Source organism: Archocentrus centrarchus, chromosome 21 (genome assembly GCF_007364275.1).
Source record: "Archocentrus centrarchus isolate MPI-CPG fArcCen1 chromosome 21, fArcCen1, whole genome shotgun sequence".
NCBI classification, from domain to species: domain Eukaryota; kingdom Metazoa; phylum Chordata; class Actinopteri; order Cichliformes; family Cichlidae; genus Archocentrus; species Archocentrus centrarchus.
In genome coordinates this window covers 8,905,290-9,030,470 of record NC_044366.1, presented here as the reverse complement: position 1 = coordinate 9,030,470, position 125,181 = coordinate 8,905,290, and the positions used below count along the sequence as shown (strand labels likewise).

The window sequence follows — 125,181 nt, the reverse complement described above, 5'->3', positions numbered from 1 at the left end:
TCTCATCTGTAAAAGAGAAAGGACAATTAGTGGGTCCAGCAGGATGTTCTAATTACAGTTATCATGCCATTAGTAAACTGTTAGTATTCTAGTGTCTTCATTGGCCATTGGTAATGACTGGAGTAATTAGAGAGGATGCTGGGAGATCAGCGTGTGGGGAGTGGGCGTTCTTGTGTTTAGGCTTGTGAAGAACATTGTCCTAAGAGGGAAAGGGAGATCATGGAAATCTTTCAAATGAGGATATTTGCATGTTCCCCGCTTTTAAAATCTTCACACATGAAGAAAACCAGTGTCGCGTCTGTGCGTGAGTTTGTGTAGAAGCCAGCTCTTCTGAGGCTTCAGTAGTCCCTCCGAGGGGTACACAACGAGGCCACAGGTTGTTTTCCTTTTTCTCTCCTCCGTCACACTGAATCACCTTGTTGTTTTCTACTTTTCATGGCACTTCAGTGCTTCTTTAATAGCGCGCTCTGTCTCTTTCTCCACACTCCCTCTGTCAGTGTTTTCCCTCACCCCGATTAAGAAACCTCTCTCACCTTCTTTTCGCCCCACTTCGCCACGGTGGAAAATCTCTTTACTGGTTCAACCAGTCATTGTTTTTCCACTTTCTGCCTATTCTCCCTAACTCTGTCAATCTGTGTTTTCTCATACTTTGGAAATCCCTTTACTCGACTCACTAGAGGAACTCATTCATACACTTCTTAAAATGGTTCCCTTTTCAATGACTTGAAGGCATGCATCACATTTATGGCTGACTGATCAACAAAAATCCCTTACACAATCAGTTCTTCAGTATATAGGATAATGATAATGCAGACGTCAGCAATTTTATTCTAATTTCAACTATAGATCAGGGCTTAGATGTAGTTAAAAGTAGGAAACATTGTTACTAGGTCTCATCACCGCTTTCATTTTTTTAAAATATCAATTTTATAGAAGAGGTTTGCTAAAAAATGCCCCCCCCCCCAAAAAAAAAAAAAATTGCACATTAAATGTGCAATAAAAATTACTGGTTTGGAAAACATTAAAATGATCAAAAATTATCAACAATTATCAGCAAACAGTTAACAGCTATGTGATGTGCATGTGCTGTATTGCAGAGATATCTACTGAAGTTAGCATGCAAACCAGCAAGCACTGTCTTGACCTTAAGATGGGATAGTCAAATCATTGTAGCTTCCAGACTTCCTTCAGTCCAGCGCACAAAAATGAAAAGCAGTGCCAGAGACTGTTTTTTCTGTCAGTAAAACAGTCAGTAAACACAACAATGGCAGGATTACTGGTACAGCAGAACCAGCCAGGGTTTATTCTTCACCTTGTACCCTTTGCTCCATGGTTGCTTCTTAGCACACCACTTAAGACATATCTCCCGCACCCATCCATCAACATCAGCTGACACTTTGGACTGGAGGACTGGTCCCAGCTGCAAACTCAGATCGTTAGCTTCTTTAGTTATGGCTGTCACAAATACAGATTGCTCCAATGTTCATTTGCTTGTAGAAATTAAGGAACCAAACCAAAGTAGCACCAATAAGAACCTGTACTTTCAAAAGCAGTTCCTTCCAGAGTATGGAATTCTACTTATTCCATCTTTAAAGGTCTAATTTTCTCATACTGTTCTGCTACTGAGAATTTTTCCAATTAGCCACTGCTACTCTGGTATTGATCTTACTCTGTGTCTTATTTTTGTCTATTGTTAGATTCTGTGTCTACTATCTAAAGCCCTGTAGATCAGGGTGTGTCTTTGCTCCCGAGTTGAGAAGCTTGATCTTACGCCAGTACCTTTTTCTCTATCACACACTCAGCTTTATTTTTATGAGTCACTTTCCCTCTTCTCTTCATTCTTCAATCACTCTCTTCTTTCTCAGATCCTTTGTAGTCTTCCATTCATCCCTCCCTCTGTTTTACACAGATATAAACACACACTCACTCTGTAGTTTTCCACTGTGTCTTAATACAGGGCACCTGGAGAAAACATCCCCACCTGTTTGTGTGGCTGTGTGAGTATGTGTGTGCGTGTAGGTTATATTTTTTTGTCCAGTGAGCTTTTTCTGAGCTGCTGACTTTCTCCTTTCAGCTGGAGAGACAGATGTTCTTGCATTACTCTCCCTTTCTTACTTTCATCTGGCTCTGCCTTTTTGTCTTTTGCTTCCCCTCTTCTCTCTTTTTCTCTGTCCATTCTTGAGGTTTCCCAGATTTCAGGGACTAAAAGCACCTGGGCATGATCCAAACAATACATATCAGTTTGTTTTTTCAGTGTCTATCATATTCCCAGAGTCACACAAAAGGTTTTTAAACATGTCTATAATTCTGCTGTTTAAGGCAACAATGCCTGAAGCCTTTGTGAGTGTTTCACAATGCTAAATAGTGAAAGAAATGCATTGAAATCAATGGGGAAATTAGGATTTCCCCTCAGGCTTTGATGCAGATGGCCAGAATATATTGATAAATTTAGAGACCCGTTTCTTCCAAGGTCAAAATAATAAGAATGCAAGTCTCACATTGCTGTTGGTGAATAATAGGTTGATAGCTTCTTAACAAGCTTTCTGGTTAGCTGACACATTTTCTTGCTTTCATACACAAACACTTACTAAACCACTAATGCTTTAATTATGGGACTGGGCCAATGCAAATAAATGCGGACTCTGAAAGATTGGCAAAGTTCTCGTAGACAAGTAAATCGATTGCTGCAGGCTGAAAAGTGTCTGTTTAGAGTCAAATCAGACTCCCTCAGAGGAAAAACAAATCTGTAAGAGAGCTTAGAAACAAGGTCAGAAAATTTGCATTTGGGGCCAACAAACAAGGATCTAGTTCAATTGTTCAAGGCAGCTTCATGTGGAAATGTGTGTCTACACAAGTTTGGGTCTGTGGAAACTGTCATACATTTCTGTACGGGTACATCTGTGTGTATGTGTGTGTGCTGAGGTGTGAATGTGGGGAAAAGTTGCTGAGTGTGTGCTATCAAGGATGCAATACTAAACGTGGCGGAGAACCATAAATAATGCAATGACCTGTCTTATATCCGTGCTTGACTGCTTAGCACCATTTACTGCTGCTTATTGTGTGTGTGTGTGTGTGTGTGTGTGTGTGTGTGTGTGTGTGTGTGTGTGTGTGTGTGTGTGTGTGTGTGTGTGTGTGTGTGTGGTCTGAATTCAATGTCTAAGCCAGAAGGGGGATGTTCAGTGGTTTGTGTTGCATTTGTTGTGAATACGCGGTGTAAATACAGCCTCTCCCTGAAGATCACACATGCTGATGTGGTTGAGAGAAAAGCTTTACTGTGTGAAAATGGGGGTCAAGAAGAGGAAAGTGTTTCGGTAAGGCAAGGACACACTGCAGCAAAGAATATAGTGATGTTTTGATAAGGTGCCTTGTTTCTTATGAAAATACCCACTCACTGCAGTTGTTGGGCAGAGCCTAGTTTGATACGGCACTGTGGGATTAGACAAAATGTGAAAAGAATCAGACAAACACACTCTCGCTCATTGCAAAAAAAAGGAATACACAATCACTTATTTGGGATTATTTTGGTTTTGAACATGCAGAATCCGCAAGCTGAGGAATCTAAATAAAGGATGAAGAGCACCTCTAAGTAAACGTACATGTAGGGATAGTGTGCTATTAAATGACCAGGATGCACAGCCTGTAACGTGTCAGAAAATAAAGAAAAAGGAGGAAGGCACAGCACTGCCTTATGGCACTATTAAGCACTGTAGCATAACCACATAACAAGAATAATAATATGGCTCAAATTCAGCTGCTACTTTATAGCATATACTTTTAATTGCCAGTTACAATGTAACTATTCACCAAGTTTTCAAAGAGGCAGATCAATAAAATTGCAAAATCAACCCCCCAAAAATCCCATCTTCTATTGTGAGTAGCCAGTGTATTCATTCAGTTGCCCAACCCTGCTAAACTGGGCTGGACTGTCACCATTGCAGCTACTTAGAGCAGGTTGGGCTATGATACACCAAAAGTTAAAGTACAGTTAAAGGATGATTCTGTCTTTAATCTGTTTGGTAATTCCTGACATGGATTCAGGCTTTTCCCCAACTCAGCATCTTCTTTGTTCTGACACAGATTGCACTTTTTTCATAGCGTGCAGGACTGGCTACTATAGTGGGGAATACAAATTAGCATTACACTAGGTTTCCTTTTGGAAGCTGTATTTATGCACTTCCCTGTTTTATAGACATAAACCCAGAGCTGTGTCACTCCCTCTGAACGCTGGCCTATCACTGCAGGGGCCTGACATTTCACTGAGTGTATATTTATATGTTCACGTGCAATATAAAATTAATCATAAATGGCACTTCATTCAAGAGGATCTGATGTCATCCATACCCTCATCACCTCAATTTATGTCATTTCCTGTTCGGTTTGGATGCAATATTTATCGAATGACTTTCTATATGTGTGCACGTACGGAGATGAATAGACCCTTAAAATAGAGCAGACACAATACTTCATGCACACACAGTGCCTGCCTAAATATCACACCAGCCTTATTCATCAGACACTTGGAGGTGCTGTTTTTTTATCGGCTGTATGCCAGAGGTGAAAAGGGGAGAGGAGAGGGTAAGCCAGAATTTTTTTTTTTTTAATTTATTAAAAAAGAGTATTTAGCATTTAGCTTTAGCTCTGGCAGGCAATCCAAACAGCTGATCTCAAAGCTAGCCTGCTTCAGCTGACAGCTCAGCCGATACCTTTATGTATATCCTGTCTTATTGTCAAACCTCATATAGAGAGTACTATTTTAGCTATTTTACTGTGCCTACAATTGCTGCTGCCCCTGCAAGCCACTTTGCAACCCACCTTGACTCCAATTTCTCTTTTTCATGCCATTTTTGACTCAATCAATGTCTTATGTCATAGATGCCTGCTCTCCTCTGTTCTGTACCAGGAGTTTTGGGGCCTTTTTGCCCGCCTTAAGCTTCCCACATATGGAAAAACACATGGTGATCAATTATACACATCAAAGAGAAATAACCTTCTTTTTAACCATAGTTGTCCTAAATGATATCATTAAAATCATAGAGACAAGTTCCTGAGATAAATGTTGAAGGGTATAGTTGCACAGGTATTTGTTTAATGTGTTCACCACTCTATTCACAAGTGATTATTTCTAGCTGAGTCATCTGTATGGAAAGAACAATGTGGTCAGCTATTAAAAAAAAGAATGAAAAAACTCTGGATGTACAAGAGTCTATTTTTCTATCCTTTAGATAACATCCAAGCAAGAGTTCATTTATTAGTCAGATTTTAATCCACATTCATTGATTTTACACCTCTTGCATCACCTCTCGAAGAGTTTTCATTAGCCATGTTTAGCAAACCACTGTGTGCTAAAAGTGGTGTTTGGCCGATGTCGCTGTGAGATTCCAGAGTGGTTAAACACTAATCCAGGTGGTGCTAAGATGAAATGCATCTGGCTGGGTTACATCGCCCATGTAACTCTACGCCACTGTAGGTCAGGAGGACGTATACGGGACTAGTTGGTTCACGGCGTGAGAGATGAAAGAGAGGCTGACAGAAAAGGAGAGATTCAGAGCGGTTATCGCTAATTGTTTGCAGACAGTGTGAGGTAGACACCAGATACAGATGCCAAAGTGTCACTCACAATGTGCGCCGAGTGCTGAAATCTGACCCGCTCTTTAATCTTCCCTTAGTGACTCTTAAATGTCTGATATGCAGCCGACCATGTGAGCATAGCGAGAAAGTGATATTTTCGACGTGTTTTTCTGTTTGACCTTCTCTTTTAATTAGTTTTGAAGATGGTGCCTGATAAAGTGTTTATGCGTGTGTGTATTCATTTTTGGATATGTTGACTCCACTCAGAATAAGTTTACAGTAGCCAGACTATTAATAGCTATAGTTTTAAAACATGTAGCATTCTGCTGAGCAGTTTGACTTGACTATGTCACCCCTCTCAGCTCAGTGGCAATAAATAAACGTCATAGCACAGCAGGTTAGATAGCAGCACAGACAGCTTACCTGAGCTCCTCATACAGTTTTTCTTCTGTTTTTTTTTCTTTTGAAGCAGATTTCTTGATTCATATTTAACCACGACTGAAAGCATAATAAGCTACTGACCATCAGGCGCTTGATTGTGAGTTTGTTTTTTCCTTCCTTTTGAAAACAGGAAATTATTTTTAGGGGCTTCTCACTGGCCAAATATTTCCCATCAAGCAGCCAGCATTCACAGATGCTGTTTTCACTAGAATAACCTGGCCTATTGTAGCCATCTTTTTTTCCTCCAAAATATTTGCTGAAAATCCATCTGCTTTGTTGGAGATGCTCTGATTGATCACATTTTTTTGTGCTGAATTTCTTTCCTGAATACTGTACTTCTTTTGAAATAATAGTCTTTTTAACATAGCACGCTTACTATTAATTTTCTCTACTATAATTCGTTCTTCTGCAAGTGTTAGAGAATGAATTACTCATGTTCTATACTTTAACCTTAACCCACATTACTTAGGTGGATGTTATTTTGGAGATGTTAAGTGGGCAGACTAACAAACGTGGTACTTGAGTGTTTTCTGTCTGATGCTGGCTCAAACTATGCTATTATATTGGACTCAACAAAGACTGCATTCAGCATATGTCCACCATCATGGTTTAACTTATGTTTAGCAGATCTTAAACAATGAAGAGGCTCAGCATACTTAGCCTGCACAGTCCATCAAACAGGAGAGACAGCACTGTGCACAATAAATGCCATAGATTTCATACAGTAGAGTTGTGTGTGTTGTGCCATTGGGTGTCACAGATATGTATGAGTTACCCATCTATGTCAGGATACATCTGCAGCAGTGAACGAGGGGTATTGTTTATGATATGACACAGACGTATGACTGCTGACAAGTGGATCCGCTCTGTGACAGTAACCGTGGCATCTGGAAGACTGTGTGTGAGTCATTTGTGAGTTTTTGAGTGTATGTGTGTGTGTGTGTGTGTGTGTGTGTGTGTGTGTGTGTGGTGTGGTGTGTGTGTGTGTGGTGTGTGTGTGTGTGTGTGTGCGTGCAAGTCTTCCTGGGCCAGAATGAAGTCTTTGTGTATCATGATGCTGTGTTGACCTTTAACACCACACATAGAGAGACACACTCATATCCTGTCTCTGTAAACACTACTCTTATCTGCATTTTATCTGTTTTGCTTCATTTATTGTGGGAATTCATGACCGATGAACAAATATGAGGGATGATTTTGGTAATGGTTAAAAACTAGTAATATGTTTTAATGCTACCCACTTGAGTTTTAACATGATTTCACCTTCTCATCATCCTTATCGCTCTCTCTTCTCATCCAGCATCTGAGCCATGCGGTGGCTATTTAGATGCAAGCGACGCGGGCTACATCACCACCCCCGGCTACCCTCTAGAGTATCCACCTCACCAGAACTGCCGCTGGATCATCACAGCCCCTGAGCCTTCGCAACGCATCGTCCTCAACTTTAATCCGCACTTTGAAATAGAGAAACTGGACTGCAGGTAAGAGCAAGATGCACAGAGGACTTGGGATAACCAGAGAGAGAACAAGAGTGAAAACTAGTGGATTAAGAGATTTGAAGTTGTTTGCTAACTTGCAGCTAAGGAAAGATGAGAAGTTTTAATAACTCCTTTTTATTTCTGCCAGTCTTTCTCAGTGTGAGAGTTGCAGAGTGTTTTTGGTGAACTTCAGCCACTCTCCTCCTGTTTCTCTGGCGTTAGCTATCCTATAATAATCACTCTGGGACCTCCCTTGGTCCCCTGTCTCTAATTATCAGGGTCTAATTACAACACATTTACTGTTCCAGCATGGTTTTCACACTTTAGAAGAATTAACACAGATTAGAGGATTTGGTGTCCATCATTGCTTTTTGGCTGTTTGGCTTTGGTTACACATTGAGGCTCACAGAATGGGGGACATTTTGACAGCCGGAAATAAAAATACAGCAAAGAGAGATAAAGGCAAACTGAAAAACAAATGGGCATGCGAAAATCATGCTTCCACTGGGGTTTAAGACTACTATTATTGCTACTACTACTACTACAAACAGATGAGTACAGAGGGAAGGATACAGAGCAGTCATATAGAAAGTTTGTGAGAAGTTCTCACTTAAAGTTATGAATGTATCAACTGTCTAAAGCTATAACTCGTGAAGTCTTAAAAGAAACTACTCACTGTCACATCATGAGTCAATGCATCCTACAAACATTAGAGGAGACCTTTACTGGCATAGCACACACACGAGAGCAGACATACATAAGCGTGTATGCACGCGCACGCGCACGCGCACACACACACACACACACACACACACACACACACACCACACACACACACACACACACACACACACACACACACCTCAACCTCCTGCTGCTGCATGTCTCTGTTCCGGTGCTTTCCCATCCAGTTATTAACATTTCAGCCATATCAATTATAGATAGGTGAATTTCTCCACTCAGATGTACCAAAATCATTCAGACATTCCTTTGTTGGAATTGAAGCATCAATATTTCAACCAGCTGCCTGTTTGTTGAAAGGCTGAAAGGTTGAAAGGCTCGCTGTGCTTTGCTCAGTTTTGCTTTTCTTTCGCACTGTGCTGTGGAAATGAAAAGCATACTTTCTCTCTCTGTCTCCCTGGCCTCAAAACTTCTTTTTTTTTTTTCCCTCCAGTTTTACTCTGCATTCACTTTGATACATTAGATGCTCTTTCTTTCTCAGTTTTGTATCTCTGACACATCTACTCTCCCTTCTCAAACTTTCCTCCCATCCACTACCTCTGCCTTCTTTCCCGTTCCTCTCCGAATTTCTTGCATCCATTTAAGGACCAGTCATTTCCCAGGAGGAGGAAAGCTACAAGAAACAACAGGCTTTGATTTATTTATTATAGTTCATGCATACTGTATTATACAGTGCACATATGTGTTTGTACACTGCATTTCAGTAGTTTCAGTTTGCGCCCAGTCATGACAAGTACCTTTAAAAAAGTCATCATCCAGATTATACCATTAAGAGAGAGATATTTGAATTTGAGTGTTGTGGTAACATCTCAAGCTTAACACTTATTTACAAGTGCTCTACAACTCAGAGCTATTTAAGTCTACAGGCAGCAAGTGCCCTGAGTGTGTGTTTGTGTGCGCAACGGTAGGTTGAAATATGTGTCTGTGTGTGCATGTGCGTGTGTGTGTGTGTGTGTGTGGGGGGGGGCAGCAACAAGCCTGATACACAAACACCAGTGCCTCTGTCTCCATCGCTATCTGTCTAATGTCTCTTTCACTTAATATGGTCATAAGGACGTCTTTTCTTGGCTGTGCAGATTTTCAGCTCAAGCAACTGAAAACTGCCATTAATCTTTAGTTTGTGGAGAGGAAAATACACACACTCACTTTATTGGGACAAAGGAGTCATCTGTGTTAACAGACAAAGAGTGAATTATGAACAAGCATATGCTTCCTCCCAGTCTCTTTTTTATCATTAAAAACAACCCCCCCATGATACAGTAGCATCTGTCCCTCAAAGAAGCATTCACTAACACTTAGACATACACGAAACTGCACAAACAGCACTGTTATGAATCTGCATGCCCAGCCAGACAGGACTTGTTTATTATGTCACTATGATAAAGCAGTCTCATCTATTATGGTCCTGATTGCAATTTAAGATGGGAATCTGTAATCTATAATGCATCACATTTTGTCAAGCACTCTGGTGGCTCTGCAGTGAAAATCGATGGAGTGGAAGCCAGAACAGAGAGAGATGTTTTCATTAAGATTCATGTACAGCAGTAATTTAAGTGCAGGGAAACAGCTGAGGGGACTCAGGGAGATGAAAAGGAACAACAAGAACATCAGGAACTCCATGAATCAGCGTGACTTCCCGGTTTCCATCACATGACAGTCAGTATGGTACCACGTATGTTCATTATGTGACAGGAAATATAAGTCTGCTGTGTATTTTGTGAAAAAAGGCAAAGACAGTCGGAACCACATAATATACTTATATACAGCTTGTGTTGCTTTTTGTCTGTTTTGTATCTTTTTCATTTTAGTTTTTATAGATGATGAAAGATGTTTCATGTCAGGTGTCCGATTATTTAAGACATTTCAGCTTGTTCTCACTCTGAGGGTGTTACATGGTGGCCTTTGTTGCTGGTTTCTCGGTGATATACACGAGCTGCCCTTTGCTGTTATTGCTTCAATGCACTCGGTTATAGCATAATAAGAATGTCTTTAATTCCCAGTTTGTCACTTATGGACACTTGTAAATTTCTCAACATGTCAGTTTAATGTTGTGATTAAGAATATTTTAACCAAAATCGTGATCTTTTGCTAAACCTAAGCAAGCAGTTTTTGGTGCCTAAACTTAATTGTCACTGCTTAGTGAGTAAAACACAAATAAATCAAAGTTCAAAATAGGACACACAACCGCAGTATCCTGGGCGACAAACTCACAATTTGCTCCATCCGTGTGACCTCCAAATGAAGACTTTACTGCTCTTTGAAACCAGGGTCATTTTCATTGATGTCCAATGTTGCCACAGCTGATAGCACAACACTGTCTTCATCCACATTACCATCGACATCTGATAGAACAACAGCATTTGATTTCCTGGGATGAGAATTTTCTGCTTTATTTCACCTGAGAGGCATGTATGCTTGGTGTCGCTGTTATTCAGCACACCTAACACTGTGTTAAGAACCATACAGGAAATCAAATATGTTTATAAACTGTGAAATACCAGCTGTCCTAGAGCGCACTGAGAAACAATTTTTAAATATGTGTCTCTCCTGGAGTATTGTGTTAGCGTGTGAGTCCAAACCCTGCATACTTTCTTATCTCAAAATAGAGCATGAAGATGGGTGTGATTGTCAGAAACGGTCAGACTCAGTTTCTCCTTCTGTTGAATGTTAGAAAATTTAGAGGGCAAGGGGTTTAAAGCAGAGCTGAATTTTGTAGTGTTTAGACAGTGGAGTGTCCTACAGCTCAGCCAGTATAAGCATGTATATGCTCCTTTGCTTTTTTTGATGAGGAGAAGGCAGGGCGAGCATGCTTGTTATGATTGAATTAACATATGGCAGATATGACAGTGACATAAACCTTTTCTAACTCTCAGACCATTGCTTTAGCAGTGCAAATGACAGTAAAGAAGTCTCAATGCGGCAACAATTCCAGTTCTTTGACAGCTTTTTGGATGAAGTTCTTAAACCTTATTATTTTTCACAAATATACTAAAGAGAAAAGCCACACTTTCTTCTCTGTGTGTGTGTGCAGTATTTGTGAAATACAGGTATAGCACTTCTCTTGATGCATGTGGCAACTTCTGGCATAGTGAATATAAAAAATTGTTTCTTAAAGTTTACTGTATGAGGCAGCAGCTGGTTGACTGCTTCATACTTTCCTCTTAGCTCACTGCACTGCTCTGTCTCTGAAAGCAAGATCTCTATTTGGAGTGTTTGGAAAGAACGTGTGTACACACACACACACACACACAAGCTCAGGGAAAAGTGCAGCGTCAGGGTCCATTGGGGGCAGGCTCAAATCATCCTGACAGCTACCTCCTCTCCCTCTCTCCTCTCCTCTTCCTCTTGGCTCTTTTCCTGTTCCCTTCCCACTGTTCAGCTCACCCTTCCTTGCCCCTCCCACCCTCTCGCTGCTGTCCAGTGGACCCCATCTATCATCTTTCATTTACTCTTGCAACTTTGTCATTCCCACCTTCATTTTCCTCCTGCCTTCTGCCGCTTTCTTCATCACCTGTCCTCTTCTTTCCTTTTGGCCTCATCTTGTTCAATCTCCTGTCTCTATATGCATCTAATTTCTTTCCTTTCCTTTCCTTTCCTTTCCTTTCCTTTCCTTTCCTTTCCTTTCCTTTCCTTTCCTTTCCCGCCATCTTCTTTCTGCTGTGTGCCAGTATTTTATAGTCCATGTCATTATTCAGCATTATATATCAGAAGAAATAGACAGCAAACCACCTGCCAAACTCTCCCCCTCTTCTCTCTGCCAGTCTTTTTTTTTAAAACTTCCTCTCCCTCTCTCTTTCTAACTTTAAAATGCATCTACTTATTCATACTTGTCCTCATCCTCTTTAATTTGCATCCATAGATCACTTGAGTTCCCTTTCTGTGTTGGTGTCTACCTCGACCTCCTCATATTCAGAGGGACCACACCCTAGTAAAATGCTGCCTGCTTATATTGAAATGATAAACACACACTGACATGCAGTATGAAGGTTCCATAAACCTCCATAAAGAGTAGAAGCAGAAAGTGCCAGCATATTCTGGTTCTAAAATAAACCCTGGTACCGTGTAACCGGCAGACAGTCACATCACCATTTTCACGGCTGTATGGCTTAAACAATAAGTGTGGAGTAAAGCAGTGAGTTAAAAAGTGATTATATGACAGAGAAGCACCAGCCAACATTAATGGTTTCACTAATGATTTAGACCTTGTCTTTGTACTCTACCTCAATCAATCATTTAACTTCACGCTATCTCTTCTCTTCTCTTCTCTTCTCTTCTCTTCTCTTCTCTTCTCTTCTCTTTCTCTTCTCTTCTCTCTCTTCTCTTCTCTTCTCTTCTCTTTCTCTTCTCTTCTCTTCTCTCTCTTTCTCTTCTCTTCTCTTCGCTTCTCACATTACTTTGCAAAGATGTCTAGTTTAATCTAAACCAGATAATAAAATACAAACATTGATTAATCACACAGTACTGAGTGTTGTGATTCTAATATTTTGTCACATACACAAATACACACACCTGACTGTGAGCAGAAGTCCCAGTGATCTGACCAAGAGAAGAATAAAGGAGAGTGATGTGACGTGACACTAGCCTTAGGGCAGTGGCAAAAGAGAAAGGTGGAGGAGAGATGAAAAGCCTAGTATGACAGAGGGAGGAAGAAAGAAGAACAACATATGGAGTGACAGTGGTTGTTCAATACCAGCTGTGGGCATTTAGCAGCTGCCTGCATGTTGAATTAACATCACAGTTACTACAAGCAGGAGAGTGGTGCACCCTGACAAGCGTCCCAACACAAAGAAGCTAAGGGTTCTTCTCTGAGCCCAAATCTGTGGTACGATACATAGTTTAAGTTTATTTGCCTGCTTTTGAGAAAGGAAAATTCCTCTCCAGGCAAACCTTCAGGCACCAACTGCACCAGATGTCTACAAAGCAGTGTGAGGCATGCCTTTTTTCCCCCCTGCCGGTTGATCACGGTCGTGCTGCCAGTTTATTTGTAGAGAGCGGACGCTTGTTGTTCTTGTTGCATAGTCATTGTTCATCACTTGTCTGCCACTGAGCTACATAGGTGACCCAATAACAGTAGCTTCTGTACACTGAGGCAATAAACAACATCTGCAGTTACTACCACTCCCATATAGGGTTGTATTTGTGCTGAAATTACATTCACATGCTGACAATATGGAGAGCAACACATATGGATGCTGAGCAATGCAGCCAGCTGAAGAGACCTAGACAAATGTTTTGTCACCAGTATGCATGTTAACATAACCTCACTGTCACAAGCTGATGAGATTTTCCTCAGTATTTTTATTTATTTATTTATTGCTTTGGATGGTTTCATTCTTCAGATGTTTCCATGTGATCTTTCATTGATCCAAATCTCTGATATTATGTGCAATAAAAAACTAACAAAAAAAGCAGCAATGATTCAAAGTGTTGCTTTTTCAGCTTGGGAAGCAGGTTATTCTTCCCAAACTAGAGAAATGCCTCGAGTACATAACCAGTGCAGAAACTAATAAGCAGACACTTCAACCCCACTGGAAGTTAGATTAAGTTATCTTCCACTGCTTGAGTGACCTGATGTTACAGAAAAAGAATTAGAAAATTTGTTAAGCTCCAAGGTGGTGATTTTAGGAAATCCACTCTATCTATCTGTCTCTCGCTCACCACACACACACACACACCACACACACACACACACACACACACACACACACACACACACACACACACACACACACACACACACACACACACACACCACACACACACACACACCACCACACCCCTCAGGTAGTGTAGGTAATATGATAATATCATTCTCTGATTTACAGACACTCCCCAGTGCCCTGAAGGTCTACCTGTACCTAGTCTGTTAGTGTATAATAGTGTGTAATGTGTGTGTATCTGTGCACGAATGTGGTGTATATGTGTGTGCAGCAGTGAAGGACTGATCCTGATCAATGTGTGTTAAAGCCATAATGAGGAATCGATTGGTTGTCGTGGAGCTACTGCTGGACAGACACATCCACATCCACGTACATACGCTATACACCACAACACACACTGTCCCAGCTGTCTGCAGTAATAGTCCTATACTTGATATCAGTGAAGTCAGTCATCCTCCTCACTCCTCTATTAACTGGTTAGGTGACAAACTGACTTTGCTTTAAGTTTACACAGGTACATGAATATACTGTATTAACAGGGAGCTGGTGTGCGGGTCGTACACAAATGAACTCTGGAATTAAATCATATAACATAAGTGCTGCAGGGGGACCCACTGTCTTATCCACAATAATCAACTATAAATATTTTGAATATGAAACAAGTAGTAGCTCTGAGTTCTGATAACCCTATTCAGAAATTATTTTTACCCATAGCCTCAGACTGTATAAAAAATATGGGCAAAGCAGCTGCAAACCACCATTTAGTTTGTGCATTCACATTTTGAAGCTTGACCATAGTTTCACTGCCATTGAATCTCCTTTTTTTTAAAATTCAGAAGTAACCATATTTTAATGAAATGGTGGCAAATTAACTTATTAGCAAGCTTGGTTAAAAAGGTGCACCCATAGACTGTGTGAGTGCATTACACAGATTCTAATAACTGCTAATTTGTGCTGAGTAGCATACAAATGTTTCACCCCCCACACCCTCCCCTCAAAAAATGAACCAAAGATTTCATGGACAGTCTATTAGTGCAGTGAAACACACAACAAGCCACGTTATTTATCTAATATTTGTAATAAAACGCTTAAAAAGGCAACAAAACCACAAACATGGCTAAAAGTGCAGTTCAGTGACTCAGATTGGAAAAGGCGAAGCATAGCAGATAGCTACTGGCTACAGAGTTGCCTGTGTCAGCATCTACCAGTCAGTAAAAGCATCTGTAATCATGTAGAGTTGTTGTGAATGGGGTAAAGTGGAGAGCAAAACCATTTGATTGTACCAGGCTGTGAACATGCACTGTTACAAGAAGCATTGTGATACCCAGAGGCTTGCTTAAACCAAATCTATAATTATTCCTTGTCTTGACAGTGAGTCAGTAGTTAAATTTCACTTCCTTTTCAACAGCTTTAAAATACCTCTGATGATTAACTTAGTTTAATGTCCATTACATCATTCACACGGCCGAATCTGGAAAGGATGTCTGCATGCATGTGCGTATGAATTGCCTATGCAACAAATTTCATTTCCTTTAAAAAAAGCTGTTTTAATTCCCTTCCTCGAAACCATAACTTACAAAAAAATAAACAAAAAACACCCACAAAAAGTAGCAATTTCATATCACAGGATGATTAAGTCCCTTAAGCTGCAACTGATTTCATGATTAAAATCACAATGTCTTCTTTGTTTAAAAAAAAGTTCCAAAAACAGTTCAAAAGTAGCTTCAAACAAAAAAATCACTAAATTAAACAAAACATTTAAGAGATTAAAATTGCACCATTTAACACAATGCAACACAAAAGCACTTTAAAAGACATCCACTCGCTCTGTTTTCTCCAATCATCAAAATCCTGTCACACTTAAATGCCCAGCTGGCCCTGTTTCAGCTCTCTTTGTTGTGTTTGCTGTGACCGGTCATGTGTGCTGCACAGACGCTCTGTCTGCTGCTGAGGGCACTCTGATGTTGAAAGAAATGTGCAGGTGAAAGAAGACAAACTCCCAAACTAAAGAGAGAGACAGAGAGAGAACGTGTGAAAGGCAATTAGAACGAAGGAGGGGTGGAAGTTCATCTGCATCCAAATCTTTTCCTTGCTTCCCGTCAGGCAGGCTTTGGAAAAGCCTTGGCTTTCTCGCTTCTGAAACATCCCCAAAACACAAACAAACACAGACACACACATCTCTCGGAATGTCAGATGTTAGAGTTGGTTTAAGGCCTCTTTCACAGCTCAGTTTGTGCTTACAATCCTTGAAGCTTGTCCTGGTTATAGTCTCCCATGTTACATGTTTTTTAAACATTTGTGTGTTTGTTTTGTTTTTTTTTCCCCTCATAAATTCCTTCATGAAATTTAACAGCTCGTTAACAAATGCATTTTAGGGAGAAGTGTGGAGAAACAAATTTGGGGTTCTTGTTATTCCCTATGGCAAGTCTCAGTAAATCACTGATTGGCTGAATTGAAATATATTGGGGTGATGGGATTAAACAGTTTGTTAGAAGCTCTGAACCTCCTACACATAGACAGATTGGAAACCTCAAACCCTTCTCCAGATCAATGTGCATGGCCACAGGGCCTGTGTGTGTACCCATGTGTTTATATGTGTGTGTGGATGCAGGTCTCATGCGAGTGTGTGTCTTTGCTTTCTACCAAAAGCAGAGAGCTGTAGGGAGGGAGGTTGGCATGGAATCCACCTGTCTCTGTCTGTCTTATAGGTGTGGAGTTGGCAGAGTGAATGCAGTGTCATGTTCTCTCTCAGGCTACATCTGCACTGTGCCGGCTAAATTTTAAATCTTCTCCTCTTCATTTTGAACCTGCTTCTACACCTGAAAACAGAGCTTTTTCCAAAATGCTTTCCAAAGAGGATAATACCAGGCTCGAGTATTTTGGTGTCGATGGGGACAGCTGGGCCTCGGAAAAAATGATTATGGGGTTTTTTTTTGCCACCTGTCTATCTTGCTCATAATCTCCATTTCCTATTAGTTGCTAATAATGAAGTAGAGTTAAAAATGAAAAGATTAAAAAAACTCCACTAATCTTTCTTCCCCACCTCTGCTTCCTTTCTCTTACCCACACTCTGGCTCCTGGCCACTGGTTATGTGCCTGACAACACGCTACACCAAAAAAGAGAGGAAAGAAGGGAGAAAAAGAATGACAGTCGAAAGAAACCGCTAGGAATAAATTGAAAAAGAGCAGGCCAGAACAAAGAAAGAAAAGGAGATCTTGTGCGGATATGACTAACTGTTAAACAAAGTTGTCAATGCCAGAGAGGGGAGGAGGAAACTGTCACCACAATGAGGCGTTCTCTTGGGGAAATATGACAGGAACTATGACACGTACACATGCACACATGCACGCACATCCACACACACAGATGCACACACACATGCTCACAGCACAGTGACAGCTTGCGTCATAACTGTGTTAGTTCCTCACAAAACATGATGGGAGAGTAGGAGGTGTGTGACCCTCATTATGTCGGGAGGTGGCTCACCTGTCAGGCTACACACTCACACATTTACAAAGCTGTCTGCTTCCCTAGTCTTGAAATCACTGCTATTGTTTATAGAGTTTATTGTTCAAGGCTGCATATGCGGTAAAATGCTTACTGAGAGTAAACATGATGAAAATGTAACAACATTAAAAGTTTGGCAGTTATTTCTCTGTGTTGGCCACAGACAGACTGCCTCTCACTCTATGGCGGCTAGGATACCCACCCTCAAAAATTGGATAAGCAAAAGAAGATGGATGCATGGTATTTAATTATGGCAGGATGTATCAAATCATGAGAAAAGAGCACTAAACAGCAGGACTTGACTAGAGTTAAAATTATAACTGTACATAAATGATGTACACAGCCATCAGGTTATGCTAACAAGCTTGATTACTAAGCCACATGTTATATGGGTGCAGGACACAGACAAAAATACTTGTTAATTAGGGATAAGTAACATAGTAATAAATACTAGAATTGCAGTGGATACACTCCAGCCCAGCTGTGACCCTGAATCAGTGGAAGAGAATGGATGGCTGGAATGGCAGTCACCAAAACACTTTTGGACATGCTGTATGTACAGTTAACCTCGTGTTATTTGTTTTACTGGTTTTGTACCAGGATGTAAACATCCTTTTCCTCCACTAAAGTCAAACAGTTTAATATGGCAATAAAAACCTTCTGATTCTGATTCTGATTCTGATTCTGAATATGGGAGTGCATGGAGACTGACTCGCCTATGGAGCTGGCCTCCAGTGGCCATTTGGGGAACTGCAGTTTTGTCACTTGTGTGTTGTCTTCATTTTCAACAACAGAGGTTGCTGCTTTCTTAAAACCAGGTGCCTTGTTATAAGGTTCTGAGTTGGGGCTGAATAATCTTTGCAGAATTAATTACTGTCCTTTTAAATGACAAAAGCAGTGCATCTGTGTATGTGTTTTGGCTTCTGTGTTCAGAAACGACAGCATTCATAGCCACTGTTGTGGCCATTACTTAAAACTAGTAATGTATGACACATTACTTGTTACTTTTTTTATTATTATTAATGCATTTAATCCCTGGGGAAAGTAGCTCAATGTATTATTTTTGCATTACTCCATACCATGGCCCAAAATGCATTGTGACATAATTAACAATATAAACTTAAGGGTACAGTCCCACACACCAACACAAATCCCTATCCTAATGAGGATGTGCATATAATTTTTCTGTTTGTGTTTTTTAGTGTTTTCTATTAGTGCCACTGCAATTCTACTGTAGAATCAGTTACAGAACTGGAGGCTACAGTGCTGAGTCTGACTGCTCATCACTGCCTTTGTTACCTGTTTAAGATCAGGCTCTGGCTGCAGGCCTGGGGTCAGCTTTAACACCACTCTGGGTTCTTCACTTGCTTGTGTTAGCATGCTGTCTGTGCAGATCTTTGCAATATAATGCAATTATTTCTGTCCTGGATGCTGTTTGCACTTTACCATCACACACCTGTCCTTTCATGCAATAAAATAAAAATAATGCTCATATCACTGCTCCTTAGAAGACCACTCCACGATTTTCTCCTCCCTGCACACTAACTGAAATCAACTGATTGTAGTGCAGGAGCAGGAAGAAAAAGACATGTTTGGCATTTTTATTTCCTTCTATGTGCCCATCCTGCAGATAACTGAAGAAACTTTGTGACACAAGTAACAACATAATTGTAACTGTAATGTGAATACTAAATTTAGTACAGTAATGGGTTAAATAAACATGTTACACCTAACACTGTTCATAACAAATGCAAGCTGACAAATCACGAAAAGGCTAACACCCCTCATATATGTTTTTAACATTAATGCATCTGTACTGCACTTTTAATATCCAGTGGCGCATGCTACATTCATCCACTGGCTCACTGGGTGGCCTTCTGCTGCTAGTTAAGTGTTTTTTTGAAAAGTATAAACTTTTTAAACTCTGGCATAAATGTAAAAACCTCTTGGGAAGCATGTCCATTTGATTATTTAGAGAAATGTTTAAAAACTCATGTTAAAGCAATTCATGTGACCCAGCGTTAATGTGGTCAGAAGTACTCGGCAAACATGTCCAGGAAGAGGTCGGCCAAAGTTTTGTTTTGCTGTAAGAAAATACCTAATTAAAGTTAGTTGCTGAAGGAATTTCTTTCCAGGAAGCTATTTAGAGACAGGCAGGTGCGTCTTTGGTATTCAGACACAGAGGCAACGCTCCTGCTGTCGGTCTAGAGATAGACTGTAACATTTGTGCTCAGAAACATGAAAGAAACAAAAATAAAAATAGATGTGCTGTCAGTACCATCCTTTTACAGAGGAAAACAATTTCTAACATCCCTTTTGCTGATCTGTAGTAAATAAAAGTGTAATATTGTGGATAATTATGATTTTAGTGTGAATCTTTATGTTATTTCTGTTTTCATACAATAAAAGAGACAAAAAAAAACTATTAAACAGTATCAGCACTTGATAGGGAAACTGTCATTTAGTTGTTGATATTCTTAATCAATTGTAGTTCATCTCTTATGAAGGAATCCTTGTTTATTGCAGTTGCTTTCTCTCATATTTTAAAGTAAAAAAAATTGACACAGCCTCTAAAGTAATAAACAAAGTTTGGCATTTTTCCAAGTCAAGCGGGTATAACAGTACTAATATGACCTGAATCCTTTCTGACAATGTGGACAGCAAGCTGAGTTACAAACATTATTAAATCACATTTCTGCAGGATGTAAGCTGGAGTCATTTGGAGCACATTAGTTAATTTAAAGCATCAAAGGGCATAGTGTCTATTCATGGTTCAAACAGATTGCTTTTGTTTACATTTGTGGCTTTGACCCTTAAACCAGAAAGCTTGTGATTTATGGGAAATGGCTCAATCATTGTTCAACTGACATTTTTTTTGTTTCCATTTTCTTTCTTTTTTGTGTGTGTTGCATTCTGTTGCTTTGAAAGTCATCAAATTTGTAAATGTATTATGTGAAAGTGGGAATCCGTTTGTGGGACTTTCTAAACTGCAGTATGTGTGTGACATCACTGTGTACTTATGCAAAGTAAAAGAGAGCTTATTATATTACTCATACTTTCCTTTTGTTTTTATTTCAATGTCGTTATAGTCCCCAAAATGGGGTTTCGTAGACCACAAAGTATGTAATCAGTCGGTTATGGCGCAGTTATGGAATTCTAAAAAGGTTTCTTTCCTATTTTGCTTTATGCAGGTGGTTCTTTTCATCTTACATCATATGTGAACTGCCAGCTTCTTCTGCTGTATTTATTCGAATCGTAATGACACCCATGCCTCTGCTGATAGTAACTGTGCTTTCAGAAGTCCCTCTAGCCCCTTATAGATGCAAACAATCTGCTCATTGCTTCCTTTTTATAACCAAATCCAATGTGATGCCTGCCAAATAAAAAAGAAAGGGGAAAAAAAGACTAATAAAAGCAGCGTGTAGGGAATTTAACAATTTTCTCTTCATGTAATTGAAGCATAATTTCCTCTCCTGTACTAAACACCTTATCAGTACACTAATTTAATGTCTTCAGATGATTAAGTAGGTGCACAGATATTATAGACTGAAAATTGATACATGAATGCTTCTTTGTACCAGCTACACATCTCTGGATTGCAACTAAAATGGCATTGAAATTCAGTCCAGGTATTTAGTGAGATGTGTTTATTTTTTTGCAGGTATGACTATGTAGAGATCCATGATGGGAACTCGAGGTCAGCTGACCTACTTGGGAAGCACTGCAGTAACATCGCCCCCGCACCGATCATATCGTCAGGTCCTGCACTCCACATCAAGTTTGTGTCAGACTATGCCCACCAGGGGGCAGGGTTCTCGCTTCGCTATGAAATCTTCAAAACAGGTAAATGCAGCTGTTTCACTTACATTTCACAAAAACATTTTATTCCACCAGCAAATATGAATCCGATTCATACCAGATTGCCCAAAAGATGGCCAGTGACCCCTAGATGACTGTATGAAATTTTTTTTTTTTGCGATAGTTGGGTCAAGGTCAGAGGTCAGGTTTTTCAGAAAAACTTGTGAACGCGATAACTTTGAACAGATTTCAAATTCACACCATAGCTGCATCTACAAAAAAATCTTGGACAAGTTTGAATCCTGGCGACCTTGACCTCAAGGTTAAGGTCAAAGGAAAATTATGGGCATGTGCAATAGGACCTATGTGTTACCTTGGTGACTCAGTATTTGGAGAGTGACGGAAGGGTTTGTTGTGCCCAGCACCACTTGTTTTTTTTTTTTTTTAAATTAATGATGAAACAGTGACACTTTTTTTTGTATTGAACACTTCATTTCTAGTGTTCCAAATAGAGTTGATATGGTGCAGGGTTTAGCACTTTCAGGCTTTCTGTGTGGAGTTTCTGTTTGCCTTTCTACTCAGTTGAGCAGTCAAAGCACTTTGTACTGTATCAGGGCACCTCAGGTTCAATATCTTGTGGAAGGATCCTTCAGCATGCAGGCTGGAGGAGAGAGGGTGCCACAGACCTTCTGATTGGTAGAAGACCAGCTCTGTCACTTGAACCACAGCCGCCTGCCATACATGTCAGATTGACTGGTGGTTCTAATTTGACCACAGGTGGGGATACCTGCCTTTGCTTATCCCTGTAATGCCAAGTGTATCTTATTTGATCCATGAGTTTTTGAGATCTCGACATCATAAGTTTGATTTTTTTTCCCCCAAAAAACCTAAATAATTTGGACAATACATTTTGAAGCAGAAAATTGCAGAAAAGCATATATATACAAACTGATATTAAATTTATTTCTTTTTAAATTTATGAGAAGGCTCTATAAACACTCCAGTTTCAAAAAAGTTATAATTTTCTGGCAATTACTTTATGATTCAGGGTTGAGAGATTTATATTGCTGCCTCTCGCCCTATGCTGGCTGGGACAGGCTACAGACCAGGTGACACGGATTGCAGACTCAAACTTTATAAACTCTAATGACATTATTAAATTAGAATTTAAACTGCCAGGAAACCCCTGTATGACACTATTGTACGCTTGAAAAAGCCCTCTTCGTCTGTACCCATAAAGTCTATCCAGCACTCCCAAAAAGGACATTATCACTGTAAATGACCCGCACACATGGGCAGCCTTAACAGTGAGTGAAGAGGATTTTATAAGAATTGCACCCATGAATAGGCTATTAGTAACTGTATTACAAGCTAGTAGAGGATTGAACATGCTTCATTAGGCGACCAAGCCTCGTTTATCTCCCTAGTGTCAATGGAGACAGAGAGAAAACGACAAGAGACACAGCCGAGGACCCTCGAGAGCTCTTTAGTCTGTCCAGGCAAGACATCTCCTCCCTTCATGGCATTTTGTGTGTGTGTATAAGTGTGTGTATCCGACATGGCTCCCCTTCACGCTGCTACGGGTCAGGCAAAGCGAGACCAATTGAGATCAAGGGCAAGTGAGACAGGGAGGCGCGTAGCGTCGGCCCCATGGCCATCTTGTCCCGTTCCCCCTGAAAGCATTCCACACATGCCTGCTTATTGAGTCCTGAGCCCTGTTCCCCTGAGACACACAAACACACACGCACACACACAAAGGGCTGAGGGTACTAACACAACACGTGTGCTTGTTGGTGTTTCTCACTTGCTGGCACTCACGTTTTGGGAGTTCTTTTTCCCTCTGTGTGTGTGTGTGTGTGTGTGTGTGTGTGTGTGTGTGTGTGTGTGTGTGTGTGTGTGTGAGACTTTTACACATGACAGAGTCCACCTGATGAACAAGGGTGTCAGTGTTCACACCCAAGCACCCCAGGGAGAGCCACAGAAAAAGAGAAAGGAAGATTTGTGAATCAATTACTTTAAATTCAGCATAATGTTCACTGCTTGATTTTTTTCCTTGTGTGTAAACATACTTTGTTCCTTTTTTGATCTTAATACACTTCCACACCACAATTCCAAAACATTACTGGGATTTATTTGGTAAAATGTACATGATGTGTGACTTGGGCAACTATTAAAAGCATTCTTTGTTAATCACATTTGTGAGTTTGTACCTGGTTTTGAAATGATGTTGCATGCTTCTGCATACAGTCCTACTGAGATTACAACACAAAAAAATTCCTTGTTCAGATATTTTTTCCATAACCACAATCACACGCATTATTATGTACTTAAAGGGTCAAGTATTAAATTTTATTTCAGATATAAGCAATGCTTTTAATTGGTAGCTATTAATATACAACCTATTTAAAGAAAATCCTGCTCCTATGAATATCCCCCGCAGGAGATTTCTTAGTTTGTCTGTACTTATGTGTGTGTGTATTCTGTGTCCAGCCTTTTCTGGCAGTAATGATGGAGCCATTTGGAAAATTCAAGCTGTTGTCATACGGGTAACAAGATCTTGTTATCCTGGAAGGTGCAACTGAGCGTCTGGTTGTGTGGATGACTAGATTTTGTGTGTGAGTGTGTGCTAGACAATCTGTATACCCTCATGGAGAACCATCTAAATTTATATCTGTATTTGGCACCTGCACATTCTGTTCTGTTCAATGAAAAAGGAAGATGAAAAAGCTTCTCTTCTCCTCTTTTCCTGTATTTTCATGGCCTCCACTTACTAGCAAATATAGACTCACTACTAGGCACAAAATATGCAGAAAAAAAACAAGGGCAGAAGCACTTGTTCTGAAGAGGTTTAAGGCACAAGTATACACATTGTCTTCTTTTTTAGCACACATTTCACAACCTAAAAAAAGCATTAATCACAGCCCTACTTCTTTTAAACCTTTCCAAAATTTGAATGTATCACTTTTTTTCCTTTGATGCAATTCACCCATTCACTTGTCTGATGTTTTTCTTTCACTTATTCAACATTTTATTTGACATCTTTTGTCCTGTTTTGCAGTAACCATTCTTGCAATGGAACACTGTTTACTAGCCTGATAGCATTTTCTTGGAAGAGGAAGGCTTGATTTCTTGGGAGCATTTAGTTAAATATTAAATTAAAGTGAATCGTCCCATTTTTGAAAGTGGTTTGTATCTAAACCTCACACTAGAAGTCTTTGTTATAAGAAAGTTCAATGATTCAGTCTGTTTCACTGCCCTGTGTTATTGGGTTGTTAGCATCAATAATGATTTTGCTGTTCTCCTTTCAATGCCTTAATTCACTTGGCTGAACATTTAGGGGCAGTCTCTGTCACAAACCTTTCGTGTTACTGCGATGTATTGTGGAGTAAGGAGAAGGTTCGCATTTGTGTGCAAGCATTTTGATGGAGAATAAAAGCACATGCAACACATTCATGCTGCATGTACGCCAGGAGCAGACATCAACTTCATCAAGCAACTTAAATGCCAAAACAAATAGACACACTACTGTTGTTATTGTTTACAGCCCTGTTACTATGGAGATTGTAGTAAAATTCTAGCCAATAGAAACACAGCCGCGAATATGTGACAACCAATCAAATTTCACTGTCTAGGCAGGGTGCCCCCAGCTGTTATTGTGACCCAGAACTCACCAGACACACACACACACACATATATGAATTCACTGATGCAGGCTGAAGGGTTACTTACAAATGCAGGGCAGCTTGCATGTCTGCATAGAAACGTTAATTCAGACACGCACACGCAGACTACTTATCTTTGTCGCTCAAGAGGACATTGCATTAATTAATTGTGTACTCACCCTGGCCTGAACCTCAACCCCTGACCTTTACCTACACCAGGCCAAAAGCCAAAAAATCACATATTAACACTTAATTTAAAATGTTGCCTCGTGAGCACCAGTTTTTGACCGTAATGGGAAGTGAGTACAACTGAGCAAAACAATTTCTATGAGTAATATAAGCACACCCACACCTTCCCACATGTGCACACATGCTCAAACACCTCTATATGTGCACTGGGCGTGTAATGTGGAAGCTATCGTGACAATCCTTCCGATTACTGCTGTTGTTTACTTTCTACCTAATGCCTTTAGGCACTTCCTCTCTGCCTCGGTCCGGCTACCCATTGAGTCAGTTCATTAGACAGTTAAGCCAATCATATTGCTCCCTCTTCCCGCCCCTGACTTTCTTTGAGGAAAGTGGATCCAGATCTGACCTAGTAACAAGGAAAAGGTGCTCCAAGGTTGAAGTAATGCAACAAATAGGAGAACTGATCAACAAACTTACAGTCAATTAGGAATGTTTCATTTATCGTTAGGGTTTCAGCCCCAGAATATCTGCAGATGCAAGTTTGTCTACATGTCGACATGAGAAATTTCAAATATTCCCCTACATTACATCACTAAAGTAATAATTAATGTTTTGAACTTTTAGTAAACTGTGGGATTGCTATAGGGGTGACAGTTAGGTTTTATGTCAGCTGTAATTTGTTTCAAGAGTGAGTTTATTAAGAGAACTCCCCAGTCTGATTCATCGACAGAGGCTGAAATGTAATGTCAGAGGAGTTTCAGCACCACAAGTCTCCAACTTAAACAACACTAAGGTGGAATCCAAACACATATGGAAAAGCAAGGCTGTGGTTTTGCTGGAGCTGTTAAACTGTGTGTGGTCGCTGACAGTATGTGCCCTTCAGTGTGTATGCTACAGTAAATCTACTGTGCATGTGTGTGTGTGTGTGTGTGTGTGTGTGTTAGAGATTGATGAAAGGACAGCCCAACAGCCTAGTTGCTTGAAAAATGGGTTGAATAAAAATAGATGTCTATATGTCAGCTTCACATAAACAAATGTGTGGATTTTTATTGGAATTATGTTTTATACTCACAATTTAGATAAATAAAAGTGTTTACATGCCAGCACAAAATTTTAAGGTACACATTGAAAAACCTAGTCCTGCCTCCCAGAGCCCTGTGAGCCTTACGCACCATCACCAGATCTACCCAGCAACACACACACACATACACGCTCATGCAAAAACACACAGGCATGCTAACCACAATTCTGCAACCCTTACAAGTTAAACATGTGTTTCTTTCACACTTATCCAGTTCAAACAGATGGTAAATAAGGAGAACGGAAAAGGAAATCAGACAAGGTGGATGCAGAAAGGGAGATGGGGCAGACTGGAGGAAGACAGGAGAAAGGAGGGCATAAGTGTTTTTGCAGTGTCCATGAACATGAAGTAATGAGAGGGGAATAAAATCGCTGCCGGCAGAAAACTGGTCAGGCGTTTATTCTACACATGCACATGCACTCACACTAATAGTCACACGGGCCCACGCTATTCAGTGATGGACTCTGCAGGGGGGCCAGACGCAAAGAGAGAGAGAGAGACAGTGTTTGTCTCTGGGTGAGCGTGTGTTTGCTTGCATCTGAGGTCACTGCATGAGGAAAAAGGTCACAATAACAAAAAACATTAAACTAGGAAGTGGAACAGAAAAAACTGGGATATATTGATACGGACCATCTTTATCACGTTAAAAATAGATGAAATGGTGGAAAATGAATGATCACAGAAACAAAGGAGGCATTCATGCAGATTAGTAAACAAAGCAGAATGAAGGGAAAGTGCAAAGAGACACATTCGTTAATGTGATTATACTTTAGTTTATCGGAGCTGACATAATTCCATCGCGTCATGACCGATTTAAGTATTAAGTGAAATTCCACAGTCAAAAAAAAAAACAAAAACAAAAAAAGCAGCAAGTAGGAGACAAAACCATCAGTTTCAAGACAGTGTTATACTTTGTGCATTCACAAATATGTAAAGCTATGATTAGTGATCATTTTTATCACGCGGACTGTGCTGTAAGGGTACCAGCTATAAATGCATTAGAGCAACTAAACATATGTGGTGTCTGAAACTGTTCATGTGCGTGTCATCAAGGCTGTGTAATCTCAGCTTTAAATCTAGGGAGGGCTGTTGATTATGAACAGCAGAAACATATGGTTAAAATGTCTTCTCATCTCCAGTCATACTGAAAGTAAACAATCAAATTTCTTTAAGTTTGGTGCTTTACTCTGCGAATTACACTCACTTGTAACTGCAGTTATACATTAGTGTCTGCGCCAGCTCCGTTTATCCATGGTGCTTTACTGAATTCAGAAGCATTTTTGCAGCTCAAAATATGCCATCAATTTAGTTATGCATGTAAGTCAGAATGAAACAGACTTAAAGCTCCAAAAGCCCTTTGGGTTGCTGTTAAAAGCGTAAAACACAAGCTGTTTGCACTAAAAAATTCAGCTGAAATATGTCTACTGTACAAGTTGTTAGAAACACACATAACTGCGCTTAAAAACATGCATGTTTAAGTTCATTTTTCATGCCACGAAGCACACTCTTTTAATGTGTTCTAACTTCTCTTCATTAACTCATGAGAGACATGGGTTACCCTAAGAGGCTTAGACAGTGTTTGGTCTTATGGCTGGGTGGGCGGGAATAATGGTCCAGTTGGTGCAGCCGCATTCACTCCAAAATGTGTGTGTGTGTGTGTGTGTGTGTGTGTGTGTGTGTGTGTGTGTGTGTGTGTGTGTGTGTGTGTGTGTGTGTGTGTGTGTGTGTGTGTGTGTGTGTGTGTGTGTTAGAGAGGGTATTAGAGCAGTGTCACAGCATGTTTATGCGTGTGTGACCGTGTGCGTGTATTATGATGTCTAAAGCTCCTCTTAACTGCTAGACCACCCATCCATGATACTGTCAACAGACTGTCTCCCTTGCTCCTTGCTACTCTGTTTCTCTCATACCATCTTCAGCTCGCTTATGTTGCTAATTTTTCTTAAAGATTACAGTGGGCTGTCCCTGCTTTTTCCCAGGAACTGTTAGCAATAAAAATCTGGCTTAAGTACACTTAAAACATGGGCTGATCCCTTTCTCTCTGGACACCGAAACTTGGCATTCAGTGCAGTATATTAGTTTCATTTTTTGTGTTCTTACACAATGTGGAAAGGTCGGGGATTTGCCACTTTAAAAACCCACTTTTCTTTAAACTTGAAAATATTGAATATGTTATCTTTTCTTACTCTCCCTCCATGTCCTCTTTGAAAGTCTCAGGATGTGTGTCTCTCCATAAGATTGGCTTTTATGTGAAACTCGTGCTACTTGAGCACACAAATGAACCCTAATCATAGACTTTCATTTTTCAGATATTCCCGGTGAAACATTAACTGCACTGAACATATATTATGTGAAGTTGTTGTCTAAATAAAATGGAGGCAGCAGAGCTGAGAGTCAAAAAACACAGAAACATGTACTGAGTACAGTTTAAAGCACTCGGCTCTAAAAACAGCACCACTGGGTGTCTGCCCAGAATAATAGCATTAGTTTGAAGTATAATGAGGGTCTACATCCTTCTCTAAACAAATCTTGTTCCAACCTTTTTCCAGTTAATGAGTTAAACCAACATTTAACTGCTATTAACATAAATTTTGATTAGTATACAGTTTCTTAAAATATGTCTTGTTTCTCTGTCTTTAACCCAGGTTCAGACTGTTCCCGTAACTTTACCAGTCCTTCGGGTCTCATTGAGTCCCCGGGTTTTCCTGACAAATACCCCCACAACCTGGAGTGCGCCTTCATCATCATTGTCCCACCTAGGATGGATGTCACCCTCACCTTCCTCACCTTTGACCTGGAGAATGATCCCCTGCCAGGTGGAGATGGAGACTGCAAGTACGACTGGCTGGAAGTATGGGACGGGCTCCCAGGAGGTACAGCATTTATACTTTGGATCATGTAATCACTATATTACTGTTGCGGCTATTGCGATGATCCAGATGGAGATGTCAAACAATATTTCAGCCCTGTCATGAGTCAGTACAGAGAGCAAAGTGAGTAATATATGTACTCTTGCCCTGCCTACATCATTATTGACTGAGGTGGTGTAGCAACTATTTTAGAAGCTATGCGTTGGTCGATGAAAGCTAAGCTCACAGGCAGGAAGCTGGCACCTACTAGTAACTTTTTCAAGGGGAAAGTAAAATAGGAGCTGCTGAGCAAAGGGAGTAAAAGAAGGAGGTGAGAGGAGGAACAGTGGAGGGTAGGATATTTCTGGTCCAACTTCTACAAAAACTGGAAGAGTTTAGAACTCCAAGGAACACAACCTTTGGACTGAGTTTCAAGCAATGGAAGCAGTAGAAAGAAATAGAAGAGCAGTGGAAGGGCAAAGAAAAGTCATCCACTGCTGGGAAGAATAAAGGAATGACGGAAGACCTCTGGTGTATCTTCAAGATGAAGACTGGGAGAAAAAAGAAATGGGATTTTAAGGGAGGTCAGAAACCGGGGCTGGAAAGAAGTGAAATGCTATGTCTTGGATATATATGCATATATATGTCTTTAAAAAATAAACATTTGAAGAACTATGCCATTTTATTTTAGATTTTGAAATTTTGTTTTAAAATTTGTCCTTTTTGGACAATTTCACTAAAAATATAATAAATAAATAAATAAATATTATAAAGCCCTTAGAAAACATTTTCTTTTCAACAGTTTGAAAAGAACGACAACACTCGTGCTTTCCTTTCTATGACCTTTACTGTAAATATGAATTTAGCCTTAGGTGCAGCAGAAAGACAGAGACAGAGAGGGGCTCAGAGAGAAGAGAATGAAAGACCTCTGCTTTGAGTGATGGAGGGAGGCGACAGGAAAGACAGCGAGATGAAAGCAAAGAGTGAAATGAGGAGGGAGCGGGTTTGAAAGGGGAGGAAATTTACCGGGTGAGGGTCAAAGGTGAAGGACTTTTAGTTTCACCCTTTGCAGGAATAAAAAAAATCCTTAACAGGTAGAGTTAACAGGAAAAAGGCAAGCGGAAAAGAGAGGGTTTTTTTTTTTTTTTAACAGTTAAAGGTTAAAGGAGTGGGAAGAAGGGTGGAGATGTTGAGAGACAGCAAGTTGGCATAAAAATCAATTTATTCAAATGGAAAGAAAAGAGAACAAGATGATAAACATGCAGAGAACTCAGTTTTCACTTGATTAGGCACAGATTTTCTAAAAACTAATCGCAGCCATCCAAAGGGGAAGTCACCCCACAGTCCACAAGGCAAAGAAGATGGGAGCTCTATAGCAAATATTGTGTAAAATCTTAAAAAATATGCACATTTGTCTGTCCCTTCTCTTTTTTCTTGCCTTCTTTTCCCGTTTTCCTTTTCCTCACCACAATCAAGAAAAGAGTTATTACCATTATTTGCTCAAGAGCCCTATTTCAAATATCCACCCATTCCAAAAAGGAAGGGAAAAAAATCAATAGCACTGATCGATTGCTAGCTATTTTCTCTCCTCCTCCACAGGCCTTCTCATGTGTATATCTGTGTGTGTAAAAGAACAGCAGGCAGTAGCAGGATGATTCAACTATTTGTGCTCACCCTCCTTACCACACACACACACACACACACACACACACACACACACACACACACACACACACACACACACACACACACACACCCTCGGGCTTTAAATCACACTCATCTGTTTGTGTTGACATATACAAGTTGTGGTATTAGAGAAAAAGACAGTAGAGGAATCACTTAGGTCCTTGCACATTCACGCACATATATATACAGTACATATATGTGTGTGTGTGTGTATAAATATGCAGATAGATGAAAGGAAGGGAGTTGATGACATGAGGAGGTGGAGTGATGAGCAGATTTCAGTGGGCGGTGTTTCAGTGCAAGTCATAAAGGATATAAATAAACAACTGTGAGGGTTAAAAGATGAAGGGGTTCACAAAGAAATGTAAGATTAATCCTGACACCTGGATGAGTGCGATCTTGTGTGATTGACACAGCGTATTCCTTCATGAGTTAAAAAACAAACAAATAAATGATGACATAAATCAGACTGCTGACTGATCCAATAACTCCTGTTTGATCGACAGTGGGCCCTCTGATTGGTCGATACTGTGGGACGAGGGTACCGCCTGAGATCCAGTCATCCACTGGGATTCTCTCTCTGTCCTTCCACACTGACATGGCTGTGGCTAAAGATGGCTTCTCAGCTCGATACAACATGACGCACAAGGAAGTCAGTGAAAGTAAGTTTGAGTCGATAGTGTGTTTTCTTTTAAAATAATAAAAAAAAAAAAAAACATGAATATTGGTCAACATTTGCTCCGCCTGTTCTCCTCATCCAGCCTTCCACTGTAGTAACGCATTTGGAATGGAGTCAGGAAAGATCACAGATGACCAGATCACAGCATCATCAACTTTCTTTGATGAACGCTGGATGCCGCGACAGGCCCGACTCAATTACAACGACAATGCATGGACGCCTGGGGAGGACAGCAACAAAGAGTACATCCAGGTACGAGTTTGTCTCCAGCAGCCGTTTAGAAACCTTAAACTGGGGTGTAAACAAAGTCGGGTTCGAGAAACGATTCCTCAAACTTTCATTACAGTTAAAGTTGTTCTAGAAAGCTTATTTTTCTGACATTTGAGTGTTTTATTTTCAGACTATGGTGCAAATTCAGGAACCGTAATCCTTAAACACAGAAGTTTACTCTGCCTAAACTAAAAACAGATTGCACTCCCATTTTAGCACCATATTTTTCCCCGTGTTGACATATCACACATAATAACTCTACCACAGATATATTTGTCAGTGCATATGGGAGAGCAAGTGAGAGAGAGCGAGTGGGAGGTGTAGTGCTATCAAGGTTTAGCAGCTAGATGCCGGGGTGAGGCATTGTTTCCTGTGTTCTATCACAGTGCCAACTTTGTGCCATCCCTGAGCTTGAGTTATGAGGCTGTCTGGGTGAAATAGGAAGGGAAGGCGAGGTTGACTCACCCCCTAAGACAGGCAAAACTCAGATGGGTCAGAGAGGTGCTTTTCAGTCAGACACCTTTTGTAAACAACAGATTACCTTGTGTGTTGTCACCTACTGATAGCCTCACAAAGCCAGCCCACAGCTTTAGCTTTGCTCTTTGCAAAGGCCCAATAATCTTTAGAGGGGATTTGTTTTGTTTCAGCCGTGTTTTGTAATAGATGATTTAGCCTTTAATGTAACTAACTAGTAAACACAGCACCTTTATTGGGATTTCTTGCTGATCTTTAAAAGCAAAAAAAAAAAACATTTATTAAAACATTGGCAAATATCCTATCTCGTAAATAACTCACCAGCATATTAAAAACAACTCAGCTTTTAAAGCCAGATTTGAAAGCCAGCAAGTCTGGTTAAGTTCTATAATATCCGCATATTCATATGCAAATGTATCAAGGCGGGGAACAAAAGATTTTTGTACCGGAAGCTTTCTATTGATCATTCTGACATTAGATGTATACAGTCTGTGTGAAGAGCAGGCAGAACAGCAAGCCTTGCTCCTGATATGGCTGCTTCAGCAGACTAGTGAGTTTCTAGATTGATTATCACTTAAACCTTTTTGACCTATGACCCCTAAAGCATTGCCTATTGAACCTTCTTTATAGGTTGCATTTGTCAGCTAGTTAGGATCAGTTCAAGCATAGATTGACCACTGTTTGCAGAGTTTTTGCATTTATTTTATAGTATCCAGTTTCTGTTTTCTAACCCCCCCAAAAAATATGAATAATGTGACATTTACACTTTCCTTTCCTTTCCTTACTTATTTTATCTTTATCTTAGAACCCTTTTGGAAGATGCTGCACACCAAATTAGAAACACTGACCTTAACTTGTTTTCATAGTTTTTTGATGAGCCTGGCTGCCAGCTGCAAGGCTTAATTTATTCTCAGTTTTCCTAATTTTACTATACAGTCACAGTACAATAAGATTTTAGCTTTGCAATGAGACCCTCAATCTTTGGTCTCATTTGACAGTTAGCAATACCAGTAACTTAGACATTTATGCAAATGATAAAGCGTTACATTTTTTTTTTTTTTAAAGGAAAAAAAAATGCAACTGTCTTTATTGATGGGCAGGAGAGATTAAAAATAACTGTCTTGTTGTATCACAGCTGTTCTCTTACAAACACATGTCTCCTTTATGTTAGCTGGACCAATGTCACAATCACAGATAGTCACAGACATGTGGATTAGAAGCAGAAGTTCAGACATTCACTGCAGCCGGTCTCTGGCTCATAAAAACACAGGAAGGGATTGTGGCCAAGAGGCAATACATGATACCTCCTACAGTTGAAACCTCACACCCTCAAGCCCGCTCTCAAAAGTAGCTGACAGAAAACTTTGTTTAAAACACATCATTTGAGACTGAAAGGAATTCATTTCCATATTTTTCATCTTTTTCCTCTGACATTCAGACTGCCTGTATAATCTCATGGAGAGACCCTCGATTTTTTTTTTTTTTTTTTTTGAGGATGCATCAGATCTTTGCATTCATTTGGTTGTAAAAAGTGTCTACCTCTCTTATGTTCCGTTTCTGTCTCTCTGGCCGGCGGTGTGTGTGGTTGGTTCGTTTTGTTCCACAGAGGCTCTCAGCTGTTCCTCTGCATTAACACCTAGCACAGAGCAATGCCCCTGCATGTGTGTGCATGCTTGTGTGTGCATGCATGCATGTGTGTGTTTGTGTGTGTGTGTGTTTGTGTGTGTGTGTGTGTGTGTGTGTGTGTGTGCGTGCGTGCATGTGTGTACACGTTCCACTGCCTCTGCCTTGATGAGCAGCTGTTATAAATGCCAACATGCGTCTCCTTCTTGTGTCGTGCACCCTGTGGTGTCTTTTAACTTAGTGTTTATGTGCGCAGGGGTGTGTTTCCAGCTCAAGCATGCTTTACCATGTTGACTCAAGAGCCACGTGTGTGGTCTAAATCTAGGATACCTGTTCTATTCTATTCTAGTCTATTCGATTCTATTCTATTCTGGCCAGGCTCAGTGAGATGTGGTGCAGATTGATGATGCGAGCGCTGGTGGCTCCGTTATTCTAACAGCTCTGTGATTGATGAGGGACCTTCCATGGGAAGTCTCACTTAGCCTTTCTCCTGCTCTCTCCCTCCCTCTCGATTTCTTTCTTTCTTTTTCTCCCTCTTTCTCCCATACTCCTCACCCCTCCTTCTCCTCTCATCTGTTCCTCTCCTGTGTTCCGTATTATCGATTAGTTGTCTTGGTGGATCTCTGTCTTGCCCTACTGGTGCAGGGGTGTGTGTGTGTGTGGGTGTGTATGTGTGTGTGGTGTGTGTGTGTGGGTGTGGGTGTGTATCTGTGCGCACGCGCCTGTGTGTGTTTGGTGGAAGTAATCTAAAACACCTGTCTCTCTGACAGATAACAAACGCAGCATTTTACCTCCCCTGGTGTTTTGTACTATACCTCAGTGGGACATACAGCACACACTCACACAGCAAACACACACAACAAGTTCTGATTAATCTTCCAGTTTCAACGGCTCCAGCGGAGGAGAGCAAATCTTATGACCTGCAGTCGAACCTTTCTCATCTTCTCCTCTGCATTTGGATGTCTTAAAAATGTGAAATACTTTGGTTAAAGAACTGCAGGTGTGCAGCTATATTCCTGGCAATGAACTGCTCTAATTCTCAACAAATTATACTTAGTGACAAAGTACTCCAGTTTCTCAGTGATGCATATTAATATATTTTACTTCAGGTATTTGCAGATCGGCAGTGTTTATCATAGATGTGCAATCATTCATTACCCGTGTTAAAGTGTCTTTCTAAACACTAGATTATTATTGTTTTGTTAGACTCCTTTACATAAAAATGTTTTGTTACTTTACGTTGCTATTTAAATAGCTTCATTGCTCTACTATGTCTACTTATTTTGGGCACTGTGGAGCAAATGTGTATCTACTTGAGGGACCTTGAAATTACGGCATTTGAAGCTCACATCCTGCACAGTGCTTCCCATGTATAATGCAACACAGCGAGCAGCATGCCAGCCACGTAGTGTAGCATCCACAATCAGGATGGGGAGGTGATTATAGCTATTGTATGGGAGGAAATTAAAATGAGCCCCAGGTCATTACTATCGATCTGCCATGAGAGAAGTGCAGAGTGGAAAGAAACAGAGAGAAGTAGATGAGGAGGGGAGGAAAAGCGAGTGTTGAATGTGGGAGATGGATGCAGATAACTCCAGGTGTATATTTGTGTGATTATATTTGTCTGTCTTCAACTGCTGTTATACTTAAAGGATTTCCAGACATTTTTCTCATGACTAGAATATTTTAGATCACTGATAGCATTAGAATTAAATTATGGATATTCATTTCAATACATTAGTCTGAGAGGATTTCTGTTTTATTTTACTTTAATTTAATTTACTTCTAATTTTATTATTAAGTAAAACTTAAAAACTTTTCTCTCCTGTAACAGGTGGACCTCCATACTTTGAAGGTGCTTACGGGCATTGCCACGCAGGGTGCCATTTCAAAGGAAACTCAGAAGAATTACTTTGTTACCTCCTTCAAACTAGAGGTCAGCACGAATGGAGAAGACTGGATGATCTACAGACATGGCAAAAACCATAAGGTGGGTTTAAACACACGTGGCAGGAGCTGCTAACCAGCGTGGGGCTGGGTTCCACAGGCATTCTCGTGGAAGAGGTGGACAGAAATATGAGATGGATTATATGCAGCAAGAGTTGACCTCAACCCCCAAATTTAACTGGTGTCTGCAATTACAGCCTTTCCACTGCCACTCAGTTGGCTTCATTTAAGGGTTTATGACCAAGCCAGAACCAGCACAAGTCTCCAAGCTCTCAGTGATATCTGACATCATTGTATAGAGCTACAGCTACATTCTGCTTTTGCCATCCCATCTGGTTTCTTTTAGTTTCTGGTCTAAGCTCTGCCTAATGTTGACCTGATTGGGGCAGGTTTCCAAGCTGTTTTTCTCACAGGCGTTAAGGCATGATATGTCATCAGTAAGTATGCTGCAGTCTGGGGAGCCAGGTAGAAATAAAGCAGACAGTATTAAGAGTCTTAATAGTTGAAAGTGCAATTAAAGTGAAAGAGCATTCCAGTGGTTTTGGCTGTTTTTTCCATCGGAGGCGTTCTCCCCCTGGCAGTGGTCACACATGTTTGTCCTGCGGTCTAACGCCATGTCTGACTTTGTGCTATAAACCTTAATTCCTTCATGAACAATAATGCGTGCACGCAGTCACATATGGATGCGTTTTGCTATGAGAGGGAAACAGGAGCTCCAGTCTAACCATGTGTAATTCCTTTGTGGAGATCCCATAAGACTTACAGAAAAAAGTTAACTCCCATAGAAGTGATGGTTGGATAAAACAGCACAGAAATAAAAGCAAGGGATGAAGGATGATAGCGGAAATTAGTTTTTTTTTTCAGTTATATTTAGAACATATTAAGTTTGGTCAACCTTTATTTTTTATGGGAAAACACTAATATCTTTGGCCATTTGTTTTGAGCAGTGTGCAGGACTAAAGTTGCAGTAATAAATTGCATGTTTTACAGGAAAAAGAAGCATATGGAAATTTGGACTGAAATAGTATAGTAAGTACAAATATGATGTCAAAATTGATGGTCTCATTAACTATCCACAAATATCTAGATGCAATCATTTGACTTGTTTTGGTTAACATTAGCACTACATATGCAGGAGTTTTTGTGGACCCTGTAACCCTCCACCACAGCTTACCAAAAATGCAGTTCACTCTTTCTCCAAGCCCACCAGCGCTGGAAAATAAAAGAATGACTCACTGTAATTTTCACCAGTGAATGTTTACCCAGGGACTGCAGAAACAAGCATGATAGGGCAAAGAGCAGAGAGAGGGAGGGAGACAGCAGAACTGTGCAATTTTTACCAAATCAAATTTTTAATGCTTCAGGGTTTCAATACATTTACACAACTTTATGTACAGATGATCCTAAATTACATAGTTATAACTCAATTGCAAATCTTCATCTCCACTGGCGTTCAGAAAATCTACTGAATAATGAGCCATTTTATTGTCCATGCAGACACATAGCAACTACAGCCCAGTTTCACAGTGACATCAGGCAACGAGACAATAAAAATCCAATATGCAAAACAGATTAATGTGTCGAAGGTAGTTGCTGGTGTCATGCATAATCCTGCTTGTTTCTGCCATAACCCTGGAAAGCTGTTTTGAACTGAATACCAAGGGAGACATTGAGTTGTACGTGTGTGTGTGTGTGTGTGTGTTACTCTGAGTGCTGCTGATTTATTGCAGCCCCCTCCCCCTCAAACACACACACACACACACACACACACACACACACACACACACACACACACACACTCAAACCAACTGGTAGGGTCTTTCTAGCTGTTTGGCTCCCTGGTGCGCCAGTCTGTGCTGTAATCTGATGGTTCAGCTCAGTGTTGTCAGGCACCTCTTTAATCCACTACTACAGTATATCATTGTCTTGATGGTATAATACGGATATTAACTAGATATATACTGTACGTATATTGTATATGTGTATACAGGTTGGTCTTTATGTTATGGTGCTTTGTCTGGGCGATGAAAGAGGCAGAGTGAAGTTAGATCAGACAAAAAGGTGGTGTGGATGATAGTTATTTATCCGATGATGAAACGATGGTGTCAGCATCTTGTCCTCTCTCAGCTGAAACACCTCAGATGGCCAGTCAGCACTGGCCTTGCCCTGCTCACTGTCTCTGTCGTCTTTCACAGTGTTGTTGTGAGTGTGTGTTTTTACGTTAGAAAGATATAAATCACTCCACAGCAGTGGCCAAGACCTTTTTGGCAGTGGGTTTTATACTGTCGTTTGTAAATTGCTGCGTCTGCATTAACAGGATAATTCAAGGAAATTGTTTTTCATAATTGAAAGCAGATCCTGGATCACTTGATGCAGTGGATCACTGTCTAAGCATGTGCATTTTCTCTCTTTTTTCTCATAGAAGCTTTAAATCAACATTGCTAAGTTATTAATTTTGAAAAGTTGTAGCTTTTTACTGATGCAGGAAATAAACAGAAGTGCCCTGACTGTACACCTATCCATCCGTCTCTCCTTCTTGACATTTTCATTCACTTGCCTCTTCGCTAGTTCTCTCAGAAACTCTTCATCCATCAATTGCTCCCTCGATATCTACTCATTCTCTCTCTTCACATCTTCTCTCACCCTCTCCTTCCACTCATACACTCTTTCCTCTCTCACAACACTCCATCATTTGCTCTTCCTCCTCCTTACGTCTCTGAGAAAGTCATCAGGAAATACACCAGCACGTTTGTGCTGCTTAAACAAATGACTTTTGTGCTTGGCAGCAGCAGTGCTTCAGTTTGTGTGTTAATCTGGAAGAATTATTGAGTTAGTGTTTTATGAGCAAACGGCATTAAAGGAGGACAAAATAAATAATGGAAGCCACATGGATTGTTTGCTCTTGCAAAAATACCATGCCCAAAATAATTATGCATATACATAAGAGCAAAAACACATCCAAACATAGCACATGCAGGCACGTGAGTAGATGTATATTTAAAATCCTCCTTCTTTTTATATGTTAATGCTTGTCTTATATGAGTAGCTCTTAATTAAGCAGGCACTGCATGCACACACACAAATATCTACACACACACTCTGGTTTTAAACATCTGGGAGCCTGCCCGCAAGGGTGGTGCTGCTGTCACACAGCATCATGATGATTTGTGTGATCTGTAATGTTTTTGATAATGTCATTAAAGGCCTGTCATGAACCAGATGGCGCATATGGAATACATGTTAACTTGGAGAAACTTTTTAGACACAAAGAGAGTAAAATTCAGACCTAATTTGTTCCTATTTGTACTTACAGATACTACCAGAGAAAAAGGGTGAATGACAGAGACAGATGGGAAAAGTATAAAACATTCACACAAACTCACATGAATGTTTCTGTATTTTTCTCCTTCTGTCTTTATTTTGAAGACGTGATTTTCATCAAGGAGTCAATGTCAGTTCATTTGACTGCTCGTGTGAATTTGAATTAAGAAAGAAATTTGTATCCATATAACATTTTGTATGCCAAGTTGTGCATATGTCAAGTAAAGCAGAAATTTTCTGCAACCCAAGACCTCAGGTTGAGAAATAATCTAGTCTCAGTTGCAGTTTTTATCTTTAGGAGCATGAAAACATCTGTATATAGCTACATTTAAGCTTGACGTGGTACAAGTGTCATTACGTAGCCCTCCTGAATTGCTGTAGGCAGACCTGTCTGTGGCCATTACAGCACTGGACCTCAGCCAATACCAAAACCTCCTATTCCCACTTTAATCTGTGGGAGGGAGGATGGATGGAGAGAGAGGGATGGAGGATGGAGACGTGGGTGGAATGAGAGGGAGAGAGAGGGATCGTGATGGGAGGAAAGTGTAGAAAACTTGAAAAAAATTAGCAAAGAAAGTAATGGATCACAGCAAAAGGTTGCGTAGTCAACCACTGGACTGATAGAGAGAGGAGAGACTGAGCAGAAGGAGGAAGAGAGGTGGAAACTAGAGGGAGAAATGCAAGGTTCATAGGGGAACAAGTGAGTGAAGGAAAGAGGCAGGCGGGGGGAAAGAAGTGTTCATAGGGGAATCATGGCGCAAAAGAAATAGGGATAGATGGATGAAGCAGGAAAGGGGGAATAATGAGAATAGCAGACAAGGGTGTTGACCACAAATCCCTCTGGATAGTTCAGGGGTCTCAGCAACACAGCCTGGAAGGATGTCAGGAGAGGGAAAGAAAATAAAGCGACCCGAGTAGAAGGAGGAAGGCTGTGAGGTGAGGGAAAAGCAGAAGGGAGGGCTGGGTCAAAGGAGAGCAGGAGAAAAGAGTTTGTGACAAATGAAGAAAGAAAAGCTCAGAGAAAAAGCGAGTAAAGGGACAACGGGGGATATTTTGAAGGTGCCATGTGTCGTTTGGTCTGTGAGATTTGTGTATTGTTCTGTCACACACCCACATACATACACACTTGGATTCAGCTGTCAAAGGCAGGTTGCCTCCCTGAAGTCTGTGTGTGTGTGTGTGTGTGTGTGTGTGTGTGTGTGTGTGTGTGTGTGTGTGTGTGTGTGTGTGTGTGTGTGTGTGTGTGTGTGTGTGTGTGTATTTGGCCTTCTTTGATGGAATGAGAGGAGATGGAGGTGTTTTATTATTTTATAACTCAATGCATGCACATACACACAAAACACACTGAGCACGGACATTTGAATAATTCAGCACGTCTGCGCTGGCCCTCTCTGGCTGACTGACTGTGGCCTTGCAGGCTTATGACATGGCAACATGCACACACACACACACACACCTGTTCTTTACTTTCCCGTGAGGTGTGCACAGTCGTTTGTCAGTTGCTTTTTCTGTAGTTATTCACTAGATCTGATTTGTTGCCTTTTCCCTGCAAACCAGAATCAACTACCCAGAACTCTATTGTTATTCAGCAGAGCAGGTGTGTGTAAATGAAGGTAAGAATAGTATTCACTTCATGTCTGCCACCTTTGAGCTTCACTGAGAAATAAAAGTAGCATTTGAACTTTCTTATATTATTTGGTTAAGAACATTTCTGCTTGATATTGTAGATCTGTGTGTGTGTGTGTGTGTTTGTGTGTGTGTGTGTGTGTGTAAAAGAGAGAGATGTAGACAGACAAAGGAGGTGTATAGGTAAGCATCTGTTCACCCTACACCTTCCTGGTGTCAGCTTCCCTTGTCTTCTTACATTGGTGGGAACATCAGACCATTAACAAATGCAGACAGACTCTCTCACACACACACAAACACACACTTAATAACCTGAGCTGGGTTGCAGGTGTAGTCCATTAGCTGATTGTTATTGAAGCCTTTTAGACTGAGACTGTTAACAGTGAATTTAGCAGTTTTAAGACCTCAGGGATGCTGCATATCCCCTTACACCTCCTCTCTGTGGATTCTCACTGCAGAGCCACAACCTGGGAGTTGTTACGGGAATAAGAATATATTTGTTTGTAAGTGTGCACAAACCCCTGGGTGTGTCTTGTCATCTTTGTGATGTTTCATTCTGAAGTGTCTCTCCTCTTGAATTTACTTTATTGTGATACTGATGTGCACTATTGATCTGTCTTGTAGTTTATAGCACTTCACGAAGGACAGACAGCATTCCACAAAATTAAAAGTTCAAACAGGTTGGCTTTAACTTCATGGAGGCGTGTCACAGTTTAACATATAAAACAAACTGCACGCCCAACATGGCAGTGTAAAATAATGATATGTAGAAAAATATATTAAAATTTTATCAAGCAGGTCAGCTTATAAATATTTATAAGCAATTTCTTAACAGGGGAGGCATGAAGGTTAGCATTGTCGCCTGACAGAAGAATGCTCTGAGAGCGAGCCATTTGGATGGCTTGGACCTTTCTGCATGGTGTTTGCAAGTTCCCCCTGTGCCTGAGCGGGTTAGCTCCAGGTGCTCTGGCTTCCTCCCACATGACAAAGGATTGCATGAATCTGAATTGACCCTAGATTTGGATACAAGTGTGAATGGTTGTCTCTCTCTATGTCTTACCCCTGTGAAAGACTGGCAATTATACCCCGTGTCTTGCCCAGTATCAGCTAGGATAGCCTCCAGCTCCCCCATGACCCTACGTGGTATAGATAATTTAAAAAATCTATTGAATATCATGACAGTCCTGATAAAGATAATCAATAGATATCGGTAGCGAGCCCTGACAATGATCATGTTTTCAGTCTGCTACTGAATAGATCATAAAACAACAGTAGCTCAGTGGCACATCAAGCTGCAGCTTGAGTTGCATCACTGATGACCCTGAACAAAGTTGGTAATTGAAAAAACTAAAAGACACCAAGTTCATGTCAAAGGCCAGCATGTGTACAGCTCTCTGGAGCCTGCTACGCTCTCTCATACACACACAAACACTTTTGTTTTTCTTTTTGCAAATGTTAAACTGCAAAAAGCTGGAGGTTAGACTTTCACACAAACATACACATGCACAGAAAGAGTCATAAAGTATCCACATACACATAAAGTATGTGTGTGTGTGTGTGTGTATGTGTGTGTGTGTGTGTGACTGTGTGTGCACAAAAAATGTTGCCGTGGACACCAAGGGAAATCAGAAAGCACCCGCCAGCCCCCAGCTCCTAAGAGTGAGACTTCATAATTACACTTTTACACACCGACACACACTGAAAAACACACACACATATACACACTTGTAATTACAGTCTGCTACCACAATCCCATTAAGTCTTTGGGGCCTGTAGGCATTTTTCCATCATTTAACAGGTCACAGTTTCTAGTATGAATGCTTTTGTGAGGGCATGAGTACACAGGGGGCAACTTTGTGTTGTACACCCATTGGGTCACAGGTTCAATTCCCAGCTGGCCTAGTGGCCTGCTTCGGTTCTTTTCCAAGTCAGAAACTCCTTTCAACCATATTTTGTCATCCCTGACGGGTCCTGCTGTTTAATGGATTGAAGACAGGAAGAAAAAAGTGATTTTGTGCACACACACACGCACGCACGCACGCACGCACGCACCCACGCACACACACACACACACACACACACACACACACACACACACACCTAAAACAAGGCAAACATCTATAAATGCGTAGCCAAGCAAGTAATTGCAAGGCCTTTGGCTCTGTTGAACAAGGCTTACTGCTCTCTGTAATAAACACACTATGATGTGTTTTCAACACTAATATAACATAATAGAAAGAGTGTTAGACAAACAGAGGGAAAACCAGCTTATTTCCCTGTGTAATGAAACAACAGCATGGATTATTTTCCTTAAATTTACAGTGGTTTATCATCAGTGAGGGAGGAGATAGAGATGTTGAAGAGAGAGGGAGATGATAGGGAGAAGAGCAGAAACCCTGCTGTGCTGTCCTGCTGAGAGACCAACGGAGATGGCTGTTGTAGAGCAAGACACAACACTGTCAGATAGACAGAGATATAAAGTCTTGATGTCAAGAGACAAAAAAAGAGTGCTTCTAGCCATGCACACTTGCATTTGGTTTCCTTTTATCTGAATTTGGGTGTTTTCAGAGGAAATCATATTATGCAGTGTGAAGTGTAGGAGCTCAGAGGGCACTGTGTAAGGATGGAGACACATTATATGCATGTGTGGGGGGGGGGCAGTTGTGTCTGGAAGCAGTGTATTAGTGAATGTCGTGTGTGTTTGTGCACTGAGGGGTGGTGGAGTGTGTTTTTCTTTGCACTCTGCGTAAAGGGATTAGAGATGTTTTCTTGTGCGTGTGCGTGTGTGTATGGTTGAGTCAAGAAGACATGAGAAGAGGATGCTCTCCCACATACTTATGTCCTTGATTTATTGCACACTGCATGCTCTCAGACTGTGTGTGTGAGTATGTAAGTAAACCTTTGCACCCCTTCCTTCCCTGGTGAATGGACACTTTATTAATTTTGTGCATTTTATTTAATCACTGAGAGGAGAAACATTAATCTGTTGCCATTTTATCTCATATTAAGTTATGTTATGTCTTAAATAATAACTGGATTGAGTCATGTTAGCCCCATTTTCCTGTTTCTTTAACTCCACTTTCATACTTAACTTAAATATTATTGTCATCATGCTGCAGTTAAAAGAAACTAAATTACTGTATTCCCCCAAATAGTGAAGTTGTTCTTTAAGGGTCATAATTTTTACAATCTTACAATTTAGTGAAAAAGAATGTACAAACTCTTTCACTTCTAAGAGTTTACATATCAGTACACAATAAACAATCATTTGGTCCTCAGCAGGTCTTAAAATTAGATAAAATAAGATCAGAAAAACAGTAACACACAACATATTACAGCGTGTTATTATTTATCTAATAAAACTAACCCCAAAAAAGAGAAAGGAACTCACTACAGTTATTGGTCAAGCATCTGTAAGTGAATGAAATGACAATCATTTCACTATATTTCACCCATGTGCCATTAAATTAACAGTTTTGATTTTTGTTTTGCTATTCAAGCTGCATTTAAATTAATGCAGTTTTGTCTTTAGAACACCCGGACATTCAATATTTGTGCACATATGTTTTAAACCCCTTCAAATTCAGGTAAAAAATATTCAGTGCTACACATTGTTTTTGAATAGAGCACACTGCGTGGTTATGTTTAGGAGTTACATTAGACACTAAAGACTGTGTTCACGGTCTATGTTAGCATGCTAACGACTGCTAAGCAGCACCCAGAACATAACTGAATGTACCAAATTTGAAGGTTGATCCTACTGTCCAGAATTTGTTGAAAAACATCAGCAAAAGGCACAAATTTGAACCTCATGGTTGCATAAGAAAAGTTGAATCACCAATTTCTTATGGAAATTCATGCATTAGCTCTGGACCAAAATGATGAACAGACAATATGATGAACTGATGAGCTCCATTAGCGTGGCTAAAAGCTCAACATAATTATGAGGCTTAAAATCACTATCCTGTATGAGGCAAAACCAGAATTTGTACAATTCTAAGTAGTCTTCAGGAATAGTTTTCCAGGTTTCTATATGGACATTCAAAGTTGCTGCTCAGACACTTTCCACATGGAATTTCATGGTGAATCAAACTCTGATGGTAATTTTCTGCATTCATCACTCCATGAATTTTAGACAAGATCTCCAGTATCTCTGGCTGAATTGCAGCCCAAAACCATGACAAAGATTCCATGTTTTACAGATGGCTGTAGATACTCACTGTTGTACCTCTCTCCCAACCTCCTCTCTACATACTGACAAAGATTTGAACCAAAAATTTCAAATGTGGATTCATCACTCCATTAGACCTGTTGCCACTGATTTTCAGTCCAGTTCTTGCGTAATTTGGCATACGTGTACCAGAAACATAACCTCCGTCCATCTGCATTATCAGTGAGTGAGGTAATTAACAAGAAAGTCTGGCTCCTTGGAAGCAGAATATAATGAAATGAGGGGTTGCTCGAGACTTTTGCACAGTGATGTATATAGTATATAGAAAGCCAAACAAATGATAATGCCTAATGACTCAACACAATATCAGACTGTATCCATTATCCTTATTGAGTTCCTATGTTGCAGCTCATTTTCCTCCTACTCTTCCTTGGCAGAATGAAAATGTACTATTAAATGTTCCTTTCTGTCTGCAGGTTTTCCACGCCAATGCTGACGCCACAGAGGTGGTTCTCAATCGAATCCCACAGCCAGTCCTGGCCCGCTTTGTACGAATTAGACCTCAGACATGGAAGAATGGCATTGCACTGCGGTTCGAGCTTTATGGTTGTCAGATTACGGGTAAGAAAGATGATGCATTTTTTTTCTGTAGCGTTTCTCAGACTTTCTTGGGAGAAGGGTCAATGTCCTCGTGGGATTCTAGCAAAAACACAGAAGTCATTTTGTCAAGTTTTATGCCAGTGATATACGTGTTTTTACACAGGGTCAGTGCCAAAATAACTCCCTTAGAAGCATTTTCTGGAAGAGAACAGGCATAAGTAAAAGGGGTTTCTTTATTTATATAATCTAATAATAAACACTTCTGTAATTTGTCCATCCATTAACTCCTATTCATAATTCTATTCATGCTGTCCTCTCGTCTATTTCTCTTTTTCACATGCACACAACACACCCACCCTTATGTGCACTCGCACTCTTGCCCTTGCTCTTTCATATACATATACTCCTTCTCTGTCTCCCACTCACAGACCACACACACACACACACACACAGAGAGAGAGAGAGAGAGAGAGAGAGAGAGAGAAAGAGACACACTCAGTCCTAATAGAATAATACTAGAGTGTGATGTGTGGGTGATAACATCAGAGAGTAACAGGCTCTCAGCTTTCATCTGCAGCCCTGGCAAACAAACACGATTTCAACCAGCATAATCAGCTCAATACTATAAATAGATAAAACTTAATTAGACTGTCTGTGTGTGCGTCTGTGCGTATATGGTAAAAGAGAGAGTTTCAATCCATTTGAGCATATCTGTGTGCATGTGTGTCCCAGCTCCACTGTATCATTATTAGGTTAGGGCCTCTCTCTGCTGCCATCGTAGTGGCCATTGAGAGGGACAGATATGCTCTTATCCAGGAGGGCTATTTCAGCACCCACACAAATCACAATCACACCAAAACAATATGATACTGCTTCTGCATGAGTGTGTGTGTGTGTGTGTGTGTGTGTGTGTGTGTGTGTGTGTGTGTGTGTGTGTGTGTGTGTGTGTGTGTGTGTGTGTGTGTGTGTGTGTGTGTGTGAGATAGAGAGATAGACAGGGATGTGGGATATATCGGGTATCTTGCCTGTGTACTTGATCGCTTTTTTTTTTTTACTCTATTTTAACACCTGAAATTGCATTATATATCACTCTACCTTTCTCACCTCTTTCAGCAGCGAGAGCACATATAACCTTAACTTTTTTCTACTTTTTTTTTTGGACACCCCCCCGCCACCTTGTGATTCCTACAATCCATCAAGGGCATGAGAAAAACATTGAGTTTATATGCAAAATCTTGACAGTTTTAAGACTGGTTTGGCTTTTGTTATGAGGGATGGCAAACTTTGATACTTTAGAGGCTCATGGGGTGGGGGGGGGGGCACAAACTGCTCTGTTGCAGTTTCAGGAAAAATGTCTATAACCCGCTGAATAAACCAAACATACCTGCTAATAGCCATGCAGTATCTTTTCAGCTTCTTTCTGAACACACAGACATGCAGGCAAACACACACTCATGCACACTGCCAGGGGGAAATGTGATAATGCCCTACACAAGCCTATAAAGGCAGACATAAAGCAGTCAGTCACTGACATGTCATTAACTTAAATCACACTTTTATGTCTTCTGCTCTACTTTTTTCTCCATCTCTACCTATCTCTCTTCAGTATGTTTTTCTTCCTACTCATCATGCTTTTTCCTCTGTCCTTCTTTTACCTTTGCTGACAGCTCCCATTCCCTCTTTTCTCTCACCCTGTCTCACTTACTTCTCAACATCCCTTCTTTAAATCTTCCCTGTCCCTGCCTCATTCGGCTCTTCCTCCCTCCATCACGTCTCCCTTAATCTCATTTTATTTTAGCACCGCAGCACTTATCAATCATTTATTTTTAGCACCTTTACTATTTTACCCAGCAGGCTTGTGTAGTATGTGTGTATTTGTAGAAACTACACATGTGTGTCCAGCCGTGTGGGTATGCATCAGCCAGGTAGAGACTCAGCGGTGTACTTGTGAGACCCCGTTATCAGGAACAGCACAGTGGGAGTTTATGTTCACCTGTGTGTGGGCGAAACATCAGAGCATATGTGAGAGGAAGTGGGTTTCTGAAAGACCTTTACTATTTGACTACTATGTGTTTGTGCATGTGTCTCTTTGTATATGTGCATTTGAGAGCTTTCAGACTTCTGCGTAATATCTAACTATTTCTGCTATGATCTTTAGAGGTGATACTCTCATCAACTCACACTGCACCCCTGTATTAAAAGCCCCAGTGGAGTGCATTAGCTAGTAAAAGACACTGGTGCAAAAAATAAGAAACATAGAATAAACAGTGCAATACTAGAATTTTCTTTTGGCTGATCAGTTTCCGTGTCTGCTGTAGAGCTTAAAGGAGCTCATCTAGCCTGGCTGTAGCTGTTGTTGTTTATTGTTGATTCATTATTTACCATACTGAGACACAAAACGTCACGCCATTAAACATTCATCTCCGTGAAGACCTGAAGAATGTCACCATCAATCACCATCAACCTTCACTGTCAGCCTGCTCTCTCTCTCGCTTTTCCACTGGCAGCGCTCTCTCTCTCTCTCTCTCTTTCTCACCCTTTTCTATTCACTTGCTGTCTTTTGAGTCCATCTTTCTGTTTGACCTTTTGTCTATCTCTTTATCTTCCCTTTGTCTTCTAACTCCTCCTCCTCACCTTTGTCTTCCTTTCCCCTCCTCCTTTCATTCTTCTTCCTCTTTTCCTCCGTCGCCTTGCCTCTTTTAGCTTATTTTTATGCCGCTATGTTTTAAGCCAGAACAGAAATGGTCACTTTTTTTTTTTTGGTTCCATTTCTGTTTTGTCATTATTCATGGTAATACCATATTTTGATGCTTGTCAGACTGAAAAAAAAAAAAATTGTCAGTGTAACAAACAGTATCCCTTTGATCTGCAACATGCTTTCATTTAGTTCTTCCATTTGGGAGTTCTCTGGCTCAATTCCCCATGAAGAATCCCCTTTGGTAGGTAGGTTAAAATTATGCATCAACTTTGCAGCAGCAGGAAGGCAAAATAATGAAATGGGCTGATGGAAAGCAGCTCGGAGGGGCTGCGCAGTGTAACACACAAGTTGTTGTTTTAACAATTTGTGTCACGAACACACAAAGATTTTGCTCCCAGATTAGATCAAACAGTGTCGCCAAATTTTTCCAGACCTGAAAGTGATATTCACTTCTGAAGGATTGTTAAAGGAAAGACACTTTTGCAGTGCAGGAGCCTGTTGTGAGCAGACTGGATCTGGTAAACAGAAAACAGTTTGGACAGTCCTTTCAAAGCCTTTTTTTAAAGAATAATGAAAATATCAGGTTATGGCCCATTTGGCCCAAATGACTTACCAGATACAGCACTGAACAAAAGTCTTAAGCCATCCCTCATTTCTATTTTGCCTCTTTGGCACTTTGTTCCCAGCATCCTGTCACAAAATGCAACTAAAGAATTGGTTCACATTTCTTCAGTTGAATCAGCAAAAAATGCCAACGATAACCCAGTTTGACAGGCATAAAATGGTATTTTTCCACCTACAAGGTGATTCCCAAAGAGCTAATGCCATATCTCAGCACGGTGTGCAGAGTGTCAGGAAAGAGGTACAACAGTCTATAACCATCTCTAAAACACAGTGGAGGTTCTGTCATGGTTTGGGGCTGCAGTGGTGTTGGAGGTCTTGCCAAAATTGATGGAATTATGAACACAGAAAAGTACTGCCAGATTTTGATCCGCCATACTATACCATCTGGAAAGTGTCTGATTGCTGTGGCTTCATTTTTTAGCATGATCTCAAACATGCTGCCAGTGCAATAAAAGTATACCTGAATGGAAAAACACACACTGAAACACAATCAGTATTGGACTGGCCTCCCCAGAGCCTGGACCTCAACATTACTGAAGCAGTGTGGGATCATCTTGACAGAAAACAGAATTCAGGACTTTTGCACAGTGCTGTATATTACTCCAGATGATTTCTGACATTTAGCTTCCAGTCAGCCTCTAATATTGTTTCCATTTTTAACTTCATGGACATGCAATATAAAATTCCCAACAGTAAACATATGGTGAGCTGTTTCCTCAGTTTTAGACCATAACTGTGTGGAAATGGTGTGGCAGCAGAGGGCATGAAAGGTCACAACAAAACTGTACCATTGACATTTTTGTATTCATGAAATCAACCATTTATCACTAGTCACGTTGTTTTTTGATGATAATATTGCTGCATTAATACCATGTTTTAATGTTTCAATCTTTGAGGCACTGAGACAACTTTCCAAAAAAGTTCCTGAATGGCTTTACTTTGTAATTACTTTTATGTTTAAAAAAAAGAAAAGAAAAAAAGACAAGCATCAATATTTGTTTTGTGCACTGATTGTAATAACCCAGCAGAATAAATAGAAATCATCTTTCCTACCTTTAACTTAAGAAAAAAATATCTTAAAATTTGCTTAGCGGTACTATTAAATATTCCTTTCTCACTGTGTTTCTTGTTCAGATGCCCCCTGCTCAGAGCTGCAAGGCATGTTGTCTGGACTACTTCCTGACTCCCAAATTACTGCATCCTCCATGAGGGACATCCATGGCTCCATGGGGGCTGCCAGGCTGGTGGCCAGTCGATCGGGCTGGTTTCCCAACCCAACACAGCCCATAGTTGGAGAAGAGTGGCTACAGGTATGGGCTGTAAAATCTAGCATTCATTTGTTTATGGATTGTCATTTTGAAGCATTCAGTTGAGCATTTTGACTGTTGTCACCTTAGTTTTTTAAACTGCATGTGATGTGTGAGGGATGGATATGACTCAATGAAGAAACAAAGGGGCAACGCACTTTCATACAGCAGTAACTTGTCAATCACAAGGAAGTCACACCATAAAGCAAACCCTGCTTTATCATATATTTTTTACTCTTAATGGGAGCATAGTATACAAAATACATGTCATGTTATGATAGAGAACACTTGATACCAGAGATTGACACTATAAATGTCAGAACATCAGAAAAGGTCATCTGAAGTGATAAATCAAGTGGGCAGTGGGGGGTCAGTTTCCCATAGACTTATTTTTGCAACCAAAGGAGCCACTGGGGTGGGGCTGGGGGGGAGGGAGGCTGCACTGGGGCTAATGGCAACATCTACTGAACCAACAAAGTTACTGGAAAATGACATACATGACAATTTTTCAGCCATCTTTTAGACTGCATTTGTGACCTTGGTCATGAACTGCTATTGAATGGAAAGAGGAACCTATTTCCAAAGCCTGAATCTTATTAAAAGTTCCCAATGGAAAACCAACATTTGATTGATTATATGCTCGGGAAAGTCACAGTTGTCACAATAGGCAGGGGATCTGGAAATTGATTGGCTCCATGGTGCAGAGGGTAAGCTAGCAATAATAACTTTGTTTAACTTTGTTTCCTGTGTTGCAGGTGGACCTTGGTGTGCCCAAGATGGTACGTGGTATTATTACCCAGGGTGCAAGAGGACTGGAGGGCAGCGCGGAGAACAGAGCATTTGTCAGAAAGTACAAGCTGGCTCACAGCTTGAATGGCAAAGACTGGACCTTTATCACTGACAGCAAGACTGGGTTTTCTAAGGTAAAGGAGAGCACACATACATATACACAAAATCTCTTTCTTTTTGACACATACATGGACACTCTCTGTCCTCTGATTGCCATTGTCAGTTCTCACTCATTTGGAATTTATTTATAGCCGTCTCTCAGCCCAGCCTTCATAGTTTTCCCGCTGTCTCGCTCTCTTTCTCCCCTTCTTTGTCTCGCTCATTCTTGTCATTTTTCTCAAAGAAGCTGTTTTATTACAACCTCGGCTCTGATAATAATTCAATTTAATCACCTCACTCCTCATTCTTCAAGCTTCTACATCTTCCCCTCCCTGAGTCCTATGCACTCTCACTCTCTGCTCTCCTCTGTCTCTCATCCTCTATTTGTCTCTCATGGGTGTTAATTAAAAATGTCTTTCCTGCATCACCACTCAACACTGCTGGCAGCCTAACGCACTGTGAGACGGGCACTTTAAACTTTGTTCTGCTTTCCGAGACTATGTCTTAAAATGCTTTAATAGTACTACTGAGTGCCTGGATTTTCTCCTGATGCTAAAATCCTGTTCTCTCTCATCTGCCTGTCTTTTTAAATGAGCATCCTGGGAAATTCATCATAGGGTCTTAAAATTTCCGAAACAGGGAACACAGAAGATACAGTTCAATTAATGAAACCAATATTATAACTTTCACAGCCCACGTTTTTTTTTAAAGGATCGTCGCAGTCTAGTCAGTATTAAGTTTGTAACAAATCTTGTGTTTTTGCCAGAGGCTTCTTCTGCCTCAAAGACGAGTTGAAAATCAAAGAAAACACACTCTTTTTGTTATTTTTGACACGTACTGAGCAGAGAAACAATGCTGGCTAGTTGTGTTATTTTAAAAGAAATTGCCATTTTTACATGCTCTGCTGCATGTTGTTGGACTGTCACCCTCAGTGTCACCTTTACCACAAAATCCTTGTACAAATTCTGGCACAAGGCAGAGTTTATCACTGGCTGTTTTGTATCTTAAATCTCTGAAAATCCCTGCCTCAAACGATGTCACAGAATTTATCATTAAAGGCTTGAATGAGCTGGACTCAGAAGTCTCAGGTCTGGAAAGAAAATGCTCTTTCTACACGACTGAAACTGTTTTATGCTTACCTTTTGCACTGTTTCTCTCCTCAGATTTTTGAGGGTAACAGCCACTATGATACCCCAGAGGTGCGGAGGTTTGACGAGATAGTGACTCAGCACATCCGAGTCTTTCCAGAGAGGTGGTCGCCCGCTGGGATCGGCATGAGGATGGAAGTTCTTGGCTGTGACCTGCCTGGTAAGAGCACACGAATATGTATAATAACAGGAATGTTTTGACAGTGACACAACTTTCCTAAGTTTGTAAGGTAATACAATACCTATGAATTCAAATTTTAAGATGCAATTAAAGTGCAGACTCTGAGCTTTATTTCAAGGGTCCAAAAGACATCACATCAAATCAAATGTTAAATTTTCAAATGCAAATTCTTTGCAGGTAATTATTACCTGAATTCCAAAAACCTATGGACCTCACTATAAAATAGGTTTCCTCCACTGTCTTGCTCTGCCAGACCTTTGGTCAGTTTTTGTTTGTGCTTCTTTCTGCCTTAATTCAGCAGTTATAATGCATGCTCAACCAGGCTGAGATCAGGGGATCAGCTTGGCCATTACGAAATATTCCCCTTGTTTACCTGCAAATATGTGTCAGCTGCTTTCACTGTGTTTTCTGGGTTATTATCCATCTGTTCTGAAGGTCTGGTCCAGTCAGCATTGCTGCATTTGGTGGAATATGAGGAGAAAATATATGCCTCTGCACTTCAGAATTCATCTGGGTGGTTCTTTCTTCTTATTCATTATCAATAAAGACGAGTGACCCGTCATTAAGAATGGTTTTCTAGATGCTTTCTGGTGAAGTCTTATCTGCCCTACTTGCTTTTGATACTGATCACTGGTTTGCACCTTGTGTTGAACCCTCTGTATTTCCCTCTTGAAGTCCTCCTTTTATGATATACTTGGATAATAATATGCTGACCTCCTGGAGAGTACTTGGCTGCATGTTGTGAAGGAGTTTTTCTTTATGTATCCTGTGATCATTTGCTGATCTTGTCTTCTATGGAAAGCTGAGCTTTTTGATGTTGCTTAACTGACTACTGCACTTTTTTTTCTTATAACTCTTGATGTGGCCATTCCATGTGGTGTCAGCTATACAATTTAAGTGTCTAATTGATGAAAACATAAAAGAATGTCCAATACCTGTCTCCATAATAGCTTTTCAGTCAACAGTCCTATCATCTTTTGTCTAATTTGGATGTGAAAGGCCTCAAATTCATGCTTTTGCAATTTTAAGAGCAACAAAGATAACAAAAGCTGTGAGTGCCCAAATATATATATATGGATAACCCTGGTGTCTGTGCTTCTGTCATGCATTCTGCATATATCATAATGGTTGAAGTTAATCATTTTGCTCTGTAGGAGGTTTTTCAACATGTCTGGACAGGGATTAACATGTCTAGGTCATGGGACTTTTACTAATAGTGGCCAGCTGTGTACTATATTGTGTTCCCAGCCCATTATGTTAGTAACATGTAGCTAGTGTGTAGTGAAGGATTAGGTGAACTTTGGTATTTGTGATTATCCATGATAAGTTGTGTGTTTTCCTTTTTCAGTTGTATTTTTTTAGTTAGGGGAAAGAGTTATTTATAAGGAGTGCTTTTTAGTGTGCAGTGTCTGTAAAGTGATGAATGCAGCCCATTATTCTATATGTCACTTTACTGAGCTGTATAACCACAATTTATTATAATATGCCAGTGGTGTATGGACCTTGTTAGCTGTGGCAAGCATTTTTTTTCTCAGCTCGACAATAATTTAAGGATTAAAGCAGTCTATTGTACAAACCTGCCACATTTTTTTTGCTTAACTTGAGCAGTAATAATGAGCTGTACAAATTCTCCAGTAAATGAAGCAGAGACAATGGATATGTTGTCACTAAAGTTGGGATAGTTTAATGTCCTATGCTGCATGATAATATAATCTATCCTAAATATAGCTGCAATATCGCTATCATAATAACGCAGTAACAGTACTTAAATGGTGTTTTCTGAGCTAGAACTCTATATTTCTTGTCACACTGGCCCTTTAAAAATGCTGCTGTTGTGACCAGCTTCCTCTCCTTTCCTGTGCTCTCTCTCTCCTTCATGTGTTTTCAGATTTTACTACTTTAGTCAGGTTGTGACAGGTGAAGACAAGAACAGGAAATGGCACGTACCTGTTCCCAGTGGACACAGAGTGGCTTGTTGGCTGCAACTGATGGGTCCAGTTCTGTATTTTTGAGCAAGTGTGTCCATTTGGGTTTCTGACAGACACACACACACACACACACACACAAAGAGAGAGAGAGAGAGAGGGAACCCAAAGGGAACATTATATCCCAGATGTGTCAGGCCCAACCAGGAGGCTGGTGATGATGGGGACAGAAAGGGCAGCCTCTTCTGTTGTTCATACAGTTTTTAACAAGCGACCGTGGACAGAGAATAATGCAGATTAGACAGGCAAATCAAGGACGCACAGATTACAATTTAAAAATAAGAAAAACAAAACAACAGTGTTTTAAGAAGGCGCTGAGCCATGACGTGCCATCACCAAAGCACCGTGGCATTAATTCAACAAATCACCATTCCACCAGAAGATATTTATTTTGTCCAAAACCTTTAATGGGTGTTCATTTGGTTTCCCATCTGGTGATTTGCATCTTTGCGCTTGATATTTTCACACTGATCAAACCCTTGAGTGAAGCCTCTTGCAACATGGATGTGGGTCTTGTAGTCCTGGAGGAGACCCCTACTGTCATGATAGAAATGTTTGGTCATATGGTAAAAGTAACCACTCGGAACAACTCAAACCATGCCAGCAAAAATGGCATTACAAAGCTTCTGTATCATTCAAATTTATTCTTTAATTTGTCACCTGTGAAGAATTACCTTAAAAGCGAGTACTCTGCTTACTTTTAAGATTGAACGTTTTCTATTCTAATATGTGATTAAGGTGCTGCAGTCAGCAGAAAAATATGAATACTGGTGAAACTTTAAGGGACATTATTATTATTCAGGTTTTCCTTCAGCAAAACGAGAACAGACCCACTGCATTATATATGCAAGCAAAGCCATTAGACTCCATCTGCTTATATTTAACAGTTTTTCCAGTTTAACTTTGTGGTTCAAACATAACACAAATCTAACTAATCTCTAACAAAATCATTAATGACAGGATCAACAGGGAAGCTGTTTAAAACACTCTTTTTTTTTTTGGTGGAAACTTCCCTTCCTCAGTTTCACGTGACTGGCCATAGGCAGTGCGTAAAATATGCGTACACTGAAATAACACCTGTCCAGTCTAACCCAGTTCGACCGCACTGTTTATTCTATTTGTGATTACACCTAATGATATCACGCACTTCATATCTGCAGCCATCAGATAAACATCTTGGCAGTTGCACTTTCCCTGATTGTCTGCTGGTCTGTCTTTCGATGTCTGCGTGCCAGATGTTTGCCTTCTGGTTGTAATCCGTGCATTAGACACGATAACAGTTCACTTCCACTTCACATGTACGGCACAGTAACTGTCCTGCTACCATCCAAACTATAACACACAACCACACACTAAGGTAATTATACATCTTAGTGGCTTTGAGCAAATGACTATTGTTAAGTTTCACTTTGTCTATGTTTTAAATTGTCTCCATGCTAAGTGATGTGAGGATAACAATCCAAAAATGATACAATCATTTTGCCTTGTTTTTCTTCTTGCTCGTGTGTATTTTTGTTCTGCCGGTTGTGTTGAGTTGTAAAGGAAGATAAAATATTTAACAGTCCATCAGCTTCAGTCCACTGAACACAGCTGTTTACACATAAGTCACAACCACACAAAAAACTTGCAGCCGTTCAAGCCCACATTTTTCCTTTTTAACAAGCTTGATATGCACAAAGTTACCCCTATTAAAAAGGGAGCCTTACTTTTTTTGTTTGTTTATTTTGTGAAAAAAGGAGAGGTTGTCAGATGTGCACTGAAATTTTCATACTCCCAAGCTTTGCATTGTTTTGACCTTTTCAGGAACATTTCCATGTCAGCAAAACTCAAGCTACAGCATATATAATATGCAGAAAAAAAAAAAAAGAAAAGTGACAGCTCCACCTACAATTACACTTTCCCTTTTTTTTCCTCACGCTTTAGCACATATAGCCGAGGCACATCCCACCTACCTCAGCACTGCTCTGGAAATGATGGCATGCATTAATTAATTCATTAATAAATAAGTAGCATATCGCAGTCGCATGTTCTCTGACACAATCGCAAACATGCACACACATTCACACCTATTCCCAGGGAATGCATTTATCCACGCAGCCAATTTAATATTCAGTTAATACTATTTTCTTTTTCTGTGAACTGAACGTGCATCTATACTAGGCCAGGTTCATGCTCAGCTCACAGTTTTTTTTTTATTGAGTCTATGAATATTAGAATTACATTCTAACGAAATCAAGCTTGTGGCCAAGTTTGCTTCCTGGCTGGTGTTGATGTAAATAAGAAATTCAACCTTCCAATTTACTGAGCTGCTCCACAAAAGTACATACCTTATATGTTGCGGTACTCACAATTACTATATTCATGATTCAAATGTTGAGACAAAGACAATATAATATGTTGTCCGTCATAAACCTTGTATCCTCTAAACACCAGCTTTAACGAGTTTAAAAAGAAATTGCTTTTCCATTACTGCCCCTTTGTTGTTTTCATATTTTACAGTGAAGCACGCTGACCTGGCCTCGGGGCTGTAAAACAATTTCCTCACATGAGAGAGACAATCTCAGCACCCAATTCCAATGAAGAAATCCAAAATTACAGATACAAGGCTCTCAGGGGGCACACAATCATGTAGTTTACCATCTCATTATTGTGCCAAACCTTCAGTGCAAAAACAGAAACAAAAGCCAGAATATTACTGCAGGACTCATTCTAATCATTCGCGCTAGCTGCGGAGGCAACATGTAATTTAGGTCTTACAACCCCAACTATTGGATTTGAACTCTGAGCTTACTAACTGCCAGTTTTGTTCCTGTTTTAAATGACTGAGCTATCAGAACATCTGCTATGCTCTCATCTCTTTCAGTCCACACCTAGTTGTTGGCAGGCAGGCACACAGGCACATATGTACACACACACACACACACACACACACACACACACACACACACACACACACACACACACACACACACACCACCTGTTTGGCATAAAGATGTGAGTTTGGTTTTAGTTCTGTAAATACATGCTTAGTTTCTCATCACATTTGAAAACTATATTGTTATGGGTGGGGTACTTGAGGAAAATAACAGAGACAATGACAAACACAGAAAGAGAGTGAAAGCGGCTTTTGTCCGGAGTCTCAGAGTGGTTAATAGCAGCTTTATTTTTATTCATCTGCTGCTGCTGCTGCTGCTCTTGGGATCATGAAAATCTTAAAATACCAGATTGTGACACAAATTATGCTTCCTTATTATTATGTTCCAACAAAACTGCAATGATTAGCCCAATAGGAGCCTCACTTGTGGCTCATGAATGCTGTTTTTCACCACAGACTGTAAATGAAAAATAAGCATGGCTTCCAGTTCTGAAAACGTAAGTGCCATAAGCATTCTTTCTCATGGTCAACAGCGGGCAACTCCTGAGAACTCTGTGGGAAAAAGGCTCAAGTCCTGATGAGTGTCCAGCTTTAAAACACCAAGAGGGTGAACGAATGCATATGTTACAGTGGCTTCATGTATTTATTTAATATACAGTTTATATCTTTTTATTAAAAATATAAACTCTAAAGGAGTGGAGTCTAAAATTCTGAAAGATCTGGGGAAGTACAGCCAGCAGGGAGTCTTTGACAGGCCCATCCCTGCCCAAAAGAAAAGACATAGTTCTGTGTGAGAAATCCCAGTGCAAATGTAGATTTTTCTGAATGTGATTCAGAATATTGTTGGCAAAGCGTACTGCATTAAATTTCCATGTAGAAAGCCTTAACTAAGGCTTCGAGTTTATGACTAGCGTTGTAATATGCATAGCCAACTAATTGCCAAGAACTTTTCCTTTGTCAGTCATTGACATGAGGATGAAGCTGGACCGGGAAAACACACACATGTCAGTCGTTATAGTGGCACCCTGGAGGGAATGCTGCTGATCGTCCTTGTTAAAGAACATTCTGGAGGTGTTTCGCTGCTCCAGGTTTCCAGCCAGTCATTCAGATTTCAGCCAAGTGTGTGTATTCACTTGCATGTGTGTGTGTGTGTGTGTGTGTGTGTGTGTGTGTGTGTGTGTGTGTGTGTGTGTATTCAGGAGTTATGTCCAGCATTGCTGATCGCATTCACATGTGGGCCATGGCGCAAGTCCAGACACTTTCATGTGATCTGCAGGATGTGTCCTCAGCTACACCCACCGTTCTTTCTCCTCTGCTCCTCGTCTTTTCTCATTTCACTGAAGAAATTAAAGTGATTATAAAAGCAATATAATTTCCAATAACAATAACCGCAATACAGAGCGGGTAATTTTATGTTTTAATAATATTCAAATACTGGGCGAAAGCTAGACACACTATAATTTTTTTGTTTTTTTAATCGTTTCATCCAAACCCTTTTTGTTGTTTTTTTTTTTTTTTAGGAAAATTAGAGCGAGGTTACATGTGCACGTTTGTGGCTTCTGCCGCTTTCACTCCATCTCCTGCCAAGGCTCCTGTAACAAGCCCCTCGCCACAACCACCACACCCACGCAGACACACTCCATCTCTCCAGAGTCCCCACCTTCCCTTCGCCCTGTTTTTATACTTATGGATTCTTTCCTCTTCAAAAACTGTTATTATCGCCTGCAAATACTGAAAGTTTCGTGACTACCCAATCAGTGCAAACCAGATTCAGGTACTGTACAATTTCTACATACGCACAAGGATATAAAAACTACCAATCAATTTTAAGATCCTGAAGGGATAACTGTTCTAAATTTTGCACCACACTATGTTCCAAAGTGTCTAATAATACAATGCACTAGGGTGAGTGACAAAAAATCAATTGTCCACAACTGCAGAGCTGTTGAATACCCTGTAGCAGTGCTCCTGGTTTGGGGTTATGCTTTAGCAAAGACAAAGAACCAAGTTTGCAGCTTACAATGATCTTCCAGTGCTACGTGTTAAGCAATCGAAGCTATTTTGAACCATGCAACAGTGCTTTGTTTACTTCAGGACAGCTCAGTTTATCTGTTCTTTCTCTTCCCCTCTTTGAGATATCACACATGGAAACACTTAGGATTGAGTCCAGGTTGGTTGTGGATGCCTGTGTGCATATGCAGGTGTGGTTTTGTGTGCAAAAGAGCTTGTGTTTTTCCAATATAAATATTTAGGTTTGGCTCACCATGCCTTTCAGTGTTTCCCAAATATGCCTTTCTCTTTTTCCCTCTATTTTCTCATCCATCAATCCATGCAAAAACTCAACTGTAGAGCCACATGAATACTGGTTTCCCCACTTATATCTGTCCACTAGCCAAAAACCTCTTATCAATCTTGGGCTTTCATTGTTGAGAAAAAGTATATTATTGTTACTGACATTAAAAACCGCTGTATTGGATGGATCTGTGTTCAGTGATGAAACACAAAATGTGCATTTCTTTTTTTCTTTTTTTTTTTGCCCTTGTCCCAAATTTTACATACAGTCTATCAATGTGCTATACCTGTAAATTAATCTGGCCATGACTGAGCCTTGGAAGGCGACATCCTCGTTAGCTTATTAATGCTTGGTGAACAGGAAAGCTGTCCTTCTCTTCTCCATAGATCTTAATGGCCTACTTAGCTTAATGGTTTTTTTCCACACTTAAATTCATTTTCTCTGTAGCTCACTATGGTTCGCTGATGTAGTTACCCATTCATTGCCAGCAGCTTCTTTTTATCATCTCAGTTGTTGTCGTACTTAGCTTGACACTTAAGGCTACAATTACAATCATATACCTTGTGGTGCTTTGTTGCACAATGGGCTAATGAGCAATTTACTGTCGGTAGTTTCCTGACATAAAAAAGTGCCTTTGCTTCTCAGCTGTGTAGCTCATGGTTCTGCTTTTTAACCAGACTTTAAGTTTGATTACGGGCAGCTTTTTAACCACAGGCATGTGCTCAGTTTTAAATCACCAGTACATCTTACTGGATGCAGAAACTCCCTTTTCCTGTCTGCTAACATAAAACCTTGCGGTCCAGTGTAGCACTTACCATAAAAATATATTAATTCATTTTTTAAAAAATGGATCTTAATGGTAGCTTTCTGTACACTGAGCTAATTAGGCATTTAGTCTGGAAATAATATGCTGCTGTAAAGAACTCATTTTCCAAACCACTCATCTAAAGAAGATGGCGTCATAATGAGTTTAGTACTTTAAGCCACATACTGTGCAAACCAAACCCACAGCTCTGGTTTTTAAGAACAGTTGTCTGATTTGCGGTTCAAATCTATCCAAAGAAACGGGAAAGAAATGATGCTTCCCACCATCACCTTTGATTTGAAGTCATATTTAAACATGTAACAACCCCATCCTTTTTAGTGCTACAACTGTTAAAAATTCTACTCTTTTCTGCTTCTAAGTATAAAGTATAGTTTTAGCAGTACACATTAATATGATAGATTTAAAATATTAAGAGTCTGAATGGAAATTGTAGCAAGTTTATAGCAGCAAATTTTGCTCAACAGCAGCAGCTCATAAGAAGATTTAAGTTTGAACTGGAAAATCTCCTTACACGCACTAGATACCTAACAGACAAGTTAGCCAATTCCTTTTATAAGGAAGGCATGCCTTTCAGTCTGTCAGTCATTAAGTGGAGGAAATCCCCCCATACTTACACACATGCTCCATGTCACTGATAATTGAGTAGCAACAGCCTCCTCTCTCTCTTCCAGACACACACATGCACACGCACACACGCACACACTGTGTCAGTAGTCATTATTTAGGCTGACAGAGGTAGATTTATACCCAGAGCTCTTTCCATAATTGAACAGTTTTCGTCTCTGTGTTTCCGCTTTGCCTTGCTCAGTCAGCAGCTTTACAATGAGCCCTTGGGCCTATGACACCTTCTGTTCTTCAGTTTAGAAAGTGTGTGTGTCTGTGTGTGGAGGAGATCCAGTCAGAGTATCTTTGCAGGTTGCTGTAACTCAGCGTTGCTCTGGATGACCCATCCGCAGGATACAGATGTCAGGATTCTTATGCGTGTTTAAATGTTCACGTTAAAAGCACAGTTTATCTCTCCATGAGTGACATAACTCTGCCACCTTGTACTTGTCTTATCATTGACTTCCATGTTGCAAGTAAAAGAAAAAGTTCCTGCAACAACAGCTTTAAAAAATTATTATTAATATTAATGTAACTTATTTCAATTATTTTATTGACCTTTACAGTTGGTACAGAGAGGACCCTGGTTGATTGAAGGGGTGGGGGTGGGGGGTGAAGAATGATGGCAGAGCCAAATTGAATTAGACAGGTGGAGAGGAGATGGAGATAGAAATAGGAGGCTGACTAGAGCTGTGTGTGGTCACTAATTAGGAAAATGGTGGTGTGAGGTGGAAAGGGTTATGTTCCCTTTTCTATGTCTCTCTCTCTCTCATCTCCTATTCCTCCCTCTCTCCTCTCCACATGGGGGGCTAATTACAGTGGTAAAGGGCACCAAATTAAAACAGCTTAATGTCAGCAGCTGGGAGCTGCTTATCAAATGTTAATATCTAATTTGGAGTGTGTGTGTGTGCCTGTCTGTGTGTGTGTTGAAACAGCAATATGAGTGTTTGGGCTTACATAATAATCCTGCATACTTTGACTGTGAGCGGACTGTGTAAACAACTCAAAGTTATGCACACACACAACGCACGTTGTAGTGGATGAACCCAGACACTGCAGTGCACTCAAAGCTATTAGCAGAGGCTAGCAAAGGTTACCGGTTAACATTAAACAAGACACACACAGAGAAAGATCACCCTGTGAGTCACAGAAATATCTACAACAATTACACACGTGGCAAAACAACAGCAGTCTGAGATTTACCGAGCTGCTGGTTAGAATCTACATAAAATAATGGTGGACAGTTATGGCACAAGGAAACATGCTGAAAGGTGGAGAGGAGAGCAAGAGGTTTAAGAAAGAGCAATGGGAAGAGACCCGGTCTCAACAAAGAGAGAAAGAAAGGGCTGTAGGCAGACAAAAGCAAAGGGGCGAGTGGAAATCAAAATATACTTCAGGGAAAGATGACAGAAAGACAGCGACAGAGAGAGTTATGAAGACAAAAATTGTGGTTATTGTAAAGCAGAAACAAGACTGGATAAGATTTCACTTCTAAGCACAAGAGGCAGGGAGGAGAGAGAGAGAGATTTACTTTATGCGCGGGTGAGAGAGAGAGAGAATGTGTGTTTATGTGTGTGTATTGAGAGCTTTTTGCGGTGTCAATAGTGGTTTTGCAAAGCAGAGCTAAATCTGGTCTGATTTATTGTGACAAATGACAGACAGAAGATGGAAAGATGGAGGGGGCACTGCTGAGCAGAAGGAAAGAAATGTGAAGGAGGGAAAGAAAAGCTATGAAATGAATAGAAGACAGAGAAAAAAGTAGCTTCTGAGAATAATTTGGTGAGAGGTTTGTGGTGTCTGGCTTGTGCCACGCAAGCCAATCTTCTGTTCCCTTACGTCACCATACAGACACACACTTTCACCAGTGTGTGTGAGAGAAGAAAAGAGAGATGGTAAAGCATTCATTGCCATTTAAGGAATCTTAACCAACAGTAGAAAACTGCTTATTAAGACCAGAAGGTTTTGGGGTTACACTGTCATACCCAAATGCTGACGTCTTTGCTGCGCAGGTCTGTGTGTGTGTGTGTGTGTGTGTGTGTTTGATCTATCATACACTCATTGCATGCTGCTGTGCTCCAAGGTCAGTTTGAGTGCAACATCTATCATCATAGCGTTGTGTGTGCACGCATGCCAACCTGCAGTGGATAAACAGAGTGGTGTGGCACAGTCCTCAGCTGAGTGCCAGCTCACTGCATCGGCTCACTTGGTCACTGCCTGGATCAGGACGAATGTCAGCTTTTGTACACACGGCCCTGGAACACAACAGTGTGGAGCATAAAAGCTTTGTCAGTTACCATTATGTCTAAAGCTTGGCTTTGATCAAACATCGCAGCTGCACTATTAAAATATTACTATTTTCCACTGTGCAGTGAAGCAGTTGTAAAACAAATTGTGAATATTTCAGATTCTATTTTGAGTCCAGAATTGTCTCTGCTTATTAGAGGGGGTTAGAAGGAGAACAGATTAACTAATGACAGTGTTTCCATAAAATATAAAGCCTACTGCAATAAGTTTTTTCTATTCTATTATTATCTATTCTATTCTATTCTATTCTATTCTATTCTATTCTATTCTATTCTAACCTTTAGTGTTATTTTTCCTGTTGACAGAAACCACCACTGTACCTGACACTGTAACCCCCACATCACCCAGAGTGGAACAGACAACTCCTGTAATGAGATCTGGTAAAAACACACACACACACACACACACACACACACACACACACACACACACTACAGTTTGTGAAACAGTCACAACCTCTGATCTATTGATTTGTGTTTTGGGGCACAAATTTTCACCTTTTTTCATGTTCCTGGACATGAATTTCCCACCTCTTCTTTTCTTCTCCCTGAAAGCAATTTTTCATCTGTCTGGTTTCACATCCACTGAGTCGTGTCCACATACACAAAATTAGTGTTTTTCATGTATAACGGGTGAAAAAAAAAAAAATCCACATTTGGAGGCACTGGTGGTACAGGAATCATTTTGCAGCTCACACTAGAGACCAAATTCACGTCATACATGTCACAGATTCAGGGTCACTGGGTGGCTGGAGCTTATACCAGCTGTCATAGGGCAAGATGTAGAGTATGCCCAGGACAGGTCTATTGCTGGGCTAACATGCAGAGGGACAGATAACCATTCAGGCTCACACCTATTGGCAATTTAGGATCACCAATTAATCTAACATGCATTCCTTTGGACTGTGGGAGGGAACTGAAGGACCTGTGGAGAACCCAAGCAGGGAGAACATGCAGAACATCTCCACACAGAAAGGCCTCAGATAGCCAGTGGATTCAAACTCAGGACCTTCTTACAGTGGGGTGACAATGCTAACCACCACATCACTATACTGTCCCACTTAATTTATATTATTTTTAATATACTGTTATTTTAAAAGATGTTTATCGTTATCATTAAAAACAAACTGGTTCCGTTTGGGCACACAGTTTGATTTATCCACACAAAACGAGTCCGTTTATAAAAAGACCACGGTGTGGGTTAAAATGCAACGGCTGCCACTTCTTTAAAGCCCTGTTTTCTTGGTTGCCAGGGTGATGCGTCCCCACTTTGTCTGGACAAAATAAGTGCGGCACACACTAACTATAGTTCCTGCTGAAGTACGACACTTTCAAAGTTGTGCTGACCGATGGGGAAAAAACATGGCATGTCAACATACACAAACAAAATTTGATTAATTTTCCAAGACCATTTCCCATTTTGCTGTGAGACTGGGCTGCAAGCACACACACACACTCTGTTCAGTCAAGTACACACTATCCCCGCTCTCACATATGCAGATTTCTTGCATGCACGCTTGCATTTATTTCTGCTTGCCTCTCATCCGTACATGCACACACTTGTGCACACACTCTAGCTCTTAAGGTCAAACTCATGATGTCAGTGTGCACCGTGGGGCCTTCGGGCTTTGAAGTCTGTTAGATTCAATAGTCCCACAGGAAGCTGTGTTTGAGTGAAAATAAGCTCGCGCAGCCAGAGGATCTTCATACACACACAGGCTCACATATTGGGAATAGGATTTCACAGCTATAGGTCACTGACTGCGTTTATGTATAGTTTTTCCATTTTTGTTTCTACACGAGTAAATGCAGGAACTTGTTACAGCCTAATTACAGCATCATTTTTGACATTTTACTTCCCATCCTGTGTTATTTATGCTCGTCTTCTTACTTTGATGTCACCCCTTAAGCTTTGTATCATTTACCCTTGCTGCTTTCTTTCTGTCCATTTTCAGTCTTTGTTTGCTTTCTGTTTTCGCTGCGTTCTCTACAGCCTGCTGCAATTACTCTTTCTTCAATCTCTCTTTTATTCTCCTTTAATATTTGTATTCAGTATGATTTTCAAGATGTCATATTCCATGAACACTATTGCAAAACATCTAAACACAATGCGAACGTCTCTCTCAAAATAAAGACCCTGCCATTATGGGACCGAGTCTCACAAAAGAAAACTGAGGGGGAAAAAAAAAGAATTTGTTCAAATCCAACACAATGCTAAAAGCACTCAGAAGAAGCTCAGCTGGTAATCAGCAATATTTTATCCCAAACAGAGACACTTCATAATATGTTTTTCTTTCTCGATTCACAGCCACCACTCCATCCCTGTCGGCTGTGTGTGACTTTGAGCAGAGCTTATGCGGATGGACGGCCGATCCCCAGTCAGGTGTGAGCTGGTCCCTGCACAGAGCCAGCAGCAGCTCCACTGGGCATGGCACTCATGGAACAAGGCAGGACCTGGCACTGGGATCAGACAGTGAGTACCTGCATACTTTTGAGATGCTCACTTTCATGATGAAGTGAAAACAGAGAGTAACTGAAGGGAGTTTTTAAAATATTGTTTAATATTTTGATATTTTAAGCATTATCTTTAACAGTGTGTGAATAATCATCGTCACAGCCGAAGCTCATGTATTCATCTCAAGTTTAAAGTAGAGGAAAGAAAAATTAGGCCGAATTTATACTTTTTGGAATAATTCAATTTGATAAGCTGTGTTGGTTCGAGTATAACATGATCCAGATTGTATTCTCTTTAAGTTTCTCATCATGATGTCCTCTGACAGTGTTTCTTGGCTGCTTGACAAATGATGTGGTCTTTTGCCACAGTAAAAAATAAATAAATCATGGCATTTCCTCTGTGAGACAAAGCAGACTGCACAGTATGTTGGAACAACCTTGCTATCCCATTGATGCTAAGTTCCAAACAACCCATAACACATTCTTCTAGACTCATGGGTTCAATCTGTAGAGGATATTTGCTGCTGCAAACACATAAATGTTTAATTCACAATACAAATGCAAATTCTTTTAAGCAGAATTTTCAGCAGAATAAATCTTGACTCTGGTCTGATTAGCTTGAGCATGTATTAGTTCAAGTAGGTTTCAAAATTAAGGACACCTTTCTGTACATCCAGTGGTAAATCTCAGAGGGATCACTGTTAAAGCTCCTTTTTGGCCCCAGTCACACAAGCCTGGAAACCAGCTCGCAACCACCTGCTATTTGGGAAAAATGTGCATTCCTCAGCTAGTTGCAAGGTGTTTGCAGGAGGTTGCTTGCTGTCATTAGGTGAAATTGGTATACAGTTCTGCACCAAAACCTTCCTTGCAATTGCTTTGGCTGGTAGCAGACTGCTGTGGTCAGCTGCATTTTGCATTGAAGCTTCCAACTTGTCTGCAAACACTCACCAAGTACACTCTAAGCAGTAGTGAAACTGTGAAAGAGTGGAACACAAACTGGAAACCATTCGCCATCACAGCAAAAAAATGTGTTGGCTTGAGTGGCAGCCAAAGCAGTTGCAAGGAAGTTTTTAGTGGAGCATGCTCTTTACAACTGATTTCACCCAGCAACAGCCACCCACCTCCAGCTACCCCTTTTGACTTAATCAATGTGATATCTGTTGCCACTGATCTCTTCTGTGCTCTGGTGGATGTGGTGGTGAGGGTGGTGTAGTAGAATAATGTCAAATATGCAGTAAATCTTTGTCAAATATCCCTGATCGCTTAACAACCTTCCACTGACAACATCTGATATTAAGATTTCTTACATTTTTCAAAATTTTTGCAAGTGGGACAATGATAATTGATGGTTACGGCTCTAATCTGCAGGCTTTCTCTCTCTCTCGCTCTCTCTCTCTCTCTCTCTCACACACACACACACACACACTGTATAAATTTACCAACAAGACATTCCATCTTTTGAAATCTCCACAGGGTTAGAACCCATTAAAAGGATTTATGGGTGGGTCTCCTCCTCTAATTAAACACTCAAACTTTCTGAAATCTCCATGAGCCCAGTATAAATACATTACTCTTTCTGGGCATTCCTCATTTCACAATATTTCTATTTATTTTTTAAGACATAAAAGCATTGTCACACTGAAATGTTTGACCTTCCTCAGCACAAAGACTTCTTGAGCTAATTAAGAGCAAAGCAGCTGTCCTGTGGTGGAATATTATGCATCCCAGTGCTGGGAGGAACCACTGACAGCAACCATGATGCAAGGATTTCACTCTTATCTGTAAAAAGTGTGTACGACTTTTTAATTGGATTTTTTTTAAATGTTAGGTTTAACAGTTTCACTTTCCTTAACCCAGTTTGTTACTTTATCATCCTGTTTGCCTGTTCTTTCTATTTTTTCTCTTTTTCAGATCTAATCCACAACAGTTCTTGTTCGCTTATCTTTTTTATTTGATGCTTGAAGCATCTTTGAATATTGTAATTATCTGACTTCAGGCTTCTTGTTTCTTCTTTTTCTGACCTCTTTTCCTTTATTCTTTCCTTACCAATGTCTTTTTTGTTCTCAATCCTTGTTATCTCATATTTTCCTGTTCAACATGCCGTAGTTTTATTCTTTTATTAGATCCTTCCTTAATGATCATTCACTTTTTTTCAAATTTGATTAATACGGATTTATATAATCTCACTCTTCCACGATCACGTCACTGTCATTACCTCCAGTTCCCTCACTAGTACTGTTTTATCAATCACACACACATTCTCTGCTTCATGTATTTCACCACACACACACACACACACACACACACACACACACACACACACACACACACACACACACACACACACACACGTACTTACTGTACCTACACACCCATAAGGTACACACACACACACACACACACACAGCCCAGAGCGGTCAGATAAGTCAGATGATGGCTTTGACAGAAGTGCTGCCTTCGCTCTTCAGCTCTCCCCGGGGCTCCAAACACACACTTACACTCACACACCACAACTCAAGGTGGAACTGTCTGTATATTAAACACCCAAGGTATAAGGGTGTGTTTCCCCACACACACTTAGGCACACTCACATATGACCTTGCCATCTACAGTAGAAACATTTTCTTTGTATCTGCTGAAACCATCAGGTTTATGGTTGAATGAGCAGCAGCTTTATAAACAGACAGGGCTGTGACATAAGGCAAAACTCTACATCTCACTAGGATCTTGTGAATGTGTGTGTGTGCCTGTAAATGCACGTACACATATGCACCCTTATGGGTGTGCGCCTGTAAGTGTATGTAATTGACTTAGCAGCGTCCCTGTCTCCATGTTTGACAGCAACATGACATTAAGTCTTGTTCTACAGCAACATTAGCGTGGCACCCTGTCTGCAAGCTGTCTCGATATGCAAATCAAATCCCCAGCCCTTGTCATTAAGAGCCCTTTTAGGTTTTTAAAAGAGGAAACTCCAACCAGAACAGAGCTCATAAGTTATTCTTTTGATCTCCGATATGGCATGACTGAAATTCTTCACTCTGGAGATTTTCATCGAAAGAGGAGTTGTTGTTGGAGATGGAATAGTTATCGATAAGGAAAGGCTGAAAGAAGACAAAAAGAGATGACTGACAGCACTATCTCAGCTTCTTTCACTTGATAACACTGCGTCCAATTTTCTTCGTGTGTAACTGCAATGGAAAATATATTGATCAACTGTCTCTATCATTGTGAAACCTAATTACACACAGTACGGGCTTATTGTACAAGTGTAAGGATGACGTATAAAGAAACACTATCACAAGAAAGTGAACTCATACACACAAGTACACACAAGCCCAAAGACTGACAGATGAACTCACACACACAGAGATATAAACAAAGATACCTAAAAGTGAACTAACGCTCATGTAAACAGACAGCAGCGTACATACACACAAAGAGACACATTTCCCTCCCTCCCTCCCTCAGAGCCAATTCTACATTCCTGTCTATCCCTCCCATGGAGAGTTGTTAATTAATTCCCTCCCTTTGTACGTTCGCCAAGATCAAACGCAGAACGACAGAAAAACACTGCAACTTTTCTCTAACTGTACTTAATGAGCAACGGTAATTTAGGTCCCCTTTTTTTCCATTGCCTCCAAGTGAGGAGCTGAGTTACCTCAACCCAAATCCATTATTCATTAAGTATGATGAGCAGCAAAAGCTGTCAAATGTTTTTCTTCCTGTTTTACTTAAGGCAGGGGATGGCTAGATAGATAGATAGATAGATAGATAGATAGATAGATAGATAGATAGATAGATAGATAGATAGATAGATAGATAGATAGATAGATAGATAGATAGATTGATATTTGTTTTTTTTTTTACCCTTTTGAATTTTATAGGGGTTTTTTCATCTGCTCTACTCTTTGTTCTTCTCTTCTCTCCATCTCTCTTCAAGAAGTGTCACACGTAGCGTCGGCCTGTCGATAAAAAAGACTATTTGCAGCTGCAGCGATGCTTTTACTCTCCAGCCATAGTAGACAAACAGCCAAACACAGCAGCAAGCTAATGATTATGCTTGTGTTTAAGATGGGAGGAAAACACTATAGCACAGCCCCCCATTCTTGTCACTCACTCACCCCTTTCTTTACTTCAGCCCCTTTGCTTTCTCCTTGTCTTTCTATTCTGTTTTCGGGTTGAGTGCAGAGAAAGAAGGTGAATTAGAAAAAAAAAAACTGACCGAGTGAGTTTGTGTAGAGGAAACACTCACACGCAGATACTGTACACACACGCATTGCGACTGTATTTCTTTATGATGGCTCTGCTGACTAAGTATAGCAAAAATGTGGAAAACAACAGAATGGGGTGTCAGCATTCAGAATGATTAGGCCTGTTTAGTCTAGAGCTGTGTGCATATGTGTGTGTGTGTTCATTTGTATCCATAGCCATTAGCAGCCATGATGAAATGGCAGTCTCATTTGCAGTTAAGCCTCATACCACAGTATGATGGCAGTAATGCCTTAAATTGTAAACAACCACATCTTTCTGCATTACTACGTAGCACTGTCACAAATCATAAAATACATTAAAATGGAATCCAGTTAATGAATAAAATGCAAATAGCATGCAGAAAGCCATATATGTGGTGTCATGTCTGCTTCCTTGTGCTAAAAAGAGTAATGATGTGTCAGTTTAAAGGCTGCTAATTTATATTTTATTACACCCTATTAGTGTGAAATGAATTACCAAGTTTACATCAATATCATAATCTAACACAATTTTCTGTCTTTTTCCAGATTTTTCAGGGAACTACCTTCACCTGGATGCTGGTAGCCACACTCAGCGCAAGAAAGCCAGGCTGCTGAGCCCCGAAGTGGGGCCAGAACGAGGCCCGCTCTGTCTCCTTTTCTACTACCAGCTCCAGGGAGAGGCACAGGGGAGCCTGAGGGTCCTGCTGAGGGACAGCGATCAGGAAGAGACCCTGTTATGGGTATTAAAAGGTGACCAGGGCACTCACTGGAAAGAGGGGCGCACCATCCTGCCTCAAAGCCCCAAAGAATATCAGGTAAGTGACTGCTAGGAAACAGTCATTTATTACAACAAAAGCAGAATGAGTATGAACTCTACATGAGTGTTTATGCATCCCTGAATGAAGAAGCTAATACATAAGCTGAAATATAGTTATTCTATGTTTCTCCTTAGGTGGTGTTTGAGGGGTTTTTTGATCACCCGACAAAAGGCCATATCAGAATAGACAACATCCACATGAGCAACAGCGTCGACCTGGCGCAGTGTGCACGTAAGTCCCATAACCTGGCTGCCTATTCACTTGTTGGCACCTTTATTAATATGCTGGTCAGTGTCTCAGTCAGCTACAATTCTCTCCCTCCTTCACACCGGAACATTTATTTTATGTTTTCACCAGAGACTGGATGAGAAAGAGTGATGGAGGGAAAAAAAAATCATAATATTTCTCGTTTACACCCCCCCCCCCCCCCCCCCCCCCCCCCACACACACACACACACACACACACACATCAAAAAAGTGAAGCATAAAAAAAAGAAAGTAGGTCACAACTGCCCTTTGGGCATGGATTTTTCACTATCTTTTATTATATCTCCCTCTATCTCCTTCAGTATTTTCCTATACCACCCCATCATACCATTTCTTCATTTGCTCTCACTTTATCCATCTCTAGCATTATCTTCCACTCAGTCTCGGCAGTCAAGCACTGAAAATAATGTGTGTGCTTGTGCTTGATTACTGGAGAGACTCTCTACTCTAGAGCACAAAGACAGTAGTTAACCAATGAGGCTACTATCACTAACTACAGTTGGCTCACTTGTAACAATTTGCTTTGTTCAGAAAAAAGGCAAATTTGCATGCACTTGAAACAACTGGTTAAGTTTAAAGTCCTTCATATTTCCTGATTTCACGAAAATGTATGTGAGCTTGGGTTCAGATCCAACTTTTTCTTCTTCTTCTTTTTTTTTTAAAGAAAACCATATGCCTTGAAAGTGTTTTAAAGAGTTTTAAATTATGCTGCAAGTTGTACTATAGGAATTGTATCCAGGGTTTTTCACGCTTGACTCTGCTTAGGAACAGTCAGAATGCATCTGCTTTTAATGCTTCGATTCTGGCTAGTTTTATTTTTGTTTGTCTCTCAAAACTTCCCAGCCAAGAGTAATGCAATATGCTTAGTACAGCTTTAAGTAAAATCTCTCTGTGGGTCAAAAATGCCTCAGGTGCTACTTTATTTTTCCTAGTTTTTTAAGTTATGCAATCGAGTCTCTTTCCATCATCATTCAGAGTTTTTCTTTGTTCTTATTATTCAGTCACATTCTTTTTCCTGTTATCATTTCTTCCTTTTCTCCGTCTTTTCCCAATAAAGTGCTGCAGTACCGACTTCTTAATCTGTGCTGTAATTAGTTTTCCTTTCTCCTTCTCACTTCCATAAAAAAGTCACATCCTCCAGTAAATAATAAACAGCAGTCCATCTTCCCACGACCCCTTAACTTACCTCCACCCTTCCTCTTCATTCCTTCATTTCCGTTCTTGTCACTTTGCCCCTCACCTTTTTCACCCTGTTTTCCTTCTTTTTCTTCTGCCATTAAAATCCCAAGGGAAAGAAAGAGGATGAAAACACTATAAAAATTGTATTTTATTTTTTTCAAAGAGCAATTGGAAAGAGAGGGACAATGACAAAGCAAAGAGAAGGTGAGAAATGACAGACATAACAAGAGGACCCACTTTCCCTCTTCCCTCCCTCTTATCTGGCTCTCTTTATTTTCTTTCCATTTGGTAAAAATAACTGTCATCCTGGAGGATATATGGGCCTTTAGAGTCTTAAACCATCTCTGAACTTGACAAAGCTTTATTGAGTTACAAACGCCTCACCAAGGACTGCTGTGTAGTGCAGTTTTGCAACTCTATGAAAATACATTTCTGTTGACGTTCATTAAAAGTATCCACACCATATAAATGTAATCACCAAAATATGTCATATTTCAAATGATCTGAGGACATCTCCAAGATTTTATAGTATTATTTTATCATATTTCATATTGTAAAGGAAACTTTGATCACCAGGTTTCATCGGGGGTTTTATATCCTTTCACATTTCCTCTCACTCATCATCTTACTTCCTTTCAGTAACATTTCTTTTTCCTTTCTTTTCCAGAGCCTTTGCATGCCTTACCTCCTGGCCTAAAAAGTAAGTTCCACTTCATGTGCATTTGTACTTCCTGTGCCAACATGTCTGTGCTTCCTGCTTGTTGCTTAGCTCAGCTCGCAGTGCTGCAAACCCCATTAATACATAAGATTTATTACCACACAGCGTTCCACAGTACACACTCTTAGCTAGACAGCTCAAGTTTGAGTCACTACTTTGCATCATTTGCAAACAAATTGTCTTGTACATGTGCAGTATTTTTGTAATAACATCCGCAAAACCAAAGTGGAGCAGACTTTGTAAGGGGACAGTTTTATTTACAGAATTCTGTCTGCAGTCTTGATCCACACTCAGTGATCACAATGCAACTTGCTGGAATTGGTCCACTGCATTTTTCCAGCATGACCCCTTGCATGCTGAGCTGAAACACTTGATTATGTAGTTTGGTGTGGAAAATATAATTTTTCTTTTCATGACATAAACAGACACGCACATGAATAGGTTCTGCAATAGCAGCCCATCAGTGTTAACAATGTGCAACTGCAACAAAGGGTGTTTTTAACAGTGTGTAATGCACTGAACTGTGTGTGATACAGTTATTAATTCTCACTGTGATATACTGAAGTTCGGCTATTTCTCCAGTATGGACAGACCCGGGGAAAATTACTCAGGCTGTGTTCCTTTTCTCAGATTTTTATATCGTAAGCAACTTATCAGATAACGTAGGAATATCGGTTAAAATGATGGGGTCAGAGCTGAAGAGCGCCATCTGGCCTATTTCTTTGGTATCACTAAAATTATGGATCTGTCTATCAGTCCATTCATATTTCCCATCATATTTTTCTTTATCTTGATTCACTGTCACCAGCTAAACCCCCTCCTTTTCTGCACACCCATCTGCTTTTGGGCCACACTCATCTCTGCTTTTTTCCACTCCACTCATCATTTTGTCTTTCCTTTTTCATTATTTCCTTCAATTTCTTCTCCTCCCCTTCCTTTCTCTTCCAGTCCCTGATCCCACTTACATGAAATGCAGAACAGATCACCGCACAACTTTTCTTTTTTTTTTTCCCTCATTCATCCAGAAATAGGCCAGTCTGAAAGATGATAAAAAGGCTTATGAGAGATTATGCTACTGGATTTCTTGTTTTCAGAGTCTGGGTTGGGACCCAAACCGCTAGCTGTTTGTGCTATTGTTGAGACACCCACAAAATACACACACTGGTCTTTTTTGAAGATTTGCGCACAAACACTGGATTTCAAATTCTGCCTCATGCTTTAAAAAAACATTTGACCACTATGAAGTCTATAAAGTGTTTTTTGGTGATTTGGTCAGATTTCAGGGCGAGGCTGAAACTGCTGAACACGACTTTTTCTTTATTTATGTTACTACATGTGCAAAGACTTGCTTTTTAAGATGGGGACTAAATAGGGGGACAGAATAATTTAATATGTTGACGGTTATTACTCCACTTTCATTTGGGTAGTTTCCTCAAATATGTGAAATTGTGTTGAAAATGAGCAGGTGTGATAGTAGCTTAAGCCTTAAGGTATACTATTTTCAGTTCTGTGTGTCTTTGTGTGTGCACACGTGTGTAATTGCACACATGTTCATGGTGTTTGAATATATCAGATACTTGAGAAGCACAGTTGCTGTTTGCCACATTCAAGTGAATGAAAACACAAACCCATTCTAAAACTAGTAAAACCCAAGAGACAAATTCAGAAAACCCACATCAGCTGACTCACACCCCAAGTATTTGACCTAATCCTCACCTTTTCTTAAACTGTCATGTGACTCCCAGCATGACAACACTGTTGGTTTTGTTGTAAAGCATGTTTTGGTTGATACCAAACTCCAGGAAGAAGGATTAAATTTCTCCTTTGGGATGCCGTTTAAGAAGTGATCTCAGACCCAAAGGGTTTCTCTTTGGGTGAGTGGATAAAGTTACAGCTCGAGTTATTTATTCGTTGTAGTTTCTCGATGTGAGACAAACAAAATGTAATTGTTTTTGACAATTTTACAATCCACCATGAGAAATATTCATGGTCTAATGGAAAGTTTGTGTTTTCAGCCAGTGTCCTGCATGTTAAAAGGAGGTAGAAACTGATGAAGGCATAAACTGAATTTCTAAATTGACCTTAACTCACCCTTAGTTTACATGATCCTAAGGCTACAGCCACACTAGGGAAAATGTAACCAACCAAAATCATTGCAACCGTGTGCAATGATCTCTCATTCAGTGTCATTACCTTTGAACCAGTCAGCTGCCGTCTTTAAAGCGACTTTGGTGCATTGTGATGGTGATAAAACAGCAGTAAGACAGAATCAGTCTGCTATTAACTTGAATGGGGTCAAGTTGGCAGTTGAAGCTGCTTGTAATGGCGAAACTCACAAAACTGTAGGTCTCTGTTGCAAATCTGTTGCCATCTACATACACAGAAATTCACACTGAACATAAATTCACATTAACTATTGCATTCAGTGTCCAGACAGAACCTCAGTGATCTGAAACAGAAACTTAGAAATTCCTCCTCAAATAGTGATGTAATTGTTGCAGGACAGCAAAATGACAGAGATGTTCAGCAACCCTCTTTTATAAAGGAATATAACTAGATTGCAACCAGATGGCAACCAAGTCCCCTACTTCGAAGAGATTTGAAAGTGGTTGCCAATTGCAATTGGTCGCAGAATTTTAAAAAACTCAATGTAATCCCTGGGCAGCCACTGATTTTTCCAAATCACAAGTCGGTCACCGTCACCATGTAACTCTAGTGTGGGTGAGCCACAATGAAAGGCCTCTCATGAAGGCAAGACCGTGGCATAAGGCACTATGCTTTCAGGTTGTCCATCTGCGCCATTCTCGTGAATTTGATACCTCAGATTTGTGTCTCGGACTCAGAGGTTAACTGATTAGCTGTTGGTGTTCAAAGGTCAAGATCACCTTACAAAGTAAGCTTTTGGCCATGACTTAAAAGGTCATATGCTAATTATTACAAAATATCACACAAATGTCTAATGCTATATGATGATATTTTATATCCAAAAGGACAAAGGTCACTTCACTGTGACATCATAATGTTCTGCAAAAACACGTTTGTGGTCATTACACAGCAACATAAACTCAGGAACAGAAGGGGCGATTGTGACAAATTGCATTTGGTCAGATACTGATTTGGCAGCAGTAATCTTTGGTATCCCATATTTGATTTCTTAAAGCCCTTCACTGCATATTATAGTCTGGACAGACTGCAAGTTGATGGGTTGGTGATTCCTACTTTCATCCTTTTTCACTATAAAATCTTCCCAGAGGATTAAAACGTTATATAAAAATACATATATTTAGAAAAAGTGCAAGTTAAGAGGACACTTGGAGAAACATTTTAAAATGTCTGTTGACAGTTATAGATTGGAAACCTATGCACCCAGACTGCCTACATCCACAGGCACATACACAGAGAAAAGTGGCTTATTCTGGCTTATGTTTTTTGTGAAGTGAGAGACTGACTTTGAGACTAATTAAGTGATTCAGAAACTCTAGTTACCAAACATGCCTTGAAAGCTACAAGTTTTAGCTTTAGGAGTGGTGCCCCTTTGCTACGTCAAAAAGCAAAGTAATGGTCAACTTTTTCAGCCCTGGATATTATTTGCCTGTTAATCCACCAGTGGGAAGGCTCTCCGTGCAGCAGAGCTTTACAATCATAGCCAATTTTAAACCCTTAAAGAGTATGTCTGAACTTCAAAAAAAAAAAAGACTAAATTAATCTTACGGGTTCCTTGAGGTTTTGTATCCTGCTTTGCACCTCTCCTCCATCTCTTATTTCATTTTTTCATTCTCTCTCATCCCATCTAGTCCTTGCTTGCCTTGGTTCTGTTTCCTCTTTCCTCTATCCTGTCTTTCTTGCTCACACACCATCTTTCTTTTATTCTCTCCCTTTTCTTTTTCTGTCTCTCTCTCTCTCTCCTCCACAACCTCTCTCAGCGGCTTTCTTTCACTGCAAGTTGACAGGGTATTGAACTTTCAGACAAACCCTTTAATGCAGGATTAAAGATATCATGGCAGGATTAGCGCTCTCCCTTCTCATCCCCACCCTCGCACCCTCTCTCCTCTCACTTTCTACCACCCCTCTCTATTTCACTCCATTCTTTTCTCCAATAATGCCTTCTTTCTTATGCTTTCTCTACCCCTGTTATTTCCCCCTTTCCCTCTTCATCTCTTTCTCTCCCCACTCAACTTCAGTGTGATCTTGCCCTGATAAAAAAAAAAATGCTGCATCCTTGCAAATACACCCACTTAACACTCCCCACCCTTTGTTCAAGTCAGCCAGTCACTGCATAATCAAGGCTTTGCATTCTCTGATTGAATCTGAACGCATGGCATGGGCCTTTGCGTGTCAATGTGCAGCTAATGCTTGTGATGTTTGCATCAATCAAAAAAAAGGAAAGAAATACAGTAAGTTAAATGTTTTAGGAGAAATGAAGCCTTTAATTGGTTGTTTAAATATTAACAAACTGAGCAATGTTAAAGCTAAGAGGTTTTTTTTTTTTTTTTGGCCTGGTATGTTTTGTTACCTTTAAATAGTAGCAAGGTGCTACAATTTTAGCACACTGCCCCTGTAGCGTAATTGGCCATTTGCTCAGACCCCTGCTTCTGTTGCTTGGTCTGTCAAGCTTTTTGTTCTCACATAGTTTACAAAGATTTTACTTCATTTTAGACTAACACAAGAATACTTCATCGGTTCTAATTAAATAGCTGAATAAGCAAAAATTTGTTACTTTAGTCCTCAGCAGACTTCAAATGATTCCTGGATTCCAAATTACTTTTTTCTAAAGTGCTGCAAAAGGAGTCTTACATACACATATAAAAGGCAAAAGCTAAATTTCCCAGACAAACAGTCTGCATTCTCACTCCTTAATTACACATGTAAACAACGTGTAAATAAAGGAACAGTTCCTGGGCCCAGGATATCAAATACTGCCATTTTTTTGTTCAAAGCATCTGGTGTGTCAGACATCTGTATAAGGTATGGCCTTGCCACATTTGGATACTTTTTGAGGGTACAGGAGGATAAGTGTAATTTTTTTCCAAGTAGCATTAGGAATGAAGCATCAAGTTAAAGCCCAACTAAACAGTCAGTGGTTAGTTTTAATAATATTAATTACGATAAGTACAATATAATATCAAGCATTTCTAGCATAACCTGCTGTGTACACATATAGACAGGCAGCCCGTGTAATTAATATAGTTAGTTTGTGACCTGTACATAGTACCTTTGCCCTAAATAAAACTCATTATTTTTATAGGCTTTGCCAAACATGTTAATGTTGTAATTTTGAGTTATAATGCCTTAAAAAAGTCTACATCCTCCACACTATTAGAATGCTCACTATCAGTCTTACTACAGCCAGACACTTCAGCATGTGGGGAAGTTCAAAGCTTGACAGACCTGCCATGCCTACTCAATCGCTAAATTTGAACTCTTCAATGCAATCTGCATGCCTGCCTTGCTCATTTACTGAGCCAGCCAGTAATGTGTCCTCCTGCTCTCCAGGAGGTGCCATATCTGGAATGGAGCCCACAGTAGACACAGTGGTGGTGCAGCCAGTCCCTGCCTTCTGGTACTATGTGTTGGCGGGAGGTGGTGCCCTCTTGCTGCTGGTCACTATAACCGTGCTGGTGATACTGTGCTGCCACCGGTACCACAGGGCGACCAAGAAGACCGGCAGTAGCCATCATCATTCAGTGACGTACCACAACAACCAACTACCATATCAGCAAGGTCACCAAAACTGGTACCAGAACCAAAACCCAGGCTGTAATCTGATCCATAGCTCTAACCAAAACAACCTGTACCCAAATACCGGGCCAAGTCTGGAACCCATGCTCACCATATCATTGGAGAAAGATGATGCCTATGACTGCCAGTGTTGAAATGGCTGAGTGAACAATCCAATTTAATAGAATGAATTTTCAAATAAAGTGATCAAGGGGTGTGAAAACTCCCTTGAATGAATGCGCAGTATTCAGCATAATCACCACTCTTCACTGATGAGAATCTGCATAGAGGCACTCCAGCTCATGTTGCTGACGACTGATCTAATTAACTGATCAGTGTACACAAAACTGGTAGAAAGAAGTCCTGACATTAAACTTTACCACTGAAGAGTAGACGATAGAGCTTCAGTTGCATTTCTGATGGCTAAAGAAGGCCTGACAACAACACTGTAGTGTGATATTTTTTGATGTTAAGAATATACTGGCTTCTGCATCTGAACCCCAGCCTGAAAGTGAGTTGGATTATGAACACAGTAAATCACAGGTAGTAAGAATAACAGGCTGTGGACAAGACACACTGCATTTACATGCAGTGTACAATGTCAGGGTTGTAACAGCATATCCCCCCCTTCTATAAATGTCAGAGTAGGATATGTCTGTCTGCCCTGCTCTGATCTGCAGCTTGGACATTGCCTGCCTCCAGATACCCTGTCAGACAGAAAAAGGATTTACACACAGGTAGAAAAGACACACTGTGTTTGTGTGCAGCATTAAGAGTGAAAGCTGTTTCTTTGGGACTCAATAAAGCTGAATTTTATTTGCCCACATGTGTTTGAGAGACTGGGAGAGTGACAGAGACAGATTAATAACAAAAATAAGAGGGGGGAAGAAAGGAAGAATTAGTGTTGTCCATCCAGCTGTGACAGATAGACAGCTGCATATCCACCCTGCAGCTCTGGTCCATGAACAGCTTTGAGACAGCTTACGTCGCATCACACCAGCTGAAACATGCGCGCCAATATATGCACGGACACTTCTGAGACTTTTCGAGCCTCACATGTTACTTTGAGTGTGTTTTTCATTACATTCTGGATATGCCTTTTTCAAAAATGTGCTTTAAACTTATAACCTCCAGTATGAGGTAGTGCCTCAGTGTCAAGTAAGAGTTTGAATGGATGCAGTTTTACTCTACAGTTTGTTGCCTGGACCTCATGGATAATCTGATGCCTGTCTGTTAATGTTCAAACTAAACATCTGTGTATGTCCTGCACACATTAGATTGGGTGAATGAAACAAAACCAAAAAAAAAAAAAAAAAGTACTATCATGTATTGAGTATATGAAGGTGGGGTATTGTTTTTCTTAAAGTCTGTGCAAATACGACTATCTTAAAGTCTTTATTTTCTGCACATAATTGCAAATTCTTTAATTAACACATTGGTGCACTGGTATCCAGTTCAACAAATGAGACCAAACGTGCTTTGATAAAGAGCCTTTTTGGAAAATCATTTATCAGCTCACTGGTCAGTTTTTTTTTTTTTCTGAAAAAAAAATAATTTCTTGCAGACTGATTCTAGTGCAGCACCATTGTTATTTTTTTAAATCATTAGTTTATGTATTTTCTGTTAGGGGTGTAACGATTCTCCAAATCCACACAACAGTTACACGCATCTATTTTCTGGCCACGGTTTCAGTTCATACTTCATTTGAATTAATAAGAAAAAAACAGGAAATGTATTTTTTAACACAGCCAAGATGACCTAATTATGACTGGATCATTGAGAAAAGTAAACTACACTCTTATGGTGTATTTGCAGTTAATTCTTTACTTGACATAACTGCAGGTGAGGATTAGGGCCACTGAAGAAAATATTTTTGGGTCATCACTTTTTCTCAGAATTGTGAAAAAAAAAAAAAAAAAAAACATAAACATGACAAATATTTTTTTTCAGTGGCCATAATCCTCTCCTGTACATAACAGCTTTTACCACACTAGCATGCTTTAACTAGGCATTTCCAGCTCCACATGACTAACTAGCATAAGCAATATGAGGTCATGGCTAATTAGCATATCATTACAGGATGCAAGTTACCAAAGCTATTTCTCAAATGCTATTATTCATCCTATATTTAGACACTCATGCTGTGTACACCAACACGCACAAAAAATCCTCCAAATAAACAGAAGCTCATTTAAACTGTGGGTTTTACAGCAAAGCTTGGCTAATGTACCAGTTGTGACCCTGCAGCTAACTTACAGTGATGAAGAGATCCCTCTGTTTGTCTGACATGGCTGTCACATAATCCTCCTGGTCTGTCAGTATTTACATTCTTGCACTGAGTTGATGCACTTAACTTTTACATCATCTCAATATCATATCAGTTAGTGAAAAAACGAGAGCTCAGCGGTGATGGCAGCGGGTGAGGTCTCACAACACGAGGCCGTGGCTGTTCGTATCACAAATTCAGCATCTGTTTCTGAACTGTTACACCCCTAATTGACATCTATCACTGCAACCTGTGTGGTGGATATAAAAAGAAGACACAACTGTTAAAATGCCAGGCAGATAAATAAAGAGAAATCATTTCAGTATAACCTGTGCAATTGAAAAGCAAACTGAAATAGTTTTTGGCACTATGGCCACAAAGTTCAACCTTGGTCTCACTAGACCACAACGCATTTTCCCACGTTTTTTTGGAAGACGTGATGTATGTGGTTGCATAATTTAGCCAGGCTTCTGTGTTCTTCTCTGTAAGAAAAGGTGTGCCTCTAGCCACTCTACCGCATAGCTGGACATATGAAGAATACAGAGATTATCACATGTAGTTAAAGTTGCTGGCAGCCTCCCAGTTTCATTTTTGTCTTTTCATCAGCTGAACTTTATAAGAGGTGTGCACACTTGTGCAAACATTTTTTTTTAAATATATTTATGTATTCCTGCCAAATGATTTTAAGGATGTTTTTCAAGTGAACTGTACAGGTAATAGGTCATATTAAATATGGTTCTGAAATGATTTATCTTGGTCTTACCTGGCATTTTTACAAGGGTGTTTTTGCAGCCACTGTAAGTTTGAGTGAATATTTAATCAGCATTTGTCACATGATACATTTCTGATACTGTTGTTACATAACGTTACAATTTAGAGAACATTAGCACTTTTCTTCTTAATTTACTTACTGTGAATCTTTTCATAAGTTGAGTGATGTTCTTTTTGTAACTAGTCCTACATGTAGCTTTGATGTATACTAGTCATATGGTTTTTATATTTACTGGCTGTTATTGTAGGGTAACAATTTTGTTGATTCTGCTCACCAAGATGATCTTAAAAACTATTCAGTGTCAGTTACTGATGTTTAACCTATTTTGATGATTCTCATTTAAAGCTTCTGGTTTAAATAAGATAGGAGCACTTTAACTAAAGCAAACCTAAAGCAATATCATGCTTTATGAAGATTATTTATAGGATGTCAAAAAAAAAGAATCTGTCCAGATACACCGTGTATGTCAAAAGCGTGTATCAAAGTGGTACTTATTTTCTGGACTTCACAGCATCTCACCATCATGAGTTGTGTGCTACCCATACATCATTTTGTTCATGCCCAAATCCCTGAGCCTTTTTATCAAAACCCACTTGTTCCTGTTCTACTCCTTCCCTTCACTGCAAATCCTCCCAGTGAAAAACACAGGAGAGAAAATGAGAGGCAGAAATGGAGGGGAGCAAAATCTCTCAGAGGAGAAGGGCCTATTAAGCGAGCCCCCTTTTTCTCCAAAGAATGTGCCCAGAGATGGAGGGAGATGAAAGAAGTAAAACAAAAAAAAAAAAAAGGAGCTCTCTATACTTTCTAAAGATAGATCTTTTTTTTTTTTACTCTAAGAGGGAGGCTAACAGGGAGGCAGGTCAGGGTTTGGATTGAAGGAGAAAGAGAATAGACAGAGGAGGGCAGGTTGTTTCAAACACAAAAGCAGATGAAAGAAGTCTTTTGGCAGAATAGACAGTGTGATGAAGACACACATATGCACACACGTGTGCGCGCGCGAGCAAAAGCCATCTAACCAACACAGATCTCTATTGGTGAAGAACCCAGATTTCCAGCAATCTCTCAAATACTGTTATCTAAATCATTGTTTCTTGCATTGTTTTCCACACTGCAGATATTCCCCATATTGACTTATTTCATCATGCTGCATCTTATAAAATGCTGTTTTGTGCCTTAGTCAACAAGTATTTTAGTTATTTTGTGCTTGCATATCCATTTCCAGTCTGCCTAGCCCCTTTTTCTTCCATATCAATCGACTTGTGTATGATTTACACATTATATGACTCATTCTAGCAGCCTTGTGCCATAACCCAATCAATGTGGGGCTGAATTCAAATAGAGGAATGATATACGGCTGTATTTATGTTGTGCTACCCATGCACTTTTCTCTTTCATTCTCTCTCTCTCGCTCTTCTATCAGAATTTTTGCAAGTTTTGTGAAACATTCTGGCGTCTTTTAATGCAGCGCTTTTAAATCAGCCTCCCCTCACTTGCCTCTCCTTTCTCTATCACAGACTACTTTGAAGCCTTTTAATATTTCTAATTAGATAATGGAGCTGATTGCATTCATAATGCCCTGCGGTAAGCATTTCTAGCCCTGAGGCCATCTCTATTTTTTTCCTCTCTTTCCTCCTCCTCCTGTTTCCTGGAGAAATATTATCGTACAAGCACTCTAACAGGTCCTCAGGCCCCCACTGGAACGGCGAATGGTGCCAAAGAGCCATCCCTGTCTCTTCCCAAATAAAAAAAGATCCCTTTTTATTTTTCTCTTTACTAATTGGAGAAGGGAGATAAAATGGGGCTACGGGGAGTTTTAATCTCCTTTCAGATCCATGTGATGATTCTTCTCAGGATCCTAGCCCGGGGGCTTTAAGCTAGGATCATTAGAAAGTGTTCAACAGTCATCCAAAGAGTGTCCAAATGCCGGTCTTTTTGTCCTGATTTTTTTCCCCTTTTTTTTTATCTTTCCTTAAGTGATTTAATGTTTTGTCAATGCCTGCAGTGATTTTAGCTGACTGTGAAAAAGGAGAATTTAGAGCCTGGAGGGTCTGTAGTCAGATAGTAGATTTACACAATCTAAGATAGAAGTATCGTCTTCTACATTTCAGTAAGAACCTCTAAAATATTATAATTACAATATGTCTACAGGGCTCATTAACGTCTGAATAACTGCAATATTTTTACATCTAATTACACGAGAGTATTAACTCATTTAAGTCTACTGCAATCACGCTCTTAAATCACTTTGCTTTCACATACATCTGCTTGGCCAGATATGTTTTGATTGTACATTCAGGTACAACCACATGTTGAGTTTTTAATCAATCTTGATTTTTATCTCACTTTATTGTATAGCAATTTTTTTTTTTTTTTATTTCTTAATTGATTTTCTTTTGTAATTGTGTTGGAAGCAGCAAAGACTGATCATTCTGAAACATGGCCTCAGCAAGGGATGAAGCTGAATTTAATTCAGCCTGTCAGTAGACTCAGTCCAGCTGAATAAAATCAGCCTTGAGGCTGTAAACTTCTTCATCCCGGGGCTAAGTCACAATGTTATATTGCTTTTGTGCACTCTCTCTGCCTCTGTAAAGAAAAGACCTTGATTTGATGGTTGTCTTCTTCCAGTGTCGTGCACTTTGAGGACATTAAATATTGATGCAAAACAAGCAAAACCAATGGAGACACAGATACAGTCAACTAACTAAATTTAGAAACTCTCCACTGTACACTTAATTGAATACACTCCAATTAGCATAAGAGTTGTTTGTCATTTTAATAATTGAAATGAAATTAAAATATGGTCAATTCCTTTAGTTTATTCTCTAATTGGGTTTGAAAATCCATTTTTGAGAAAATTGAAACACATGAAGATGGTATTCATCCATGTCTGTCATTTAAATTTATTTCAACAATATTTAATTAATTTTGAAAGCAGGTGTCATTTAAAAGTATTCATCTCTTTCTGTTAGTTAAGTTTATTGAAGGTATAATCACGAGATGCCAAAATTATCTCACAGATGAACGGCTTTATCGAATTGAGGAAATGAAGCTCTGTATCTTTTCTTCATACGTTCTAAATTAGTTTTTCACCTTTTATCTTCTGAATATCTATTACAGTTTCACTTCATAATGTGTTTTTGATTCCTCTGCCCCAGCAATAAATGGTTATCAGCTGCTCATATATTGCTCCATTTATTTCTGGGGACTGTAATATCAATTTCCTTGAATAAAACTGAAGAAGAATTGAGCCCTCAAAGCCTTCAAAGCCTTGCACTCTGGCCTGCCTCAAACATTTAAAGTGATATTTTAGCTTGTTGAATTTCATGGTCTTGGAATAAAAAGAAAATAGATTGTGGTGAATGTGAAGGTAATAAAAGTAATATTTTTCTATGAAACTGTTTTGTGTGTCTTTTTTTTTTTTAACAAAGTTCAGCCTCCACTTGTGTCTTTCCACTCATTCTCTGAATGTCTTGGCTTTCTTTTCTTTTCTAAGCAAATAAAGAGAATTGATGCTTATCACATAATGGAACTTGCTGGCTTTATGCGGCTAGTCTGGGAGAAAAGCTTAGTAAGACTGGATGTTGTTTTTCCCTGAGCACAGTGCAGACCAGTTTGGAGGAGCTTCCTCGCCTGATCTCTGGAAAGTTTAAACAAGATCACTCACACTTTGAGTTGTTTGAAACCCATCTACAAATGTAGCTTGTGATAAATAGAGATGGAGCAATAGCCTCACAACTTGATTCTCTGACTGGACAGTTGAGTTTAACACTGTTCTGTCTTTTTAACAGATCCCAGGCCAATAGATTTTGGAAAAGATTCTGTTTTCAACCACAAGCCCCCCATCAATGAAGGTGAGGTTATCTCCTCTTCTCTCCCCCCTCTCTCCTCTCAGCCTGAGGCTATACTGGCTGTTTTACAAGTCTCACCCAAAGACAAGTGAAATTGCTCTTTAAGGAGAGGCATGCCTATGGCTCTTCGTTTCACTTGTGGTTCCTCGAGAAAAGAGCCTGTGGCAACAGTGACAATCTCTGGTGTGTGCGCAAAGAGAGGAGAAGAGTGTGAGAGAGCTTCCAAAACTGTATGTCTTTGTGTGCTTATGGTGTGTTCCTCCTCCTCCTCCTCTTTCATGTTCCATGGCAGACAAAGTGAGACAGACAGCTTCCTTCTGGGCACCTAGAAAAACATCTGTCTGTAACAATCACAGATTACGTGTGTGTATGTATGTGTGTGTGTGTGTGTGTGTGTGTGTGTGTGTGCCCACTGTTCCTTGTTTCTTCCAGTCCCTTGACAGAAACAAGACAAGAGTACTCAGCTTTTACCTCGCTAAACAAGTCTGTTTACTGTCTGTTTACAGCTTTCCTGCTTGTGTGCTTGTTTCAGTGTGTTCTTCCATAAAACACTCTAAATGCAGTGCTTAATTGCAGATTGGCTTGTTCATGTGTATACATTCATTATTTGGATTAGCCTGATTGCCTTACTAAGTAGAAGCACACACTTCAACACCCACTAGACATACCAGATAGTACCTTTAGAATAATTAATCACATTATGTTTTCCAGAGTTGCTAATAAATAAAAATTGTTGCTGTGAGTTCCAGAAGAACCTGACCTTGAATATATCCGCAACATTTTCTTTAGAATCCTATGTTATGTACACAACTCTTGTTAAAATTCCCTATCTTCTCTCCAGACTATGTATTCCCAGGGTGGCCATCCTCCTTCTCCACCCCCTCTTCCAATATGGACCCCCCCTCTGTCACCTTGGTGTCAGAGAAGGACAAGGACAACGCCTGGCTGTACACTCTCGACCCTATCCTCCTCACCATCATCGTGATGAGCTCGTTAGGCGTCCTGCTGGGAGCAGTGTGCGCAGGATTGCTCCTCTACTGCACTTGCTCCTACAGCGGGCTCTCCTCACGCTCTTCCACGACACTGGAGAACTACAACTTTGAGCTGTACGACGGGATCAAGCATAAAGTTAAGATAAACCAGCAGAGGTGCTGCTCAGAGGCATGAGGAAAAAGGAGGAGACCTCTGGAAAAGGTCGGGGCGAAGATGTGAGCCCCTGCAAAAGTAATTTTGTTCAAAGACAATACGAAAAAGAAGCACTATCTGTAATTTCAATCCCCACTGTCCCCTACCTAATATCCTGCTACTCCCTTGCTCTGATGTCTAACGGGGTAACGTTGAACCCGGAGTTTCCCCAACTGTCTGTGCGCCAGTGGGAACTTGTGATCTTTATCTCCCCTACATGCTATGAGGCCTAAACTAGGGGAACATCTCACCCCAGTCTCCCCCACTTATAGTCCCATTTCTCCTCTGCCTGCAGGAGAGAGCCTGCTCGATTCTAAAAGCCTGTGATTGAATGAAGGAATGAAAAAAAAAAAAGAATATTAATGACTGATCTACCATTGAATATTACCCACAAGCCACTGGAATGAAATCGAGAAGAAGATGAACTACAGTACAGCACCTGTGACAATCTGGACATTTGGACTACAAATGGCAGCACAGTCTGGGCTGTTTGGGTAAAAGGTTGGCAATGGGATTCTTGATGAAGACAAGAAGTCTTGCACTCATGACATGCAGACGTAACACTAGTCATCATCAGCTCGAGTTTGAATGTGGCCAACAGAGGAAGTTCTACACGACTTGGATCATTTCATGTGGGTAATTTTTGACTGAAATCAACACATATCAAATGAATGCCTACCCCTCTAAAAAAGTTTAAAAAGATATCGAACCACACAACTCAAATGAATCTAGATTTCTAACGGTAAAGAAGGAAAGGAGGATGAAAAAGAACATTTTGTTTTTTTCTTTTCTTTTTTTTTTTGTTTCTGAAAGTTTTTGGATATGAGTTCTGTGAGTTTTTTTAATGTCCATTAGCCTGCCATGTGGCGCTCGCTCGCTCGCTCCTTTGTCTGCCCTCGGTCTGCGCTTTGTGAAACCAGTGGCATAGAAGAGTAATGGTGACTGTTTTTGTTCTGTTTTAGACTTGTGTCTCTTTGGGAAAAAAAACAAGGTTAAGAAAAGCCAGCTTCAGTTTGTAGCTGCCCTGTAGAGCTCTTATGCCATTTTTTTTTTTTTTAGCCTTTTATTTTAGCGTTGTGTTGGACTCCACGGTCTTAAGTGTTCTTTCAGTCCTTTACTAGCTATTTTGGCACATTTTCCATTACAGATTATTAGTCTTTACAAAGAGTAGGGGAACGATAAAGTAAGACAGAAAATCAGAGGTTTATCAAAATCTAACATGCTGTTATGGAGTCGTGCTTTAGATTCAGTATTCTAGAGTTTGTTTTTGGTATATATCTATATTTTTTTGCTTTTCAGACTGTATGATGCCCAAATGATGGACAGACACTGTGTGAACAAAATGTCAGTGATTGTTTTATTGCAACCTATGGATTGCCAAAGAGCTGCGTATGTGCATGGTAGGGCTGGGTGGATTAAGAGTGATGAATTGTCATACTGCTTATCCACCACTCTTAACTTTACCCCCAAATAAAGGCCGCTCAAAGATGAAAGACTGACTACAGGAGGAGAATGGAAATCGTACCGTCGACTTTTTTGGACACACAATCGAGCCTTAAGCTAATTACAGTATACGCTGTATCGGAGGACAGCCATCGAGGAGGGCCAGTGCTGCTGGAGAGACTGATAAACAGGAGGAGGCACACACTTACACAAACACACACACACACACACAAAAACACACAGAGAGGTAGAGAGGAAGACAAAAAAAGAAGAAAAGGTGGTTATGTTTACATGCAAATGCTATTATGTGATAAGTTATTCACTATAATAACTGTGATTTAGACAATACTGAGCAATCAATAATTAATAATTTATAAGACTGTCTGGCCTTCATTACTCATGTTTTGATGCAAAATTAAATGTATCTTTGACTGCTAATAGCATGTTTGTATTTGCTGCATGCAAATGAGTCAGAAAATGAAAAAAATTTACTTCCCGGCTTTGCGCTGTTTCATTAATCAACAGCTGGTGGCAGTAAAAGGGCAAAATATGTGGCAAGACTCCAGAAAACCAGGTGAATGTGGAAATAAAAAATTTTAAAAATGCAGTTTTTAAATTGGTGACGCAGTATGTGAAAAGCCAGCTAAAGATGTGCACAGAAACAGCCAAGCAATGATGTAATGCCCTGGGTCCTCACCCAGCAATCCTCTCTGCTATGTGGGGGTAAAAAAACAGCACACATGCCCAGGGGGTGCAGCCCAGCCAGCAAGCCTGTGACTGATTGAGAGTTTCTTATAAACCTAGTGGAGTTTTTATCAGAACTTTAATCATTTACAAACATACAAGTGACTATTTAGCTATTAGAATATTACTAAACCACAATAATTCAAGGAAGGGTCAGTTTGATATAAAGTAAGAAATTCATCAAAAATAAACAAAACTAGATACATTCAATTTCTTTCTTTGTATCTTAATCTAGAAATTGTGAAAATGCAGGACCATCTACAGAAAATCCTGATTTTCACATGCTGCATCACATTTGTGTGTGAACAATATTTGGTTGTAGTCCTACCTAGCAGCAATTTAATGCTTATATTAAAAAAATATATATCTGCAACCCATGTGTTTAGTCAGATAAAAATAGTTTATCCAAACCTCATCTGTGTTATTTTGTCTGTGGATTATGAATACCACACTGGAGTTGCATAATTTCTATTTTTTTTTTTTTAACAGAAAATCCACTAAGTCATTGCATTTATCAACATTTCTAATTTTAGTCAGGACTACTTGATCAACTTTGATCAAATTAACAAGTCAATCACTCTGTGCATGTAAACATATCCAACAAGATACTGAGTCGACAGGAAGAACAAATGACAGATAAAGCAAACATAAAAAACATGACCGACAGGTGTGCGATGAGAGAGACACACAATCACAACATGCAGAGAAAAAAAAAAACAGGCAGTGAAGGCAGTCCGTGACCCAGACACAAATCTTCTGACTGGAGCACGAAACACTGACTTCTACCTGTTTTCTCTGCTAATTTCGTTTTCGCTGAGCTCATCCACTACAGCCAAAAGTTATATCCTAGAAAGTAGGCTTGGATTTTCTTTCTAAAATGTGAACTATTCGGGTCATGTTGTTATCTTCTAGGCTCTAAACTCAAAGAGCATTTGAAGCAGAGGGGCCAAAAGTAGTAAAACATGTCATGCTTGGTGCATCTTTGCCTGGAGCCCCCATTCTTTCTTTCTGTCTTCCTCTCTCATCTCTCCACTTTCAAGGGCATGCATTGATATAGCCAGGAGGCTTATTAAGGAAAAAATAAACAAAGAAAATAAAGGGAATAGTAAAAGGTGTTGAAAGAGAGATGAAGGAAGGGAACAATGGAGGGAGATGGAGAGTTTTCTGTCCATCTAACTGTGTTTTCATTGGACTGTTTTCCAAGTGCCTTGGAGCTCTCTCATAATGTCTCTCTTTCTTGCTCTCACTTTCTCCCTCTCTCTCTCTCACACACACACACACACACGCATATATATGAATTGCAAGCAGTGACCAGTGAGTATTTTACAGCACACATATAGAAACTCATTGAGAAACATTATGGAGATGCACACACACACTGATGAATCAGAATCAGAATCAGAATCAGAAGGTTTTTATTGCCATATGGGTGAACAGGTTCACAGCCTTAGGAAATTGCTGCGGTACTTCGTGCGTACAGAAAAAAACAAATAAGTATAAAAACTATAAGCTGTCTCTCCCTCTCCTGCTTGACTTTGCTCACTCATTCCTTCTGGAAGTCCAGATAGTATTACCTCTTCTGTCTCGATGGATACACACACACACACACACACACACACACACGCAGGATAGACAGACACACACATATGCACACTGCATTAACACATACCTACAGCACTGGCCAGATTATTCAAACTGTTGTTTGTAGACTTTGTACAGAAAATTTTCTTTTTTTAATGTTATTATTATTATTATTATAATTATTATTTAATAAAGGCTAAATACTGAGTTGTTTGGTGGTTGGTGTTTATTTATATGCATATGTTTGAAATTATAAATCAACTCCTAACAAACATACTTACCAAACCCATGTACAGCACACCGAAGCGGATGGGATTACAAAGTTTTTAAAATCTGGATTTTACACCCTCATCCATCTATGAATTGTTTCATGGATGTATCATGGAGCAACTTCACATACAGCTCACATTAGTGAAAAAAGTTTTGACCATCTGCTGTTTTCTCCTTCATGGAAAGTGTAAGGCGGAACTATAGTGTGCAAAAGTCTTGAGCCAACCCTCGTTCCTTTACATTTTTCTTCCAAAAAGCCAGACTTTGTCAATTTTTAAAGTGGTCTTGAGTAATAGTCCAGGCTTTCTGAAGGTCTGTCAAAGTCTTTCTTTGGACAATGGCTGCTTTTTTCATTTTCAGTCCATTCCTTGTAACTGACCATTTTCAGAGGAATGTTTGTTAAGCAACTTTACACTCACCTCTGAAACATTCAAGCATAAAAAACTGTGTTGTGTCTACACATAACAAACAACTTAGCAAAGAACAAATTTTACATTGCATCTTCGGGCAGGTACAAAGATACCTGTCACAAAAACACATAATTTGTTCCATTTTTTAAAGTTAAATCAACAAAAAAAAAAAAAAATGCAAGGACAACACAATTTGACAGGTATAAAATTGTATTTTGGATCAACAAAGTGATTCCCAATGAGGCATTAGCTGAAAAATTGGCATAGCATGATGTGCAGTGCCTCCTTTAAAAAATGAGAAAACTGGAAAAGAAAAACAAGGAAAAAGAAGAAGTGGCAGGCCTAAAGAACAGCAGGTGAACTGTATCTAAAAGTCATGTCTTTAAGAAATGGGGGGAAAAAAAATCCAGCAAAGACTTCACACAGGATCTGAGCGATGCATCTGGCTCTTCAGCTGATCCATCTGCTGTTCACTGACGCCTCATCAGAAATGTTCTCAGTGGACGAGTGTTTGTCATGACGCCAAATTAAACAAGAACTGGACTGACAATCAGTGGTAACAGGTCTTATGAGTGAGAACTACAAATTTAAATTTTTTAGTTCAACTGTGATCAGTATGTATGGATGAGGTCAGCAGAGAGGTACAACAGTCAGTATCTACAGCCATCTGTAAAACATGGTGGAGGCTGTGTCATGGTTTGGGGCTGATGCACCAACATGTTTTTAAGTTGTATTATGTGGTTACATTTATAATGACTTTGACGAGGCTGAGTCCCTGAACTGGACCTTAACTGTATTAGTCGTAGGTGGCTGTGCAGGTATTTATTCCCACAGCCTGTTCGGGAAGTCTGTGATCAACATTTGATATGCAAAAGCCTTTATTTATGTGTTTATATGTTAACACTAATAAACCGATCAGTGTGCAGAAAATGCCCTCATACAGTCTGTAGACCCTCCTAAGATTATTAGCATTACAGCTGGTAACCTGGCTCTCCTTCCTTTGTTTACTATCTTATCTTTACTGTCTTAGTTTTGCATGTTAACTTGCAGATGACATGCATGTTAACTTGCCAACATTTCCTAATTATCATTAAATACAACTGTAGCTGATGGGAGGTTGTCATAAATAAATTCAATATATTCACTTGTATTGCACTATTATGTAATAAATGAGTAATAATCAACGAGTGGTCTCTAGGGCTCTGACCCGTTGGTTTCCAACACTGAAATATCAAGCTGAAATATGGAAGTAACAGGTAGCAACAGTAGCAGCATTCCCAGAGTGCAAAACTAGACCTAGAGCCTCCGGGATGTTAATGTGGAGGAGAGGCTTTTGAGATGCTGACAGCATCTTTCAGGTTATTATGGTGTGGGCAGACATGCAGCAAAAAAATGAACAGAGCTACGCTTGCTTTTATGTATGAGCACCTCCACTTGTTGGATATGTGCTGCAGTAGGATGAGTAAAACAAAAGCAGGGCTGGATTACACTCTGTCATTGGCCAAATGTAATTGACCCAATGGTGATGCTAGATGAGAAGTCAAGGGAATTTTAAAAAAGTCAGTAGGCTTTACAAACCATGAACATCTGTCAACACATCAAGCCATCAAACAGTCGAGATTTACTGAAACCAACGCTGCCTCTCCTGCTTTCTACCCTCCCGCCCCCAATTTCACTTTTCTCCCTCACCTCCTCTCGCTCTTTCACTCTCACACTCTTTGTGTCTCAGGAGTGTTTTGGAGTTTGCACCCATGAGAGGCCAAAGAAGGAACGATCAAAGATTCTCTTCATTTAATCGAGTCGTGGGAGCTTGCTCCTAATTAACACACACACACACACACACACACGCATGCACGTACGCACACACACACACGCGCGCGCGCACCAAAGCCTGATGGAGACTAGCTAGAAGATCACAGCAGGAAATTTGTCACCCACTCAACTAATTCATCTTAAGAGCGAGAGTAATGATGGGCCCAAAATGACAACAATTTTGGATAACTGCCTTACATGTTGGGCATGACATGCATTGTGAGTAATTATGATTGTGGGTGTGTGTGTATGTGTGTCCACATTATAGAGCAACAAATTTAAGATGTAGGCAGTACACCAGCAGTTTATGTAAAACCACAGTGAGAGAAAAGTCCAATATAGGGATGCCATTTTTTTTTTCCTGTAGTAGAGACTGCCCAACATCCCTGACCATCTGCTCTGCTATATAGTGTTTTTAATTGGCTGTAACTCTATTCAGTATAGTCCTGAAGTTTGGTTTTAGCCCTGTCTAATTAGCTTAGACAGCCATTACTACTGACCTGTCAGCATCAGCATTCCTTCATCTTTTTCTTCTTCTTTTTTTCTCATCACTCCTGCCCTCATTTGTTCATGACGCCGTCATTTCACTGTTCTTCTCCTCGGGAGACTGACCTGGTTCTCACGCTTCTGCTGACATAAAAACATACAACAGTACACACATGAACACAGGAGTCAAAGTTTTTGCACTAAGTGAACGCACTTGAACAGAGGCTTGCTCAAACTCAAGTGTGCCAGTGTGAACGTCTATAAGCCATTCACAAACACTCACACACACACTTTATACACACCTTTCAGGCATGTCTCTTGTGGTTGGCATTTGCTGAGAGTGTAACCTACTAACACAGATTTTAACTCTCTGCTCAGAAGCACAAACCACACATGCACGCACACACGCATGCGTGCGTGCGCACACACACAAACACACACATATACATGACACATTTTATCTTTTATCTAAAACAAAAGATTTGAGATCAGTGGAATTAGAGCTATTCTGATGATTGATACCAAGGCACAAAACCAGACAAAGTAAGAGTGAACAAAGAACATTTTAAACAGTAATACTATGTTAATGTGATATAGTTTCATAGTACCAGCTTATTTCCCCATTTATTTAGACTAACTGGGGCTTTAGAACTGTTTTTAGATGCACTGTGCTATTACAGAACAATGTACGGTCTCAATACCTATCTTTAGCTCTGATATGTTTCCATTTAGAAGTTGTGGAGGTGGACGCCCCACAAATGTTACCTAACGACCCTCCACTTCTACGATTTATCCTTTCTCTTCTGTCTTGAATAACACACAGCTCCCACATAATCCAACTGGCAGCCCCAAACATACGGTAAGTCTATTTTTACAAAGCAATAAAATCTGCACTGCACAAAAACTGTTCCAGCTGTAGGCTCTATCTGCTCATGTGCATAAATCCATACAGCCACAAATTTTCTACAACTGCTTCTCTCAAGGATCAAATGGGCGGGCATCAACCCACACAAAGGCCTCAGAAATCCAGTGCCTTCAGGACCATTTTGCCATTGAGAAACAGCACTAAGCAAAAGTGAATTTACACAATGATCATCACAGGAGCAACAACCCCAATAAACAAAATCATACCAGCAAAAGGAGTATTAAACAATCCAGTATTTGGCCTTATTAATGCCCCATACAACACCCCATGGGCTTGCATTCTTATGTGAATGTAAACCAATGATGTTCACTGTGCAGAAGCACATTTCTTTTTATTTATCAGCTTTTTCTGAAATGCAGATAAAATGGTTAATGCATATAAAGCAAACACTTCTTTCCTGGTTGCTTAATTGTTACCTTAATGCTTCTAGCCCTCAGAATAACTTCTCATTTATAGCCATGATTCTTATACAGGTGTGGTGTTTCTCCTGCTTCAGCACTAAGCTGTCGCATCTCTGCCAGTGCCAAACGGTCAGCTGCAGGGTCATCAGCCCGAGGTTGCCGATCTTCGACGTTTTGCCCCCTACCCCAGTACAGCTCCTGGTGGGGGTGCATCTCCGATCATTTAAACTGCACTTAATATGATTATTATATTGACTGAATAAACCTACAATGATATTGTAGAACAGTGGACAGGACAGAAAAGGATTTTTAAAAATATGCAGTACAAATTTGATTTGCATGCTTTAGGCTCTTGCTAAATCAGATTTTGGCATTTTGTAGTGGACAGAAAGGAAGTTAAGTGCAAAATATTTTCCTTACCACATAAAATCCATTCCTCCCCACCTGGGTGGGCGCCTAGGTGAGAGAGTTTGTTCATGGTCTTGGCAGCTTCCAGCACCCTGCTCTGCTAATGTCCCAAACTCACTGGCTGCATGCTGCTAAATCAAATTATGTTTCATCAGACAAAAGCTTTTTTTTTTTTTTCCTCACTACACATGTCCAAATAAGATTGCTGTAAATCTAATCACAGCATAAGGTTTATTGCTTTCTGATTTCTGGCTTTTTATTTGTTGGGCCTTCTGCCAGGGACTGGCAACTGTCCCTGAAAAAGTAGCCAAATTAAAAAGTTGCAATAAACTGGGGACTCACCTGAGTGAATTGGTTGTGTGAAATTAAATGTTTTTGTCGTTATGTCTCTTTTATAACAAAAACAGAGCCAAAAATGCAGAAGCAGTGTGTGTGTAAAACTAAGTAAACCCTTACTGCTTCCATAGCAATTAAGCAAAAAAAAAAGTAGCAACCAGGTGCTGTTAATTTCCAGACAACCTGAAGTCCATTACTCCATAGTGAGAAAGATTTTTCACAAGTGGAAAACATTCAGAACAACTGCCAATCTTCCCATAAGTGGACCATTCACTCCAAGGTTAGACCATGTTAAGCTCAGAGAAACTGCAAACAGCCCAAGAGCTCCATCTCAGACGCTACAGGCTTCAGTTAAGATGTTAAATGTTAAAGTTCATAACAGTGCAATTTTCGTTTTGTAAAAACAGCGTGGAAGCGCGGCTTCCAAGACTGTCCTTTGGACAGACGAGACCAAAGTGGAGATCTTTGGCTACAATGTACAACGCCACATTTGGTGAAAAGCAAACACAGCATGTCAGCACAAACACCTCATATGAAATCTCAGTGCAAAGCAACACTGTAAAGGAGAGTGACCTAAAATTCCTCCACAACAAGTGAGCGACTGATGAAGTCATACCCAAAGAAGGTGGTTCTTCCAGCTACTGAATCATAGGGTGCACTTAGTTTTTCACTTGCCTCTGCTTCTGCATCTGCATTCTGGTTTAGTTTTTGGTAAATAAGTAATGACAGAGTGTAATATGTCATGTGTGTTTTGGACCTGAGGTTGTATTTACCTGCTAAAGGCCACCAGACTGTTATGTGCCCATGTATAAAATATTAGAATTGAAAAACGGTGCAATTTCTTTTTTCCGTGACTGTCTATTGATTTATCACTCACTGTACGCCTACCCACTGTGCTTTTTTCTTTCTTTACCACCAGTGCTATTTTTTTTCCAACACATCTTCACCCATTTGCTTCTCTCTTGCTTCGCTGTAAATCATCTCAAACATGCCTTCCTCATTCCTTCATCGCTTCTCTTATGAAACATTTTATCATACGTGTCTTCTTCACCTGCTGCTTCCATATATCATTTTTCACCCCTCTTGATTAATTTGTGAAACATGCCATCAGTCACCATTACAGCAAGCACATTCTGTTGCGATGATATCAGTCTTTCCGTTCGGTAGCCTTTGGCTTATCTTAAACTGCTGCTCAGCCACAAACACTTGTGCTTTTAGAGGCGGTTGTTGACATTAAGACTCTTCAGCTATCTAAGGCTGCGGTTTCTCCCCTCAGAGGATTGTGAGTGCGTGTGCCTGTGCATTTCTGTGTGTGCATATGTGTGTGTATGTGTTTACTTAATAATGAAGATCAAGCTTCAGTGCAGTTGCAGCAGGAGTCACTCAAACACATTCTCTTCAGATATGGAACATACTTAAATGCCTGCAAAATAACATGCAGTACAATGCACACAGGCCTGCCTGCTGACTCCTTATCCCAGAAATAGCAGCAGTAACCCTCAAGAGGGCCTTGCAGTGGTCTGCCACAGAGCCAACTCTTTCATCTGGGTAGGTGGCACAAGTGTGAGCGCATACATGTGTGTGTGTGTGTTTCAGGGGGTGTTGTTGGCACCAGCACTAAAATGCCTGTGTTTTGTACTGCCTCTCTTAACCCACACAACCAACTTTACCTCACTGCAAAGGCTCGTACCCACACATACCTGTCAATATGTGTTGGATCAAACTCAATCTGCCTACTGAGCAACCTCTCACTGTGTGTGTGTGTGTGTTTCCAGTGTTAGACAAAATTATATTAAATTATATGTTTACTGTTTTGGCTATCAGTAGCTTGGGCAAGGGTGCCCCCAGTGGACACTCAACCTTTTGTTCCATCCCTTACGCTTGTGGAAGATGTGTTGATAATCGCTGTTAAAATAAACACTTGGATGAAGAGCACTTTGTACATGGCTCTACACATGAAATATGACATGTATAGAAAGGGTATATACATTTTTAGAAACACCATTTCACTGATGCGAGGCAAAAAGCTCTTAAGGTTGAGCTTACTTAATTTGCAAAAAGGGTTGTTTAATTGTTTCCTTCATTAAATCTGTTATTGGGCTTTGATATGCCTTATGTAATAAGATTTAAATTGATGTATAGAGAAAGAAAAATGAACAGTTATGTATAAAATTGGAGCGGTCTGCCTTTAGAGATACATATTCACATATTCCTACTGTAAATCCACACAACACACTGTATTCTCATAATATTACTGTACAGTAGGTGCATTTATATTTGGAAATTGGCACAACTTTTGTTGTCATCTAAACAAAAACATAAACATGTTACAGACTTAATAAATTTGAACTTATCGTACAGATTTTATGCTTAAATTTTGGAGCATCAACACATAAACTGGAGAGAGTGTTTTCAGGAATTGGAGCACTTGGAATGTGGTGACCTGTTTTCAAGGCAGCAAATGGAATTGGACAGTGATCAAAAGCTGTTTCATGGACAGGTGCGGGCTATTTGTTCATCAATAAAGCAGCTAAACTGCCTCTAAATGATTCCAAGTTTGGCATTTGCATTTGGAAGCTGTTGCTGTCAACTCACAACATGCGGTCAAATGAGATCTCAGCGCAAGAAAACAGGCGACATCCTCAGGCTGCAAAAACAAAACAAATTGTTTAGCGGGAACATCCGGAGTGGACAAATAAATTAAAAAAAAGACTGCACTGGGGAGTTCTGCAACACAAAAAGCCATGGACAAAAGACCACAATGATGTATGATTGCAGAATCGTAAGGACAAACCCCTTCACAGCATCCAGCTACGTGAAGAGCACGCTCAATGAGGCAGAGATATCATCATCTACCACAAAGTTCACTTTAACTGCAATGAAAAAGCTATTACTCACTGAATGAATGTCGTATTTAAAAAAATGTAACTTTAGTCAATTCATTGTTGTTGTTTGTTTGTTTTTTTAAAAAGTCGCCGGCTCCCGGTGGGGCCCCCCCTGGCGCGGGGGGGGCCTCTGCTGTCCCGGCCGCGCCGCCGGTGGGGTGGTTGGCCTGACGTCGGGATGTCCGGTCTACAACGCTTTTGGGGCCCTGGGTGCCTGCATTGCGGGGGGTGGGGTGTGGGATGGGGCCAGCGGTGGGTGGTTGGGGGGGACTGGGCACTGCATTATCCATGCCCAGGCCAGTATGTCCTGTCGCCTGTTTGTGTCTATTGTTGAGTGAATGGCATCTAGGAGGAGCGGGGCCGCCCTCTGCGGTGGGGGCGAGGGCGCCAACCTCGGGTGCTGCAGTGCTCCGGGATGCTGTCACCCCCCGCGGCCCCGGGCTCAACCTCCCCCTGCCCTGTGCTGGGGTGTGGGAGGTCTGGGGTGCCTATTGAGCCAGCGGACAGCTGGCTCTCTTCTTCCAGGATTTTTCCTGGTCATAATGCCCCCCCCCCCCCCCTCCCCCCTCCCCATACACAACACACACACACACACACACAGAATACACATCACTCACAGATGTAGGAATGGAGAGGCCACGTGGAGAGCTGCAACCACCACGTGCCTCTCCGTTTTAATTGCACTTTAGTCATTATAACTCACAACACATACACACGTACACCCTGATACACATAGGACCTTTGGGGCAGGCATGTTACTCAGAGGTTGATGAGATGGCCGCTGAGGTGGCCCACTCGGATCCTCGTCACTGTCTGTCTCCAAATTTTATGTGCACTTTAGACATGGAGGGGTTTTGGGGGGGCAGTGTGGGCAAGCGCTGACGACCAACAGTTGGCGCTTGTGCATAACTGTCCCCTCAATTTTACCTGCACCCTATACACCTCACTTCACTCACAAACATTAACACATAGACCTACAAGTTGGGGAGGAGGAGGGGGGATGGGTCATCTTACACCCCGATTTCTTGCGTCTCGCCCAGGGGTGGGGTCGGGTGGTTCCTTGGGGACCGGGCTGGTGGCGTCCTGGGGGTCGCTGTTGGCCCTGGGGTGGTTTCCACTTGCCCGCCTTCAGAGGGTGGGTAGCTATGGATGAATGTGTGTCTTTTTGTATTTGTCACCGTCTCCGTGAGTATGGGTGGGTGAGTGAATGTGTATGTATGGCATATCTGTGTGTGGGTAAGTATGTATGGGCATGTATGAGTATCTGTGTATAAATGTGTACACGGGTGTCTGGGGGTGTTTGTATGTATGGCTGGACCTGGGTCTGGGCCTTGTGCCTTGCCTCCTGGCCGCTCCTTGCTGGTTGCCCTCCTCCCCCTCCCTACCCCCCTGGGATGGGGGTAGCCTCGGGGTTTCCTGGGTGGGGCTGGGTGTTCTGCTGGCGTGGGTGCTGGCCTGGCCCCCCTTGGGGGTGCGGTGCGGGGCTGCGTTGGCTTCTTTCTTCGGCGTGGGGGGGGGCTCTGTGGAGGGTCGGGGCGGTCCTTGGTGCCGTGGGCCCGGGAGCCCTGCCGCCGGCCAGTGCAGGGGGCTGGCCGCTGGGGGGGGGGGCTGCTTCTCATCGCCTTGGTTCCCTGAGCCCTCGCTCCTCGACTGGGGGGGCTCGTCTGAGACCACCCTCTCCCGTCTGCTGGGGTAGGTATGCGGTTGTCTTTGGACTGAGTGGCCGGGGGTCTTCCTGGCTCTTGGTGGGCTGCTGGGGGCCTGGGGTTCCGGGGGCTTTCCGTACCTGCCTCTGGCTTCTGAGGGTGGGCTGCAGCGTTTGCCCTCCATTGGTAAGTACGTTCCAGACACAGACACAACATGACACAGACACAAACGCCCACTCAATCACAACTCAACAAAATTGTTGGTGTGCGTAACATGCTTTGTTAGTTTTGTTTTTCAACACACAAATTTATTTTTTGCAAGTATTGATAGTATTTTTTTATATGTTAAAGTGATGAAGTATCTGATTAATAGACTTGTGCTCTTTCTCCCCTTTTTTTTTTTTTGGCTCCTTTCTTTCTCCCTTTTTTTCTTCTCTTTATTTCCTCTTCGTCGCCTGTCAGCTCTGGCTGTTACATAGTATGTGGAAAAATACTCAGATAAATAAAATAAAGGGTTAAAACACAACAAGAAAGAGCCTATTGAAACCGATAGAGCTCATCTTGAAATAGCAAATATGTTTGGCACAACAACGCAGTCAGATCACAGTTCTGCTTGCAAGATCTACCAGACATGACAGGCTTTAAAAAAAAAAAAAAAAAAAAAAAAAAGTCAAATGTCTTTTGTGAGAAAACCTGCTTTGTCCTTGTGCGCTGTTTTGCAGAACACTTTAAGTACACCTCTTTGGATAAGACATGGGACGCAGCTAAACTAACTAAATATTACAAATGATGAAAGAAAAATTCAATTACAAGACTCAACAAACTGATGTGCAATGTGTAATAACACAAAATGACTGCAAATTTATTGCAATAAGTAATAACAGAAGACACAGAAGAGACATGTAATACCCCATACAATTCTATCTAGTTTTATTTATATAGCACCAAACCACAGTCAAACAGTCACCTCAAGGTGCTTTACATTGTTAGGTAAAGAGCCTACAATGCAAGAGAGAAAACCCAAACAATCAGATGATCCCTCTGAGTAAGCACTTGGCAAGAGTGGAAAAGAAAACTTCCTTTTAACAGGAAGAAGCCTAAAGGCGCAGTTGGGGGGGGGGGGGGGGGGGGGGGGTGATGGGAAAGAGAAAAGCAAAAGGAGAGCAAAGGAAGGCAGGACAAAACAGAAACTAGTGGAGAGAGAAGACAGGGTTTAATGCCATCCAGCAGTGATGTACCAACACCGGGAAGTGCAAAGAAGTGCTGAGTGCATCATGGGAATTCCCCCAGCACCCTGAAACTATTGTAGCATGACTACAGGATGGTTCAGGCGCTACTGATCCAGTCCTAATAATAAGATTTATCAAATGGGAAAGTTTTAAGCCTAATCTTAAATGTAGGCTCAAAATAAATATGATGAACATGAAATTAATAAATTAATTAACAATAATAAATATCTATTCAACAAGTGTATGGTTGTTTTGTCAAGTAAGCTAAGATACAAAGTAGTGTTTGAATTGTCAAACAACATCGTGATAAGAGTCTAAACAAACTGATAAACTGGACTGTCTGAATGTCACATGATCTCATTTGTGTCTTGTGATTGGTGGTGCTGTGGACATAGTCTTTTGCTGAAAAAAGGAAGTGGCCTTTAGCAGGTTTTGCCAACAAACCATGTTTTGGAAGAGGCTCAGTTTGGGTTTGAAGCAAAAGAGTTTGTTTATAGTGTGTGCTTTCACTTGATATCGAGCTCTCATTTTTTGATGGAAGTGGAGGCTTTTGCATCTTCATATGGTTTGCACAGTACAGATGGACAATAACCCAAACACACACTGAGAGAGAAATCCAGGCATTTTTGAAGGTAAAGAAGTCAAATATTCTGCAACTGTAAGCAGAAATTTCACTTCCTAAAGAAAAAACTAAACGGATAAAGACCCACAAACAAACAGCTGAAGACTGATGCAGCGAAGGCTTGGCAAAGCATCTCATATGAGGAAACCTATTTTTTTGGTCACATCCATGGGTTGCAGACTTGAGATGCTCATTGACTGCAAAATAGGCATTTTATTTATCCAATTACAGCACATACATCCATGTGTTACACAGTTTGAATGGTATGGCTATTAGTAAATGATAGTAGGGATTTAGGAAGCCTGGCTATTGTGCAAGAGGAAATTAAACCAGAGGAATACAAGTCAGGTTAGGGACAATTTGTTCAGCTTGTATGATTACAGACATATTATGGGAAGATCTTCAAATGTGGTGCTGATGAACTCTGCAAGTTATTGTGATCAATTTGCATACAGGCCTGAAACTACTGTTACCACCTGCCAGCAACAATTTGATTTAATAGCTGCCTTTGTTCTCTTTGGAACATTTCATGTCATTCTTTATAGTGAAAAAGAGGCTTCCGGTGTTCTGTGATGTTTTCTAATGAAAAATGTCACATAATGATGCCAAAGGAAAAAAAAAAAAATGATGTATGATGTAGGCCAGATCTGTCATCATGAGGTTCCCTTTGTGTACATGTGTGCGCGTGTTTCCTTTTACCTCTCAAGGGGATGAAAGTCCACTATCAATAATTTCATAATAATGCCCCCATGGCTTCACATGTATACGGAGCTCCAAAGCATCAATCATGAGTCACTGTGTGTGTGTGTGTGTGTGTGTGTGTGTGTGTGTGTGTGTGTGTGTGTGTGTGTGTGTGGTGTGTGTGTGTGTGTGTGTGTGTGCTGGAGGGCTATTTGTAGTTACTTGTGTGGTTTCTTTTGTCTGTTTGAGAGTGTGTTTTGTGTTTCACCACGTTGTGCATTTATCAGCGGCTCAGGGCAGCATGTGCTTATTGGATTGGTGACAGATTGGCGTGTTATTCATTGCTTGATGGAGACTGACAGATGACTCCCTTTAAGAGTGCATGCATGTGCATTGACATGTTCATTTTGACAACATGTTCATTTTGGTACCTCTTTGTGCCTCTGTGTGTTTGATGTTTGTAGCAGTGCAGTACTGTGTCTTTGTAAAAGTGAAAAAAAAAGAACCTAGCAATGGTGGCACAGTAGAAAGAGTTAAAAAGGCAAAGCAAAAGAGACTAAAAATGTTGTTGTTATAAATCAGCTATGCAATGAGCTACAAAGCCTGGTGATGCATATGCAAAATGTATAAGCAAAATGTTCATAGGCAATATATTTTAACAGCTGCTCTTGGTAACTGAAGCAAGATTAACTTTTTTACTTTGTTTAAGGTTAGGGAAAGATCACATTCTTGGTTAAATATTTAAAAAGTCAATGACATTATTAATGTTTTAATGAAACCATGATCTTTCCTCGGTCTTCACCCAAAGCACTTTCATTTTCATATCCAACCACAGATGAGAACCTGGATTTAAACACCCGTGTTTGGGATCATAGTCCTATCCATGCCTTTTCATCCCAAGGATTCAAATACTGCCATTTTCTCCAAAGCCAGAGGCAGACAGTGAAGCTTAATGACCTGTTTTAAATGCTAAATAGATGACTGATCATGAGGTCTCTTTCTTTCCTTTTTTTTTTAATCCAGGAGACTGTAGTTGCTTTATCTTACAGATTAGTTTCTTTACTTTAGGAAAAATCTGATGATTTTTTTACAGGATGTTGGGTTTAAAAAAAAAAAAAGACACTTACCAGGAGCCCACTGTCTCTTTCTTATTTCCAGCAAATAAAACAGTATCAGTTTATTGTAATTATGACAACCAAGTGTTAATTATTGTAACCATGGCGACAAACCTCCCTCACCCTGTCAAAGTACTTATTTTACCTGAAAACATTTTCCGTGGCTAAAACTAACCTAGCACTGATCACTGATCCTCTTGTCAGGTGCACCCCCTTAAGTGTCATTTACGTGCACGCTGAGCACTCTTTTCTCTGATGTGAACATAACAACAACCGACTGAAGTCTGCATTAGGAGACAGATGGGGTGCCTGATGGCACATTCACACGACTACCAACCAGACAAGTTTGAGTAATGGGACTATTTTTACACTAAAACTGCATTAGGCTTAGACAATAAAACTACTTTGTTATGTTTCATTACAAAAACTACCCGGATAGGTTCAGGAAAAAAATGGTTTTGGTTAAAAGTCACCCTTTTACTCCAGAGCACTGTGGCATTCAGTCCCACAGCATCTATTTCAGGTGTTAGGGGACTCATATTGGGCTACTTTCCTGGTTGAAAATGACAGTCAACGGTTCTCCTGTGTTTTACTGTGTGAAGTAAATCAGGTCCTGGCCAAGCGTCAGTATCTGATAACTCGGGAGTGAGAACCGGCCAGTGGATGAGATTAGAAAACTTCATAATTGTTGTAGGCAAAAGACAATTTGTTGTTTATTTGAAACAGCTGTGAACATCTGTGTTTGGATGTGGTTGGTGACTGGAAGTATAAAAAGACAGAAACATGTTGAACAAATGGCAATGGTACTGTGGTTTTCTAACTCAACACTCGTCATGCAGCACTTTGTTCTATTCCTTGAAGCATTTTTCTAATCAGCACACACACACACTCAGACTCTGATGGATGCATCAGGGGGCAATTTGGGGTTCAGTACCTTCCCCAAGGGCACTTCGACCTGTCGTCATCGGAGAAGCCAGAACCTCAGCGGACAACTCACTCTGCCTCCTGAGCCAAAGCTGGCCTGCACAAGTACATAAAAAATTATATAATGCCAATAAAACGAAATCAAACACAACAAAGCAGCAGTAGTAATTTGGGTAGCTCCTAATACATTTATAATATTGATCCCTACACAGGTTGCACTCCACATAAGACTGGTTTGAGTCATTTATCAACTTGCAAGAATAGAAGAGGTTTTTCTATTTCCTGCTGAGTTAAGAGAAGGTTACCAGACCCAGAACACCCCCTGCACAGCATGGTGCATGTGTGCATGTGTGACATGTGTGCCTTTGTGTGTCCTTCCCAAGTCTCCTCTCAGCATGTAGTGAGTGACAGCTGTTGATTTTGAGCAACAACCGCTCAGACCTGAGGAACCCTGGTGTTAAGCTGTATATAAATGCTCATTCTGATTTAAACAGCAGTTTCCTAATACCTTATGTCATGCTCTGTGGGCATATGTGTTTAGTAAGTAAGCTTTGATAAAGCCATTATGTGCTACCTGCACAGCATTAAACAACAGACAAAGTTAGCAACTACCGGAGCTGCTGAACATGCTGATAGCAACTAAGAGACATTTGATTCAAGAGGTCTGCTCTGTGGATTCAAAAGAAATGCTGGCTTATTATTTTGCATCTGAGCCCAGCAAACACATCACCAGAGGCTGCGCACATTCAGTCAAACTGCTAAATGTTCCCATAACCACTAACAGGTAAAAACCTGAGCGTGTGCTGTGATATTGCTGCTAAACTAAACAAAATGTGCCCATAGACTAGAATAAACCCTTAAAAGACTGACGCTCATCTTTTGGAAATGTTCTGTCTCCCACTTTATATTCTGTGCAGTGGTGTTATGCTCCACTTCTACATTTCCATTCTTGCAAACATCTAACACAGAAGAGTCTCAGATTTTTTCTCTTTGTATCATTTTTGTGTTAAGCATCTAATGCAAACTGACAAACTACAAGAAAGCTTTGATTTTTCACTAAAGTCAGCAAACTCTTTCCAATTCAACAAAAAGACTAAAATCAGAGGATATGCCAAAGATAATATAATCAATTTGCAGGTGACAAAAGCTTATCGCAAAAAAAAAGATAAAATAAAAAAATACACCCTAGTATGCAATATGCATAACAATGTGGACAGGGTTTTTTCAGTAAATGTACATTGTTCCTCATCCAAATGCTTTCGGGTGACTGTGAATCCCTGTGCGCGCGTGTGTGTGTGTGTGTGTGTGTGTGTGTATAAATATATATATATATATATTTAGGTAATGTACGTCAGTTTCTTTAACTTGGTGTTTGCTGATGGTTCAAAGAAGATGGACATTTTTGTTTCTCTCACATCTTATTGCTAAATCCTCCTTGATGCAATGTAACCTCCTCCAAACTTCTCTTATCCTCCCAGATCAAAGGAAAGACACTGATCCCACTAATTTCTTTCTAATTTGATTTGTTCTGTCTCAGATCAAACCTTTGTTGTCCTTTGTTGTTCTCTTTTCATGTTTTATTCTGTTCAATACTATATGTTGAACATTTTTACCAACTGGAGAACAAAAGGCCTTTAAAAGAGGTATCATGGAGAATTTTTGGTTTATTTTGGGGGATCTTTTTTTTTTGGTCATAATTTTTCAGTAACAATCTCATTATATCTTGAAATTATGAGTTAATGCTGATATACTGTGTTGCAGTTAGTCTGTGGGGCATCATAAAAAACCTTTCTTAACTCTTCTTTTACTCTTTTACCAGGTGCTGCATAAACATGTATAGTTGAGTGCATAATTTGTTGGAAATTTTTGTATTTTTACTAGAGTGGATTTTAAACAAGGAATTGCAGACTTTCAGCTTTATTAAGGGGTTTTTCACACAAAAGGCATAAAAGGAATTGGATAATTGACTGACAAGCAGTTACATGGCCAGGTGAAGTCTGTTCCGTCACTGATTCAAATGACAAATTAATATCTGATGTTGATTCAAAGTAAAGAAATGTCAGTCCAAGTGAAGAAGGCCATCATTTGCCTGAATGAACAAAATAAGCCTATCAGGGAGAGAGCAAAAACTTTAGCAGTGGCCGAACCAACTCAGCAACACCAAAAGGCCCAAAAGACCACAGAAGACAACTAAAGTGCATGATGACAGAAGGAGAAAAACAGATTATGATCTGAAGCATACCACATTATCTGTCAAACATGGTGGCGGCAATGTTAATGCACGAACGTGTGCACCGATTAAACTGGGCCAATAGGGTTTATTGATGATGTGACTGCTGGTAAAAGTAGCTGGATGATTCTGCAAAAGTGGTCAAAGAGCAATTTACAGATCAAATGAATAATGACCCAAAGCATACAGCAAAAATAATAGTTTCTCAAGGCAATGGAATAGTCAGTCACCTGATCTCAGCTCAATAGAGTATTTTCATTTTAGTCTGATTCATTTTAAACCTCTGAAAATAAATGTCGACATATAAAAATGGCTGTAATTCCTAAATAGTTATTGCTAAATTTTTGTTAAAAGTCTGCACTTCAAAAACATATTGACTGTTTAATTTAAAATTCACTGTGATAGTGTACAAAGGCAAAACTACCAATTTGCCTCATGGCTGCCCCATTTACTGTAGGTCCAGATAAACACAAGAGTTCCCTATAACAAAAATCCTAATTAAACTCGGGGAAAACTCAATATCATATTACAAAGATGGCTCCTTGGGTACCTTCTTCAGGGCTTCTGCTATTTTGTTAGAAGTCCTTTTCTGACAAGCATCTACAATGCATGCTTGAGCTCCTCCAGCATGTCAAAATGGCAACCCTTCAACGTGAATTTCAAGAAGACAAAGGTCTGACTCAGATGTCTCGGGATGTTACAGTACAAATGTGCATTTACTGTCTGGCCCTGGGTGACCAATTCATGGTGCACAATTGAGTGAACGTTGAAAAAAGCATGCTCCTGGCTGTGTCCCTTCCTCACTGGGCTTGGAATCTGCAGACTCTTTGACTTTGAACTGCTCTTTGGTCTTTCAGTCACAGCCAGGGAGCCCATTCTGGTCACAAGTGAGTAAAACAGGGCATTCCTAGGAGCGACTGAATAAAATCCCAAGATGCCCTAGGAAGTGTGCTTGAAAGGAGGATAGACTAAATTTAAACCAGGTATGGTTTTTGCTTTTTATGAGCAATCATGAAACTTTATTAAGGCAACTTGTATAGTATGTGTATATCTATTTTAAAGTATTGAGACATTTACTAACTGAAAATATGTCTAAAGCCTCAAAATTCACAAATGCTCTGCCATTTCCAACTAGAATTTGTCAGCCTAATCAAACTGCCAAGTATTCGTCATACAGGAAAAATTAATGCTCTGTATATATATTAAAAAAAAGAGCACAACTTTTGCGCATTCACTTTTCTTGTATCCCTTATGTTTTTTATATTGTGTCTCTGTTTTTCTGCCTTAAGCATTTCTGTGTATATAAGTAATAACTGATTTTGCATTGTGGAGATAGACTATACTTTTTTCATTTGCCAAGGCCCCTAAATCATTCATGACCACAGTTACTAGTAGGTCTTATTCCTGCCAGTCACCCTTGCTTTTTTACTCTTTCTTGCTCTGTGTAAATTCTTTCAGTCTTGCTCATCTCTTCCTCATTTCTGCTCCTCTTTCCCTTTTGCTCTCACGTACATCTGTCTGCTCTCTCGCCTCCCTGTGTTCCGTCTCCCTACAGGCTACGCGAGTCCTTCTCTTATGAGAACCCTAGATCTCAGTCGCAGCTTTACAGTGGCTCAATATTGTATCATCTATCACTCTGCATAGGGCTGCAGGCAGCATCAGCCTCACAGAACCGGGAACAAGATTTACTACAGAGGACGACGCCCTGTGTAGGTGGTGGGAGGATAGACGAAGGGAGATGGAGATGTTTTTGGACAGAAATAAAGACTGAAATGTGACACAGAGAGAAAGAGAGGGAGAAAGGATGGAGAATATTTAATGGAAAGAGTGAAAAAAGGAGGGAGAGGTGTGTTTGGCAGAAAAAAAATGTAGGGAAGCGATGGAAGCAAAGAGAAATGAATGTGAGGGGGAAAGAAATAAGCAGAAAGACAGATGAAGTGAAAGAGAGGGCTAATGAGCTTCAGTGATTGAGAGCATAATGTGTGAGTGTGTGTGTGTATGTACATGATAGACATAGTGCTTAAAGGCCAATGCCTAGCTGCATGTCCATTAGGTGTTTAGTAATGACTGAGGTTGTGTGCGCGTGTGCACGTGTGTGTTCAGTAATCATCTGTGTCAGTGTGATTGATGACTGACTGCAGTCGCTGTTTAAACATTTAAAATCTTTGAGGACAGAGAAGCACAGAGCAGAGCGATGCTCGAAAAGATATATAAAAAGAAGGACGGAAGCAGAGCGTCTTAATCATCAAATTTAACATTACATAAACAGACAAAAATTGCACATCAACGTCACTGCTGTCAAACCTTTCTTTCATCCCACATGCGTCCATCCTTACTGTGCTCTTAAAGTGCTATATTAGTTATATTTTGCTAATGACTCACCATGCTGAAAAGTAGGAAAGGCTCTGATGAAAGCCACTTTAACTTGTTTGGGGTTTAGAGTAGCCATTGCACGTTGTAACTCCTAATATTTTAAATCATCGCCCCCTTTTGCTGAAAGAAAGGCGTGATATAATAATGGGGGGCAAATGAAAATCCTAAGCCATACAGTTTTGAATCTTAATAAAACTGCTCAAATTTTTCCAGCATGAAAATCCAATTCATGAAACCACACACACACACACACTATCCTCTGCGAAGACAACAACAGCAGCTTACAGTGATATTGTGTTTCTTTCAAAGGCAGTTGGAGAGAAGTGTAGCCACCGTGACTCAGTGTTATTTGTCTTTACTTTGGAGGTTAGCTTTCTCTTTGTGTGCCTCCTTCTAGTATTACTTTATGTTCTTTTCCCTCCTTTGTGAGATGTCTCTCCATATTTGATGGCATTTCTTTCCTTGATCTTGTGTCGATCAATCGAACCTCTGCTTGTGTACCTGTTTTCCCAGCTCGTTTGTTTCCTTACACCTTAGTTTAGTTTAGCTGTTCATGTTGGATAACCCAGTTCTCCTAGCTCTTTGCTTACATGATGTTGGTAATAAAGTTCCGTTCTGCATCCAGAACAGTCTGTATTTGGTTCCTCTCTCTTATAACATCCTGCCAGATGGTTAAATAGTTTTTGGCTCATACAAATGTCACTCATGCATGCAATATTCAGTTTTTACAGCTAGGGAAAAAAAAAAAAACAGACACCAAACTTGCTCAGACACGGATGAGCAAGTTTGATATAAAAAAAAGAAAACCAGAATCAGCCAAGAAAAATGCAGTCGGTGCATCTCTAGAAGAGAGCTGCGATAAACTGGAAAGTGAGTCTAACCACGACCGTGGCTCTACTGGATTGTTTAGATATTATCATGTGTGCTTGTAATTTGATGTAAATTTATTGTTTAAAAAATGTTGCATTGTAACACCCCTAAAGTCATGTCTTCAGGTACACAAGTTGTTTTTTTTTTTGCAAATTGCCCACTTAACAGGCTATGGTAAGTCGAGAGGATACCAAAGCAACAGTGGCAATAAAACCCTTACTATTTAGATATGTTGGACAACCAGAAGCCTAAAGGCAACAATAACAATAAGACTGCATACAGTCTGACAACAAAAAAGGAGATAAAGACCCAAAACTTTCACGCTGCAAGACAAAATTTTAATTTTCCTTCTCTTCCTTCCTTAAATGCAGGAATTGAGTGTCTGAAAATCTTTCACCTCTAATGAGTTTTTCAAAACCGCATCTTTCAGTAACCAAAACTCTGTTTACATGTGGATGAAAGAACAATCAGAGGACTGCTGAATGGTTCGTGTAGACAAAATAGATGCTCAGTCTGATGCACTCACTCAGTTTGTTCACAGTTGATTGTAAAGTGTAGGGTACGGCACTGCAGGTAAACTGCGGTCTATGATGCTAACACACTGTCTGCACAAGCACAGTAAAAAAAAAAATCCCTTCTTCTCCACAGCAGCTCATGGATGGTCATATAACCTGACATTGGGAATTTATTTTTTATTAAATTTATGTCATTAGTTACTGTGTTAACCTAACCAAAACATTACTACTGTGTCACTACTGCCTCTGAATGCTGACTGCAGTGATCGAGGCTAAGTGGCATTCACTTTTTCTCTGACTGAAGAATTTCTTGATCTTCTCTTCCCAAACATCAGTATTATTGGCTCATCCAGATCCAAAACACACATAACTGTAGCTGTGTACACTTTCAGCCTGGCTGCAGTACAAGGGGAGGGATTTTTCAAAATGATCGATGTAAACATTGCCAAAGTAGAGCTCCAGCAGTGATTGAAATACTGTAACAGGTGTTATGGGTGGGTTGCTAGTGCCCAAAACTTGATATTTGTTCAGATATTTTTTTTAGTCATTCTAATAAATGTCCTGTGTTGCATTCGGGCCCATGGAGTATCCACATGTTGTGCTGATCATGTTGCTTTGGCATTCATGTAACTAAAAACTGTGAATATGCCAAAATCTGGATTCACAAATGTGCCTTTGAAGCTTTCACAATCTGTAAAGCATACAACTCCATCTGTTTTAAGACTGAAAATAATAAGAAAAAAAAAACAAAACTCATGCAATAGAAGGAGGGATCCCTCTTCTGGGAATGAGAGATCTGTGACATGTGGACTAAAATAACAAAAGGACACCCCCAGCATGGAAAAATGACATAGACACAGCTTCTATCAGTCTGTAAGGACTCTAAGCAATGCCCAAGTGCCACCAAAACATCAACTTTCATGGGGTTTTGGACATACAGCTGCACACACAAGAAGCTACATATGTTACAGTTGCAAAGGTATGTTAAATATTCTCTTAAAACGAGACACTATTAATGCTAACAGCAATGCAAAGGAAGTAAATGCCTTAAACTTTTGTTTGTGGCACACAAAACAGGAATAGGTACACAACGGCATTTCACAAAATCACTGGCATGTTCACTGGGACAAGTTCTCGGTTGGAAGTAAGAAAAAAAAACAATATGATGTGGGTAAAATGCTTTTGGACAATGGATTTATAGCAGTGAACGGATTATTTTTTTAAGGGAGGATTAACCGCTAACTGATTTTGCACTGTCTGGAAAGCCAAACGGGTGTTGCAGGAGAAATCTGATCAGTCAGTGTTCAGCGGATACTGATGGAAAACACTGGACATTACACAGAAAACTAACAGGTGTGAAACATCAAGGTTTAAGTAGTGGGAGGACAGGAAGACGAGAAGTCACCAATAAAAGAATAAAGGAAGTTAAAGTTGCCGTGGATGACAGATGGGATTAAAAAAAAAAAAAAATCAGTGTTTCAAAAAGAACAGGCATGAAGGACGGAGGCATGAAGACAGGGAAACGGAAAGAGGACAGACAAGCATATTGTCTGTGTGTGTGTGTGTGTGTGTGTGTGTGTGTGCTTGTGTGCTTGTGAGCATACCAGCCTCAGACAGACAGTCATACCACTCCAGCAGTCTGGATGCTGAACTGTTCTCAGGCTTTCCAATATAATTCACCCGTTCCGCCATGTCAAGTTCCCCATCGTGGCCCTGTAGGGCTCGCCACGCCTCCCTTTCTCCTCGCTTCCAAATATGGGCATCTTGTCCCCCCACGGGGCTCAAAGGGATTATTATGTTTATGTCTGCGCTGCTCCAGTGACCCTGTGACAGAAAAGAAGAGAGATTGTTCATGCTATTTTCACATTGCTTTCTGCGGCGGCAAAGCGTCTCCAGGACTTCGCTGTCGGACAGATGTGTGTGTATGTGTGTGTGTGTTCGTTCCTATTATTATATCTCAGTGGGCATTTGAATGCACTGGTATCCATGGGGATTCAGTTAGTGTGAGGCCAAAGACTGAGGTCCTCACAGTTAGACTTGCTTTTTCAGGATTTAACACTCACTTTTAGTGTTAGAATCAGGTTTTGTTTAGGATTAATGTTAAGCTTAGGCTGGTCGTCTGTGTGGTTCTTTGGCTAAGTGGAAAGAAGAATTGTGGGGCTTCAACCAATGAAGAGGCAGGCACATGCAGGCTCCAAAAAAGCCAGGGGAGTTATTATTTCTATTACCCACTATTGCTCACATTATGGGGACCTAAATCATTTGACATATATAGTAGTAGTCAAATGTTTAGACACACTCATATGAATGGGTAAGTGTGTCCAAACAGTGGATTTTAAATCAAACAAACGTGACTGAAGCACAAACTTTCAGCTTTAATGTAATTTATGAGGTTTAACAAACATAGCGGAAGACCTTTTTTCACAACATCTAGCCAAGTCTAGTCTCTTAAAGAGGTAGGTGCAACAATGTCAAAGTCTACAGGAGATGCCTTCATGAATGGAAATACAAAGGGTTTACAGCGAGGTGCAAACCACCGGTTACACTTAAGAAAAAGATTAGGCTCTGCCAGGAAACATCTCAAAGAACCTGCTCAGTTCTGGAAAAAAAAAAAACCTTTGGAAAAATGAAACCAAGATTAACCTTAATAACCAGAATGATGGGATGAGAAATGCATGGAGAAGGAGAGAAACAACTCATTACTGCATCATCTGTGAAACATGGGGGAGGCAACGTTATGGCATGGGCTTGTTTGGCCGATGTGACTGAGGCGGATTTCTGAAATGTGCAAAACTGATCAGACAGCACTTCACAGTGCAAAAGCAACCCAAGAGATTCTCATGGCAAAGAAATCAGATTTTCTTTAATGGTCAAGTCAATAGAGCATGCTTTTCAGTTACTGAAGACAACAAGTGAATGCAGAGAGACCCACAAACAAGCAGCAACAGAGGTTGAACAGAGATGACACATAGCATTTGGTGATGTCCATGGTTTCTAGACATTGACTGTTAAGGGTTAAGTATTAAAAACAATTCATATTTAAAATTAGATTAGTTTGTCTAATTACTTTTGAGCTTCTGAAAACAGTGGGCTATGTGAAAAAAAGAGCTGTAATTCCACATTTTTGTTAAACCCCCTGAATTAAAGCTGGAAAAAGTGCACTTTAATCACATATTAATTATTTAATTAATTTAGATCCAGTGCGGTGGCTGTACGGAGGCAAAATTACTAAAGTTGTGTCTTTGTCCAAAACCTTATGGACCTTGAATGCAATATCGTCTGAGTACAGAGTACAGCAATAAGTGAACGCTAACTTAGTTCACAAACTGAGAAAAACTGATTCATTTTCTTGCAGTAGACAAATGAACCCATGAAGTTATCCAACAAAACGATATGTAAGAATTCCTGAAATGACACACAGGACTGTTACTAAACTAGAAGTGCAAAAAATTTCTATTGGGAAGCAGGTGGTATGGTTGTGCGCACACACACACACACACACACACACACACACACACACACACACACACACACACACACACACACACACACACACACACACACACACACACACAATTTTGTTTGAGTCACATTAGAATTTTAAAGTTTTGCTTCCCCTTATTTATTTTGGTCTTAGGCAACAAAACTATCTGACAAGGGATAGAAATAACAGTTAAAGACATGTTAGAAACTTCCATTTTCCTAAGTTTCCACTGGACCCCATATAAAGAACTATCATATACATAATAACAGCTTACACAAATGACATATGGGGTTTTCTGGGAGGAACATTCAGGATGTTATTGCCTTTACCAAGTAATAAACTTAGTAAAATCCACCAAAATGGAAATATTATATGATGTATATATTAAACAAACAATATATAACGTGATAATTAGTAAGCTTGAGACATGCTAGTAGGCAGATTTTATAATATCGGAATAAAGTCAGGTTAGCTGTTCCTCCATGTTTAAACAAACCTAATTGGCTTTTGCCTGTAGCTTCACTTTCACCAAACTGATAAGGTTAGTTCCTTACCTAAAACATTAAACTTCCAAATATTTCCTTTAGCTTTTCCACAGCTTGGTTTTAAACCAAGTTAAATTTAAAGTTGAATTTTGGTAAACAGTTCAAAGTGGTTTTGTGATGTACAGTCATTCCAGCCAAGTTGCTGAACTGAATCAGCAATAGAAAGAGCAAAAAACTGAGACTGAAGAAAGAGAGGGGAAGAAGGAGGAAAAGAAAAAGGAGAAGACCGGGGGGGAAAGGCAGGAAAAAACCCAAAACAGGGTCTTTAAATGAGTTTATAGAAAAGCTGCCTGGCATTGGAACAGACACGCCCCATCACACAACAGTCGAGACATTAACTTCTCTGCTCTCTGTTTTCCTCTCTGCCATCACTCTTTCTCTCCCTCCCTCTTCTCCTTCTCTCCATCTGCTCTGACACTGCACCTGGCCTCTTCACTTTCTCTCACTCCATTTCCCCTCTTTTACTCCTTTTCTCTCTCCTCTCTCATCATTTCTCTTTCTCCTCAGTTTGCCAGATCTCACCCTCGTCCTCTTCCTCTCTTTCCTTTTTGGAGATGAATAGTTCTTTTTCTTTTGTGCGTCTTCCTCAATCTGTCTCTTCTCCCCTGACAGCGTTTGCATCTCTGCTATTGGAGCTTTTTACATCTCCGTTTCCTCCCTCTCCTTCCGTTTGATTTTTCTTTTAATGGCTTCAAAGATAATGTAGAAATCTGTTTTGTTCAGTGTATATTCTTCATTTCTCATCCCTCCAAGTGCTATATTTTTTCATTTACCTTTTAGACCAGTCTTTGTTTCCATCCTCCCACCCAGGGGGCTCACTGCCACTGCTTTGGCCTAGCATGAGTGGACCATGTCTGGGCACAGAGAGTCAGGGCTCTCCTAAATATTCCTGGAGTGGTCTGACAGAGTGGCCATATGGCAGAACATTGAGCTAAAAGTTCCAAAGACAGAGAGACACAACACAGACTCCAACAGACGCCCAGTGTGAAGGAATGGATTGTGTCCACTGTGACCGGTGGGCATGTCCACCACTCATTAGTTTCCCATGGAGAATTGATATTATTCTCAAATCTGCTTGGCTTGCCACAGTGCACTGCCCTGACCTCATGAATACATGAATGGCATGTGTATGGGTTAGAGAGGTAAGAGGAGGTTTTGGTGAAGCATTGCAAATTTGTTGACAGTCTCTTAAGGAAACTTTTGTGTGAAATTGTGCATCACTAAAGTGACTAAAATGGACCCTTAAATTGAATTATACTGACTTGAATAAAGAATAAATGAGGATAAAGCACATTAGATAAGTGATCTGTATAACTGTGCAGTTAAGAAACATAGAAAAACAGACAAGAAAACAAGCCAGTCATTCTAGTTGCTCTGTGAGGTCACTGTGCCTTCATGTGGTCCTCAGATGGTCCCATTTCGTGGGTTGGGTAATCATTTTTTAGACTTTGATGTGTTCACGTGCTTTTAAGTCAGGATGTGGAAACAACACAAAGAATAAACACTTCATTGATAAATGTTCCCAATTTGCATTAAATAAAATAATTTCTCTTATTAGGCTTTCTGCTAATAAACAATTTTTTTTAACTAATCTGCATCACTCTACAGTCATGTGAAAAACTAAGTGCTTCCTCACTGTTTGCATAGGAGTAAACAGTAGCAGCCAGGTGGTGCTAATCACTTGATTACCTGATTTTCAACAATTATGACCACCTCTATAAAAGCAGAAGTTTTGGCAGAAGACTTCTGGTCCAATGTCCTTTGCACAGATGAGTCCAAAGTGGAGATGTCTGACTACCACGTTTGGCAAAAACCAAACACAACATATCAGCACAAACCCCTCATACAAAATGTCAAACACAGTGGAAGAGGGTTGATGCAGCCACAAGACCTGGGCACACTGCAGTCATTGAGTCGACTACGAACTCCTCTGTATGTATAAGTATTCTAGAGGCCATCTGTCTGTCAGCTAAAGCTTGGTAGAAACTCTTTCTTGCAACAGGACAATGATCCCAAACGCAGCTGCAAATCTTTAACAGAATGGCCGGTCCAGACCTCAACCCGTTTAAATGCTGTGGCAGGAGGGAGAGAGGGGGAGCTGTGCATGAATGAATGAATGTCTACAATGATCTGAAGTAACGTTGCAAAGAAGAGTGGCCCAAAATTCATCCACAAAGATGTGAGAAACTGACAGTCATACAGAAAATGACTGCTTCAAGTTATTGCTGCTAAAGGTGGCTCTAAAAGCACGTACGTCTGTACATCTTCACAGGACTGCATGGAGTCCTGTAAAAACTTTGTTTTTTACATGACTGTACTGAGATGACAAATGGTGAGTACCACCCAATATCATGCTACAATTTTTAAAAAAAAAGTGGTTCATTTGCACTATAAATAAAAAATGTCTGCATATAAACTAAAATTTTCATCGTTTCTGCCATGTTTCCTCTTGTATGATGTCTACAACTAAAATTTTTGTTGACTTTCCAAGTTGTGACTTGAGCGGGCTTTCATGTGAAGTTTCTTGTTATCAATACTAAAACACTGTGCAGTATTAGACACAGCAGTGTTTTAAAAATAATGGCATGGATGAATACTTATGATGGACAACATAGTATGGTAAGATAAATAAAAGTTTGCCATCCTGGTTTAGTATATTAGCATATAAGCAATTGCTGAAACAGCTGAGACTGATGAGCCATTATACTGGCAGGTATTTGGTCAGAAGAAAGTGGACCAACAGACTGATAGATTGATGCTTCTAGCAATAAAGCCACTGGACTGGTTGCATTTCAGGAAAATGTAAGAATCATCAATTTTAGTCTATATATGAAACTAATTGAGCTGTTCAGTTTAATGCAACACTTGACTAAAATGTTCACTTTTAGTGGCAATAAACAACCCCACCCGCACAAGGTTTACTTAGGTTGGTCTGTATCACTTATGCCTTGTCTAACAATGGGACTCTTATTCACAGAGTTTACACAGGTAGAGTTTGCACAGCTACTCCACAATTTCAGCTGTCCTGGAAAACAACAGCACTATTATTTGTGAAGACAAACCAGCTTAAACACTGATAGCATCATTATTCTACCGCCTCTGCATTGTGCATTTGACATTTATTTCATAATGATAAGTTAAAACAGAAAACTTACCTATTGTCTGTTTAACTCAGAACTTCGCTGAACATCTGTCTTACCTATTTATGGTTCAAATTTTCTGGAAAGATGTAACAAATACAAGCAAAGTTAAATTAATTTTATTGACATAGATGCTGCGCTTCCTTCTCATTGTAAAGTTGGTGTTTGAAGCAGTGTTTGTGATGCCGATTTTTCAAACATAGCTGGCACTGTTACTTATTTCCGCAGCGACAAATGATGCTCTATTATGCATGTGTACATGTACGTGCATGCAATCGTAACAGCTTTGAATGTCACTGAAATATACATCATTACGTCGGGGTACTGTAATGTACTGATTTCCCTTACATTGCCTTTTTTTCTAATAAGATAATCATTTTTATTCATTCCACTGATTCTGCCCTATTCAGTGTGTTCCTCAACATTACACACGCACTGACTAAATTAAAAAGATTACTCACTTTTGACAATTTCAGTGTTCCTTTTTACAGCTGGCCCATCACAGTCACAGTTCATGTAAATTAAAATGACTGCATCCAACAAAAATCTTGTTTATCTTTGTTTTATTCTTCTTTATTTTGCTGTAATTGACAGTTGGCGCAGGCGAATGATGAAAGAGGCGCCGTAACATGGGAAACAGAAAACAGTGACGCGGCGGGATGAGAGGGAGAGTCAGCGCTAAAACTTTTAAATTGCACTTTTTTGGCTGCACTATATCCCGATTATCATAGTTTGCCGGAGGGCTCTGGTCAACCTGCAGCACATTATCTTGTACCTTACTGTTAATTACTTTCTCGAGTTACTCGAAGATGTCAATCACTGCATCAGTATTTTAATTGATGCAAAACAATCCACCTGTCTAATTTTAAGAAGAGGTTGCCTATTCTGCTAAAAAAAAACAAACAAACAGAATATTTATTAAAAGTGCACGGACTCTAACATGAGCTCATCACTATCACCCTTGGTAACCGTGAAATCCCTGACTAGTGCTGTGCATGCACATTTGCATATGTAAAATTTGTGCGTGCAAGCGTTGTTTTGAGACTTGCGAAGGCTCGTATTAGTTTGAGGAACAAAGCACTGAGTTTTAACTGGGGCACCTGAACACAAAGACAAACACATGACAAGGCCAACAACACAGTCTTCAAAAAACAAGCAAACTCCACATTTCAACTTCCTGTTCTGTGCTGAAGCATCAACAAAGCACAGTGCTGCTTCTTCTTCTTTCCTGAGTAGAGAAAAACACACACATGCACACAGAGTGAAATGGCAATGAACCAAAGTTCAGACTGAATTATCCCACATCTGTCTGTATCTCTCTCCAGCAATCTAATGAGTAATATCCTCTGCTCTTCTTGCCATTGTTCTACAGTATGAGAGCTGTTGAGGTTTTTCAAACAACAAAAATGTGTTGCAAATATGTTGCCGGTGTGTGTGCCTACAGCGGTACCCATCTTCTCATGGCTGTTGTATTGGTCAGCAACAGTACTCAAGTAGGTTGTGGTGTTTAAACAATGCTCAGTTGCCCAAAGAAAATATTCCCCACAACATTACACCACAACCTAAACCACTGACACAAGTCAAGATGGGTCCTGCCTCGTAGACACGGTTTTCTTGAGGGTTATAGTTTTTATTTGAGAAAATATGCTGCTGTACAACTGTCCATGTTGGCCAGTGGCCACCTGGTAACAGTGTGGCTCATTATGTGAATAAGCCACAAAATCGCTGCGTTATTGTGTCAACCAACACCTTAATCACTGTCGTAGTACCTTTAAAACCAATTTAAAACAGAATTGACCTGCCTTGGGTTTAGTTGGTGTAGGTTCAAATCCCTTCATACTACAACCCACAAGAATCACTGCAGAGATTATTTGCATTCATTTTCTCACACTTTATCTGAACTGCTCTGTTGTTGTTGCATGCTGAACCCTTAAGCTTTGTTTCTTTATTGGCGTTATTTTTCTTTCAATATAAAACGGAGACAAACAAAACTAATATAGTATCATGCTGTTGTCTCAGCAGATGTTATCTCTATGGCACAGCCACACAGATGGAGAGAGACCCTGAGTGACAAAATTACAGTTCACTAATTAACTTGAATAGAGGCCTGATACTCTATCCAGACAGCATGTGCAAGAGAGTGAGAAGGAAGAAAAAGAGCGATGGAAATAGACATGGTAATGAGTAAGTGATCATTATTTTCTGTTTGAATCAGTGGAATAATAACATCTTAAGTTAAGCAAATGTGACCGATGTTGTCACTGCAATATTTATGAGTGTGCGTTTGCAGCGTTTGCATGGACAGTGTGTGTGTTCGTGTGCATCATTCCCTTTTGAGTTAACGGACACTCTACAAAGGCTGCAGTTGCCTATCTCAATAATGGTTGTTATGGAAACGTTGTTTGGTGTGACAGATGCGTTTGTGGCAATTAGGATACGGCAAACCACAAGGGATGCACACAGATTTGGAGGAAGTGCTGGCGAATAAATAGCCGAACAATATAAAGAATCAAAACACAATACAAATTCATGACAATGGACTCAGCGGATGAACACTTTCATAAAATGAAAAGGGGTTTGCTAAATGCCAACAAACTGGAATGAATGCGTCAATCTGCAATATTATTCCACCTGATTAAAGATTTAAAGACTTAATTAAGGGTAAATATTATGAATCATATCATTACCAAGTACAATGAGTGGCAAATCCAACCATAAAAAAGATTTCTCCTCTGTTATTGTAATAAGTTGGTGGCATTTAGCAGAGAGGTGTGAATAAACATAAACAAAAAGGATCTTTATTCAGTACTTTTGAACAATGCCTTAATCAACTGGTGTATGAAAAAAGACAATAACTGGCAATTAATTTGAAAGTTTTTGCAACTGCTGCTTATATCACTGAGTTAAACAGAAGTAATATAAGCTAGGACTAGTCATTTTTAAAGTTAAAGGTCACGGTCACCAAAAATTTTCAAAATAGAAAAAAATCCCTATCTCATCATTGCTTCATATCTCAGTCAATTTTTTCATCTATCATGATGAAATCTGGTACTCAGGTATAAACAGTTACTGTCAATAATTCATTATCTTTTTCAGTTTTAAATTCAAATACTCACAATAACGCAAAGTGAACTACAAAGCCTACACAAAAATCCCATACAAAAATCTAAGTTTGCTGTTTTTAAAAGCCAAGAAAATTAATTTCCAGTCTTTGTGAGCTAGTAATTTAAGATGGAGTTTGACAACATTGGGTGGTATCTACTGCAGCATAGTATCAGCACATTTGAGGAGGGGGGGGGCAAGGTATGCGCTCTACTGAGTGTCCTTTTAGTTTTAAAAACGATGAAAACTGTCCACTGCAGTTCACTTGCATTGTTCCTCTGTCTGTGCTTCTTATTCTGCTTCTTTTGTTTATCTTTGATTTTTTTTTCTTCATTTTCTTTTTTGTGCTTCACTCATTCATGGTGAGCTCTGCTATCCTTTCCCTTTCCTGTTCAGGCCCACTTTTCAACCAATCAGCATTCGCCCTACGCACAGCATCATCCACACGCTGTTGTTTTTTTTTGTTTTTTTGGAGAACTGCACACAAGTGCATCTGCCTAGGTTGCATACCCAGAATTCTTCACTCTCCGTAGCCAAATGCCTCTCAAACAGGCATAAACACAGTACTGTGAATCATTACTGATGATTTTTTTGGGCTCATATTGTGAAGATGACGAGCACTGAGCGTTCCACGATGAACTGTTTTGACTCTTGAGTATGATAGTGAACAGTCATGTAGCTGTACTTTTCAGTGTGAACACAGGCACTCAAAATAACAACTCCAACTATGAAAGTCTGCAGTTTCTCTCTTTCTTTTTTGTTAATTCAAAGGTTTGTTTCCCTGTTTGGCTTACTGTGATTTTACTGGCATCCTGTTGTCTGATTGAGATCAACTTTATCTTATTAACCTGCGGTGTACGAAGTTGGGCTGAAAAGTTCACAGGCTAACTAAGAAGGAGTTATCATACAGTAATTCAATTTGGCATGCTTTAAATTCAACCTTTACCGATGCTAACTGCATGGTTTTTTCCAGATAAACCCACAATGGATACAGAATTGAGGACTTGGAAAAGTAGTATAGAGACATTTTGTGAAAATGTATAAAATTTTGCACTGTGGTGTTATCAAATATCTGCAGAAAAAGGGGTTAGCCCCCCAAGGACATTCATGCTGACATGATTTCTACATTTGGGGATGATCCTCCAGCTTTATCAACTGTGCAAAAGTGGGCAGTTGAAATCAAGAGGCATAGGGAGAGCCTTGAAGATGACCCAAGGTCGGGACATCCTGCCACAGCCACCACCCAAGAAAACATTGACCGTTTTCATCACATGGGGATGGATGACAGATGTTTGACTGTTAATCAGATAGCTAATGCTGTAGGCATCTCTCGTGAAGTTGAGAACATTCTGCATAACAAACTTGGCATGTCAAAGGTTTCTGCTCGGTGGGTGCCACGACTTTTGATGCCTGATCAAAAGTGCACCAGGCTGGTCATGTCGCAGGCATGCTTGGTACTTTTTAAAGCAAATCCAGCTAGTTTTCTTGTATGTTTCCTCACCCTAGATGAATGTTGGGTTCACCACTTTGAGCCAGAGACCAAATGGCAATTCATGCAGTGGAAACACCCATCTTCTCCCCCACGAAAATGACCTGGAAAACTGAGGAAAGGGGTCCTGCTTCACCAGGACAATGCTCCTGCACACAAATCCGTGGTTGCAATGGCTGCTGTGCGCAACTGTAGCTTTGAGCTGATCGATCAACCTCCATATTCTCCTGATTTGGCACCGTCTGACTATTTTCTGTTCCCCAACATGAAAAAACACTTGGCTGGGAAGCAGTATTGGGCCAATGATGAGGTCATCTCTGCTGTTGAGAACTTTTTAAGGGTCGAATGAGAACTACTATACCACGGGAATCCAAGCGCTGCAACACTGATGGAAGAAGTGTGTGGACTGCAGGGGAGACTATGTTGAAAAATAAAACACTGAATATAACATAAAACAATTGCATCGTGGTCAGCCTATGAACTTTTCAGCCCACCCTCGCATATTTAGCCCGCGTCTTACGTTATGCTTGGATCCCACTAGGGGTACCTGCACCGTGGTCACTGCAGCTAATCCACAACTCAAGCCAATAAGTGCTTTGAAAGCTTCAGAAGATTCACAAGTTTCAGAAGCTAAAAATATGCAGCAGAGGAAAGTGCAGGCCCCTTCGCTTCTGAAATGGTCTTAGTGTGCTTTGAAGCCAGGGGAAGGATGGAATAAAATCTCATCAGAAATGCAACGTAACAGTTTTTGTTGCATCACTGAGTCCATCTTCCCCCCGTTTCTGCACACTCTCACCTGTCGCCTGCTGGTTTCCCTTCTGTGTTTTCTTTGTCGTTCTGTTTGGACTTTTGTTACTTTAAATTTTGCATTTTGGATTACCTGCTTCCTTATTGGAGAACATTCCTGTAACTGTGTAAGTTTTTTTAAATACAATTATTATTATTTTCACTGCCTGCCCTTTGGCTCATGACTGGGACTGCCTAACAGCTTTCCTAAGTGTGACAAATATTATAGAAAAGACATATTAAAACTTTAAAGTGCACAAAGATGCCACAGTACCAGCAAAGTGTCTTTCTTTACCTTCGTGTGGCATGCTGGTTAAACACATACTTCAACTTCAATCTCAAAACTTTTATTACTGCCACCCTACACATCAAGAGTTGTTCTGACATTATCTCAGTTGTGAATCCAGCTTCAAGAAACTGGGGCGAATATGGTGATTTGAGAAAGTGTGCCATTAATCCACAGAAAAATCTAGTTGATTTGTACGTTAGAAAAGAGGTAAAGGACACTGTTACCCTGTGTGTGTGTGTGTGTGTGTGTGTGTGTGTGTGTGTGTGTGTGTGTGTGTGTGTGTGTGTGTGTGTGTGTGTGTGTGTGTGTGTGTGTGTGTGTGTAAGAGAGTCTGTCTGTAGAGAGGTTGCATGAAGGGGGTCTCCCACCCCTGTCTTTCCTTGTGAGTGACACCTGCTCCCAGTGTGTATAGGAGTAATGGCGGCAACTAAGAGTGACGGGCAAGAGCACTCAGCCTATTTGTGTATGTGCATGCAGATGCTCCTGCAGACCCAGGTGTTAGTGCATGCGTGTGTGTTTGTGTGTCTTTCTGGTCTGGCTGATGGGTTGATGTGAGGTCCCGTTGGCATGTGGGATGATTGGCAGCACCCGTCTGGGTATTGTTGATAACACACAGGAGGGTGACTGCCACAGATGAGCTCTGTCAAGCTGTCTGCCCGTCAGACACCCACACATACTCCTCTCTGTCTCACACACACACACAGCAACTTACAACTCAATTTCTTTCTTTCACAATGACTCTTGTTTGTGTTTAACACACACAGAATCTGTCTCTGCTCTCAAGCACACACTTGCCATATAGGCCCAGAATCCCCTCGATCCTCCCTATGCGCACACACACACACACACACACACACACACACACACACCAGAACCTGTCACAGCCCTGCCCATGGCCAGCCATTGAACCTGCTATACTGATAACAGCACCACCAGCCCTCTCCTCTGCAGGGTGAGGCTGTCTCATTAATATGCATCTTTTGATGTGTTGGGGAATCTCTGTCACTATGTTTGTCACTGTGGATTGTTTCAAAAGACCGTGCTGACATTTGGAGAGGGAGATATTTCAGTGCAGCAGTCCAGAAATGCAAAGGGAAATGGTGCATGAGTACACGGACAGCCGTGGTCACACTGAGTTTCGGTTAAGTAAAGTGGAAGAATCACATCACTGACAGCCTTTGGCCGTGTTGGTGGCATAAGCCGTGTTCACACATGCACTGCAGCCCGGAGCTTTTCTAGGACTTACCCAATAGAAGTGAATGCAATGTCCAACACAGTCAGATGGGACATCAGCTGATTTTTAACCTCTCCCTAGTAAAAAGCCTGTGTGATATCAGATTGTGCCGATGTGCATGCAGCACACCTAATACCGTGTATTTCTACTATTGTGAGAACATCTGAATCAGACTACTTCCTGCCTGTGAGAGAGAACAAATGTGGAAAATATCCTGACCTGATTCTCTGGAAATTGCAGACTGTGGGAAAATGACTTTATCCTCAGACCTGACATAGAAGTGTTTCTGAGGCACTGCTATAGTGTAGTTTTCTCTTTATATTAGAACTCAAAACAGTCATTGATGGTTAGCTATGTTATCGCAAATCAAGAGTATAACAATAGAGTGCATCGAAGATGGACGTGGTCACCATGGTGTCACCCAGTGGTGTTGGCCAAAATCAGTGGCATTTTAGCTGCTATCATGTTTGTGTTTCAAGAGCAGAGAGGGGCCACATCCCTAACTCCATTACCCCGATGGATAAGTTATAAAGAATATTCTCGTTGTTATAAAGGGGAAACTATTCATAGAGGCCAAAGCTGTTTTATTTTGACCAGGAACACAAACATGCTTTTTAATGATGTAGAACTGGGAATTTTAATGAGGGAT

At 40.3% G+C, this 125,181-nt stretch overlaps 1 protein-coding gene across 1 annotated transcript; it reads left to right on the top strand.

The window, feature by feature from the left end:
* The first annotated feature begins 7,193 nt into the window (after positions 1 to 7,193).
* LOC115800637 (neuropilin-2-like) lies at positions 7,194 to 90,234 on the top strand. The gene is made up of 18 exons (XM_030758119.1): positions 7,194 to 7,209; positions 7,310 to 7,490; positions 21,058 to 21,239; positions 28,769 to 28,996; positions 31,165 to 31,320; positions 31,420 to 31,589; positions 35,539 to 35,694; positions 45,246 to 45,390; positions 49,826 to 50,001; positions 50,754 to 50,921; positions 52,050 to 52,194; positions 63,407 to 63,481; positions 65,409 to 65,573; positions 70,333 to 70,601; positions 70,739 to 70,835; positions 72,718 to 72,750; positions 85,313 to 85,375; positions 86,214 to 90,234. Exons 1-18 carry the CDS (start codon positions 7,194 to 7,196, stop codon positions 86,537 to 86,539), a joined length of 2,751 nt encoding a protein of 916 aa, XP_030613979.1. The 3' UTR covers positions 86,540 to 90,234.
* Positions 90,235 to 125,181: the final 34,947 nt, after the last annotated feature.

Coding starts and splice junctions, on each gene's coding strand:
- LOC115800637 (XM_030758119.1), top strand. Junction 63,482..65,408: donor AACTCCTGTAATGAGATCTG/GTAAAAACACAC, acceptor CTCGATTCACAG/CCACCACTCCATCCCTGTCG. Junction 70,836..72,717: donor CGACCTGGCGCAGTGTGCAC/GTAAGTCCCATA, acceptor TTTCTTTTCCAG/AGCCTTTGCATGCCTTACCT.